We start from the raw sequence: 144,179 nt of genomic DNA on the forward strand, positions 1-144,179 counted from the left end.
TTCTATTCAACATTATAGCAGAGGGTCTAGTCAACACAATAAGGCAAGAAAAGGCATACAACTTAAAAATACAGAAATGAACTATATTTGTAGACTATAAGATCAGGTACATAAAAAAATTACAAGGAATCTACAAAAAAAGGTACTAGAACAAGTGAGTAAATTTAGCAAGTTCTATAAATAAAAATCAATTGCATTTCTACAAACTAGCAGCAAACAAGTGAAAGCAAATTTTAAAAATGCTTTTATAATAAGTCAAGAACATGAAACACTTAGGATAAATTGACAAAATCTAAGCAAAGATAAGACTGACAAAAACTTCTCAACCAGAAAATCAAGACCATAAGAAAATTAAATACTGGGAGAGGTAATGGGTCAACCTACACTCAACAATCAAGACTGAGGGCAAAGGACTGAGATCAAGATGTCGGAGTAAAAAGACCTTGAACACATCTCTCACAAGCACACCAAAATCACAACTCTCAGCAGAACAACGATTGGAGAAAAAGACGAACCTACCAAAAAAGGTATTCTACATCCAAGACATAAACAAGAAACCTATGAGACTGTAGTAAGGGCACACTCACGATATAATCAAATCCCATACCCCACCCCCCCACCCCCAGATGGGCAACCCACAAACTGGAGAACAATTATGTCACAGAAGTTCTCACACAGGAGTGAGAGTTCTGAGCCCCACGCCAGGCTCCCAAGCCTGGGGGTCCAGCATCAGGAGGAGGAGCCCTAGAGCATTTAGCTTTGAAGGCCAGCAGGCATTGAGTGCAGGAGATCCACAGGACTGGGGGAAACAGAAACTGGGGTCCCAGAAAGAGAAGAGAGAAAGGGTCGAGAAAATATTTGAAGAGAAAAAAGCTGAAAACTTCCCTAACCTGTGAAAGGAAACAGTGAACCAAGTCCAGAAAGTGCAGAGTCCCATACAGGATCAAACTAAAGAGAACACACCAAGACACATTGTAATAAAAATGACAAGAATTAAAGATAAAGGTAGGATACTAAAAGCAGCAAGGGAAAAGCAACAAATAACATACAAAGGAATCCTCAGAAGACTATCAGCTGCTTTTTCAGGTGAAACTCAGCAGACCAGAAGGGAATGGCACAATATATTTGATGAAAGGAGAAACCTACAACCAAGAATACTCTACCCATAAGGCTCTCATTGAGATTTGACAGAGAAATCAAAAGCTTTATAGACAAGCAAAAGCTGAAAGTATTCAGCACCATCAAACCAGCTTTATAACGAATGTTAAAGGAACTTCTCTAGGCAAAAAAGAAAAGGCCACGACTAGAAACAAGAAAATCATGGAATGAAAAACTCACTGGTAAAGCAAACATACAGTAAAAGTAGGAAATCATCCGCAAAGAAAGCTAGTATGGAGGTTAAAAGACAAAAGCAGCAAAATCATCTGTATCCACAATAAGCAGTTAAGGGATACAGAAAACAATTAGATGTAAAATATGATACAGAAAACAATAATTGTGAGTGGAGGAGAGTACAAATGCAAGGTATTTAAATGCATTTGAAATAAAGGGATCAGCAATTTAAAACAAAAACGTATATATACAGAGAAGGACTTCTATACAAAAACCTCAAGGTAAATAAAAACCAAATATCTAAAACAGATATACACACAAAAAAGAAAAAGGAATCCAAACACAACACTAAAGAGAGTCATCAAATCACGAGAAGAGACCAAAGTAAGAAAGACAAAAAAAGACCTACAAAAACAAATCCAAAACAATTAACAAACTGGAAATAAGAACACAAATATGGATAATTACCTTAAATGTAAATGGATTAAATGGTCCAAACAAAAGACACAGACTGGGTGAATGGATATAAAAACTAGATCTGTGTATATGCTGCCTACAAGAGACTCATTTTAGATTTAGAGACACAAACAGACCAAAGGTGAGGGGATGGAAAAGGTATTCCATGCTAATCGAAATCAAAAGAAAATTGGAGTAGCAATACTTATATCAGACAAAATAGACTTTAAAATAAAGACTGTTGCAAGAGACAAAGAAAGACCCTATATACTGGTGAAGAAAAAGCAGGACACTACATAATGATAAATCCAAGAAGATATAATAATTGTAAACACAGACACACATCAATATATAAGGCAAATGTTAACAGACATAAAAGAAGAAATTGACAATAACACAATAATAGTGAGGGCTTTAAAACCCTACTCACATCAATGGCCAGATCATCCAGACAGAAAATCAATACAGAAACAAAGGCCTTAAATAACACATCAGAACAAATGGACTTAACTGATATTTATAGAGAATTCCACTTGAAAGCAGCAGAATACACATTCTTCTCAAGTGCACATGGAACATTCTCCAGGGTAGATCACATGCTAGACCACAAAACAAGCCTCAGTAAATTTAGGAAACCTGAAATCATATCAAGCATCTTTTCTGATGAAAACGCTATGAGATTAGAAATCAGCTACAAAAAAACCCCTGCAAAAACCATAAACACAAGTAGGCTAAAAAACATGCTAATAAACCACCAATGGGTCACAGAAGAAATCAAAAAGAGAATAAAAAAAATACCTAGAGAAAATGAAAACGAAAACACGATGATCCAAAACCTATGGGATGCAGAAAAAGCAGTTCCCAGAGGGAAGTATTTAGAGATACAAGCTTACCCCAAGCAACAAGAAAAACCTCAAATAAACGAAAAACCTCAAATAAACAACCTGAACTTACACCTAAAGCAACTAAAGAAAGAAAAACAAACAAAACTCAAAGTTAGTAGAAGGAAATATATAAAAACAGAGCAGAAATAAATGAAAGAGAGATGAAGAAAACAATAAAAAGGATCAATGAAACTAAAAGCTGGAGCCTTCTAAAGATAAACAAAATTGATAAACCTTTAGCTAGATTCATCAAGAAAGAAAGGGAAATGGGCCCAAATCAATAAAAGGAGAAATGAAAAGGAGGAGTTACAACCAACACCACAGAAATACAAAGAATCTTAAGAGACTACCTAGAGCAACCACATGCCAATTAAATGGACAACCTAGAAGAAATGGACAAATTCTTAGAAAGGTAATCTTCAAGACTGAACCATAAAGAAACAGAAAATATGAACAGACAAATTACCAGTACTGCTATTGAGTCAATAATTTAAAAACTCCCAATAAACAAAAGTCCAGAACCAGGGAGTTACTTGGTGGTCTAGTGGTCAGGGTTTGGTGCTTTCACTGCCATGGCCCGGGTTCAATCCCTGGTCTGGGAACTGAGATCCTGCAAGCTGCGCGGTGCAGCCAAAAAAAAACCCCAAACAAAAAAAACCCAAAAAAACTCCAGGACCAGATGGCTTCACAAGTGAATTCTATGAAACATTTAGAGAAGAGTTTACACTTATCCTTCTGAAACTATTCCAATAAATTAGAGGAAGGAACACTTCTGAACTCATTTTATGAGGCTACCATCATGCTGACACCAAAACCAAACAAAGATACCACAAAAAAAGAAAATTATAGGCCAATATGTTCAATGATGAACATAGATGCAAAAATCCTCAACAAAATACTAGCAAACTGACTCCAACAATACATTAAAAGGATCATATACCATGATCAACTGGGATTTATCCCAGGGATGCAAGGATTTTTCATATTCGCAAATCAATGAATGGGATACACCACATTAACAAATTGAAAAATAAAAACCATATGCTCATCTCAATAGATGTAGAAAAGCTTTTGATAAAATTCAACATCCATTTATGATAAAAACTCTCCACAACGTGAGCACAGAGGGAACAATCCCAACATAATAAAGGCCATATATGACAAACCCACAGCTAACATCATACTCAATGGTGAAAAGCTGAAAGCATTTTCTCTAAGATTAGGAAAAAGACAAGGATGTCCACTCTCACCACTTTTATTCAATATAGTTTTGGAAGTACTAGCCACAGCAACCAGAGAGGAAAAGGAAATAAAAGGAATCCAAATGGGAAAGAAGTAAAACTGTCATTGTTTACAGATGACACAATACTATATATACATAGAAAATTCTAAACATGCCATCAGAAAACTGCTAGAGCTCATCAATAAATTCGGTAAGTTTGCAAGATACAAAATTATACAGAAACCTGTTGCATTTCTATGCACTAACAACAAAATATCAGAAAGAGAAATTTAAAGAAACAATTCCATTTATGATTGCATCAAAAAGAATAAAATACCTAGGAATAAACCTACCTAAGGAGGCAAAAGAGCTGTACTCTGAAAACTATAAAATGCTGATGAAAGAAACTAAAGACAACACAAACAGATGGAAAGATATACTGTGTTCTTGCGTGGGAAGAATAAATATTGTTAAAATGACCATACTCCCAAGGCAACCTACAGATTCACTGCAATTCCTAACAAATTAGAAACAGCATTTTTCACAAAACTGGAACAAAAATTTTAAAAAGTTGTATAGAAACGCAAAAGACCACAAATAGGCAAAACAGTCTTGAGAACGAAGAATGGAGAAGGAGATATCATGTTCCCTGACTATACTACAAAGCTACAGTCATCAAAACAGTATGGTACTGGCACAAAAACAGACACACAGATCAATGGAACAGGATAGAAAGCCCAGAAATAAACCCATGAACTTATGATCAATTAATCGACAGTAAAGGAGGTAAGAATATACAAAAGAGAAAAGACAGTCTCTTCAATAAATGGTGCTGGGAAAACTGGACAGTGACATGTAAAAAAAATGAAATTAGAATATTCTCTAACAGCATATACAAAAATAAACTCAAAATGAATTAAAGATCTAAATGTAAGACCAGATATTATAAAACTCCTAGAGGGAAATACAGGCAGAACATATTTTTACATAAACCGCAGCAATATTATCTTGGATCCGTCTCCTAGAGTAATGGAAAGAAAAGCAAAACTAAACAAATAGGACCTAATTAAATTTAAGTTTTTTCACAGCAAAGAGAACCATAAACAAAACAAAAAGACAACCTACAGAATTGGAGAAAATATTTGCAAATGATGTGAGAACAAGGGATTAATTTCCAAAATATACTAACAGCTCATACAACTCAATAGAAAAAACAAACAAACAAACAAAAAACTGAACAACCCAATCAAAAAATGGGAGAAGACCTAAACAGACATTTCTCCAAAAGGCATAGGAGAAGATTCTCAAAATTGTTAATTGTTAGAGAAATGGAAAGCAAAACTACAAGGAGGTATCACCTCACACCGGTCAGAATGTCCAGAGTGGGTGTGGAGAAAAGGGAACCCTCCTACACTGTTGGTGGGAAAGTAGATTGGTGAAGCCACTATGGAGAACACTCACCGCAACTACTGAAGCCCGCATGCCTAGAGCCTGTGCTCTGCAACGAGAAGCCACTGCAATTAGAAACCCGCACACCGTAACGAAGAGTAGCCCCTGCTCTCTGCAACTAGAGAAAGCCCACACAGCAATGAAGACACAATGCAGGCCAAAAAAACCCCCAAAAAACAAAATCTAGTTCTAGTAAGGAAGGCTAGACATTATCAATGGACTAGGTTATAAGTTATAAAAATAACAATGTAGGCACAAAGAATGTGAACAAAGAAAACTAACAATGGCAGAAATTAATAAAGTAGGAAATTAAGAAAAAACTGAGGATCAACAAAAGCTGGTCCTTTGAAAAGATTAAGAAAACAGAAAAGATTAAGAATGATTAACAACAATGAAAAAAATAGATCAAATACAAGAGAAAGCAGGCACAAATAGGCAATTTTTAAAAGGGACATAATTACAGAGAGTACAGAGATTAGAAAATATTTAAGTACGATAAATAACTTATACCATTAAATAGAACAGATGGAATACATAATTCCTGAAAAAATTAATTTAATTAAAATAAAAAAAGAATTAGAGAAACTGTAAGACTTATAATTTTAAAAATGAGGCAAAAATTTTCTCACAAAAGCTACAGGATAAAATAATTTTAGTGGTAGGTTTTACCAAATCTTCAATAAGTCCCATTTGTTCCATAAAGCAAAAAGAAAAGATTCTCAACTAATTTTATGAGGCTAGCAGTCTTGCTACCAGAAATACAAGATATATATGGGAAAGGATATGGGCAAATTTTACTTATGATAATACATACAAAAAATTATAAACAAAATACTAGTAAACCAACTCCATCTATGTATTTTTTTTAAAATGTGACTTATAAGAAAACATAGGTGAAAAGCTTCATGATATTGGATTTGGCAATGATTTCTTGGGTATGACAAGCAAAAGCACAGGTGACAAAAGGAAAAATAGATAAATTGCAGTTAATTAAAATTAAAAACTTTTGTGTATCAAAGGAAAACAGAGTAAAAAGGCAACCCATATAGTGGGGGAAACATTTGTAAATCATACATCTGATAAGGGATTAATATCCAAAATATATAAGGAACTCCTAAGACTTAAGAACAAAAATAAACAACCTAATTCAAAAATGGGCATAGGACTTGAATAGACATTTCTCCAAAGAAGGTATACAAATAGACAATGAGCACAGGAAAAGATGCTCAACATCATTAATCACTAGGGAAATGCAAGTCAACCACAATGAGACACCACTTCACACACATTAGAATAATTATTATTAAAAAAACAGAAAACAACAAGTATTAGCAAGAATGTGGAGAAATTGGAACACTTGTGCATTGCTGGTGGAAATATAAAATGGTGTAGCTGCTCTGAAAAACAGTATGGTGGTTCATCAAATATTAAACAGAATTAACATATGATATAGCAATTGCACTTCGAGGTATATATCCAAAAGAACTGAAGGCAGGGACTCAGATATTTGTACATCCATGTTCATTGCAACATTATTTCCAATAGCAAAAATGGGGAAACCACCCAAATACCCACTGATGGATGAATGAATAAACAAAATGTGATATATACATACAATGAAATATTATTCAGCCTTAAAAAGTAACGAAATTGTGATACATTCTATGACATGGATGAACCTTGAAGACGCCATGTTAAGTAAAATAAGCCAGACACAAAAGGACAAACATTGTCTAATTCCATTTATGTGAGGCATCTGGGATAAACGTCAAATGCATAGAAACAGAAAGTAGCATAGTGGTTACCAGGGAATGGGGAAAGGAGAGAGGGGTGAACGGGGAGTTATTGTTTAATGGGTACAGAGTTTCAGTTTGGGATGATGAAAAAGTTTTAGAGATGGGTAATGATGATTGCACAACAATGTGAGTGTACTTAATGTCACTGAACTGTACACTTAAACAGGATCCAAATAATAAAACAGATTTTAAGTTAGTTATCTATGACTGCCAAAAAAAAAAAAAAACTGTCACCATACAGTACCCAACCCAAAGGTAAACAAACCAATGGAGAGAAACTTGATATATGACAAAGGTGGCAATATTCACCAGTGGGGAAAGAATAGATTAGTCAATGGATAGGGCTGGGACAACTGGCTATTCCCATGTGCGGAAAAAAAACTAGATCCCTACTCCTCAAAATGCCATGTGGTTTAAAGACCCAAGTGAAAAGCAAAACAATACAAATTTTAGACAAAAACCTTAATGAAAAAGGAGATAGAGGATATTAATATTTAAAACTCCTGGGACTTCCCTGGTGGCGCAGTGGTTAAGAATCTGCCTGCCAATGCAGGGGACACGGGTTCTATCCCTGGTCTGGGAAGATCCCACATGCTGCAGAGCAACTAAGCCCACGTGCCACAACTACTGAAGCCTGCATGCCCTAGAGCCCGTGTGCTGAAAATACTGAAGCCCGTGTGCCTAGAGCCTTTGCTCTGCAACAAGAGAAGCCACCACAATGAGAAGCCCGAGCGCTGCAGTGAAGAGTAGCCCCCACTCACCGCAACTAGTGAAAGCCCACATGCAGCAACGAAGACCCAACACAGCCAAAAACAAATTAAATAAATAAAACTCCTGAACATCAAAAGACATTATAAACAAGGTAAAAAAAAAAAAAAGGTAAAAACTGAGGAAAGACAGTTATAACTCATGTAAACAAAGACAAGGAACAGTACCTAGAATATATAAAGAAAGCATACAATTTATTGAGAAAAATACATTCTAGTAGAATAGTAGGCAAGAGTTATAATAAGCAATTCATAGAAGGAATGAGAATGACCATTGACACTTGAGTTGTCACAACGAACTCAATGAGATAAAAATCTCATAAGTAATTAATGAGAAATCATTTCACACTCACTGGCTTGGCTAATTTTATTGTTCAATAATACCAAGTGATCGTGCCTGGGGGAAACTGGAACTTATAAATTGCTATTAGGGACGGTGGCCAAGATGGTGGAGTAAAGACCCTGATCTCATCTCCTCTCACAAGCACGCCAAAATCACAAGTATCAGCAGAACAACCGTCGATGAAAAAGACTGGAACCTACAAGAAAACATCTTCTACAGCTAAAGACATAAAGAAGGAACCACAACAAGACAGGTAGGAGGGGCACACTCACGATACAATCAAATCCAATACCCCCTGGGTGGGTGACCTACAAACTAGAGAACAATTATATCACAAGTTTTCCCACAGGACTGAGAGTTCTGAGCCCCATGTCAGGCTCCCCAGCCTCGGGGTCTGGCACCAGGAAGACAAGCCCCCAGAACATTTGGTTTTGAAGGCCAGCAGGACTTGATAGCAGGAACTCCAAAAGACTGGGGAAAACAGAGACTCCATTCTCGGAGAGTGCACACAAGATCTCGCGCACACCAGGACCCAGGGCAAAGGCAGTGACTTAATAAGAGCCTGGGACAGATCTACCTGCTGGTCTTGGGAGAGTCTCCTGGCAAGGCAGGGGCTGCCGCGACTCACCCTGGGGACATAGACACTGGTGGCAGATACATTTAGGAACATTCAACCACATGAACTCTCCTGGTGGCTGACATCTTGGCTCATTGGTGGCTGACGTCTTGGCTTATTAGTGCCAAGACCTGGCCCCACACAACAGCCTGTAGGTGCCAGTGCTGGGATGCCTCAGGCCAAATTACTAACATAGACGCACCCATAAGCAGAAAGGCTGCATAAAGACTTCCTAAGTACACAGCCTCCTCTAGAAGCGCCCCTAGACATGGCCTGGTCCACCAGAGGGCCAGGACCCAGCTCCACCCACCAATGGGCAGGCACTGGCTCTTCCTGCCAGGAAGCCTACTCAAGCCTCTATTTCAGCCTCAACCATGAGGGGGTAGAACCAGAAGAAAGAAAAGTATGATCCCGCAGCCTGTGCAACCAGTCTGCCAATTCAGGCCAGACCCTTCCCTGGGACCAGCTGGGCCGTGGCTCTGCCCACTAGCAGGTCAAAGCAACCTTCAGGATACCCCGGACTTCATACCCAAGTGTCAGGAACTGTTCCCTCCCCCAACGATCTGAAATGAGTTTTGGGACCCCAGGGCCCTGCAGCCAGACTCCAGGAACTAGCCTTGACTGCCAGTAGTCCGGCACTAACCCCAGGGTCTGGCTTCAACTGCCAGTGTGTGGACAAAAGTCCCAGAGTCTTTGGGACCCTAACTCTGCCCACCAGTGAACCAGTACTAGGCCTGGGGCACCCTAGTGTTCCACAACCAGCCTCCCTGTAACCAGGCCCCTAAACAGCAGCCAGTAGCATCCTCAGAAGGCAAGGCCTGGCAACCAGAGTGGGGGCCAACCAAGCCTACCAGACCACCCACATAGTCAGGCCGCCACGACGTAAGGACCCAGGCAGCCCTCTTAGAGGGACCCCTAGAGCTTATCGCTTGGGGGATGAGAGGGGAGTGCCCTGCTGGGACGCACAGGATGCCTCCTATAGAGGGCCACTTTTCCAAGGTTGAGAACCATAATCAACCTACCACATACATAAAAATAGAAACAGCAACTTAAACAAAATGAGGTGGGTGAGGAATATGTTCCAGATAAAGGAGTGAGATAAAACTCCAGAAGAACTAAGCAAGGTGGAGATAGGCAATTTACTGGAGAAAGAGTTCAGAGTAATGATCATAAAGATGATTAAAGAACTCAGGAGGAGGATGGATGCACAGAGTGAGAAGTTAGAAGTTTTTAACAAAGAGTTAGAAATCATAAAGAACAACCAGAGATGAAGAATAAAATCACTGCAATGAAACATACACTAGAAGGAATCAATAGTAGACTAAATGACACAGAAGAACAGATCAGTGAGTCGGAAGACAGAATAGTGGAATTCAATGCTGCTGTACATAAAAAAGAGAAAAGAATGAAAAGAAATGAGGACAGTTTGGGAGACTCCTGGCACACCATCAAGCACACTAATATTCGCATTATAGGGGTCCCAGAAAGAGAAGAGAGAAAGGGTTGAGAAGATATTTGGAGAGATAAAGCTGAAAACTTCCCTAACCAGGGAAAGGAAAGTCAGCCAAGTCCAGGAAGTACAGAGAGTCCCATACCGGATTAACCCAAAGAGGAGCACACCAAGACAAATGGTAATCAAAATGACAAAAATTAAAGATAAAGGGAGAATAGTAAAAGCAACAAGGAAAAAGCAACAAATAACATACAAGGGAACCCTCATAAGGTTATCAGCTGATTTTTCAGCAGAAACTCTGCAGGCCAGAAGTGGGTGGCATGATATATTTACAGTGATGAAGGAGAAAAACCTATAAACAAGAATACTCTACTCAGCAAGGCTCTCATTCAGATTTGATAGAGAAATCAAAAGCTTTGCAGACAAGCAAAAGCTGAAAGAATTCAGTACCACCAAACCAGCTTTATAAAAATGTTAAAGGAACTTCTCTAGGAAAAAAGAAAAGGCCACAAATAGAAACAGGAAAATTACCCAACGAAAACGCTCATTGGTAAAGGCAAACATAAAGGTAGGACATCATCCACATACAAAGCTAGTAGGGAGGTTAAAAGACAAAAGCAGTAAAATCATCTGTATCCACAATAAGCAGTTAAGGGATACAGAAGACAATTAGATGTAAAATATGATATCAAAAACAGTAATCGTGAGGGGAGGTGAGTACAAATGCAGGATTTTAAAACGCATTTGAAATTAAGAGAACAGCAACTTAAAACAAAAACCTCACAGTACGGACAAAACATAAATCTATAATAGATATACACAGAAAAAATGGAAAGGAATCCAAAGGTAAAGACAGTCATCAAATCGCAAGAGAATAAAAGGGCGAAAAAAAACCTACAAAAAGAAATCTAAGACAATTAAAAAATGGCAATAAGAACATATATATCAATAATTACCTTAAATGTAAATGGACTAAATGTTCCAACCAAAAGACATAGACTACCAGAACGGATACAAAAATAAGACCCATATATATGCTGCTTACAAGAGACTCACTTCAGATCTAGAGACACATACAGACTGAAAGTTGAGGGGATGGAAAAAGATATTAGATGCAAATGGAAATCAAAAGAAAGTATATATAAAAATACTTATATCAGACAAAATAGACTTCAAAATAAAGACTGTTACAAGAGACAAAGAAGGACATTACATAATGACCAAGAGATCAATTCAAGAAGATATAACAACTGTAAATATTTATGCACCCAACATAGGAGCACCTTAATATATAAGGTAGATATTAACAGACATAAAAGGAGAAATCAACAGTAACATAATAATAGTAGGGGACTTTAACACCCCACTTACATCAATGGACACAACTTCCAGACAGAAAGTCAATAAGGAAACACAGGCCTTTACTGACATATTAGATCAAATGTATTTAATTGCTATTTATAGGGCACTCCACCTGAAAGCAGCAGAATATGCATTCTTTTCAAGTGCACATGGAACACTCTCCAGGACAGATCACAGGCTAGGCCACAAAACAGTCTTTGGTAAATTTAGGAAAATTTAAAGCATATCAAGCATCTTTTCCGACTGCAACACTAGGAGACTAGAAATCAACTACAAGAAAAAAAAACTGCAGAAAACACAAACACATATAGGCTAAACGATATGCTACTAAACAACCAATGTATCACTGAAGAAATTAAAAAGGAAATCAAAAAATACCTAGAGACAAATGAAAATGAAAACACGACAATACAAAACCTATGGGATAGAGCAAAAGCAGTTCTAAGAGGGAAATTTACAGAGATACAATCTCAAACAAACAACCTAACCTTACACCTAAAGCAACTACAGAAAGAACAAACAAAACCCAAAGTTAGTAGAAGGAACGACATCACAAAGATATCAGAGCAGAAATAAACGAAATAGAGACTAAAAAAACAATTACAAAAATCAATGAAACTAAAAGCTGGTTCTTTGAAAAGATAAACAAAATTGATAAACCTTTAGCCAGAATCATCAAGAAAAAAAGGAAGAGGGCCCAAATCAGTAAAATCAAAAATGAAAACGTAGGAGTTACAACCAACACCAGAGAAATACAAAGGACCATAAGAGAGTACTACAAGCAACTATATGCCAATAAAATGGACAACCTAGAAAAAATGGCCAAATTCTTAGAAAGGTACAATCTCCCAAGACTACACTGGGAAGAAATAAAAAATCTGAACAGACCATTTACCAGTACTGAAATTGAGTCAGTAATTAAAAAACTCCCAAGAAAGAAAAGTCCAGGACTAGACGGCTTCACAGGTGACTCCTACCAAACATTTAGAGTTAACGCCTATCCTTCTGAAACTATTCCAAAAAGTTGCAGAGGAAGGAACATTTCCAAACTCATTCTATGAGGCTACCAAAACCAGACAAAGATGTCACAAAGAAAGAAAACTACAGGCCAATATCACTGATGAACATAGATGCAAAAATCCTCAACAAAATACTAGCAAACTGAATCCAACAATACATTAAAAGATTCATACACCATGGTCAAGTGGGATTTATCCCAGGAATGCAAGGATTTGTCAATATCCGGAAATCAATCAATGCAATACACCACATTAAGAAAAGCCATACGATCATCTCAATAGATGCAGAAAGAGCTTTTGATAATTCAACATCCACTTATGATAAAAACTCTCCAGAAAGTGGGCGTAGAGGGAAACAACCTCAACATAACAAAGGCCAGATAAGACAAAGCCACACCTAACAACATACTCAAATGGTGAAGAGTTGAAAGCATTCCATCTAAGATCAGAAACAAGGCAAGGATGCCCACTCTCACCACTTTTTTTTTTTTTTTGGCTGCACCACGTGGCATGCGAAACTTCCCTGACCAGGGATCGAACCCATGCCCCCTACAGTGGAAGCATGGAGTCTTAACCACTGGACCACCACGAAAGTCCCTCTTGCCACTTTTATTCAACATAATTTTGGAAGCCCTAGCCACACCAATCAGAGAAAAAAAGAAAAAGAATTCAACTGGGAAAGGAAGAGGTAAAACTGTCACTGTTTGCAGATGACATGATACTATACATAGAAAATCCTAACATGCCACCAGAAAACTACTAGAGCTCATCAATGAATTTGGTAAACTTGCAGGATACAAAAATTAATATACAGAAATCTGTTGCATTTCTATAAACTAAGAAGGAACTATCAGAAAGAGCAATTAAGGAAACAATCCCATTTAGAATTGCATCAAAAAGAATAAAGTACCTAGGAATAAACCTACTTAAGGAGGCAAAAGACCCATACTTTGAAAACTATAAGATGCTGATGAAAGCAACTGAAGATGACACAAACAGATGGAATGATATACCGTGTTCTTGGATTGGAACAATCAATATTGTTAAAATGACATACTGCCTAAGGCAATATACAGATTCAATGCAATCTCTATCAAATTACCAATGGCATTTTTCACAGAACTAGAACAAAAAATTTAAAAGTTTTTGTGGAAACAAAAAAGACTCCAAATAGCCAAAGCAATCTTGAGACAGAAAAATGAAGCTGGATGAATCAGGCTCCCTATCTTTAGAGCAAACTACAATGCTACAGTAATCAAAACCGTATGGTACTGGCACAGAAACATATACATAGATCAATGAAACAGGATAGAAAGCCCACATATAAACCCATGCACTTATGGTCAATTAATCTATGACAAAGGAAGCAATAATATACAATGGAGAAAAGACAGGCTCTTCAATAAGTGGTGCTGGGAAAACTGGACAGTTACATGTACAAGAATGAAATTAGAACATTCTCTAACACCATACACAAAAATAAACACAAAGTGGATTAAAGACCTAAATGTAAGACTGGAAACTATAAAACTCCTAGTGGAAAACATAGGCAGAACACTCTCTGATATAAACTGCAGCAATATTTTTTTGGATCAGTCTCCTAGAGCAGCGGTCCCCAACCTTTTTGGCACCAGGGACCAGTTTCATGGAAGACAATTTTTCCACAGACTGGGATGGGGTGCGTGGAGATAGTTCAGGCGGTAATGTGAGCAATGGGGAGTGGCAGATGAAGCTCTGCTCGCTCACCGCTCATCTCCTGTTGTGCAGCCCGGGGGTTGGGGACCCCTGTCCTAGAGTAATGGAAACAAAAGCAAAAATAAACAAATGGGCCCTAATTAAACTTAAAAACCTTTTGTACAGCACAGGAAACCATAAACAAAACGAAAAGACAACCTATGGAATGGGAGAAAATATTTGCAAAGGATGCCTCAGACAAGGTCTTAATTTCCAAAATATAGAAACAGCTCATGCAGCTAAATATCAAAAAGAACAACCCAATCAAAAAATGGGAAGACGACCTAAATAGACATTTCTCCAAAGAAGACATACAGACGGCCACGAAGCACATGAAAAGATGCTCAACATCGCTAAGTACAAGAGAAATGCAAATCAAAACTACAATGGGGTATCACTTCACACCAGTCAGAATGGCCATCATCAGAAAGTCTACAAATAATAAACGCTGGGGAGGCTACAGAGAAAAAGGAACCCTCGTACACTGTTGGTGGGAATGTAAATTGGTGCAGCCACTATAGAGAACAGTATGGAGATTCCTTAAAAAACTAAAAATAGAATTACCATATGATCTAGCAATTCCACTCTTGGGCATATATCCAGACAAAAGTCTAACTCAAAAAGACATGCACCCCAATGTTCATAGCAGCACTATTTTGTAACAGCCAAGACATGGAAGCAATGTAAATGTCCATTGACAGATGAATGGATAAAGAAGACGTGGTACATATATACAATGGAATATTACTCAGCCATAAAAAAGAACGAAATAATGCCATTTGCAGCAACATGGATGGACCTAGAGATTATCATATTGAGTGAAGTCAGTCAGACAGAGAAACAGAAATACCATATGATATCACTTACATGTGGAATCTAAAAAGTGATACAAATGAACTTATTTACAAAATAGAAATAGATTCACGGTCAAAGAAAACAAACTTATGGTTACCAAAAGGGAAAGGTGGGGGAGGGAGGGTTAAATTAGGAGTTTGGGATTAACAGATACACACTATATATAAAATAAACAAGAAGGACCTCCTGTATAGCACAGGGAACTATATTCAATATCTTGTAATAACCTATAAGAAGAATCTCCATTATAGGTTATATATATAACTGAGTCACTTTGCTGTACACCTGAAACTAACACAACATTGTAAATCAAGTATACTGCAAAAAAAAAAAGTAAATACATATTTAAACTAAAAAAAAATTTGCTGTTTGGAAAATGATATACTCCTTGTGTCTGGAGAATTGGTACAACCATTTAGAAAGCAACCCTACTTCTAGGTACTAACTCCACGGAAACTTATTTACACACATACAAGAATGTAGAATATTCTGTGCAGCACTAATTTATGATAATGAAAAAGTGGAAGCAAAATGTTTATCAAAAGAAGAATAAGTCTGGTTTATTTATATAATAAAATTCTGTACACCGATGAAAATAATCTATATCTGCCAATGTGGACAAATCTAAAAACACAATGTTGAGCTAACAGTAGTTGCAAAAACATATATACCATATAACATTCATGTAAAATGTTAAAACACAAAACAATCTTAATAGTGCATGGATAAACGCTACAATGAGAATAAAGAAATATTAAAATACGAAAACTCTAAAAGTATAAAACCACCAAATTTAGAAAAATAATTGATTTTGGAGATGAAGGGAAGGTGAGGATCAAAGATAGATGAAAAAACACCAGAAGAGAAAGATCTATAAAGTAATAGGAAAGGCAGTCAAAGGTGTAGAGCAGGAGTTGGCAAGCTTTTGGGGTAAAGGGCTCGAGAGTAAATATTTTAGACTTTGCAAGCCTTTGCAAGAGGCAAAATGAAGGATATTATGTAAGTACTAATAGGGGTTCAAAGTTAGTGTTTTCTATCATCAGAATCGATAGCAAGTTTTTGATTTAAAGACATAAAAAACATTTTCAGACCATATGAAAGCAGGCAGAGGGCTGAATTCTGTCCGCAGTCTGCAGTTTGCACACTGCTGGCCTAGAGCAACATCATGCAATAGAACTTTCTGGGGTGACGGGAATGTGGTACATCTGCATTGTCCCCAGTATGGTAACCACTAGAGCCACATGTGGCTACTGAGCACTTGAAATGCAGCAACTGTGACTGAGAAATTAAACTTTACATTGTATTCAATCTTAATTAAGATAGCCATTCCAGAGTTCCTATGAATTCAAAGAACAGGTGTAAGGGCAGTGGCTGAACAAACAAACTAGAAGAATAAGAGACTGTGATGGGAGAATAGGGCATATGAACCAGTGATTCCTTCAGGGACAGGAAAACTTGGGCTGAGGGAAAGGATTTTGGGTGTGACTGGCATGGAATGCAGGAAGATGTGGAGACGTAGTCAAGAAAACTTGAGGTAAGGGTTAGAAGAGTCACCCAGTAAAACAGAAATTGTTGATCATGGACAGGGCAGTTCCACAACGAGAAGCTGAAAGAGAAGAGACGTACGGGGGCGAGGACTACAGAGAAAACCAAGGTTTGGGAGAGAAATGTCCAACAAGGGCGAGAGTGGTGAAGGCTGGAGAGAAAGACGACCAGGGAGATATGCTACCTCTGATATTTAAAGAACGGAAGAAAAACACAAGCACTATCTTATACAAACTTTATTGCTCTTTAAAAATGAGTAACTTTAAATTTTACAGAGGTATATACAGATGTAGGCTTCAAACTCTCAGAACTGAACTAATTCCCTCTCACTGAATTAATTTTTTTTTAAACTAGTTAAAATTTTACTCTTTAATTAGGAAGCTTGGGGAAAAGAAGTCACATCACGATTTAAAGGCAAAGGCAGAGACCCAAAACCAGCTGGTTTTTCCTTGTTAGGATGGAGCAGAGTTTAAGCCAGGCCAGACCCACTCCAGCTCTGGCCACAGTCTGCTCTCTACAGCCTGGTCCCAGGTTTGTTTGGTTGCAAACTGGCTTTACTTTGTCTGAAGACCTAGCTTGAGTGAATTCATGGCTTCCGCAAGTTTGAGCATCCCTCACTTCTGTCACTGGCGGTGCCACCGGCCATGGCCTTAGGAACTGATCAAAAATACAAAAAAGCCCTTGGCATTCACACATTTAACATTTGGCATTTTTGACTAAACAAGTAACTATACTGAAAGGCCATGACACAATAATTTGTGATTTTGCTGAGGTATCCCTTTGAACAATGTACACCTGGAGCTGGGGGTTCAGAGCTAGTCACTTACCTGGTCCCTGAGCCTAAGCAACCATCAATTCTCTAATCATGATCTAATACACATTTTACCTGAAAAACCAAATACAACAATAGTATAAGGGATCCACAAACAGCTTAGGGTACACCCTACTGTGAATGACAAGGATTTATTTTGTTCAAATATTGTACAAAGAGTTTCAAAAGATCCTCAGCCTGTCTTCAAAAATCATTCATTCAAAATCATTCATTCAATCATAGTATTACCTACTTAAGGGAAAAATAAAGATGCCTTATAATTAAAACATCTTAATTTGAAGAAACATTAATTTCCAAATGTTGGTATAAGATACATTTTGACTAAAATTAGGCAGTATAAAAAAATCTAAACTATTATAGTGCTTAAGTCCAATTATTTATACCTAAAAGAAAAAATAAACCAAATGTATCAAAGGTTTAAGAAAAACCATCACATCTGAAGCATAGTTTTGAAGAAATGTTCACGATCTAGAGTCCTGTCAAGAGAATATTCTATGGCAGTAGTTCAACCCACTTGAACACTATCTTACAGATTCTCTTGGCACCACAGAAGAGGGTGTAGGATGAATTTAAACAACATCCAACAAATGGTTCATTGTACTTGCTTCATGCTTTTTTTTTTTTAGAACTGCGTCTGGAATCCTTTTTCTGCTTAAAAATAGGCGAATTCAAGAAACACAAATCTGTAAAAGGGTCCCCTCTTCTCAGTTTCCTGTAAGAGTAAAGAGAACTCGTAGGCATAATTATAAGCATCCCAATACTAACTTACTCTTCAGTATAAATTTACTGTAGAGTATGCCATTGTTAATATTCCCAGTTCAGATTTTCATCAAAATGGTGTATTTCAAATAAGGCTCCATAACCTTAATCCCCCCATGTGTATGATTAAAAGTTAGTTCTCACAAGCCAAATACTTACGAAGCGAGCGTGGGTTCCTTATAGTTCACACTGGCTGTGCACCTACGTTTATGCAAAGACACTGGTGGGCTTTCTACATTCTTTTTTGGAGAAAGAGAAAGTTTTCTGGTTTTCACTACAGGATACAAGGGGACGTTTGTGATATCCTTCAGGCGAAAATGAGGTGACTGGTGAGTTTCAGGTAGTGCACCTACAGAAAACAAGTTTTATTGAATATGGTTCCAGAAAACAAACAAGCAAACACAGGAACTAAAACTGTATGCAATTACACATCTTAAAAGTATACAAAATCCAGCATTTTATAACACAGATTTTTAAAAACTTGTTCACCATTTTTTCCTCCCAGATAACACTGAAATATTAATTATTGTAGCCGTGAAGAACTGACTAAAACAATAGTTTACTAAAACTTAAAATTCTTAAAAATTAAAGAAAAAATTAAAATTCTTCTAGGATAGCTTGGGCACAATGAATTAGTTTAAACTATGCAATTTCATTTAGTCACACCTTGCTCTTCAGAATCATCCAGGCCTCAATCTCTTTCAATTCCTAAGTTTATCATCAAGTGACTTCTTATTGTCTTATAAAGCCACTCAAACTCATTCTATTAAATAAGTGAGAATTCTAAATCGTACTCTCTGGGTAAACCAGGAGAAAAGGTGTTCCCTCTAGTAAAGCTAGTCGGTTAAAAAGTTACCCGATGTTTTTCCTGTCATAAACATCCAAGTTATTCTACTTGGAGCTACGTCTATATTGGGAGACAGCTACCCAGCACACAGGTTAAGAACACTATAATACAAACAAGCTCTTAAAATAGTTTTAAAAAGCAAATCATTTCCCAAGAAAAACTAAATTGTAACTATAAAGTGACTTTATACTTATTAACCATTGTCCAGGGTTATTTGGGATTCAAATATTCTGTTTTTCTTGTCCCTACATAAGCATCTTGTACTATACTAACTATTCCAACTTTTGGTTTGGAAAATATGGTTAAACAACAACATCAGATCAGTTGCTATATTCCAGAATAAAGCTTCTAAAACTTCAAAGCATATACAGATCTTCTGGGGATTTTGTTAGAGAGATACAGATTCTGATTCAAGGATGTGGGGTATGGCCTGAGATTCTGCTTTTCTAAGAAGTTTCCAGGTAATGCTGATGCTGATGGTCTGGGGACCAAATTCTGAGTAACAATATTTTAGAGTGTATTTTTTTTCTTTTAAAAACTTATTATGAAATATTTCAAGTATACACAAAGACGGGGACAACAGTATAATAAGCCCCCAGTTACCCAGCTTCAATAATTATCAACATTTTGCCAATCTTGTTTGATTTACTCTAAAATCATTACAGCATATTTTTTTTAAAAGATGTCTGCATGCTACCACCACCTAACTGGTTGACCTTGGAAAGTCATTTGGCTTTTTTAGGCTTTAGTTTCCTTATAAACAAAACAAGCATGATCACACCTACATGCCACAGAGTTGTTCTGAGGATCAAATGAACTAGCATGACAATATTTTGAGAATAAAACCTGCCTGTTTATGTTAGTTTCCCCAGACTAAAATTCCCAGATGAGAATCTCTGTGGGCAGGTGCAGGCTGTATCATCAACATTTGAACCATGCCTACTTTTTGATCTAACCAACAAAAGCAAGATTTTTCTAAGCCACAGTTTTTAGATATTTTACAAATGTCTTACAAAAGAATACTAAGCCCATCAATTGAGGAAAAGGTTTTCTTGGTCTAATTAGGCCACCTTCACTAAATAGAAAATTATTTTAAATTGTGGTTTCTGTCAAGTTGACTATATAAAGCAAAGCCATTAAAATTACAGGTCACTGGATTCAAGTTTGATTTCATTTTCAATGGGATGTTTCAGGGGAGTATGTAATAGGCATTTTAATTCAACTTAACTCCACAAAACTTTTTTCCTCGCCTTGGAAGGTTTCATTTACTGGAAGTAAAATTGCTTTCTCCATAACAAGTAGTATTTGTTCTTAAAGAGGATTTAAATTAGCTTAAAGCATGTCGAAGCAACACAACTGTGATTTCCACCCCACAGCCCCCCCACTATTTAATCTGACTGTAACTTTCCCCAAAGAGACAGATGGTAAGTCTGTAACCTCCTCCAGAGAAACAGATGGTAAGTATAGTATATAAGCACCAGGAGTGATCATTTAACATAAACATTAAAAATGCAGGCAAACAAGTAAATCACTTACTAGGAGGAGTTTTTGTTGGCTCAGAACCCTCTGTCTCCTTTTCACCCCTATGTTTCAGTGCTCTTTTAGATCGAGGCCTGGTGACTGCACTGCTATCCGATTCACTGGTGAGATCTTGACTGTACTTGCACGTGGGCAGATAGAGGTCATCAGAATCATCTCCTGAACCACTTGATTCACAGATGCTCACTTCAGATTCATTGTTGTTTTCTTCTCTTTTAGGATCATTGCTCACTTTTTGTCGGAAAGGAGTGAGATGAACACGCTCTTCCAAATTAAAATTGTAAGCATCACTGGAGGTGACAGATTTATCCAACTTTTTTTGGGAAACAGTTTTTTTATATTCACTTTTGCTCCCTTTATACTTTGAGACAGATTTTGATTTTTTCCTTTTGTTAGCTTTTCTTTTCTCTTCTCTTTTTCTTCCTTGGGCAGCTCTGTGCTTACTTTTAGTTTGGTCTAATTTATACTCTAAAATGTCTTCTTTTGTTTTAGTAGATTGTCCTGGGTGAATTAGCCTTGTTGATAAGTAAATTTGATCCTTGTTCCATTGATAAAAATTTTGTTCTACATTTTCAGGTATGTGCGTGTTTACTGGTGACTCTACAAATCTAATTCTTTCCAATTCCAAAGACTGCTCTGACAAATGACTGATTCCAAAATCATCCAAGGCATTGAACTGACATGGATTGTTGACATGTTTCTTTAAACTGCGACGGAGAGATACAGTTCTAGGTAAGACATTATCAGTTGACTTATCTTCACCTGAATCCAAATCGAATCCCAGTCTGTCTTGAGAAATAGTAGGTGTTGGCTCTGAGAATTTAAAAAAATAAATGAGAAAGATAGTTTTACTTTATGGAAATTTAAATTTCAAGAATCTTAGAATTCAAAGTTAAAAATGGAACTAATGAAAATTCATCCTGTAGTTTCCCCACATTTACTATAAATAAATAAAAATCTGCGGAGCATAATATTTACTTCCTTCCGACTGTCTGCACCTATATATTCCAAGGTTGTTACGAGGGTTAACTACGGTAACATATGTTAAATGCCTAACACAGAGCGTAACACATAGTAGGCTCAGTAAACTACAGCCACAGTTATAGCCAAGGTTTCTGACTACAGATTTGGAAAAATAAATGGATGTATTTTAAAACTCTTGTTATTCTGTGTAAAATAAACAGATATTTGCTTTGAGCAGAGTACCAGACGAGAAGATTTAAAAAGGCAAACAAATAAAAATTAGAGAAATTTAATTATGTTACTTGTTCCCAAAGATCTCATCTTGCCTTTAGCAGTATTTTTAGATTTTCATTTGTATTACCTTCTATTTGGAACAATTCTTCTTGTCCTGGAAAGTCAGCGTCCTGAAGAGGAACTTGCCTTAGAAAGTACCAATAAAAAACAAAAATTTATTTAACAATTATGTAATAAAAACATATTTTAAGATTTTCTACAACGTAAGTTTTTTTCTTTAGTATCATTTCATAATTCCACTCTAAATCAGTACATCTGTTCTATATCAAAGGAAACCAAAAAACACTTATGCTGATTACGTGGAGGCTGATTTGTTACGACGGACCTTCAACTGCCACTGGAGGAACTAACATATCAAATTGGACAGTTCCTCCTGAAAACGTTCCATAACTCACCATGTCATATAACTGGAGAAACAGCCAATCAGATCGACTTATAAAATACATTAAAGAAATTCAGTTAGATCCTTCTTTAGGAGCCTGCGTTATCACTAGCCGAGCTGTGATTTGCGGACAGTGCACGCTTCTACGGTGCTTACCTACTGACTCTTCTGAAGTTAATACTGTTCATTTTCTTTAAAAATTTTGTCCCCCTTTAGTTCATGGAACAAGAAATTTCCATACTTGGGGCTTCCCTGGTGGCGCAGTGGTTGAGAATCTGCCTGCCAATGCAGGGGACACGGGTTCGAGCCCTGGTCTGGGAAGATCCCACATGCCACGGAGCAACTAGGCCCGTGAGCCACAACTACTGAGCCTGCGCGTCTGGAGCCTGTGCTCCGCAACAAGAGAGGTCGCGATAGTGAGAGGCCCGTGCACCGCGATGAAGAGTGGCCCCCACTTGCCGCAACAGGAGAAAGCCCTCGCTCAGAAACGAAGACCCAACACAGCCAGCAATCAATCAATCAATCAACCAATCAATACAAAAAAAAAAAAAGAAAAAAAAAAGAACGCGTGCTTGAGCTACGAACCGACCTAGTCACAAAAAAAAGAAAAAAAGAAATTTCCATTCTTTATGCTTTAATATGGCCGTTTCATTCTAATTATAATTTTATTCTCTATTTTCTGTAGAGAATTTCCCCCTCTGGACATCAAAATTTAAGTACAAGTTTAGGTAACAGAGTTATGGCAACCAACTAATAACAATTTTAGAAACCTTATAAAAACTCAATTACCTCATCTTGCTTTTTGATCATCACATAAATATTTCGTCACATCTTAACATTCAACAGTTTAAAAACTATTCATGATTAAAATTAATATGGGGATAGGAATCATATTAGTGATTACTTCTGCAAGGAGGGGGCACAGACTCGAACATGAGGGAATGGCTTATGGCAGTAGCTCTCACCTGGGGACAGTTAACCTCCCCCTCCCCCCAACGCCCCCGGGATATTTGGCAATGTTGAGAGACATTTTGGTTCTTATAACTGTTCGAGGGGGGCTGCTATTGGCCTCTAGTGGGAGGTCAGGGATGCTGCTAAACATCCCACAATGTTTGGGACAGCCCCACAAGCAAGGATGTAGCCCAAAATGTCAGAGGCGCTTAGACTGAGAAACCCTGGGCCAGAGTGACAGCAATGCTCTGCATCTTAACTCAGGTTTTGGTTCACGGGGGTATACATTAGTCCAATTCACTGAACTGTGTAATTAAGATCTGTGCATTTTACTGTATCTAATTATAGCTCAGTAATTCATAAGCAAACAAATAAAGTACCCTTAATCCAAGAGAAGAAGAAGGTATATGAGGTCTGATGGTATTTAAGAATGAATTGGATTAGCAAGACAGTGTGCAAGCTGTGTTAAATATGATATTTTATTAGATTTCTTTTCTAAACCAGACTATTTGTAATACTGGCAAAATACCATCATTTGAATAACCAATCCTTAGAATAAAAACACGATACAAGAAAAATATAACTGAAGGGAATAGTTTAAAAATTCAGGAGAAGCTTTTTATTCCTAGACATCAAAAAAGTAACGAAACAGAAGAAAGCTTTAGCTTGGCTACATAGCACAGAATTTCAACATATAAAATTTCTTAAATACATTCTTAGAGAGAACATCAGACCCAAATACAAGAGTCAATATAATGCTAATTTCCTTTCACAAATGGATCACAGAATTAAATACTTCTTGGCACTAATACTCATAATAATGAATTTGATACTAACGGTAAATCCTCCACGAGTAAATTCCTGGAGTTGCTGTCGCTACTGGAGTCCATTCCAGAGGGACATACTTCCCGGTCCTGTCAATGTATTAAAACAAAGAAAACACTGGTACAATGGAAATATTCATAACAAAGCATTCATTTATTCAACAGTACTTACTGACAGTCTGCTATGGTGCCAGGGACTGTTTTAGGAACTGAATCTATAGCTACAAAATAGCTTACATGCTAGTGTAGGGAGATGAAGTGTAAAAAAGCTGACGGTGATAAATGCAACTCAGGTTGAAATGACAGAGAGTAACTGATGTTGGAGGTCTCCTTTAGATGGGATGACTTTCATCTGAAACCTGAAGAACGCAAAGAGCCAGCCATTGAAGGAGGAAGAAGTGGAAACAGCAGATACAAAAGTCATGATGTAGGAAAACCTTGCTGTGCTCAGAAAAGAAAGGCCACTGGGGCTGGAACATAGTCACTGAGAAGACCAGTGAGAGGTGGGCACACAGAGGCCAGACAATGTAGGGCTTTGAGAACGATGAGTTTGGATTTTAGTCTATGTGTGATGGGAAGTCATTTGAATATTAAGCAGGGAAGTAAAATGATCTGAGTTTTAAAGAGATCAGTCTGGCCACTGTGTGAAACATGGATTGAAAAGGGCCAAGGGCACAGGCTGTAAGGAAGTCATCGTAGTAAATCAAGCAAGACATATCAGCTTGGACAGGAATCCTGTGGCTGTGGAGGTGAAGCCCAGGGGAAGGCTTTGCGATAACAGTGCACTCACATTGAATAGGGGTGGAGGTAGGGACACAGAGTGAGAAGGAAGCTTCTTATGCTTCTGACTTGAGCAAACGGGTGGGTTGCCTTACTGAGCTGAGTAAGACTTACAGAGGGAGGCAGAAGTCCAATGTCTTGGGAGGGGGGAAATAAAAGAGTTGTGCTTTGTACAAAATATATTTGAGATCCTTTATAAATATTTAAGTGAATATATCAAGTAGTAACTGTGTGTGTGTTTGTGTAGGTCTTGAGCTACAAATTTGGAAGCCACCAGCAGGCAGACAATATTTAAAGCTATGGGAGCGGATGAGATGGGCCTAGGACAACTGATGCTTAAAAGTAAAGAAGCCAGCAGAAGAGATGGACAAAGAACAGTCAAAAAGATAAACAAGGAGAGTATGAGGGTAAGAAAGCTAAGAGATCAAAGTGTTTCCAGCAAAGAGTCATCCCTGTACTATGCATTACTTCAAGGCCAACAAAAAAGAGAAGTGACCCCTGAATTTGGTAACACGGAGGTTTTGGTAACCTTGACACACAGTGACAACAGAATGGTGGGGATGAAAGCCTGACAAGAGTGAGTTCGAATGTGAGGGGACGCTGAGCAAGGGAAGACAGTAAGTGCTCTGTTCTCTCTGGAAAAGTTCTGCTGTGAATGGAAGCAGAGAGATGAGGAGATGGAGGAATGAGATCAGGAGAGGTTCCATTTATTTTCTTTTCCTCTTAAGATGAGAGATACTGAAGCACATTTGTATGTAGCTAGAACGATTCAATAGAGGGAGATAAATGTTGGAGGAGGGTGCAAACTTTCAGGAGCAAAGTCCTAGAGGAGATGAAAAGAAGGGAATCTGATGCACAAGCGGAGGGACTGGCCTTGGATAGGAGCAGAGACACTTCTGCCAGTGGCACAGGAAGGAAGACAGAGAACACAGTGTAGATACAGGAAGGTGTGTAGATCTGTTAGGAAAGACGAGTGGCCCAGTCTGATTCCTTAAAAGTCACTCCAATTCAGTGCAGTTGTTTTATGAAGTTTGATGTACATATAACATGAAGACATTATAATGAACAGGTTAAAACTGTTCATCAGAAACAACTAGAAATTTAATCCTGTTAAAAGTTTTAAATTTATTATCAATATAGCTAATGTTCTAAAGCTAGTATTATTACTTAAGATAAGTAAAGGAGGATATTTAACTACAGAGTAATATAAAAATTATTTAAAAGATCCATGATAAAACTTAGGGAACAAAATGCTATTAGAAATTACTTTCTGATTAATCCATATAAGGTAAGTTAATTATTGGTAGGGAAGAAAAACATTCTTATTAAAGCATTTTAAGTTCTCCAGCACTGCGAAATTGACTTGATAAACAAGGATGCACACGTATACAACGATGGTTGAGAATGAGTGATACATACAGCGAGTACGTGGCAGAAAACAAACTCTGATGTTTTAAATGCTAGGAATACTTTCACCCAGCAACTAACAATATCTTTTAATAAATATTCAAAAATCACTGATAAATGTCAAAAGGCCTACAATAACAGAATTTTTTCACCACTGTTTTTGTGATTATCTCATAGAGTACTCACTTGACACTACTCTGTGTGATTTCAGCAAAAATTTGGAAAGGGAAAAGGAAGATTCAAATGTCTTTGGAGAAATTTTTTTCCTCACTAGTTGACCAAACAAGGAAAAGAAAAAAATTAGGAAAGATTACATTCTGAAGGAAAAGTATTTTAAATAACCCTCAAATGAAGGTAAAAAAAAAAAATTGTATCTAATCTTTATAGACAATTTTCTACTACATTATGTATGTATATTTTGCTATATGTGTACATATGTATGTGTATACACACACAGGTTCTATATATATCATACACAGAAAAAATATGGAATCACCTTAGTTGCAGGGAAGCAAGAACTCTTTCACTGACTCTTCCTCTCAATGGAGAGGTGACTTAATTCCTTTCTCGAGTCCAGACCCCTACCCTAATCACTAGGCTCTGGCTTCTTCTCCTGCCCTAGGTGCCAACACAACTGTCTCACTGGCGTGGCAAACAGATGGACACCCAAGTGTTAACACCTGACACTCACCACTGCTCTTTTCTTTCTCTACCCCATGCAGTTTCCCTGGCAGTGGCCTCTGGGAAAAGGAAAGGTGAAACTGGCTCGTCCTCTCTATTCTAGGGATTAATGTGTGACGAGACCCAGATAAGATCCTAAATCAAAATTTCTCCACGTCGGTTATGTTTCGGCTGACCTTTCTATACATTCCTGGACACAAACAGAATCAGACTGAAAAGCAGACAGCAAAATGTTCAGGATATTTCTTGTTTGGGAGTTAATATATAGCTGTCCTCAGACCTACTAGAGAATGGACTTGAGGATATGGGGAGGGGGAGGGGTAAGATGTGACAGGGTGAAAGAGTGGCATAGACATATATACACTACCAAATGTAAAATAGATAGCTAGTGGGAAGCAACCGCATAGCACAGGGAGATCAGCTCGGTGCTTTGTGACCACCTAGAGGGGTGGGATAGGGAGGGTGGGAGGGAGGGAGATGCAAGAGGGAAGAGATATGGGAACATATGTATATGTATACCTGATTCACTTTGTTATAAAGCAGAAACTAACACACCATTGTAAAGCAATTATACTCCAATAAAGATGTTCAAAAAAAAAAAAAAAAAAAGAAAAATACATTTGGCCTAAACCACAAAATAATTTCCTGTACCCACCAATTTTGCCACAGTTCCTATTCCCACCTTTACATCTTGCTGGGATGTAATGATAGTCTCCATTAGTTTCCCTGCCCAATTTCAGTCTAATTTTCATAAGGCAAACTGTGTCATCCTTTTGAAATATTAGTTATATCATGTAAACTCTAAGTTCAAAATCCTCCAATGACTTCTCATCACACTTAGAATAAAATTACAATTTTAATAAAATCATATAAAAATGTAAAAAAAAAATATATATATAGTTGTCCTTATTTAGCCAACTAGTAGGTAAAAATGATTCTCCATAAAGCACTTAAATACTTCCCATCTCCCCAGTCAAGGTAGTTCTTTCAAAACCCCACTGGTGTAGCAAAACTACATAGAAAAGCTAAGATTAATAGCACTGATTAAAACTTTTGGACTAGTCTGCTTCCACAACCACTTTTAGACCTTTGGCTTGGTTGCCCCTACCTTCGACTCACATCGCTGCCATTCAAAGGGTCTGGCCGGGCAAGAGGCTAAACTATTTCTTTTATACGTTGTCTTGCTACCTGCTTTCAGAAGCAAGTTATATGAGTATAAGCCTCAATCAGCTACAGGTATATGCTTGAAGCTTTCTTAACTGGCCCAAACACAACTGGGCTGCAGCACTGAAGAAAGATGTTCTCATCACTTCACTAATAACAGAGCTATCAGTAATTAATTTAAAAAACATAACTGATCTAAACTACTAATTCATGGTTTTAACATTTTTCCCAAGAAATCGAGCCTTTGTGATCAAAATACCTGAGCAGTTTCTTCTGTCTGTTGTGAAGTAAGTTTTTCTTTCAGTGTGTACAGCTGACACATGAGGTAGTAACATTCTTTCCTCAGCTGTAAGATGATATCCTGGGCTTCTCTCACTTTGGACTTTTCATTTTCCAAAGCTAAGACTAACATTCTGTTGTTGTCTTGGTAGTTTTTTAGCAGTGTAGAAGTGTTGGCTAAAAGAGAATAAAAAGTTTTTTTATCAGTTATTAAATCTAATCTTAAACAGTGATGTAAAGGACAACATGAAAATCTCTTACTCATTATTTGGCATGGCGCAGCTATCAAAGACTTTCGTTTGCCAATCTCTGCCAAGTTTTTACTCCTTTTCTCTTTCATTCGTTTCTTTATGTCTTCAAGACTATCTTGAAAGGACTTTTTGAGGCATCGTTCCTTGGCCATCTTCTGCTAGGACTTTAAAACAACAGAAAATATTTAATTTTTCAAGGGGTGATATCAAATATAAAACAAAACTGAAAACACAGGCTATTCATAAAAAAACGGATTAAATAGAGACTTTGTAACTGTAGAATTAGCCCAAAGTAGATAGCCAATCTGGTAATAACCTACATTTGCAGCTTTTAAATTACATTAATATTTGTGGCATAATTTTATCCTCCTTGGGTACTTTATAGGGAAGGCTTAATAAATATGGATTTCCAACACAAAGGCTCTATAATACGCCACTTATTTATTCTTTAACAAATACTCATTGGGGGCTTACTATACATTGGGTTGGCCAAAAGGTTCATTCAGTTTTTCCATAAGATGGCTCTAGTAGCACTTAGTTGTCTTTAACGTCATTGGAAACAATTTTGTTAGATAGTATGTGACAACTGTCATATCAGCATGCATTTAAAAAAATACATCAAAATTGGTGAATTTTTATGTAGCTATCTTAATACTGAAGATGGAAGAAAAAAAGCAACATTTTCAGCATATTATGCTTTATTATTTCAAGAAAGGTAAAAATGCAACCGAAACTCAAAAAAAGATTTGTGCAGGGTATGGAGAAGGTGCTGTGACTGATCGAACGTGTCAAAAGTGGTTTGTGAAGTTTCCTGCTGGAGATTTCTCGCTGGACGATGCTTCACGGTCGGGTAGACCAGTTGAAGTTGATAACGATTAAATCAAAACAATAGTTGAGAACAATCAACGTTATACCACACAGGAGATAGCCTACATACTCAAAATATCCAAAACAAACGTTGAAAATCATTTGCACCGGCCTGGTTATGTGAATCACTTTGATTTTTGGGTTCCACATAAGTTAAGTGAAAAAAACCTTCTTGACCGTATTTCTACATGTGATTCTCTACTTAAACGTCATGAAAACGTTCCATTTTTAAAACAAATTGTGACAGGCGATGAAAACTGGATACTGTACAATAATGTGGAAAGGAAGGGATCATGGGGCAAGTGAAATGAACCACCACCAACCACACCAAAGGCCAGTCTTCATCCAAAGAAGGTGATGTTGTGTATATGGTGGGATTGGAAGGGAGTCCTCTATTATGAGCTCCTTCCGGAAAACCATGATTAATTCCAACAAGTACTGCTCCCAATTAGACCAACTGAAAGCAGCACTTGACGAAAAGTGTCCAGAATTAGTGAACAGAAAATGCATAATCTTCCATCAGAATAACGTGAGATCTCATGTTTCTTTGATGACCAGGCAAAAACTGTTACAGCTTGGCTGGGAAGTTCTGATTCATCCGCTAAATTCACTGGACATTGCACCTTCGGATTTCCATTTATTTCAGTCTTTACAAAATTCTCTTAATGGAAAAAATTTCAATTCCCTGGAAGACTGTAAAAGGCACTTGGGACAGTTCTTTGCTCAAAAAGATAAAAAGTTTTGGGAAGATGGAATTATGAAGTTGCCTGAAAAATGGCAGAAGGTAGTGGAACAAAAGGGTGAATACATTGTTCAATAAAGTTCTTGGTGAAAATGAAAAAGTGTCTTTTATTTTTACTTAAAAAACCGAAGGCACTTTTTGGCCAACCCAATACTAGGCATTAAGGGAAATGCTTAATATATTTTGATGTTATTATTATCTATGTTTCCTATGACAATATTTATGACCAACTTTTAATGTTTATTAGGCTTACAGCATTAGTTCAGAGGCAAACACGTATCTGGGCTTTGCTTTCCAGTTACTTAAGATATGCACACATGCTCAAGAAAGTCAGGTGATCTTGAGAGGTTTAGTCATACTATGTAACACTATATACAATTTCACTAGGCTGTTATAACAATCACAGAGCTAGAAAAAGCAGGAACTGGGGTGGAGGAACATGCCAATTTTCTCATAGTTATTTTTAAAACTCAGATCATGCATACAGCAGACATTATATAATTATTGTTCTACATACAGTTGAAAGTAGCAAAACATGCACTGCCAGGAGACCATGCCATTGAGTGTATTAGTACATAAGTATATGTAAATCTTTCAATGCTGCAAATCAGATGGCTTTAGTATTTTGCTACTAAGCATGTCAAACTACTTTTCATGAACGTCTTTTGCCCTAGACTGTACTTTGCAGCTCTTAAAATTGCAAAAAATAATTCTTGTTTCCTACCACAATCTACGTATACAATTTTCACTACAAAGGACACCTTCATCTCCTCTTAGTCAAATATTTTCCTGAATCTTACATTTTCTTGAGCGTTTTCTCCAGGCCTTCCTTATTTTCCTCTGGGGTCTTAAATATAGATATTGTAGATTTCATTAAATATTTTCTTTCTGCCAATACAGATACAATATATACTGTGATGTTTCCAGTAGAGCAAGCACAACTGTTATTTTTAAACACTAACGTTAAGTGGGTTGTATAAAATACCCTACCACAATGGAGTTTTTGGAGTTCAAACCTGGAGATGTTTGAGAGCCAGGCAGATTAGGTAACTGAGCAAGTTGGTTTGGTTACTTGAAAAGCAGAGTTTATGTAAAAACCTTTCGTTCTTACATTTAATCAACTTAAAATTACAAAAGAAATATGCCCTATCAGAAGTTTCATTCCCTTCTAGGCTGATGGTCTTAAAAGGGGGTGTGGTGGAGAGAAGGAATGAAAACAGTCACAGCGCGGACGGCAGTCTCAATCTGTACAGTACTCGGGTAAGGGGTCTGGGTTCAAAAGAACCTAGAATATTTGATCTCCATCATAATTCTTTCATCACTCTTGCTGTAGGACACTGGCCAATGCCGGCTTTTCCAGGGTAAGAGAAGCAGCAAAAGAAAAAGGACGTCAAAGGCATCGCGCCACACAAAAAATATCTGCCAGTTTGTGTGCCCTCACGTTGAGCCTGGCTTTTAACTACTGTAAACGCTTTACTTTCACATCACTTAAGTCACACAGTTCCGCGAGGCGCGAGGTTACGGGCCCGCTGAACAGAAGAGGAAACAAGAGCACCGCAAAGCGCAGGTCGGGGGGCTGAGCAGAGAGAGGCACCCGGTCAGGCAGACGCCACAGCCTGAACTTTTGGCCACCGAACTCAGAACAGAGAGACCCAGAGGGAAGGGGGACAGGGGTCAAGATGCCCCTGTGTCACACCCGAAAAACCTGCAGCCTCCTCTTGAGAAAGCGGGACGGGGTGGCGGCTCCCGGAAGAGGCCCGGAGACCCGCCTCCCGCAGGGACGTCCACCACGGTACCTTGGCCACGGCTTCTGCCACAGCTGTCGCCCTCCTCCTCACATTCCAAGGCTCCGCGAGGCTGTCCGGCCGTGCTCGTCCCGAGCTCCGAGACCCCTTGGTCTCAGGGACCCTCTCTCAACGCCGCTGACCGCTTCAACCACATTCGAAATTCTCCGCCGCGCTCACCCATTGGCTGGCTGGACGCGGTCACGTGACGCTGCGGCGCAGCCCACGGCGCAGGCAGAGCCCCGCCCCGCCGGGCGGCCTCATGTGACGCAATCCCGCCGAGAATCCGCATCCGGGCATCCGTCGCCCCCTCCCGCGGGGGCGGAGCCAGTTGCCCGGCGCTTTTCGACTAGGAGTTGTTGGTTTTTGGGGATGGAACCTCTCCGACACCTTTCAGGGCGGGTATTTTAGGGAGTTCAAAAGCTTCCTGTTTGTCTAGTCTTACAGCTGCCCGTCTTCGAGGTTATGCGCAAGGGCTCCCTCTTGTGAGACGAATCTTCTCGGTTGTTTGCCCGCCCAAGCAGTCAACCTGCCGCACGGAGGCGGTTAAAGGGATATTCAAACCAAAATAGGGAGCAGCTTTTGGATTAACGGGATTTTGTTAGGGAGGTTGCACATATCTGAAATATTCAGATCCAGGTTCTTTCTCTTTGCCCGACTACCTCTGGCTCTTTTCCCCTCAGGCAGTGACACCAGCATCCATCCAGTTACCTGCCCAGAAGACTGGGGAATCTTCCTGATTTTTTATTCTCCCATAGCTTCTCCACGTCCAGTCAGTTACCCAGTCCGGTCACTTCTACTTTCTAAGTATTATTCAGGTCCAGACTCCACTAATTTCCATCTTCTAATCCAGGCACCCACCTAATCCCTTTCCATGAAGTGCGTTAGTACCTGCTCTGACTGCAGAGTCTATCCCGTTATGTTGTCAGAGTGATTTCCCCAAAATGCTGGCTCTGACCTTAAAGAAAATTTAAGCTTTCTTCATGTTAGTGTGACCTTACCACTAACATGTTAATGTTAGTGACTGGTTTGTAGCCCATCAGCTACAAACTAGTAAGTTTAATAATTCTACTACTCTAAAAAAATGGAAGTTTTTAGTAACTAATCACATTAAAGTTAACTCCTTCATTCATGCTTTATGAACTGAGCTGTAACTGCTGAAAGCTGAGCTTCTAACCACTTCTAGTTTGAAGTCTCCTGACTCGCAGTTTGATTCGCCTAATAAAATGTTCACATCAAGTAATGCTCTCTGAATTTACTTTTGAGAATGCTCTGTGGGTCCACTGGAGTTCTGTGAGCAGGTTCCATATCAGTACCTCTATAACTGGGGACACAGGGGTGCTGACAGCGCTGAGAGGCCTTTCTGGTTCCTTTTGAGCCAGAACTTGCTTTGGACCTAGAATGGCAATGGTGTTCTATGAAATATGAATAACTGAGGAACGTTATTATTTTCTAACTGTACTTTCTAACCACTCACTCTAAAAAGGATGACATAGAAGGAAAATGAATGATAGGACAATTCATAATTTCTTTTCAGTCCATCTCATTAGTAAGCTGAAGGTAAAGTGTTGGTAGAATGTGTACAGATAAAGAAATATAAACAGTACAGTTAGTCTTGTGCAGCATTTCTACTGTTCTGGTAAGAATGAAATACATATGCATGTAAGAGCTACGAAATATGAATTATGTGATTTTGGTGATTCTGCACATGCAAGTTAAATGCTCTTATATTTGCATTTAAAACTAGCATTGACCAATATAAAGATGAATGGTACAATTCATGCTAATGCTTGAAATTTTAAATTTTCCTTCACTTAGAATGACATTAAATGTCAAATGAAAATACACGTTGACAAGTTGAGATGGATACTATGGAAGAAAGGCAAAATCTATAATTTTCTTTTTGCAAGTTATGTATGTATGTATATATAATGCTACAATGATCCTAGGGGTTCATATATCTTTTTTAATTAGTGTTTTTTCCTCAAAAAATTACCCAGAAGTGGAATTGCTGGATCATACGGTAGTTATATTTTTAATTTTTTGAGGAATCTCCATGCTGTTTTCCATAGTGGCTGCACCAATTTGCATTCCCACCAGCAGTGTACTAAGGTTCCCTTTTCTCCACATCCTCACTAACACTTGTTATTTGTTGTCTTTTTGATGATAGCCATTCTGACAGGTATAAGGTGCTATCACATTGCAGTTTTGATTTGCATTTCCCTGATGATTAGTGGTGTTGATCATCTTTTCATGTGTCTGTTGACCATCTGTATGTCTTCTTTGATAAAATGTCTATTCAGGTCTTCTGCCCATTTTTAAAATTAGGTTGTTTGTTTTTTTGATATTGAGTTGTCTGAGTTCTTTGTATGTTTTGGATATTTATTCCTTATGAGATATATTGTTTGCAAATATCTTCTCCCATTCAGTAGGCTGCCTTTTCATTTTGTTTAGTTTCCTTTGCTATGCAAAAGCTTTTTAGTTTGATGTAGTCCCATTTGTTTATTTTTGCTTTTGTTCTCCTTGCCTGAGGGGACATATTAAAAAAATATTGCTAAGACTGATGTCAAAGAGTGCACTGCCTATGTTTTCTTCTAGGAGTTTTATGGTTTCAGTTCTTACATTTAAGTCTTTAAACCATTTTGAGTTTATTTTTGTATATGGTGTGAAAAAGTCCTCTTTGTCTCTTGTTACAGTTTTTGCTTAAAGTTTATTTTGTCTGATATAAGTATAGCTATCCTGACTTTCTTTTGGCTTTCATTTGCATGGAATATCTTTTTCCATCCCTTTACTTTGTCATGTATTCAAATTTCACCCTCTTAAAATATGTTTAATTGGAATTATGATTGGCTAGATTTAACTAGAGCTTCCTGATTCTTTTCAGTAATGCTGATATACTTTTTTTTTTTAGGTTTTTAACATGTCTATGTATTGCTAATTTTTAAAAAATTTTAATTGAAGTATAGTTGATTTATAATGTTGTGTTAATTTCTTCTGTACAGCAAAATAACTCAGTTATACATATACATATATATATATATATATATATATATATATATTCTTTTTCATATTCTTTTCCATTATGGTTTGTCACAGGATACTGAATATAGTTCCCTGTGCTATACAGTAGGACCTTGTTGTTTATCCATTCTGTATATAATAGTTTGCATCTGCTAATACCAAACTCCCAATCCATCCCTCCCCTACCCCCCGCCCTCTTGGCAACCACAAGTCTGTTCTCTATGTCTGTGAATCTGTTTTTTTTTCCCCTAGATATGTTGATTTGTATCATATTTTAGATTCCACATGTAAATGGTATCATATGATATTTGTCTTTGTCTGACTTACTTCACTGAGTATGATAATCTCTAGGTCCATCCATGTTGCTGGAAGGCATTATCTCGTTCTTTTTTTTTTAACCATATTTTAATTGAAGTATAGTTGATTTACAATGTTGTGTTAATTTCATGTGTACAGCAAAGTGATTCAGTTATACATCTATATTATATATAATCTATTCTTTTGCAGATTCTTTTCCATTATAGGGTATTACAAGATATTGAATATAGTTTCCTGAGCTATACAGGAGGTCCTTGTTTCCCATCGTTTTTATTTTTTAAATTAATTTTTATTGGAGTATTGTTGATTTACAATGTTGTGTTAGTTTCTGCTGTACAGCAAAGTGAATCAGTTATACATATACATATACCCACTCTTTTTTAGATTCTTTTCCCATATAGGTCATTACAGGGTATTGAGTAGAGTTCCTTGTGCTATACAGTAGGTTCTTATTAGTTATCTAATTTATATATAGTGGTGTGTATATGTCAATCCCAATCTCCCAATTTATCTCTCTCCCCTTCCCCCCTTGGTAACCATAAGTTTGTTTTCTACATCTGTGACTCTATTTCTGTTTTGTAAATAAGTTCATTTGTACGATTTTTTTAGATTCCACATATAAGCGATATCATATGGTATTTGTCTTTCTCTGTCTGACTTCACTCAGTATGACAATCTCTAGGTCCATCCATGTTGCTGCAAATGGTATGATTTCATTATTTTTTATGGCTGAGTAATGTTCCATTGTATATATACACCACATTTTCTTTACGCATTCATCTCTCCATGGACATTTATGTTGCTTCCATGTCTTGGCTATTGTAAATAGTGCTGCTATGAACGTGGGGGTGCATATATCTTTTCAAATTAGAGTTTTGTCTAGGTATATGCCGAGGAGTGGGATTTCTGGATCATATGGCAATTCTATTTTTAGTTTTTTGAGGAACCTCCATACTGTTCTCCATAGTGACTGCACCAATTTACATCCCCAGCAACAGTGTAAGAGCGTTCCCTTTTCTACACACCCTCTCCAACGCTGATATACTTTAAAAAATCCACAGTAGGAGCACCCTTAAAACAACTCGAGTCATGCAGTAATTAATCATCATACTAGAAAGTGGTTATTACCCTTATCTCTTTTCTAAAGTATATTATTGCTTCACATATCGGGAATTACTTATTGCTATGGTGTTCCCCCCAAATTCATAGTTGAAATCCCAATGCCCAATGTGATGGTATTAGGAGGTGGGGGTCTTTGGGAGGTGCTTAGGTCAAGAAGACTGAGCCCTTATGAGATTAATGAGCTTCCAAAAGAGACCCCACAGAGATCCCTAGCCCTTTCCACCATGTGAGGACACAGCGAGAAGTCTCTGTCTATGAACAAGGAAGCTCTCACTACACACTGAATCTGCCATGATCCTGGACTTCCCAGCCTCCAGAACTATGAAAAATAAATTTCTGTTGTTTATAAGGCCCCAAGAATGTGATATTTTGTTATAGCAGTTTGATTGGACTAACACACTTATTAAGTGAAATAATTTATGGTACACTGATAGTATTCTATAAATAAAAAGGAAAAGGTGTATATAGGATTTAATCTAGTCGGGAAAAAGATACAGAATCCTGTGGAAAATTAGGTAACAGTTATTTCATAACTAAGAAAGCTAATGAACTTATAAGATGATAAGGAACTGAATATTGCCAGGTGAGAATTAGAAAATGAATGTTATTAGTTGAGGAAATGGAAGCAATGTAATGACACTAATTGATTTCATTCATTTCCAGAACAAATGTAATTTTAAACACAAAGGCAGAGAGTGCTCTTGCCTACCTGATATTCTTTGTCTTCTCTCTTAATGGTAGAACCTCAGCATCGTTGAAGCAGCAACGTGACCAGCTATAAAGAGCATTTCAAAGTTCCCTGTCACAGAAATACCTAGTGTGAATGGAAGTCCTTATATGGGAAACTATGTAAATTCTGTGACCTATTTATTTTCTTAAGCTTCTGTCTTAAGAAGAGTCTAAATCCTAAACCAGGTAGAGCAAAAAAGGTTTCATCTCTCATGCCACATATCATCATGCTGTAATTACTTGTTTCAGTGTCTGTCCTAAAATGTGTAAGCTCTCTGAGGCCAGGGGCTGTGTACAGTGGACCTCAGAAGAGGCACAGAATAAATATTTGTTGCATGAATAAATGAATGAATGTGAATGAATGAATGAAGCAATGGCCATCTGAACTTTGTGTTGGGAAGGATTCTGAGTTATTATTTTACTCAGGGGAAATAATGCCATTGCCAATTTGTTATGACTGTCATAGGCATGCCATAGGGGAGGTGACACATATATTGGAGAAGTGTCATTTTCATTTCAGCTTTATGTTATAAACACAAATCACTAACTTTATACTCTTTTATTGTGAAGTTTGATTTTGTGTTATGTGTTGATGTAATAAGCATTAAAGGAATAATCAGAACATTAAAATGGGAATGAAACCAGTTTGTTTAGTTCAATCTCCTTCAAGTTATGGATTTTGCAAGTTAAGTGCTTTATGGAAAGTCTCACAGTTTCTTGAAGTGATTTCTTGTATTTTTTCCCCCACATGCTCCTGCCTCACCTTATTAACCACTTCATCTCCCCTAATTTAACCACCCATTACAGAGTGGTGTGGCAATTATTCTAGCACAAGGAGAAGTGGAAAAAACAGCGTCAGAGATTATTTTGAAATTTCATGAAAAGTCCTGAAACACTGAAACTCTGAAATTTTTGTTGCTCTCCTCTTTCCAATACCCTCTCAATCCAATTTTTGTAAAGATAAATTGATAGTAAGTGCACAATGATGGAAACTGATACAGTTTTTTCAGTTTTTTAAAACTTTCTGAATCACACACCCTTAATTCTATCCACTTTTGATGAGAAGCATGTTTATTCAACATTCATTGCTATTATACAAAATATTATAAAGTATCTACATTGTGGTTTATCCTTAGAAATCTTAATTCCATTTAATGTTATTTTATAATTTCTTTTGGAAGACCTTTCTTCCAGTAAACAGGATCTTTCTTTGCCCTACAAACTGCTGAAAGACTAGAAAGGAAATGTGGGCTGAGAGAAGCTCAGGTTTTTTTGTTTTTTCTTTTTTTTTAATGGAAGTATAGTTGATTGACAATGTTGTGTTAGTTTCAGGTGTACAGCAAAGTTATTCAGTTATACATATACATGTATCTATTCCTTTTCAGATTCTTTTCCCATTTAGGTTATTACAGAATATTGAGTAGAGTTCCCTGTGCTATACAGTAGGTCCTTGTTGTTTATCTATTTTATATATAGTAGTGTGTATGTTAATGCCAATCTCCTAACTTAACACCCCCCTGCCGCCAGAAAAGGTCAGTTTTACCTAAGATGGCACCATGTGTCAATGAGGGAGGGGCTGACGATGAGAAAGAGGCAAACGGCAAAGGAGGCATGGCAACCAGAATATGGTTTCTAGAATAGGCAAGAGATGCCCACACACTTGCAAAACCCCACACTATTTCTTAGATTACCTATGGCACTGCTATTATATGAGCATGGCTAGCTACACGTGAAATGTCTCAGCTTCATGTGCAATGTGAAACAACAGGAAAAAATGCTAACACTATTTTCCAGCATTTTTGTGTTTTAGATATTATTTTGTTCAAATAGAAATGCAGTGTTTATTCATAGCCTCAGACTTTGGTCATGACTTAGTATAGAGTTATAATAAAAATAAAATATGGTTCACTTGAGACACTTGTGGATTATCCTATTAAATTTCCTCAGTGGCAGGACATTCAATAGTGGATTATTCCTTTTAACAGTAGTTAGTGAACTCTGTCAGACTGGGACAATGCACTGAGGGAAGGTAAGTTTTGCCTTATCTAAGAGACAGACTGGGACAGTCACATATTGAAACTCTTTCACTGGGGAACTTGGTAAAAACACAGAGGCACGGGCCTTATTCTACCTTCGTGACTCTGGGCCTTTCTCTTCTTTATGAGTTCTCCAGATATATATTCATCAGATTTTTGTGTGCACATAAATCACTTGGGGATCTTGTTAAAATGCAGCTTCTGATTCAGTAGACTTGAGGCTGGGCCTGAGAGTCTGTATTTCTAACAAGTTCCCAGGTGTTGCTGATGCTGCCAGTCTATGGAGCACATTTTGAGGAGCAAAACTAAGAGAGTGGGCTTCCCTGGTGGCGCAGTGGTTGAGAATCTGCCTGCCAATGCAGGGGACACGGGTTCGAGCCCTGGTCTGGGAAGATCCCACATGCCGTGGAGCAATTAGGCCCGTGAGCCACAACTACTGAGCCTGCGCATCTGGAGCCTGTGCTCCGCAACAAGAGAGGCCGCGATAGTGAGAGGCCCGCGCACCACGATGAAGAGTGGCCCCCGCTTGCCGCAACTAGAGAAAGCCCTCGCACAGAAACGAAGACCCAACATAGCAATCAATCAATCTTTTAAAAAATCAACAAGAAAACAAAAAAACTAAGAGAGTGATTCTCAAACACCGCACTGGAATCACCTGGGGATAGTAAAAATTACCATCTAGTGCCCACCCCCAGATATCTTGATTTGGTGACTAAAGAGGTGGAGAGATGCTAAGGCACTAAGGGTTCTTAAAAGCTTCCAGGGGATTCAGCCAAATCTGAGAACCACTGTGGTAAGCGACAAACTCTAGGGCACCTGGTGTCTTTGGCTACCCACCCTCTTGACACTTAGGTTCTAAACCCCTTTTTGGAGAGTGATCTATGTTCCTGTCTCCACCTGGAAACAGATCTATTCCATTTGAAAGCAAGTTGGAGACACGGTTCCGCTACTATGAAAAACCTTATTATGATCCCACTCCTGGGCATGTACCCAGACAAAACTATAATTCGAAGAGATACATGCACCCCTGTGTTCATAGCAGCACTATTCACAATAGCCAGGACATGGAAACAACCTAAATGTCCACTGATAGATGAATGGATAAAGAAGATATGGTACATATATGCAATGGAATACTACTCAGCCATAAAAAAGGACAAAATAATGCCATTTGCAGCAACATGGATAGACCTAGAGATTAACATACTAAGTGAAGTAAGTCAGAAAGAGAAAGACAAATACCATATGATATCACTTATATATGGAATCTAAAATACAACACAAATGAACATATCTATGAAACAGAAACAGACTCACAGACACAGACTTGTTGCCAAGGGGAAGGGGGTGGTGGAGGAAGGAAGGATTGGGAGTTTGGGATTAGCAGATGCAAACTATTACATACAGAATGGATAAACAACAAGGGCCTACTGTATAGCACAGGGAACTATATTCAGTATCCTGTGATAAACCATAATAGAAAAGAATGTGAAGAAGAATATATATATGTATAACTGTCACTTTGCTGTACAGTAGAAATTAACAACATTGTAAATGTTGCAATGTAACAACATTGTAAATCAACTATACTTTAATAAAATTAAAAAAAAAACCTTATGTATCTCCTAGGAAAAAAAGACGTTCTCTTACACAGCCTCAGCACAATGATCAAAATCAGAAAATTTTACATTGATACAATGCTATTACTTCATCTACAATTTATATTCAAATTTTGATTAGTACAATAATGTTTTTTATAGCTCTATTTTTTCTCAGGTTCATAATCAATCTAGAATTACTCTGTTAGTTTGTTCCTCAGGATTCAGTTTGATTCTAATCCTTTGCTACTATAATGCCAGGGCAGGATGGCTGAGTTCACTTCCCAAAGTGTAAAAATACAAAGTTAACTTTTTTTTTTTTTTTGCCTTTTAAAATATAGCTTTATCTGTGTTATTCTGTCCACTTGCTATCAAGGCCTTCACACATTACAGAGGGTACAAATAAATTTTCTTTAACTTCTATTGCAGCCCACATTTCCTCCTATAATGACTGTTTTGGGTTGCAGACTTGACTCTTCAGCCAGTGCCGAAATAGACGGGTCTCACTTATTTGCTTCTCAAATAGCCCATCTTAAAAAAAGTAATCCACTGGATGCCAAAAGCACGATCCATAAAAGGAAATATTGTTAAAGTGTACCTCATCGAAATAAAAAACTTCTGCCCTGTGAAAGATCCTGTTAAAAGGATAAAAAGACAAGCTACTGCCTGGGAGAAAAATGTTTGCAAACCACTCGTGATAGGGTGAATAATGGCTGCTTAAAACTATCAAGTCCTGATCCCTGGGACTTGTAAATGTTATTTTTATTTGGAAAAAGGGTCTTTGTAGATGTAATTAAGCTAAGGATTTTGAGATAAGATTATTTGAGGTTATCCAAGTGGGCCCTAAATGCTATCACAAGTGTCCTTGTAAGGAAAAGGCAGAGGGAAATTGGACAAGTACACAGAGAAGAGAAGTCAGTGCGATGGAGGCAGAGACTGGAGTGATGCAGCCACCAGGCAAACAGACAGAGGAGAAGGTGATGTGAAGACAGAGCAGAGAGAGGGCAGTGGCCACAAGCCCAGGAATGCTGACAGCCACTAGAAGCTACAAGAGGCAAAGGACGGCTTTTCTTCCAGAGGAAATGCAACCCTGCTGATACCTTTATTTTGAACTTCTAGTCTCTAGAATGGTGAGAGAATAAATTTCCATTGTTTTAAGACACACAGTTTGTGGTAATTTGTTCTAGCAGCGCTGGGAAACTAATACAACACCTATCCAAAAAGGACTAGCATTTTAAACAAATAAAGAACATCACAAACTCAACAGTAAAACACAATCCAGTTAGAAAATGAGCAAAAAGCAGGCACAGACATTTCACTGATGAGGATAAACAGATGGCAGAGAAGCACAGGAAAAAACGTTTAACAGGACTGGCCATCAAGGAAATGCAAATTAAAACCACAATGAGATCCCACTACACACCTATCAGAATGACTAACACAATAAATACTAACACCAAATTCTGATGAGGATGTGGAAAAACTGGGTCACTCATACATAGCTGGTGGGAATGTAAAATGATACAGCTACTCTGGAAAACAGGCAGTTTCTTAAAAAACTGTATACCAGATTACCATATAATCCAGCTATTGCCCTATTGGGCATTCCCCCACCAACACCCTGCCCCACTCCACGGAGAAATAAAAACTTATTTTGACACAAAAACTTGTACATGAATGTTCCTAGAAGCTATATTTCTAACAGCCCCAAACAGGAACCATCCCAGATGTCTTTCAACAGGTGAATGGTTAAACAAATTATGGTGCATCCAAACCAAGGGTAACAAATAGAAAGAAACGAACTATTGATACATGCAACAATTTGGATGAATCTCCAAGAAATTTTGTTGAACAAAAAAAGTCAATCCCAAAAGGTTACACTGTGTATGATTTCATTTATGTAACATTTTCTAAATAACAAACTATTAGAAATAGAGGGCAGATTAATAATTGCCCCTGAATAGAAATGAGGATAGGAAGGGGTGGGAAAAGGTGGGTATGGTTATAAAAGCACAACATGAAAGGCCCTCATGATTTGCCTTTTTTCTAACATTTAAAAAATAAATAATAACTTTATTGAGTTATAATTCACATACCATACAATTCACCCATTTGAAGTGAATACAAATCAATGGTTTTTAGTATATTCACAAATATTTGCAACCATCCTCACAATCAGTTTTAGAGCATTTTCATCACTCTAAAAAGAACCCCCATAACTACTAGAAGTCATTCCCTACTTCTCTCCAATTCCCCCCAACAGCCCTAGGCAAACACTAATCGATTTTCTGTCTCTATAGATTTGCTAATTTTGTATATTTCATATAAACGAAATCATGCAATATGTGATTTTTTGTGACTAGCTTCTTCCACTTAGTACAGTAATTTCAAGGTTCATCTATGATGTAGCATATGTATACATAACTTATTTCTTTTTACTGCCAAATAATATGTCATTGCATGGATATGCCACATTTTATTTATCCATCCATATGTTGGTAGACATTTAGATTCTTTCTGATTTTTGGCCATTATGAATAATTCTGCTATAAATATTTGTATAAATTTTTTTGTGTGTGAGCATATGTTTTCATTTCTCTTGGATATATCCCTAAGAGTAGAATTGCTAAGTCATATGGTAACTCCACATATAACCATTTGAGAACTGCCAGAGTGCTTTTCAAAGCAGCTGCATGATTTTACATTCCTATTAGCAGAATGTGAGGGTTCAAATGGCTCTACATTTTCACCAACACTTACTATCCTTCTTTTTGATTCTAGCCATCCTATGGGTGTAAAGTGGTGTCTCACTCTAGTTTTGATATGCATTTCTCTGATGTGCTAATGATACTGAGCAATTTTTCAGGTTTTTGGGCCATTTGTATCTTCCTTGGAAAAATGTCTATTGAGATAATTTGCCCATTTAAAAAAATTGGGTTTTTTTCCTCTATTATTTAGTTATAAGAGTTCTTTAAGGTCTTTATATATTTTAGACAAAAAATTCTTATCACTGTTGGTGGGAATGTAAATTGATACAGCCACTATGGAGAACGGTATGGAGGTTCCTTAAAAAACTAAAAATAGAACTACCATATGACCCAGCAAACCCACTACTGGACATATACCCTGAGAAAACCATAATTCAAAAAGAGACATGTACCACAGTGTTCATTGCAGCTCTATTTACAATAGCCAAGACATGGAAGCAACCTAAGTGTCCATCGACAGATGAATGGATAAAGAAGATGTGGCACATATATACAATGGAATATTACTCAGCCATAAAAAGAAATGAAACTGAGTTATTTGTAGTGAGGTGGATGGACCTAGAGTCTGTCATACAGAGTGAAGTTAAGTCAGAAAGATAAAAACAAATACCGTATGCTAACACATATATGTGGAATCTAAAAAAAAAAAAAAAGTTTGAAGAACCTAGGAGCAGAACAGGAATAAAGACACAGACGTAGAAAATGGACTCGAGGACACAGAGAGGGGGAAGGGTAAGCTGGGATGAAGTGAGAGAGTGGCATGGACATATATACACTACCAAATGTAAAATAGATAGCCAGTGGGAAGCAGCCGCATAGCACAGGGAGATCAACTCTGTGCTTTGTGACCACCTAGAGGGGTGGGATAGGGAGGGTGGGAGGGAGACACAAGAGGGAGGGGATATGGGGATATATGTATATGTATAGCTGACTCACTTTGTTATACAGCAGAAACTAACACACCATTGCAAAGCAATAATACTCCAATAAAGATGTTAAAAAAAACATAAATAAATAAATAAATAACTCTTATCAGATATATGATTTGTAAAAATTTTCTCCTATTCAGTAAGTTGTCTTTTCACTTTCTTTTTTTTTTTTTTTTAAACATCTTTATTGAAGTATAATTGCTTTACAATGGTGTGCTAGCTTCTGCTTTACAACAAAGTGAATCAGTTACACATATACATATGTTGCCATATCTCTTCCCTCTTGCATCTCCCTCCCTCCCACCCTCCCTATCCCACCCCTCTAGGTGGTCACAAAGCACCGAGCTGATCTCCCTGTGCTATGCGGCTGCTTCCCACTAGTTATCTATTTTACATTTGGTAGTGTATATATGTCCATGACACTCTCTCACCCTGTCACATCTCACCCCTCCCCCTCCCCATATCCTCAAGTCCATTCTCTAGTAGGTCTGTGTCTTTATTCCCATCTTGCCACTAGGTTCTTCATGACCTGTTTTTTTTTTTTTTTTTTTCCCTTAGATTCCATATATATGTGTTAGCATACTGTATTTGTTTTTCTCTTTCTGACTTACTTCACTCTGTATGACAGACTCTAACTCCATCCACCTCATTACAAACACCTCCATTTCATTTCTTTTTATGGCTGAGTAATATTCCATTGTATATATGTGCCACATCTTCTTTATCCATTCATCCGATGATGGACACCTAGGTTGCTTCCATGTCCTGGCTATTGTAAACAGAGCTGCAATGAATATTTTGGTACATGACTCTTTCTGAATTATGGTTTTCTCAGGGAATATGCCCAGTAGTGGGATTGCTGGGTCATATGGTAGTTCTATTTATCTTTTCACTTTCTTAATGGTGTACACTGAAGCACAAAAGTTTTTAATTTTGTTGAAGTCTTATTTATTTCTTTATTGCTATTGCCTGCGCTTTTGGTGTCATATCTAAGAAACCATTGCTTAGTCCAAGGTCACAAAGATTTACACCTTTGTTTTCTTCTAAGAGTTCTATAGTTTTAGCTTTTATGATTTATCTTGAATGTGGTGGTGGATATGTAAACCTACACAGGTAATAATATAGAACTTCATACATACACACACTCAACAGATGAGTAGTACAAGAAAAATGAGGAAATCTTATTAAGATCGGTGGATTGTATCAATGTCAATATCCTGGATGTGATATTATACTACAGTTTTGCAAAATGTTATCATTGGGGTAAACTGTCCAAAGTGTACAAGGTATCTCCGTATAATTTCTTACGACTACACGTGAATCTAAAATTATCTCAATAAAATTTCAATTAAAAATAATAATCCATAGAAGTTGCTACTTTTTCATTTCTTGCCCAGTTAATGGTAGTCAACTTTTAATTTTCTTTCTTTTTGCATCTAAAAGAAGGGCAACATAATAGCAATTATTGCCAGGTGAATTAACAGCATTTATGTGGGTATAGTTAATTCTTGTCTTTAAAAATAAGCAGTAGGCATGTAAGAGTTTTAGTGTAATTTTACATACATTCCTTATTTCAACATGTAGTATTGATTTTGATTTCCACCAAACGCTTAATCATAAGGGCATAGGTAAGTGAAAATTCGGTGAGTAGGAATAATTTTAGGGGGGCAATAGTTTTAAAAATGTGTCTATCTACACATTGGAATATAGTCTACTTAACACATAATAAGTAAATAAAAGCACAGGTTATCTAACCACTTCTTGAAATTTTAAAATCAGATCTTGTCTAACAATTTTATTTTTGCTAAGCTTTAATCTCTTTTTCTTTTAAAAGGACAACTGTTGTTCATAGGCAATTAGCTGCTTTCTTGAATATAATGAGAAAACCATCACAAACCATATTAATGCAAATTACTATAATAAGTACAAGGCAAAAGGGCATAGTAATCCTTTGTGGCTTTATTCTTCTTTGGAAGAGGTCAGGAGAATATTGGCTTGAATTCTGTCATCCTACCTACTTACTTTACTGTGTTCTTAAAAACACTATTCATAAAACTTCTTAGGTGACAAGTTAAGTTGAGCATTCAGTGGAATGTTAATGGCAAATTGTTTGCAAATGTCTAGCTTAAGGTTTTTTTAAATGAATTAGAATTTACCATGGAATATAAGGCTTCTTTGTTTTTCAAGAGTTTTCTCTTAGTTTTCTTTAATACTAATCTCTGACATTATAAAACATTGTTTTTGTTTTTTGCGTTTTGACAATTTCTAAATACAGATTGAGTTAAAAGATTGTTCCAAAATCTGCTGCTTCATCAAAAGGCATTAAAACGTTTCTTATGGCAGGAAAAGAGCCTACTAGTCTTTTAGTTGCTTGTGTCTGATATTAACAGGTGAGAAGAAACCAGGTAGGAAATGACTAACATACTGGAAATATTTGCACATACCAAAATACCACGACTTCATTTTCTTTGTATCTGAGCGGTCCTGGGAGGATCCTTGTACTTCTCAGCAGGTGTGTGGTGTGCTCTATAGATTGGCCTCAGTGTTCTGGCCATTAGACTCTGCCATCTTCTTCTTGAGGATGTAGGGGATTATGCTGTCTATGGAAACATTGCCAATGAGATCAGTAAAAAAAAGTTCTTCGGTTATGTTAGAGCTCATCAGCCTGAGGGCCAGCAGGCGGTTGAGAATCTGGACCAATCAGTAGATGTCTTCTGAGTAGGTTTTCTGAAAATAATCCTGCAACTCCATCTGTGCCTTCCTTGGAATTTTAAAATCTGGCTTGTGCTGGCCAAACCTGGATGATGGAGGGTAAAGAAAACTATAGCTTTAAGGTATGCAGACTCATAGATGTCTTCTATACCCAGCTTTGCCATACTTCTACACAACTCCTGAAGCTTCCAGATGTGCTCCATGACTTGCTTTATCTGCTTGCCAGAAAGTTTATCTTCCTGGATATCTTCTGCAGCTGATTGACTATGGCCACAAGGTAATGGAAAGACTCATGATCTGGGCCAGTCCAAGGGTGAAGAGCTCATTTCAGCAGGCTTGCAGACTGCTTTGCAGTCCTGCCCAAGTGCCTGAAGGGCTGGGATTGACCTGGCCCAGTGCATGGAGAGGAAAAGCAGGCAGAACGTAGACTTGCAGAGGTAGTACACGTTGAGGTACTCTAGAATTGGGCTGGTCATGTGATGTGAGTGTTTAAAAGGAGGAGAGCTTTGACCTGAACGAAGAGTGTGGACTGGTCTCTACTGATGACATAGATGTTCCCTCCTCCACTGGTGTCTATCCCACCTGCCAGGCTTGGAGGTGCGGAGCTGTCTGTCGTATTAAGTGCTTTAGCGAAGGTATCACATGCCCGAGTAATCTCACTTGCAGATTGGTCCTCCTGCTGTATTTCTGAAGCATCACCACTGTTAAGGGATTCATTTAGGTTGACAAAGGAGGTTACTCCATTTGCCAGTGTGCCCAGAGCTGCTTGTTTCAGCCTCGGAATCCGTGGTCAGGAGAAGGGTACCATCCTCATGTATGAAAGGTTGCATCCAGTTCACAAGCATCCCGGATCAAGACCTATTTGTCTTGATCTATTTTATCTGCCACAAATGTGGGAGTGGCCATCAGAGGATTTCTGGACTCTTCTGGATAAAGATTTTTCTCAGTTGAAGCAGCACAATTGCTTGGTTTTTCCCTTTGCACATCAAAGGGCTTCTGTTCACTAATCCCAAACTCCTAATTTATCCCTCCCCCCACCCTTCCCCTTTTGGTAAGTTTGTTTTCTATGTCTGTGAGTCTGGGAACTTTGATCTTGTACATCTGTGGAGGAATGTTCACACCTGTATGTGGGCAGACTGCTGAAGTGTGATTTCTTGCACATGGCTCTCTTCTTCATCAAATTCCACGTGTAGAACAGAGTACCCAGTAATGCTGTGTACACAGTAGATTTGTGACAGAGTTTTTGGGGCACTTGGGCTGTTGGTAGGTACCTTCATTAAATGGCTCTTAGTGTTTGAGGGCCGTTGCTCTGGGGAGACATGCCACAATGTTATTCAAGAACCTTATTTCAGAATTACACAAACCCTCACTATAACTTGTATTACAGGCTAATGAAATACAAATACTCAAATAAAACATAATCTATGTTGATATGCATTTTGCGGTCTGTTTGTGTAATTAAAGCGATTGTGCGTTAATCCCACACATGCTATTCTGAAGTCAGTGCACAGTCCCCAACCCTCTGAATTTTGGGATGGCAGGCTTTCCTTTTCATGAGTCAGCCGGTCAAGAAAGGTCAGAAGAGCTGAAGTAAGGAGACAGCGAGGGATTATTCTATGACACTAATAACTCGACTGTATCATTTTTTTTTAATTTACTTTTTAGTTATTAATTTTTGGCTGCATTGGGTCTTTGTTGCTGTGTGCGGGCTTTCTCTAGTTGTGGCAAGCAGGGGCTACTCTTCGTTGCGGTGCATGGGCTTCTCACTGCGGTGGCTTCCCTTGTTGCAGAGCACGAGCGCTAGGTGAGCAGGCTTCAGTAGTTGTGGCTCGCGGGCTCAGTAGTTGTGGCGCACGGGCTTAGCTGCTCTGCGGCATGTGGGATCTTCCCGGACCAGGGCTTGAACCGGTGTCCCCTGCATTGGCAGGAGGATTCTTAACCACTGCACCACCAGGGAAGCCCTCGACTGTATCATTTTACCATTCTTTGGGGATCCGAAAGAGGAGGGGGTAGAGGGGAAGGTCTCAGGAAGAACAACTTTTTGCAGTTAAAACTATTACCACTTCCTCCTACATGATATTCCAAATCCTGACTACTCAGAGGATGTCACCATATTTTGAAACAAACAGGGAAGAGAGAACCAGAAATGTGGAAAAGGATTAGAACATGACTTTAAGTGTCTTATAGGAAATCATTTCTATTTTATGTCTTGACAAAATATAAACATTATCTTAAATAAAATAATTTAAACCTTTCAAACAGTTGGAAATAGATGTTAAATGTATTTGTTAAATTGCTTATGATTCATTAATTCTCAAATATTAAATGTTAACCCATAAAAAGTTACTTTTAAATGACTAAATCTAATGTTTTAAGAGAGGGGTTGGTTTTATGATCTGGAAACTTAATTTAATTTTTTATGAATGAAAAGTTTACTGAAGGTTTTCCTCTGGAACAGTTTCATAAAGAAGAGGACAGGACAAATATCTATAACTATTAATAGTCTCATATTGAAAAAGTTATTAGTATTTTAATAAAATCGATACATTATTTTGTGCTAATAATAACTAGAATACTTTAAAACTAGTTAAAGTTATTAGTAATTTAATCAAATCAATACATTGTATTGTACTAATAATAACTGGAAACTTTAAAACTAGTTTCTATTTTTTGTGTCATCTTTTCAAAGGATTTTTTGTTCTGTTTTGTTTGTATTAAATTTTTAACCTTTCTTGCTTTGGAACAATTTCAGATTTACAGAAAAGTTGCAAAAGTAGTGCAAAGATCTATAGAGTTCTGTATATCCTTCAGCCAGATTTTCAAAATGTTGATATTGTTCATATTTGCATTCTTTTGCTCTCTGTCTCTCTACACACACACAAACACACATACACATACACACACACACACAAATACATACACATACATTGACTGTGGGTTTTATTTTTTCCTGAACTACTTGAAAATAAGTTGCATACATGATGCCCTGTAACCCTTAATATTTAGAGTGTATTTACAATGCAAAAATCAAAATTATGAAATTGACATTCATCTAACATGACCATATAATCCACAGATCCCACTCAAAGTTTGCCTATTTTCTCCAAAATTTCCGTTATGAGTTCAAGATCCAACCCTGGATCATGCATTGCATTTAGTTGTCACTCCAACTTGGAACAGTTTCTAAATCTTTGTCTTTCATGACTATGACATTTTTTTTTTAATTTTAATTTTCTATTTTGTTATTATAAAAAGTACCTTTTCCCATATTGTTTGTGCAAAATATAATTTTTTTCACATCTTTATTGGAATATAAATGCGTTACAATGTTGTGTTAGTTTCTGCTGTATAACAAAGTGAGTCAGCTATACGTATACATATATCCCCATATCCCCTCCCTCTTGTGTCTCCCTCCCACCCTCCCTATCCCACCCCTCTAAGTGGTCACAAAGCACAGAGCTGATCTCCCTGTGCTATGCAGCAGCTTCCCACTAGCCATCCATTTTACATTTTGTAGTGTATATACGTCAATGCTACTCTCTTACTTCATCCCAGCTTCCCCTTCCCCCCCACCCCCGTGCCCTCAAGTCTGTTCTCTACGTCTGTGTCTTTATTCCTGCCCTGCCACTAGGTTCATCAGTACTGCTTTTTTAAATTCCATACATATGCGTTAGCATATGGTATTTGTTTTTCTCTTTCTGACTTACTTCACTCTGTATGACAGACTCTAGGTCCATCAAACTCACTACAAATAACTCAATTTTGTTCCTTTTTATGGCTGAGTAATATTCCATTGCATATACGTGGCACATCTTCTTTATCCAATCATCTGTTGATGGACATTTAGGTTGCTTCCATGTCTTGGCTATTGTAAATAGTGCTGCAATGAACTCTGTGGTACATGGCTCTTTTTGAATTAGGGTTTTCTCAGGGTATATGCCCAGTAGTGAGATTGCTGCATCATATGGTAATTCTATTTTTAGTTTTTTAAGGAACCTCCATACTGTTCTCCATAGTGGCTGTATCAATTTACATTCCCACCAACAGTGCAGGAGGGTTCCTTTTTCTCCACACCTTCTCCTGCATTTATTGTTTGTAGATTTTTTGATGCTAGCCATTCTGACCGGTGTGAGGCGATACCTTATTGTGGTTTTGATTTGCATTTCTCTGATGATTAGTGATGTTGAGCAGCTTTTCATGTGCTTCTTGGCCATCTGTATGTCTTCTTTGGAGAAACGTCTATTTAGGTCTTCTGCCCATTTTTGGACTGGGTTGTTTGTTTTTGTGATATTGAGCTGCATGAGCTGCTTGTATATTTTAGAGATTAATCCTCTGTCAGTTGCTTCATTTGCAAATATTTTCTTCTATTCTGAGGGTTGTCTTTTCGTCTTGTTTATGGTTTCCTTTGCTGTGCAAAAGCTTTTAAGTTTCATTAGGTCTCATTTGTTTATTTTTGTTTTTATTTCCCTTACTCTAGGAGGTGGGTCAAAAAGGATCTTGCTGTGATTTACGTCATAGAGTGTTCTGCCTATGTTTTCCTCTAAGAGTTTTATAGGGTCTCGCCTTACATTTAGGTCTTTAATCCACTTTGAGTTTATTTTTGTGTATGGTGTTAGGAAGTGTTCTAATTTCATTCTTTTACATGTAGCTGGACCATGACATTTTTGAAGAGTAAATACCACTTACATTAGAGACTCTTTCTTCATTTGGAGTTGTCTGATGTTTCTTCATAATTTATGCATTTTGGGCAAGAATTGTCTTATCTGTTTAAATTTCTATTTTTGTATATGTTACATAAAATAGATAATTTGTCAGTAGTGTAGAACATGTGTATAATTTATGAACAAATAAAAGGAGCTACATGCTTAAACATTTTTTTACTGATGGTGATACATGGAGATAAAGGCTTGGAGGCTGCTATACTAAGTGTTAAGGGGGATAACCAGACACAGTCTAGGAGCTGGAGCCTAGAAAGAAGAGAATGGGCATTTCAACTGGGGAACTGTGGGAGCCCAGGAGCTTTGAGCTGCTGAATTATCCTGGTTCTGAATAAGTATGCAATTTAAGCCTCGCATCATTGCGTGATCAGATACTTTAATTAAAAAACCTGGTTTAACATTTTGTGATGTAGAAATTCAAAAGCCTATGTTTTCAATTTATTTAGATACTTGATTTTATTGGCTGTCATGGTTGAAAAAGTTCTTCCAACAATATGTTAATCCAAATGGAAAAAGCATATCTTTGACTACTCTTTCCAAATTGTAATTGTCATTGTTTAAAGCTAATTCAAAATTACTTAAATATTATTGTTAAAAAATAACTAGGAAATTTTTATCTAGTGAAGGTTTATAATTTTAAAAGTTTTAACATCTAGGTCTTTTTTTCTTTTTTTTAAAAATTGAAATGTAGTTGCTGTACAATATTATATGTTATATGTGTACAATATAGTGATTCATAATTTTTAAAGGTTATACTCTATTTACAGTTATTATAAAATATTGGCTATATTCTTTGTGTTGTACAATATGTCTTTGTAGCTTATTTTATACCTAATAGTTTGCACCTATTAATCTCCTACCCTTATATTGTCCCTCCCCCTTCCCTCTCCTCACTGATAACCACTGGTTTGGTCTCTATGTCTGTGAGTCTGCTTCTTTTCTGTTATATTTACTAGTTTGTTGTATTTTTTAGATTCCACATATGTGTGATATCATACAGTATTTGTCTTTCTCTGTCTGACTTATTTCATTTAGCATAATGCCCTCCAAGTCCATCCATGTTGCTGCAAATGGCAAAAATTCATTATTTTTTAATGGCTGAGTAGTATTCCACTATATATATATATATCACATTATCTTTATCCATTCATCTGTTGATGGACATTTAGGTTGCTTCCATACCTTGTCAACTGTAAATAATGCTGCTATGAACACTGAGGTGCATGTATCTTTTCGAAATAGTTTAACATCTAGGTTTAACATGCACCAAAACTATTGAAACTTTCTCACAAGTTGAAACCATTTTCCAGGTTTCTTAAGTGTGCATGCATTAGAGTTTTCTGGCTACATAATTTTTGGAAACAACATGTAAAAAAAAAATCATTCAGATGAACTTAGGGGCAGGACAGGAATAAAGACACAGACGTAGAGAATGGACTTGAGGACACGGGGAGGGGGAAGGGTAAGCTGGGACGAAGTGAGAGAGTAGCATTGACATATATACACTACCAAATGTAAAATAGATAGCTAGTGGGAAGCAGCTGCATAGCATAGAGAGATCAGCTCAGTGCTTTGTGACCACCTAGGGGTGGGATAGGGAGGGTGGGAGGGAGATACAAGAGGGAGGGGATATGGGGATATATGTATACGTATAGCTGATTCACTTTGTTATAAAGCAGAAACTAACACACCATTGTAAAGCAATTATACTCCAATAAAGATGTTAAAAAAAAAAGTAGTTATGTTTTCGTCTATTGTTAGACTGAATTTTTTATGGTGTGTCACATCCTTGTGTCTTCTAGTTGTCACTATAGCCAAGGTCAGCACATTTGGATCACTTGATTTCTTTGTAAGAGGCAAATGAAGAAATTGTCTTTTAGTTGGCCAGTTCTTTCAGGCACTTTGCCACAGTCTCTCCTTCAATCCTCTGCGTGGTGGCTTTGGTGGATGCCGTGGGGCACTTCCTCCAGCCCTTCACGTCATGTTGGTGGTTGGCAGGTCGACCTCTAGGTACAGCTCTCAGTGGAAGAAAGACGCCTCACCCAAGGTCACATCCCCTCCCAGGGGCAGCTCTCATTCAATAACTGGTCGGGTCTGGATTAAGGGCTGGCCCAGCTTGCGGCGAGATGGGACCACATTGAGGGGCCATCCCAGCTCCAGAGCTACGCAGGGGATTGGTTGAGGACCTTGTGGGAACTGTATCTCAGTTCAATTTCTCCTTCTGCCTAATCCTGCCTCCTTCACTTCCCCACAGTTGGTCCTAAGGGCACTCTCCAATAAAATTTCTATGTGATACTCTTTCTCAGAAGCTGCTTCCCAGGGAGCTTGATCTAAGAAAGTTACCCTCTCTACAAGAATGCAAAGAGTCCCCTACATTTTAAAATGTCTTGTTTTTATAAGTCTAACCTCACCCACGACATCCTGTAGCACTTTGCTGTCTTATGGCTTCACCATCTTTGCTGCCAATAGCTTGCCTGTGAATGATAGAGGGAATGCATTTCATGCGGGGTACTTTATCTGTACCTTTGCTTGGGAATTTCTAAAATTCCAATTCAAGTAGTTTCCTGCTCTTTTCCATGTATTGTAATCTTTCTAAAAGAAGTTATTTATAACTGAGGGAAAATATTATTTCGTCCTCTATTGTCGTGGCTCACAAAAAATAGTTCTTCGTGTATTTTGTTATTGGAAACAGAATCCAGAAAATACCATAAGCTGAAATGTGTTAGAAACATCAGTGCTTCATCCAAATATATAGCAAACCTTCAACACTATGTAATTTGTTCCAACATTTGTTTCTTTACTCTTCTGTAATGCTTTCCATGTATCATCCAACAATATTTGGCTGACAAAGATATACATTTTGGGTTTCACCATATGCTTTTTTTGGTATTATTTCAGCCTTCAACTGTGACAGAACAAGTGTTTCCCCAATGAATGTGGCTCTGATTTGTAAAATACCTTTGCTTTAAAATGAGAAACCTCAAAAGAAACTTCTAAATATTTATTACCGCATTTCATGACACTTTGTAAAATTCCATATGTAGTGTTGCATGATTTTATAAATCCCTGAAAAATCGTAATGGTTTTTCTTCAGGTTTGAGATGCTTCATTTTAACATAGCCTATTAATGTTTATGGCGTCATGCTACCACTTGCTATGTCTATTTCTGGCAATATGGCAAACTAGATTACCCAGAAATCTTCCTGCTAGAAAACACTTGCACATGTTAGAGGAAATATAAAAAGATATCATTTTAAAATGTGTAACTGAGCCAGAAAGCGTGTAAGGACATTTCCAGTGGCCTAAAAATGAAGTATAAACTGAAATCCAGAGCCAAACCACACTGCAAGCCTGGGAATGGGGTCAGGAGAGGGTAACATGGAATCCTTGTTTCAGTCACATAGAAGTTCCTCTCAGGACCTACACAAGCATAGGTGATAATGACTTGGGATTCTATGAGTTTAAAGGTTGCATTTGAGACCCCCATAGAAAGCTGGGGCCTTTGAAGATGCACACTAGAAAACTTATCCAGTGGTGCAGAATGGTGTCTGAAGGACACTTGTATGTCTTCATTTAGATTTTAGATAGAAAAAGTCTTTCCTGAAAATTCACAACTATATCCCTATCCTCACCCAGAGTTGGGATCGAAATCTTTCTAGCTGTATGGTTCTGGAAACTTCAAGTCAATAAATTAACGTAAAAGAGGTCTGAGCCTGTGAAAAATGTAGGCTTTTGGCAAAGTAAATGTACAACCTCTCAGGAGGAGTACCCTCAATCCAGATAGCACGAGATACCCACCAAGAGAGTCCCAAAGAGTGCTGAAGAGCTCAAAATACCAAATTACAAGCACATAAGGAAAGCCTGTACCACCATTGTGAGTCAGCGTGCTCAATAAAGCAGCAGTGATGTACTCTCAAGAGCTTCAGGTAAGAGAACTACTGAAGAGTAAGGATCAAATAAGGATGCCTAAAATAGTGAGCTTCAAGGATGGCTCCTAGAGCTTTAGGAAGGATGGAGCTGAGACTTACTGAGATGTGAAAGACAAGGAGGAAAGGAGATTTTTTTGGTAGGTGTGGGGGTAGAAATCAGGAGTTTGGATTTTTACATCATAGTTTTGAGATATCTTTTAGCTATTCAAGAAATGAGACTTTTACAGGCAGCTAGATCTATCTATCTATCTATCTATCTATCTATCTATCTATCTATCTATCTATCATCTATCTATCTATCTCTTTACCTATCTTACCTATCTAACCATCCATCCATTTACCTATCAGCTATCTCTAACTCTTTCTATATCTATCTATGTATATATATCCAGACTTCCTAGTATGGAAATTTGGCATATAATTGGCATCTGTTGACTCCTCCCATTACATTTCCTTCCAATTCCCCACAGGCATCGGACCCTCTTTTGGCCCTTCGAATGCCAGGGACTCTCAATTATTGTTGCATATAAAACTACCTGGGGGAGATTTAAAAAATCCTGATGCCTGGTTTGCATCCTATTATATTTATCAGCATGTCTGGGGGGTGGAGCCAGGCATCAATACTTTAAAAAACTTGTTTTTTTCCAGTTTTATTGAGAAATAATTGACACATATCACTGCATAAGTTTAAGGTGTACATCATGATGGCTTGATTTACATATGTTGTAAAATGATTATTGCAATACGTTCATCTAACATCCATCATCTCATATAGATACACTATAAAGAAAAGAAAGAAGAAAAGAAAAAGGGGAAAAAAATTCTTGTGGTGAGAATTCCTAGGATTTACTCTCAACAAATATCATGTATATCATACAGCAGTGTTAACTAGAGTCATCATGTGGTACATTGCATCCTAGTACTTATTTATCTTGTAACTGGAAATTTGTACATTTTGACCGCCTTCCTCCAATCCTTCCCCCTCCTCCCTCTGCCTCAGGTAACCACATGTCTGATTTTTTTCTATGAGTTTTTTGTTGTTTGTTTTGCTCTGTTTTTCTTTCTTTCTTTCTTTCATTTTTAGATTCCACATATAAATGAGATCATACAGTATTTGTCTTTCTCTGACTTATTTCACCTACAATAATGACTTCAAGTTTCATACATGTCACAAATGATAGGATTTCCTCATTTTTTTTACGGCTGAATAACATTCCATTATATATATACCACAACTTCTTTATCCATTCATCCATTGATGGACACTTAGGTTGCTTCCTAAGTATTTTAGCTATTGTAAATAATGCTGCTATGAATATGGGGGTGCATATATCTTTTTGATTTAGTGTTTTCATTTCCTTTGGATATATCCCCAGAAGTGAAACTGCCAGATCATGTGGTAGTCCAATTTTTAATTTTTTGAGGAAACTCTATACTGTTTTCCACAGTGGCTGCACCAATTTACATTCCCACCAACAGTGCACAAGGGTTCCCTTTTCTCCACATCCACACCAGCATTTGTTATTTCTTGTCTTTTTGATGATATCTCATTGTGGTTTTAATTTGCATTTCCCAAATGACTAGTGATGTTAAGCATCTTTTTATGTACCTGTTGGCCTTTTATATACCTTTGGAAAAATGTCTGTTTAGGTTCTTTGCCCATTTTTAATTGGGTTATTTTTTTTAAACTATTGAGTTGTGTGAGTTCTTTATATATTTTGGATATTAACCCCTTATCAGATATGTATCTTTTCCTTCTTTTCCTAATTGTGAAACCAGTACACAAGAAGCATAATTGGAGGAAGGTGGTCAAAAGGTACAGACTTCCAGTTATAAGATAAATAAGCACTAGGATGTCATGTACAGCGTGATGACTATGGTTAACACTGCTATATAATATACAGTTGACCCTTGAACAATGCAGGGGTTAGGGGCGCCTACCCCCCACACACAGTGGAAAATCTAAATGTAACTTTTGGCTCCTTAAAAACTTAACTACAGGACTTCCCTGGTGGTGCAGTGGTTAAGAATCCGCCTGCCAGTGCAGGGAACACGGGTTCGATCCCTGGTCTGGTAAGATCCCACATGCTGCGGAGCAACTAAGCTCGTGCACCACAGCTGCAGAGCCTGTGCTCTAGAGCCTGCACACCACAACTACGGCGCCTGCATGCCACAACTACTGAAGCCCGCACACTTAGAGACTGTGCTCCACAACAAGAGAAGCCACTGCAATGAGAAGCCTGCGCACCGCAACGAAGAGTAGCCCCCGCTTGCCGCAGCTAGAGAAAGCCCATGAGCAGCAACGAAGACCCAACACAGCCAAATATAAATAAATAAATAAATACATAAATTAAAAAAAAAACTTAACTACTAATAGCCTACTATTCACCTGAAGCTTAACCAATCACATAAGCAGTCGATTAACACATATTTTGTATGTTATATGTATTATATCCTGTATTCTTATAATAAGGTAATAAGCTAGAGAAAAGAAAATGTTATTAAGAAAATCATAAGGTAGAGAAAATACATTTACAGTACCGCACTGTATTTATCGATACTGTTAGGTTTGTGTCTGTCTACAAGATAGATCATCTGTCTGTCAGTACCTACAGCAATATTGTCTTACGTGATGCAATACACTGTAGATGTTATGCTTATGACTAACACTAAACTTCAAAGTGAAAAGATAATGTGAAAAAGAAATTTATGTTTATTTACAGGTATATCAATTCATGCATTGATATTGAAGCAGTAGCGACATGATTGCTTTATGGTAGCCTAGTGTAATCAGTTGTTTCACAGTAGCCTCTCCTGTACACTAATGAATGAATCATTATAAAATTTTTATGGCATACAGTATTATAGTCATATTCATAATATAGTAATGGAAACATTGTTACATTAAAAAAACCACTTACCTGTGATGATAGGCTAATAATGCAATTTCTCCAACTACAAGAGAGAGACATACTGTATGGTAATGTAATTCTTTGAAAGCAAAGTTATAAAACAGTAAGAAAACTAACACATTATTCATTTTATATTAAATATCACTCACCTCATATTTATCACTTACATAAATATGCCTATATAAGAGAGGCTATTCACTTCAAGTCTTGCACATGATATTCTACATGTTTATTTTTGTATATTTATTGAAAAATATCTGCTTATAAGTGGACCATACAGTTCAAACCCATGTCGTTCACGGGTCAACTGTACAGGGAAGTTAAATGAGTAGATCCGAAGAGTTCGCGTCACAAGGAAAAAATCTTTCTTGTCTTTTTTTGCTTTCCCTTAAAAAAATTTTTTTTTTATTGAAGTATAGCTGGTTTACAATGTTCTGTTACTTTCTGCTGTACAGCAAAGTGAATCAGTTATACATGTAGATGTATCCACTCTTATTTAGATTCTTTTCCCATATAGGTCACTACAGAGTATTGAGTAGAGTGCCCTGTGCTATACAGTAGGTCTTTATTAGTTATCTATTTTATATACAGTAGTGCGTACATGTCAATCCCACTGGGCATATTCCGGAGAAAACCATAATTCAAAAAGATACATGCACCCCAATGGTCATAGCAGCATTATTTACAATAGCCAGGACATGGAAGCAACCTAAATGTCTGTTGACAGTGGAATGGATAAAGAAGATGTGGTACATATATACTGTGGAATACTACTCAGCCATAAAAAAGAATGAAATAATGCCATTTGCAGCAACATGGATGAACCTAGAGATTATCACACTAAGTAAAGTAAGTCAGACAGAGAAAGACAAATATATTATATTGCTTATATGTGGAATCTAAAAAAAATAGTACAAATGAATTTATTTGCTTTCCCTTTTTATTGTATCAGTATGAGATGATGGATGCTAACTAAACTTGTTGTGGTAATTATTTTACAATATGTGTAAGTCAAACCTTTATGCTGTACACCTTAAACTTATACAGTGATGTATATCAATGATATTTCGATATAGCTGGAAAGCAAAGTACGTAGAAAGTATGAAGTATTTGTCATCCTGTCACTCAGAAAAAAAAATCAACCTTTTTGGCTTCCACTTTTCTAGTGTTTATACGGAGATAATAGTACTACACAGTGTCTTATAAAACTCCCAGGATCTGCCCTCCTCATCCATTTCTGACATGTTTTCTGCTCTTTGTTCTTCCAGCATGAGTGCCCCCTGGCCCCATTGCTGTCACTTATGCACTCCAGGCACACTGTATCTTCAGGCCCTTGTCCTGGCTCTTTCCCAAGTAGGACTGATTTCCAAGAGACACCAGTGAGCAGGAGCTGGAAGCGAGACCTTAGTTCCCTGACCCGGGATTGAACCCTGGTCGTGGCAGTGAGGGTGTCGAATCCTAACCACTGGACCCTGAGGGCCAGTGGCTAGAGTCTGGGCTCCTGTCCTTGTCTGCCTTGAAAAAAAGAATTCTGACAAGGAGACGGAAGGTAGAGAGGAACGAAAGGTGTTTATTACAAAAGCAGAGTACCTGCCAACAGATGCCCAGGTGAGCTCGGAGAAAAGTTGCGCCTTTGGGAAGTTTAAATCATTTATAGAGGGGTAGTCTTCCCGGTCTTTGTTTCCATCTGGCTAATCATCTTGCTTTGTTCTTTGACTCAGGGCCCCCCACTTTTGACCCCCGAGGAGCCTTTCTGTGCATGTGCAGTCAAGGCCTCCCTGCCCCAAGGATGAGAAATACGTGACCTCTTGATCTTTTACCCAAGCAGGGTTTAGCTCCTCTCTGCCCCTGCCATGACTGTTATTTTAGTGTCCACTGGAGACAAGGTCCAGCTATTTACCTTGTTTCTGTTATTTCTATCTGGAAGTGTAAACAGGGGGCTGGTTGTAAACATCTAGCCTGGAGCCCATCTATCTCCTGCCTCAGGACCATCTCCTTAAATACCCCTCACCTTCTAGTCTTGGCTCAGATCTCACATTCTCAAAAGATCCCAGCCTGACAACCCTATTTAAATCCAAAACCCACTCCACACTTCCTTAAACCCACCACTTCTGGGCCTCCTTAGTCTGCCCCACTCTGCTTTCCTTCACAGAATTCAGGATTTTCTAACATACTGGAGAACATACTTATTTAATTCCATCTATTGTTTATTGCCAGGCTTGCTTCCCCCAGACCCCCTTCTAGAATGTAACTCTTCAAGGCCAAAGGACCTTTGTGAGTATAACAGTGATTGGCAGCTGGTAGATGGGCAATTCACATTTGTTGAAGGGATGAATGAATATATAACTGTAACTAAAAGTCACACACTGTGACATGCTGTTTTGTAGCCTTAGTGATAAACTGTTGTTTTAAACTTAGCCATATACTGTGTCCATCTCGTCCCATAAATCAATATTCTTTGACATGGCTATATCCCTGAAAGTTTTCATGATTTATTTCAAACTGTTTCTGTTTGCTTTGTTAAGCACAAACATCAGTATAGATTTGAAGCAAGACTGGGGAAGAGCTGACCACACCCCATTCATTACATGTATTCATATTTATTTGTTGAATAAATGAATATATATTTTATTGTATAAATATGAAATATTTTAATAAATATTATACTTTATATGCTTCAAATCATAGGACATACCTATTCATTACTATATATATTGGTATATATATATCTTATGAAAAACTGGTAGTGGAGAAGCTGAGGGAATAAAGAATTGAATTATATATTGAAATAATATTCTTGCAGGTAGGAGACATATGGGACTTAACTTTTTTCTCACCAGTCATTGGCTATAGCAGAAGCTCTCTCCAGCTCTGATTGGGGTCATCCCTTTCTCACTGAAGTGGAGGTGTCTGTGACAGCAGCTGCCCCTCTCCCGTAGGAGAGCAAAACCAGCAGCTTCCCTTCCCCCTGCCTCTGCTCCCGTGTCCATGGGTGGCCGGTCCTCTGGTGGAAGACAAAATGACTCCAGACTAAAATGCACATTTTATTCTTAGATATCATTTTCAGATTTGGGGGGGAATGGTGTGTCACGGGGAAGAAAGAAGCAAAGACTCTTGTGATTAATGGAAGGAATTCCATTTTGCCTCTGGTCCCTTCCTTTGTTCCTTGGTTAGGCTTATTCTCCCCTCTCCATTGTTCTGCTGACTGTTGTGATTGTGTGACCTCCTATGGCTTTTTCATCTATTTGCCAGTGTGGTCCACACATTCCGAACAACAGCAGGGACATAAGGAACTGTACCTCAGACTGGGAAAATGGCCAGCCTTTCTTATTGTCCTTCTTTGGCATTTGTGTTGTTTTTAATTACTCTTTCTTGCTACTTATCCTGGTGACATTCGTCGGAAGCTACAAAAACTTGCCATGGGGCTCCAAACCCCTTTCAACCTTCCGCTGCTTTTTTTTTTTTTTGGCCGCACAGTGCAGTTTGTGGGATCTTAGTTCCCTGACCAGGGATCAAACCCGTGCTCCCTGCAGTGGAAGCCCAGAGTCCTAACCACTGGGACTTCCCTAATCAGGGAAGTCCCTCAACCTTCTTATTGACAGTGATAGTATGCTCTCAAAGGGAAAGCAGGCTGGCTCAAGTGAGTAGCTGCACTGAGTTTCTTCGGCAAGCTGGTTATGTGGGGGGTAGAAATGAAGGGACAGAACATTCATTGGGGAGGGAGGAGTTTGGGGGTCGTATTCCCTGATTTTCATGTCAGCTCCACCTTCCCGAGGGGAGGAGGGATTTGTGTCCTTATTTAGCCTTGATGGGAAGTGTCATAGCAGTGGTGCATGATGGGAACTTCTTATCTGCAAGGCTAATTTTATTGTAATGAGGGCACAGTGAGCAAAAGGTTACATTCAGACGCTGGAGATTCCTGCCTTTTCCCACCTTCCTTTGCCTCCAGGACACTTATCACCCCCAAATGTGTGGTTTCCTGTCAGTCTGGAGGTTCCTGCTTTCCTTTGTCTGCCCAAGGACCCCTGTTATTTACAAGATATGTGGTTTCCTGACACCTGGCCCATTCCCCCCTTTCTCTGCTTGTATCTAGCTACCTGCCTGCTGTAACATTCCCCCCAAGGAGTCTGGACCCTTAAAATCTTTTAAGGGTCAAGGGTCAATAGTCCCTCTTCTGTAACTGCTTCCAGCTGAGCATGGGCATTTTCCTTACCTGAGGGTCCAGATCTCTTTGCTTTTCTGTCAGAGAGAGGGTTCTCGGGGTTGTTTGTAGTGGCGGAGATGGTTAGTGGGGAGTAGAAGGAAGCAGCAACCTTGCCCAGTGGGTGTTGATGGTCCCCATCTTCAGGTGGGATGTGTTGAAATCCTGACTCATCGTCATTTAAAGTTGGAGATTTTTGAAGCCGTGGTTTTTTTTTCTCCCGTGGCACCTCAAGTTTTGATACAGCAGCTGTAACAGGGAGAAATTGGAGTATATCTGAGTATAGTTATTAGTTATATTAAACATTAGTTTGGAATATTGTTTACTCCCTGTGTTGGCTTTCTCTTGTGTGTTTTAACCATTATCATGTGTTTATTGTGAGCTTTAGTTTTGTTTATTCCAGTCACTAGGTTCTTCCACCAGATGGTGACATCCCCCACATGTTGGATATTGGCAGTCTGGTTGGTGTCTGTCACCCATCTGTGATTACTAAAAATTAGAGTGTGATTGTAGTATGTTTCATTAAGCCATCTTAATTTTTGTCCCTGGATGCTAATACCAGAAAAACAGAGGCTAGCTTTGCCTAAAAGCTGAAATACCCTTCCCTCTGATTTGGAGGCGGGTGTCTGTTCCAGAGAATTTGGCCCCCAGTTGGTTCCTGCCCCAGTCCTTCCTTCCTTACTGGGTGGTAAATGAGAACACAGCATATTTTGCTGTTAGCGCATCAGGTCGCCCAAGGAGGCGGGGAGTCCTAAAAGATGTAGGTCCTCTGGGGAGGTGTGGTTGCCAGGGCAGATCCAACAGTCAGATGACTTAGTAACTTTAGCAATGGCATTCATGGAGTTGGACAGAGCAGTGGTCCCCAACCTTTTTGGCACCAGGGACCGGTTTCGTGGAAGATAATTTTTTCACGGACTGGGGGGTGGGGGGATGGTTTGGGGATGATTCAAGCACATCACATTTATTGTGCACTTTATTTCTATTATTATTACATTGTAAAATATGATGAAATAATTATACAAATCACCATACTGCTGACAGGAGATGGAGCTCAGGCGGTACTGCGAGCGATGGGGAGCGGCTGTAAATACAGATGAAGCTTCGCTCGCTCACCCGCCGCTCACCTCCTGCTGTTGGGGACCCCTGACATAGTGGATGTTTGTCAACTGGAGCTGTGCTGATGTGAACAACAAGGAGGACCCTTAGGATGGGTGGGGTTAAAGGAGACGTGACTTCATGAGAAGCAAAAGAGCAGAGAAATAGAGAGTTTACTGGAAATAGAGGGTATTGATGTCTGGAAGGGAGGTTATTAGCCTCATTTAAGTGATTTTTATAAGAGTGACAAACTTTGTTTTCCTGGGATTCCCTGATCCCAGACCTGTGGATCTATAAGTTTTTTAATTTCTGGGGGAATATTTTGTGTCCTGTATAATACATAGAGCAGACAAAAATATTCCTTGGTTTTGGTTTCCAGGGAGAGTAAGAGTTGCCCCCCAAGGCTGGGAGAAAATCCCTTTCCAATAATGGGCTGGGGCATTAGGCATGACAAGAAACTCGTGAGTTATAAGGGTCTTTCCCCAGGTGCAGGTTAGAGGGGTGGTGAAATGTTTTAGCTTTGGTTTTCCTTCTACCCCAACAACAGAGGTTTCGGGGCCAAGGGGCCCAGCATGAGAAGTCAGGACAGAGTAAGTGGCTCCCATGTCCACTAGAAACTGGACAAGTTTACCTGCCATGTCAATGGTCACACGTGGTTCCTCCTGTGTGATGATGACTGTCTTCTCGGGAGCCTTGGGAGGTCTCAGGTCCCCTCAATCAACCACTGCCATGACTGGCGTCGGGGAGCTTCCTCACTCCCTTCGGAGCTGGGGGCATTCCCTCCTCCAGTGGCCCATCTTCTTGCAGAGTGGGCATGGCGTCTTGGGTGTAAGCTTGTTGCAGGAAGGGGGACCCCTTCCAGGGCCCGAGAGTGGGCTCTTGTCTAACACTAGGAAATAAATTGTTTGAGGAGACACATGTGCTGACAAAGCAGGAGATGTTATTGGGAAGGGGCGCCCAAGCAGAGAGCAGTAGGGTAAGGGAAAGCAGGAGATATTATTGGGAAGGGGCGCCCAAGCAGAGAGCAGTAGGGTAAGGGAACGCAGGAGAACTGCTCTGCCACGTGGCTCACAGTCTTGGGTTTTATGGTGATGGGGTTAGTTTCCGGGTTGTCCCTGGCCAATCATTCAGACTCAGGGTCCTTCCTGGTGGCGTGCGCATTGCTCAGCCAAGATGGATTCCAGCAAGGAGGATTCTGGGAGGTTGGTAGGACATATGGACTTATGGACTGGTGTCTCCTCTCTCCTTTTGACCTTTGCTGAATTCTTCCGGTTGGTGGTGGCTTGTTAGTTCCGTGTTCCTTACCAGGATTTCCTGTCGTAAAATAACTCATGCAGATGGTTACTGTGGTGCCTGGTCAGGGTGGACGGTTTCAGTCAGGCTGGGACCTACTTCCTGAGCATTCCTTGCTCCAGTGTTTGGGGCTCCAACAGCTAAAACAGGCTCCCTTTCCTGGCAGGGGTCTTCAGGGAGTACTTTTGGGGTGAGCAGGAGGTGTTTGTTTGTTTTTTTTAACATCTTTATTGGAGTATAATTACTTTACAATGGTGTGTTAGTTTCTGCTTTATAACAAAGTGAATCAGTTATACATATAAATATATCCCCATATCTCTTCCCTCTTGCGTCTCCCTCCCTATCCCACCCCTCTAGGTGGTCACAAAGCATTGAGCTGATCTTCCTGTGCTATGTGGTTGCTTCCCACTAGCTATCTATTTTACATTTGGTAGTGCACATATGTCCATTCCACTCTCTCACTTTGTCCCAGCTTACCCTTCCCCCTCCCCGTATCCTCAAGTCCATTCTCTAGTAGGTCTGCGTCTTTATTCCCGTCTTGCCCCAGGTTCTTCATGACCTTTTTTTTTTTTTTTTTAGATTCCATATATAAGTGTTAGCATACGATATTTGTTTTTCTCTTAATGACTTACTTCACTCTGTATGACAGACTCTAGGTCCATTCACCTCACTACAAATAACTCAATTTCGTTTCTTTTTATGACTAATATTCCATTGTATATATGTGCCACATCTTCTTTATCCATTCATCTGTTGATGGACACTTAGGTTGCTTCCATGTCCTGGCTATTGTAAATAGAGCTGCAATGAACACTGTGGTACATGACTCTTTTTGAATTATGGTTTTCTCAGGGTATATGCCCAGTAGTGGGATTGCTGGGTCATATGGTAGTTCTATTTGTAGTTTTTTAAGGAACCTCCATACTGTTCTCCATAGTGGCTGTATCAATTTACATTCCCACCAACAGTGCAAGAGTGTTCCCTTTTCTCCACACCCTCTCCAGCATTTACTGTTTGTAGATTTTTTTGATGATGGCTATTCTGAGCGGTGTGAGATGATATCTCACTGTAGTTTTGATTTGCATTTCTCTAATGATTAATGATGTTGAGCATTCTTTCATGTGTTTGTTGGCAATCTGTATATCTTCTTTGGAGAAATGTCTGTTTAGGTCTTCTGCCCATTTTTGGATTGGGTTGTTTGTTTTTTTGATATTGAGCTTCATGAGCTGCTTGTAAATTTTGGAGATTAATCCTTTGTCAGTTGCTTCATTTGCAAATATTTTCTCCCATTCTGAGGGTTGTCTTTTTGTCTTATTTATGGTTTCTTTTGCTGTGCAAAAGTTTTTAAGTTTCATTAGGTCCCATTTGTTTATTTGTGTTTTTATTTCCATTTCTCTAGGATCTGGGTCAAAAAGGATCTTGCTGTGATTTATGCCATAGAGTGTTCTGCCTATGTTTTCCTCTAAGAGTTTTATAGTGTCTGGTCTTACATTTAGGTCTTTAATCCATTTTGAGTTTATTTTTGTGTATGGTGTTAGGGAGTATTCTAATTTCATTCTTTTACATGTAGCTGTCCAGTTTTCCCAGCACCACTTATTGAAGAGGCTGTCTTTTCTCCATTCTATATTCTTGCCTCCTTTATCAAAGAGAAGTTGACCATATGTGTATGGGTTTATCTCTGGGCTTTCTATCCTGTTCCATTGATCTATATTTCTGTTTTGGTGCCAGTACCATACTGTCTTGATTACTGTAGCTTTGTAGTATAGTCTGAAGTCAGGGAGTCTGGTTCCTCCAGCTCCGTTTTTCTTTCTCAAGATTATTTTGGCTATTTGGGGTCTTTTGTGTTTCCATACAAACTGTGAAATTTTTTGTTCTAGTTCTGTGAAAAATGCCACTGGTAGTTTGATAGGGATTGCATTGAATCTGTAGATTGCTTTGGGTAGTATAGCCATTTTCACATTGTTGATTCTTCCAATCCAAGAACATGGTATATCTCTCCATCTATTTGTATCATCTTTAATTTCCTTCATCAGTGTCTTATAATTTTCTGCATACAGGTCTTTTGTCTCCTTAGGTAGGTGTATTCCCAGATATTTTATTCTTTTGGTTGCAATGGAAATTGAGAGTGTTTTCTTAATTTCACTTTCAGATTTTTCATCATTAGTGTATAGGAATGCAAGAGATTTCTGTGCATTAATTTTGTATCCTGCTACTCTACCAAATTCATTGATTAGCTCTCGTAGTTTTCTGGTAGCATCTTTAGGATTCTCTATGTATAGTATCATGTCATCTGCAAGCAGTGACAGCTGTACTTCTTCTTTTCTGATTTGGATTCCTTTTAATTCTTTTTCTTCTCTGATTGCTGTGGCTAAAAGTTCCAAAACTATGTTGAATAATAGTGGTGAGAGTGGGCAACCTTGTCTTGTTCCTGATCTTAGTGGAAATGGTTTCAGTTTTTCACCATTGAGGACGACGTTGGCTGTGGGTTTGTCATATATGGCCTTTATTATGTTGAGGAAAGTTCCCTCTATGCCTGCTTTCTGGAGGGCTTTTATCATAAATGGATGTTGAATTTTGTCGAAAGCTTTCTCTGCATCTATTGAGATTATCATATGGTTTTTCTCCTTCAATTTGTTAATATGGTGTATCACATTGATTGATTTGCATATATTGAAGAATCCTTGCATTCCTGGGATAAACGCCATTTGATCATGGTGTATGATCCTTTTAATGTGCTGTTGTATTCTGTTTGCTAGTATTTTGTTGAGGATTTTTGCATCTATGTTCATCAGTGATATTGGCCTGTAGTTTTCTTCCTTTGTGACATCCTTGTCTGGTTTTGGTATCAGGGTGATGGTGGCCTCATAGAATGAGTTTGGGAGTGTTCCTTCCTCTGCAATTTTTTGGAAGAGTTTGAGAAGGATGAGTGTTAGCTCTTCTCTAAATGTTTGATGGAATTCGCCTGTGAAGCCATCTGGTCCTGGGCTTTTGTTTGTTGGAAGAATTTTAATCACAGTTTCAATTTCAGTGCTTGTGATTTTTCTGTTCATATTTTCTATTTCTTCCTGGTTCAGTCTTGGAAGGTTGTGCATTTCTACGAATTTGTTCATTTCTTCCAGGTTGTCCATTTTATTGGCATAGAGTTGCTTGTAGTAATCTCTCATGATCCTTTGTATTTCTTCAGTGTCAGTTGTTACTTCTCCCTTTTCATTTCTAATTCTATTGATTTGAGTCTTCTCTGTTTTTTTTTTTTTTTTTTTTTGATGAGTCTGGCTAAAGGTGTATCAATTTTGTTTATCTTCTCAAAGAACCAGCTTTTAGTTTTATTGATCTCTGCTATCATTTCCTTCATTTCTTTTTCATTTATTTCTGATCTGATCTTTATGATTTCTTTCCTTCTGCTAACTTTGGGGTTTTTTGCTCTTCTTTCTCTAACTGCTTTAGGTGTAAAGTTAGGTTGTTTATTTGAGATGTTTCTTGTTTCTTAAGGTAGGATTGTATTGCTATAAACTTCCCTCTTAGAACTGATTTTGCTGCATCCCAAAGGTTTTGGATCGTCGTGTTTTCATTGTCATTTGTTTCTAGGTATTTTTTGATTTCGTCTTTGATTTCTTCAGTGATCTCTTGGTTATTAAGTAGTGTATAGGTTAGCCTCCATGTGTTTGTATTTTTTACAGATTACTTCCTGTAATTGATATCTAGTCTCATAGCATTGTGGTTGGAAAAGATACTTGATATGATTTCAATTTTCTTAAACTTACCAAGGCTTCATTTGTGACCCAAGATATGATCTATCGTGGAGAATGTTCCATGAGCACTTGAGAAGAATGTGTATTCTGTTGTTTTTGGGTGGAATGTCATATAAATATCAATTAAGTCCATCTTGTTTAATGTATCATTTAAAGCTTGTGTTTCCTTATTTATTTTCATTTTGGGTGATCTGTCCATTGGTGAAAGTGGGGTGTTAAAGTCCCCTACTATGATTGTGTTACTGTCGATTTCCCCTTTTATGGCTGTTAGTATTTGCCTTATGTATTGAGGTGCTCCTATGTTGGGTGCATAAATATTTACAATTGTTATAACTTCTTCTTGGATCGATCCCTTGATCATTATGTAGTGTCCTTCTTTGTCTCTTGTAATAGTCTTTGTTTTAAAGTCTATTTTGTCTGATATGAGAATTGCTACTCCAGCTTTCTTTTGATTTCCATTTGCATGGAATATCTTTTTCCATCCCCTCACTTTCAGTCTGTATGTGTCCCTAGGTCTGAGGTGGGTCTCTTGTAGACAGCATATATACAGGTCTTGTTTTTGTATCCATTCAGCCAGTCTATGTCTTTTGGTTGGAGCATTTAATCCATTTACATTTAAGGTAATTATCAATATGTATGTTCCTATTACCATTTTCTTAATTGTTTTGGGTTTGTTATTGTAGGTCTTTTCCTTCTCTTGTGTTTCCTGCCTAGAGAATTTCCTTTAGTATTTGTTGTAAAGCTGGTTTGGTGGTATTGAATTCTCTTAGCTTTTGCTTGTCTGTAAAGATTTTAATTCCTCTGTCAAATCTGAATGAAATCCTTGTTGGGTAGAATAATCTTGGTTGTAGGTTTCCCCCCTTCATCACTTTAAATATGTCCTGGCACTTCCTTCTGGCTTGCAGAGTTTCTGCTGAAAGATCAGCTGTTAACCTTATGGGGATGCCCTTGTATGTTATTTGTTGTTTTTCCCTTGCTGCTGTTAATATTTTTTCTTTGTAATTAATTTTTGATAGTTTGATTAATATGTGTCTTGGTGTGTTTCTCTTTGGATTTATCCTGTATGGGACTCTTTGTGCTTCCTGGCCTTGATTAACTATTTCCTTTCCCATATTAGGGAAGTTTCCAACTATAATCTCTTCAAGTATTTTCTCAGTCCCTTTCTTTTTCTCTTCTTCTTCTGGGACCCCTATAATTCGAATGTTGATGTGTTTAATGTTGTCCCAGAGGTCTCTGAGACTGTCCTTAAGTCTTTTCATTCTTTTTTCTTTATTCTGCTCTGCAGTAGTTACTTCCACTATTTTATCTTCCAGGTCACTTATCCGTTCTTCTGCCTCAGTTTTTCTGCTATTGATCCCTTCTAGAGAATTTTTAATTTCAGTTATTGTGCTGTTCATCACTGTTTGTTTGCTCTTTAGTTCTTCTAGGTCCTTGGTAAATGTTTCTTGTATTTTCTCCATTCTGTTTCCAAGATTTTGGATCATCTTTACTATCATTATTCTGAATTCTTTTTCAGGTAGACTGCCTATTTCCTCCTCATTTGTTAGGTCTGGTGGGTTTTTATCTTGCTCCTTCATCTGCTGTGTGTTTCTCTGTCTTCTCATTTTGTTTAACTTACTGTGTTTGGGGTCTCCTTTTCTCAGGCTGCAGGTTCGTAGGTTCTGTTGTTTTTGGTGTCTGTCCCCAGTGGCTAAGTTTGGTTCAGTGGGTTGTGTAGGCTTCCTGGTGGAGGGGACTAGTGTCTGTGTTCTGGTGAATGAGGCTGGATCTTGTCTTTCTGGTGGGCAGGTCCACGTCTGGTGGTGTGTTTTGTGGTGTCAGTTGCCTTAGTATGATTTTAGGCAGCCTCTCTGTTAATGGGTGGGGTTGTGTTCTTGTTTGCTAGTTGTTCCGCATAGGGTGTCCAGCACTGTAGCTTGCTGGCCGTTGAGTGGAGCTGAGTCTTGGCATTGAGATGGAGATCTCTGGGAAATTTTCACCGTTTGATATTACGTGGAGCTGGGAGGTCTCTTGCAGACCAACATCCTGAACTTGGCTCTCCCACCTCAGAGGCACAGCTCTGATGCCTGGTTGGAGCACCAAGAGCTTTTCATCCACACGGCTCAGAATAAAAGGGAGGAAAAAAAGAAAGAAAGAAAGAGGAAGATAAAATAGTGTAAAATTAAATTAAATTAAATTAAGAAGTTATTAAAATAAAAAATAAAAAATAATTATTATAAAAAAATTTTTTAAAATAATAAAAAAAAAAGAAAGAAAGAAAGAAGAGAGCAACCAAACCCAATAAGAAATCCACCAATGATAACAAGCGCTAAAAACTATACTAAAAACAAAACAAAACAAAAACACCTAGACAGAATCCTAGGACAAATGGTAAAAGCAAAGCTCTACAGACAAAATTACACACAGAAGCATACACATACACATTCACAAAAAGAGAAAAAGGGAAAAATATATGTATATCATTGCTCCCAAAGTCCACCTCCTCAATTTGGGATGATTCATTGTCTATTCAGTTTTTCCAGAGATGCAGGGCCCATCAATTTGATTGTGGAGATTTAATCCGCTGCTCCTGAGGCTGCTGGGAGAGATTTCCCTTTCTCTTCTTTGTTCGCACAGCTCCCGGGGTTTAGCTTTGGATTTGGCCCCTCCTCTGCGTGTAAGTCGCCTGAGGGCATCTGTTCTTCGCTCAGACAGGACGGGGTTAAAGGAGCAGCTGATTCGGGGGCTCTGGCTCACTCAGGCCTGGGGGAGGGAAGGGTATGGATGCGGGGCGAGCCTTCAGCGGCAGAGGCCGGCGTGACGTTGCAGCAGCCTGAGGCGCGCCGTGTGCTCTCCCGGGGAAGTTGTCCCTGGATCACGGGAGCCTGGCAGTGGCGGGCTGCACAGGCTCCCGGGAGGGGAGGTGTGGAGAGTGACTTGTGCTCGCCCACAGGCTTCTTGGTGGCGGCGGCAGCAGCCTTAGCGTCTCATGCCCGTCTCTGGGGTCCGCGCTGATCGCCGCGGCTCGCGCCCGTCTCTGGAGCTCCTTTAAGCGGCGCTCTGAATCCCCTCCCCTCGTGCACCAGGAAACAAAGAGGCAAGAAAAAGTCTCTTGCCTGTTCGGCAGCTCCAGACCTTTTCCCGGACTCCCTCCAGGCTAGCTGTGGTGCGCTAACCCCTTCAGGCTGTGTTCACGCCGCCAACCCCAGTCCTCTCCCTGCGATCCGACCGAAGCCCGAGCCTCAGCTCCCAGCCCCCGCCCGCCCCGGCGGGTGAGCAGACAAGCCTCTCGGGCTGGTGAGTGCTGCTCGGCGCCGAGCCTCTGTGAAGGAATCTCTCCGCTTTGCCCTCCGCACCCCTGTGGCTGCGCTCTCCTCCGTGGCTCCAAAGCTTCCCCCCTCTGCCACCCATAGTCTCCGCCCGCGAAGGGGCTCCTAGTGTGTGGAAACCTTTCCTCCTTCACAGCTCCCTCCCACTGGTGCAGGTCCCGTCCCTATTCTTTTGTCTCTGTTATTTCTTTTTTCTTTTGCCCTACCCAGGTACGTGGGGAGTTTCTTACCTTTTGGGAGGTCTGAGGTCTTCTGCCAGCGTTCAGTAGGTGTTCTGTAGGAGCTGTTCCACATGTAGATGTATTTCTGATGTATTTGTGGGGAGGAAGGTGATCTCCGCGTCTTACTCTTCCGCGTCTTGAAGCTCCTCCCAGGAGGTGTTTTAGGTCTTGTCATGATGGCTGCCAGAAGCCTGGCTTGCCACCTTTGCTTTCTTAAGTCACACTGTTCCTTCCTTTCCTCTTCAGCCTGGTCTCTATTGTTAAAGACCGTATCAGTAAGAAGGTTGAGGGGGTCTTGGGGCCCCATGACAAGCTTTTGAAGCTTCCGGCGATGTCAGGGGCAGACTGGTTAATGAAATGAGTTACAAATACAGTGTGTCCCTCTAAAATGTTTAGGTCTACATTCATATACTTTCTGAGGGCATCTACCATTTGGGGCTGAATAGGGCTGGATTTTCATTTTGGCTTTGGGTGATCTCTTTAACCTTATTATAGTTAATAGGTTTAATTATGCATCATTTCATCCCTTCAATGAGGCAAAGGATCATGTGATCCCTACCAGTGATACCAGGTTGGCCTGGCCGTTAGTCCCAGTTGGGATCCATTAGAGGCACTGGGGTAAGGCCCACAGGGTATTGATGAGGTTGGGCAATGTGTAATCCATCAGCATATGTTTGAGCCAAATAAGGGCCTTTTCCTCAGTGGTGCAACAGTGGGAAAGAAGAATATTTAGGTCCTGCCAGGTAAGGTCAAAGGAGAGAGCCAGTCCCTGGAATTCTTCGGTGGACCGGCTAGGGTCCTCTGAGAAATTGTCTATGCAAGTGCAGCAGTGGTTGAGGTTAGACAAAGAACAAGGGCTGTGGACTTTGGCCTGAGGCCCACCTACTACTTCCTGAAGGGGGCAAAGAAGCTGTGGCTGCACTTCTGGTACGGAAGGGGGAGAGGCTGAAGATGGGGCTTGGGTTCCTCCAGGGATGCCACTAGAGAGGACATTTGTGGAGCCTGAATGAGTCCCAGCCAGCAAGTTTCCCTAACATAGGACTTGCAAAGCTCTGGGTTCTTTCTTAGGGCCATAAGAGCCTGAACATAAGGAACTTCTGTCCATTTTCCCTGCCTTTTGCAAAAAAGGATGGTATTTTACAACTGTAGGATGGTATTTTCTTTTTCTGTGTGTGTGACCGTGCTGTGCAGCATGTGGGATCTTAGTCCTCTGACCAGAGATCCAACTCACTCCAGCCCCCTGCTTTGGAAGCGCTGAGTCTTAACCACTGGACCCGCCAGGTTAGTCCCTGTAGGATGATGTTATAGTTGAGGCAGACGCAGGGCAGGTCACCACCTGGGCATGTATCCCCAGAGAGTGGCCATGTGCGTCCCGCTCCCTGCGGTGAGTTGCCCCGCCCTGCAGGGCGAGGCGGGGGTGGAGATGGGGGCGGGGACAGATGCCCGCTGCCTGGCGGTCCATGGACTGCGGCCCAGCGCTGGGGGATGAAGAGTGGCACCCTCACGGTCCCACCACCATGGGTCCCAACTGTGCTGCAGGGGACCGTCCCCCTTCCCGACGCCTGGGGGTACACGCACAGACTGCCCGCGGCGCCAGGGAGCTCCTGAAGGGACTGAAGTGACTGAAGTGGCCGCAACCACGGGACAAACTCTAAGTAAGGTTGCATTTTATATTTCCACACAATTGGACCTGATGACAGTTAATTAAATGGTGGATAAGGCAAACCCAGAGGGCAAAGCTCCTATGGTTCAGGTCCCTAGCTGCCTGTGAAGATGGCTGGAAACTTTTCCTGACGTGCCCTGTACAGTGAGAAGTGCAAAACCTAGGGCGAGGTTGGAAAATGCCTGGCAGATTTCTTTTCTCCTGTTTCCAGCAGAGTAAGGCACGAAAGTAAGAGTGAGGTAGGGGTGCAGCGAGGAGAGAAAGATAGTCAGGCATAGGTAGACCAATAATAAGCCTATAAGGGTAGCCCTGGGGAGGAGGCGGTGTTATGCTTTTAACTGTGTGCCTAAAACGTCGCGTGGAACTCGCCTTGAGGTGGGCAGACAGACTTATCCTCTCTCTAGTCCCTTCCACGACCCCACTCCTCTGGTGGGAGACTTCTTGGGACAAGCGCCCTGGGGGATTTTATGGCTCCACCTGTGGCCACGTAGTTGCAGTAGGTCCCAAAATGCGACAGAGAATCGGGGGGGCGGGGGGGGAAGAGAGAAGTGGGAAGTCAGGCAGCGCCTCAAGCACAAGGGAGGCGAGAGGCTGAGGCTCATGGAGTTCTCCTGGCTGCCTCTGCCAAGATGTTCCTGGTGAAAAGTTCCTGTCTCCTTGCAGAAAGTATCTGGAGATGAGACAGAAGGAGTTAAGAAAGCAAAGTGAGGGTTTATTTAAGCCATAATGTGCTTTCAAGGGGAGAGTGGGCAGGCTCAGGTGAGTAGCTGCCCAGAGTGTCTTTGGCAAGCCGGTTATGTGGAGCACAGAAAGGAAGGGGCAGAATAGTCACTGGGGAGGGAGGGGTGTGGGGGGTCGTATTCCCTGATTTTCAGCCCAGCTCCACCTTCCCGAGGGGAGGAGGGATTTGTGTCCTTTTTTAGCCTTGAAGGGAAGTGTCATTGCCGTGGTGCATGATGGGAACTTCTTATCTGCAAGGCTAATTTTATTGTAATGAAGTCATAATAAGCAAAAAGTTACATTCGAATGCCAGAGATTCCTGCCTTTTCTCCCCTTTCTTCGTCTGCCTGCAGGACAGCTATCACTCCAAAATATGTGGTTTCCTGTCAGTCTGGAGGTTCCCGCTTTTCTTTGTCTGCCCAAGGACCCCCGCTGTTTACAAGATGCGTGGTTTCCGGCCAATTGGCCTGTGTCCCCACCCCCTTCTCTGCTCCTGCCTAGCTAACTGCCTGCTTAACACTGGGAGACAGCGAGTATTAAGGGCCTTCCATCTGGTTACATATGAAGTCAGAGAAGGCTGGCATCTTCTCTTTTCAGAAGTGAATTGAAAAAAAAAAAAATGAACCCTTCTAAAGTGTACATTACTCTTTTTACTAGAATGAGGAAAAGTTTCTAGGAGGCACGCCTGCTGAATGCCTTAAAGAAGAACTTCAATTGAGATGCCAGATGAAAGTGTAACAAGAATTTCCTATAGATTAAATAACTGAAGAATAAGAGGCATCTATTGTCACTATCATGTCCATTTTTCTCTTTATCTTTTCTATATTGTGTATTTGTCGTAGTTCTTTTGAAAACTATATTACGTCTTGCAGCCCCAAAAAGATTTCTGAGAAGTCCTGTTTGTGACGGAAAGGTGGAGTTACCTAATAAAATGTAAAGATATTTTATATCTATATATATAAAGATATATAAAGATAACTTGAGCATAAAGTAGACTACAAGGTTATTTTTTCTAGAGTTGGAAGATGAATTTGGTAAGTCTGACATGTATGCATAAAAATTATCTAACACATTTGTGTGAAATGAGAGTAGATATCAGTATTCTTTCTGAGTAGTCCAGATAATGAGAAAAGAAGTAAAGGGGGTAAAACCCACTAGAAGTAAGAAGATTTAATTTCATATGTAATCAGAAGAGCTATGCCAAGTAATTCATCACTAATTCAAACAGTCAAGAAAAATCTAGGAAAAGCCCTAGGAAACATAATTAGCTCTGCAGAGGTTGAAACATTTGCAAAATGTCACAGTTATAAATTATCATTTTCCCCCCACCCCATGAGACCTGAGCAATGCTTAGCTCTCATCAACAAATCCCAAAAGAATTTTCAGCAAGTCTCAACAGGAAATACTTACACTTGATGCAGGACTTTTCACCTAGAGAGAGGCGAGTCTGACTTTGGAAGTTTCGCTTCTTATTTTTTGAAAACATTTCTGGAAGTCCACCACTTATACTTTCTGGGCTTCATTTCCTCTTCATGAAAAATGGGGGAACTGTGACTGTTACCCATTTGTCTCCCAAGGGCGCTGTAGAGCGTCTGCAGGAAGTCCATTTACCCACTGTCCTGTGCTGTGAAGGACAGGCCAGTGGGCCTCTCTGGCCCAATAATGTGTTCTTGGGTTCTTCTGCATCAGCAAAGGGAATACCTTATTATCCCCTAACCTCCTATTGATAATATTTATATGCTACAGTTCAGATAGCTCTTGACTGAATACAGAACTCAAAAACTTATCTTAGACAGGAATCTTGACCTGACGACTCAGCTCCAGGCCTGGTTGCCAGAAGTCCTCTTCAAAAAGCAAGCTGATGTAACAGAAAGTGGGGTCTGGCTGCTCGCCGCTCAAAAGCCAATAAAGAGGCAAGGTTGGTGGAAAGGAAAGTTTGCTTTATTTCAGAGGCCACAACTTGGGGGTGAGGGTGGCGGACTCCTGTCCAAAGGCTCACTCCCCCCACTGACAATCAGGGGGCAAGAGCTTTTATAGGCAGAGGGAGGGGGCTACATGCAGAAACAGCACAGGCAGCTCTGACGGTCAACTTGAAATTGGTCATCGGTGGTCTGATTAGTGTCATCTTGGGTGTTTTAAGTACAGTTAGTCTTTAGTTCCAGGGTCAGTTTGTTCCCATTTTTTGAGGCCAGTTCTCGGAATTGTGGCAGCTTATGTCGTGGCTACAGTCTGGTCATCATGCAGTTAACTTCTTCCACCTGATGGGGGTTTCAGTATCTACAAGACAGCTCACAGGATATGGCTCAGAATATTATCTATAGCCCTTGAGGAGGAACTAAAGGTCCTTGACTTTGCTTAATGACTAAACTATTATTATTTGATCTGGTTTGCCTGTTTTCCTTTGTTTCTGCATTTTCTCCTTTCTCTGATTAAACTTATTGTTTGGCGAGTTTTTCCACAGACAAAAGGCAGGCTGAGGACATGGTAGGGAAGGACCATAGGGTCCTGCTCCATTTCACTGGGACTGGACCAAAAGTTCTGATCCTGGAGGCATCCGGGTGTGCTTGGGACTCTTCCTGGCTGCCACTGGTTACGGTGAGACTGTCTAGCTGGAGATTTTGTTGGGGTAAGAGGGTGGGGAGGTCTGGGATTGGGGGATGCTTTTTTATTTCCTAATTTTTCTTCCTGATGCTTATGGAACCACTGGAATCTCCCCTGCTGTGGCTTTGGATAGCAGGTGGGGACAATTCACCTTCCCACTCCTAGGTGTACATCAAGAGGAAACTAGCACTATAGTGTTTGGGGTAGAAGTTGGCCTTGGTTTTCCTTGAGGAACAATACTGTCAATGATGGTTGGGTTCTTTGGGCCTATTAGTAATGATATAATTCATCTATGGTATGAGTTAAGTGGACTTCTGTGGGCTGTTCTACCCTGTCTGTAACATTGTTTTTATGACAATAATATATCCTGAGTTCCAAAAAAAAAATGGACTTAAAAATGTTAGGAAGGCAGACCATTTCTCACTGGGGGACTGATGTGAGACAGCCATAATGGAGCGTTGAGGAAATGTGGTCCCAGTTGGCACTCACTTTGCTTGCAAATTTCAGTCTTGTAGCTCTAAGTGTCCTGATAACTCCCCATTTCTCTGCTTGCTTTAGGAGTTTGAATGTATGCAATTCTCTATTCAGGTGAAAAATTTTATTTTCCATTTATCCCCCGTCTGTGGTTGCCCTAAAACTTTCTTTTTGAATGCAATGATATTTTATTTTTGTAGTTTGGGGAAAGGTTATTTTTTTTTAATTTAAATGATTAAATAATGAATAAATGCTGCATTTTCTTAGTTGCACAGGTCAAACTTTTGGAATTCCCCTTGACTCTTCTTTCTCTTAGACCCCATAACCAATATGTCAGCAAAGAATGTTGTCTCTACATTCAAAATATATTCAGAATTCACTGACTTCTCAGTGTTCTCATCCTGGTTTAAGCCACTGTCATCTCTTGCCAGGATTATTGCTGTAGCATCTTCACTAGTCACCCTGGTTCATCCTTCCCACCTACAATCTATTCTGATACGGTTGTTTGAGTGATCCTGGTCATTTGAGTGATCCGGTTAAAGTATAATAACATCTTGTCACTTTTTTTTTTTTTTTTGCTTAAACTTCTTCAGTGGCATCCTATCTCTGTGGCAGTAAAAGCCAAAGTCCTTACAAAGCTCTATGCAATCTGATCTCATTTCCTACTCTCTGATGTATGCTCTATCAACTCCTTCAAATGTCCCTCCACTCTGCCCAGACACGAAGTTCTTCAGATCCTTCAGGCACCCTCCTCTCCAGAGCCATTGCCCTGGCTGGACCTTCTGTCAGAATTCTCAGACCCCCACGTATCTCTGGGGTGTAGTCTCTCACCTCCTTCAGCTTTTCTCAGATGTAACCTTTTCAGTGAGGCTTTACCTGACAATCTTACACAAAATTTCAAGATCCTGCCCCTTTTGGGCATCCTACAATCCTCTCCCTTGCTTAATTTTTCTCCATCTGCTGTATCTCATTGTATTTTCATTGAAATACAAATTTCATGGAGGCAGGGATTTTTTTCCAGCCGCTGGAATAGTGCCTGGTACATAGTAAGCACTAATAAATACTTAAGTGAATGAATGAATGAAATACTTTTTGTGATTCTATTGAGATAATCATATGCCCTTTCCTCCTTCAATGTCAATATCGTGAATTGTATTAATAGGTTTTCTAATGTGAAACCAACCTTATTTCTTGGGAGGAAACACAGCCTAGTCATGTTGTGTTATCTTTTAAATTAGTTGCAGGATTCAGGTTGCTAATGTTTTATTTAGGATATTTTTATTTATGTTCGCTAGTGATATTGCCTTTTCTTCTATACTATCGTTGGTATCAAAGTTGTACTAGCCTCATAAAATGAGAGTATACCTTGTTTTTCTAGTCTCTGTAAGAATTTATGTGAGATTGGACCAGGAAATTCTTAAATTTTTGGTTAAAACTCACCTGTTAAAATGTATAGGCCTGTGTGTGTGTGTGTGTGTGTGTGCACGTGTGTATAAATATTTTGGATTATTGACTCCATTTCTTTAATTAACTAGTTTGATTAATTAGTTAAAAAAAATTCCTCCTTGACTCAGTTTGGGTAAAGTGTGTGATTGTGTGTGTGTGTATGTGTGTATGTGTATATATGTATATATAAATATATATGTATGTATGGAATTTGTGCACTTCACCTAAGTGCTTACATTTATTGGAATAAAGTTATTCATAATAGTCTCTTTTTAATCTCTATAATGATGCATCTGTAATAATTTCCACTTTTTTATTTTTAACATTTTTAGAGAAGGGTTATCTATTTTATTCTTGATCAATCTTGCTAGAAGTTTGTCAATTTTATCAGCATTTTCCAAGAGCCAACTTTTAGTTCATTGATCCTCTTTCTCAGATTTTTTTAACCTATTAAATTAACTTCTGTTTATTTTCTTTCTATCTTTTTAACCTTTTTATTTTGTTCTTTTTCTAGCATCTTAAGTTAAAGCTTAATGAATTAATTTTAAGCTTTTCTTCTTTTCTAACAAGCTAAATAATAACATTTTAATAGATATTATTTTACTTAAAATTCAATTCTATGTATTCTCTAATTTTCACGTTGATGCTTTCTTTTAGTCTGAATTATTTAGAAAATTTCTTAATTTCCAAATGCATTAAAAAAATTCTTTGTAATATTTTAAAATTGCATTATGATTCACATGGAAACAATTATTAAAAATTATTGATTTTTTCTTTATTAATAACAAATGGTCAATTTTATATACATTATTATGTTCTCAAAAAGGCTAGGTATTCTTTCATTTTTGGGTTTAGTATTCTTTATATGTCTTTTAAAAATGCTTATTAATTATGTTGTAAAAAATTTCTATATTCTTACTATTTTTTGGTAAGTATATAAGAATCTGATATAGCAATAGCTAAAAGTGTGTAAAACTTCCATATATAACATACATTTTATATAATGTAAAATTCCTAATATAAAAACTCTTTATATAATGTCAACATATTTTAGTTCTGGCAATTTTAGCTTTTATTTTAAAACTATGCTTTAGGTGTGTACACGTTTAAAATCTTTATATCATTTTGGTGAAATGACCCTTTTACTCATGAAGTAGTAATTCTTTTTTTCTAATAATGCTTTTTGCTTTAAAGGTTATTTTTGATATTAATATAGCTATACTCTGCAAAGTTGTATATTTACAGCTGTCAGTTATAGGGAAAAATTGGCAGCAACAAAAATGTTTAATGAGACATTGATATACAAAGGTTAATATATTTCATATTTGGAAGACTGTGCATTTATATAAAATAATGTTATACATTATAACCTCCATAAAGAAAAAAAGAAAACTAGAAAATTACTTGTACTATATTGATACTATTTTTGTACCCCCAGATACATATGTGAATGTATGTATAACAAATAGCCTGATAATATCTACCAAGAATGTAATATTGGCTACTTTTGGCTGGAGGAATTATAAATAGTTTCTAATTTTTTTTCTCTTTTAAAAATATGTTTCCATGTCAGGAGTTAATTACTTCTTTTGAATAATGACCATATTACTTTTTATTAATAGAAATACAATATAGCTTTTTATTTGACAAAAAAGGCCTCTCCCATTATTCTGTAGTTTTTGAGCTAGAGAAACAGGAATTTTGAGCTAGAGAAACCCTTGCTTTTCAAAAATTATATTTTAAAAGTGTCCATGATGCTTTCTTCCATGGGGATAGTTTTTTTTAAGAATAAGGTGACTACTCTGTGTTCTATAAACTTTAATTTCTAAAACACAAATATCTGGGGGAAATAAGAAACTTGCATTCATTTTTTTTTCCTCAACAAAAGTAATGATAAACTCAGAATGGAAAGTGAAATAATGAATTTCAGAAATCCTGTTGTTATATGATTTTGTATTTCAAGCTGATATATTGATATTTTAGAAAGGCAGAGTGAAGGATAGAATTTCAGAAGTTCAAATGCAAGACTTTTTTCAAACCATGAATGAATAGAGAAAAATACCCTCAAGTTTGATCAGCTGGATGAGCATATTTTAGGTAGAAAGTATTATTTTGTTAGCATCCTCTTCAGAGGTTATCAGATGAGCAGCAACACGGCAACAAGATGAAACCGTCACTTGGTGGAGCTAGAATACTATGAAATTCCAATATGCTCTTTCAGCCGATTTCTTGGGAAAAATGGCTTAATGGCAAAATTTAAGACTAATGCCTCCAGTTGCCAAATATTGGGATACATAGCCTTTGGGGAAGCCTGTTTTTATGGTTCTTTATTATTGTGCCAGAGTTTAAGTAAACGTCAACTTTATTGGGCACAAAAGTCTTTTGCTTGTTGCAGTCAATACATTAGTCATTTTTTTAAAAATAACCATTTTTAAAAAATGGATGTATAGTTAATTTACAATGTTGTGTTAGCTTCAGGTGTACAGCAAAGTGGTTCAGTTATATTGGGTTGGCCAAAAGGTTTGTTTGGTTTTTTTCCATAAGATGGCTCTAGTAGCACTTAGTTGTCTTTAACTTCATTGGAAACAATTTTGTTAGATTGTATGTGACAGCTGTCATATCAGCGTCCATTTAAAACAAGACGTATCAAAATTGGTGAATTTTTGTGTAACCATTTTAATATTGAAGATAGAAGAATAAAAGCAACATTTTTGGCATATTATGCTTTATTACTTCAAGAAAGGTAAAAATGCAACTGAAATGCAAAAAAAGATTTGGGCAGTGTATGGAGAAGGTGCTGTGACTGATGGAACGTGTCAAAAGTACTTTGCAAAGTTTCGTGCTGGAGATTTCTCTCTGGACCATGCTCCACGGCCTGGTAGACCCGTTGAAGTTGATAGCGATCAAATCGAAACAATAATTGAGAACAATCAATGTTATACCACGCGGGAGATAGCCAACATACTCAAAATACCCAAATCGAGTGCTGAAAATCATTTGCACCAGCTTGGTTATGTGAATCACTTTGACATTTGAGTTCCACATAAGTTAAGCGAAAAAAACCTTCTCGACTGTATTTCCACATGCGATTCTCTACTCAAACGTAATGAAAACGTTCCATTTTTAAAACAAATTGTGGACAAAGTGAGAGAGTGGCATGGACATATATACACTACCAAATGTAAAATAGATAGCTAGTGGGAAGCAGCCGCATAGCACAGGGAGATCAGCTCGGTGCTTTGTGATCACCTAGAGGGGTGGGATAGGGAGGGTGAGAGGGAGACGCAAGAGGGAGGAGATATGGGAACATATGTATATGTATAACTGATTCACTTTGTTATAAAGCAGAAACTAACACACCATTGTAAAGCAATTATACTCCAATAAAGATGTTAAAAAATCAAACAAACAAAAAAACACAAATAGTGACGGGCGATGAAAAGTGGATACTGTACAATAATGTGGAATGGAAGAGATCGTGGGGCAAGCGATATGAGCCACCACCAACCACACCAAAGGCCGGTCTTCATCCAAAGAAGGTGATGTTGTGTATATGGTGGGATTGGAAGGGAGTCCTGTATTATGAGCTCCATCTGGAAAATGAAACAATTAATTGCAACAAGTGCTGCTCCCAGTTAGACCAACTGAAGTCAGCACTTGACGAAAAGTGTCCAGAATTAGTCAACAGAAAATGCATAATCTTCCATCAGGATACCTCAAGACCTCATGTTTTTTGATGACCAGACAAAAACTGTTAGAGCTTGGCTGGGACGTTCTGATTCATCCACCCTATTCATCAGACATTGCATCTTTGGATTTCCATTTGTTTAGGTCTTTACAAAATTCTCTTAATGGAAAAAATTTCAATTCCCTGGAAGACTGTAAAATGCACCTGGAACAGTTCTTTGCTCAAAAAGATAAAAAGTTTTGGAAAGATGGAATTATGAAGTTGCCTGAGAAATGGCAGAAGGTAGTGGAACAAAAGTGTGAATGCGTTGTTCAATAAAGTTCTTGGTGAAAATGAAAGATGTGTCTTTTATTTTTACTTAAAAACTGAAGACACTTTTTGGCCAACCCAATACATACATGCATACATACATATATATATTCTTTTTCAGATAAATAAACAACAAGGACCTACTGTATAGCACAGGGAACTATATTCACTATAGTCTTTTTATCAAGCTGAATTCAACACTGTAATTCCTCCCATCCCAGGAGTCTGATAAATGGGTATAATGTCTACTGATTGGATGATATCTTAGCACATTTCGTATGGCACCTAAAAGTCCATGATTATTTCACTTGCCATGTCAATTATTGTAAGATCAAGATGGGCTTTTAGGTAGCTTATGATGCTAAGAACAAAATGCCTGGTAGATGTTACACAAGTGTTTGTTGATAGATACCAGCCTTGAGGATTCTCTGGGCAGGTTGGAGATTTTAGGGCTACTTCAAATATTGACCAACACCTTTAAGATAACATTTTCAGGTGGCCACTAAATAAAGACTACTATAGACTTGGGAGCTCCTTGCCAGGAACGAACTGAACTCTTTTGGAAAATTCTGGATCACAGCCTTTCTTACTTTGATCTTCCTTAAATTGAAAAATCAAAGACAGATTTTTATATTTACATTATTGTGTGGGTAGGTCAGTTTTGTGCCTTTATCAAGGTTACATTTTGCCAACCTCTCCTCTCAGGTAGTGGATACATTCCAAAAGATTGATTCTAAAATAACATCAGTATCTTTCATACTTAAGATGTCTTAGCTAAGATAAAATCATTGTATACTTTGTATGAATGGAATAATGAAATTAATGTAGATGTGGATGATTATAATGACATGTGAAAAAGAATAATTGAGGGTTTTTGAAGATTTCTTAATTTGCCTTGGTTCTGCTACTCTCATACCTGTATTTTTTCTTTTCTTTTTTTTTAATAGAAGACTTGTTTTCTATTTTTTTTTTTTTTTTTTTTGCTGTGAGAGAGATTTCATTTGACCCTGTAGGTGACCCTCTCTGGGAGAAGTGTGGAAATAGGATAATTAGCCTTCTATTATTCTCAGGGTAGGTCCAGGTTTTGTGGGATTTGACCTTGAAGCCCTATACAGTTTAGAGCTCTTTTTTATAAAAGGACACACAATTATAAATGCTAAATTGGGCACGGAAGTCCACATTTATTTAAAATTCGGAAAAAGTAACAAATTGAAAAATGTAGAAAAGCTGAAGAAAACCCCTAAAACATCACAAGATCTAGAGATATAATATTTTTGCTAATTAACTGCCAGTACATCTGTATAATAATTTTCCACAGACTATCTTCTGGCTCCAAATATTTACAATCTTGCTTTTTCTCTGCTGTGCAGTCCTGGCTACCATAACCATGTTCATATCACTATATGACTTCTGTCTCTCATCTTAGCAAAATGATGCTGGATAATTCACTACAGTGGGCCGTAGGAGTATTTTGGAATCAATTTGTACATCAGGAACGCCAATTATAACTATGCAGGGAGGTGACTGCAAACCACGTAAATAACTCCCACTAAACTCAAACTAAATGTATCTCCAACTCAACACCCCAGAGGTTCTGTAAGGGCCCCAGACAAATAGGGAGCCTGTAATGTAAACTTCATTAGCTCCACAGTAATTCTACCTTTAAAATACCATCCTATCATAATGCACCTCACATGGTTAAAATTGTCATTGTCTTTAGGGTGATTAAAAATCTGGAAACCGGGCTTCCCTGGCGGCGCAGTGGTTGAGAATCCGCCTGCCAATGCAGGGAACACGGGTTCAAGCCCTGGTCTGGGAAGATCCCACATGCCGCGGAGCAACTGGGCCCGTGAGCCACAACTACTGAGCCTGCGCGTCTGGAGCCTGTGCTCCGCAACAAGAGAGGCCGCGATAGTGAGAGGCCTGCGCACCGCGATGAAGAGTGGCCCCCGCTCGCCGCAACTAGAGAAAGCCCTCGCACAGAAACAAAGACCCAACACAACCATAAATAAATAAAATTAAAAAAAAAAAAAAGTACTGTGTGCTCTGACATATCTCAAAATGGTTCCTTTTCCCCTACTTTCAGGAAACATGAAGGAATTAAAAAAAAAAAAAATCTGGAAACCACTATTGCTAACAACACTCACAAATCAAGGGATAGTAAGTTTGGGTAAAAATATTCTTAAAAATATTGTATAAATGAGAACATACACATAAGGGTGTTAAATTCAAGATATTGTTTTCTAAGAATTGTTTGTTGGCTTTAATAAAGAGTGCTGAAGTAAATAAAGGCAGTAGGACTTTAATTCTTACTTATTTTTGTGATTCATTGTCATTATTTCGATATACCATTAGAAAATTTCATTTAAAAAATTTGGCTTACATAAAGAGAAACGAAATTGAGGTATTTGTAGTGAGGTGGATGGACCTAGAGTCTATCATACAGAGTGAAGTAAGTCAGAAAGAGAAAAACAAATACCGTATGCTAACACATATATATGGAATCTAAAAAAAACCACATGGTTCTGAAGAACCTAGGGGCAGGACAGGAATAAAGACGCAGACATAGAGAATGGACTTGAGGACATGGGGAGGGGGAAGGATAAGCTGAGACGAAGTGAGAGAGTGGCATGGACATATATATACTATCAAATGTAAAATAGATAGTTAGTGGGAAGCAGCCGCACAGCACAGGGAGATCAGCTCGGTGCTTTGTGACCACCTAGAGGGGTGGGATAGGGAGGGTGGGAGGGAGATGCAAGAGGGAGGAGATATGGGGATATTTGTATACGTATAGCTGACTCACTTTGTTATACAGCAGAAACTAACACAACATTGTAAACCAATTATACTCCAATAAAGATGTTAAAAAAATAAATAAAAATGGAAAAAAATTTGGCTTAAAAGGCACAGATACTTTCCTATTGTTTAATTTGTATTCTTTACCTATCAGAAAGATCTGCAACTCCAACAGGAAGATCATAGGTTATTTCACGGAGCTTATCCACGTTATTGAAAGACCCTCCCTTTTAGTGATCAAATAAAAAAAAACCCAAACCAAAACCAACACAGCTTTGTATCAAATATGAAATTGTGTTTGGTTTGATGATGTAGGAAAATCTCTAACCTCCTTAACAGAGGACCCTATGCATGACCGCCCTTTGTTGAACATAAAGCCATGGTAATCGTGTCAATGTTTATCAAGTGCTTGCTATCAGCCAGGTACTTAGTGAAGTGCTTTACATGCGTTCCATGTTTAATCCTCCAGACAGTTCTATGAAGTAGCTACTGCTTTACAGGTGAGGAGACTGAGGCTTAGAGAGTTTAAAAGACAAGCCTAGATCCATGAAATGTAAGTGGCAGGCTTGGTGTCTGAATATAGACTTAAAAAAATCTACCTTGCAATATTGTCCCAGAAGCAGGGAAGGAGTAGCAGGGGCGTTCGAAACTTGTAGATAGCACGTGAATGACCACAACTTTGGAAAGGGAGAAGCCCTAAATTTAAGAGAGAGAATAGCAAGGAAAAGCCAGTAGAAGTCCAGCACTAGAGTCAAACTGTGTGGGTTTGTACCTTGGCCCCATCATTTACTGGCTGGTTGACTCTTGGCACATTACTTAACCTTTCTGGACCCTAGTTTCCCCTTCTGTTAAAAGAGGATAATATGAATAAGGTGTGAGGAGTTACTGAGGCGATGCAAAGATTTTAAACCAGTGTCTGGTATAGTAAACCTTAAAAAAGCTGTATAAGTCATTATTGTCCATTAATATTTAAGCTTATTTGTCTTTTGAAATAGAGTATGTAGCATGAGCAATGCTAAGCAAATAGTATAAAATGATTTCTTTATCTTTCTTACTTTTACAATATGTATATTATTTGGTAAAGGACCCTGTAGGTATATTGGAGAGTGCATTTATATAATATTTATAGCAATATTATAATATCAGTATAAAAATGTATTCTAGTTTTAAAAAATGAAAACACTTCCCAGGAAAATAAAATTTTAAAAGTTTGTACCTTATTTATATTTTACTTTGATTTAAAGGATATTGCCACTGGGTGAAAGAATTTCCAGTCCAGATATGTTCCAGTAGATGTTACGACTTTTCAAAGCTTAATCTACTATTTATCTTATAAAATTATTAATATTTTGTATCTCAGCAGAAACAGTAATACAACATAATGAGAAAAGTTGCATCTCCGCTCCTGATACTTTTAATAAACACATTATTCATTTTTTATTCAATTTAACTGCAAATAGCTATATCGAAAACATTGCCACAGGGTACATTTCTATTTTAGGGTGACAGGAAAATAACTCCTGAAGAGTCTCAGAAGTGAGAAACAAAATATAAATTGTATAGTAGATAGAAAAGCATGAAAGATTCTGATACCTATGAATGACTGTATTTCCCAGAAGAGTAAACGTTAATGACTTTAATTAGGTTATAATTGCTCATGAGAGCAAGCTCTTGCATGAGATAAAAATACCTGACAATGCATTACGACTGAGCTTTCCTGTCAGCAACATAGGATGGATTAATGCACATGCCATTTAAAGGAGGGGCATTCCCTAAATGTAAACTAAGCCCTTAATCAGTGCCAACATGATGAAAAGCCACTCTTGTAATTAGGTCAAATTCGATTCCATCCTGACAGTTTTGCATCACATTGAGGTTTAAGACAGGATTGTTTTTATGGAAGACTCCAGAAGGTTATCTCTTATGAATATTTCTTATTTCACAAATGCTATAAAAATAAACAAATGAGAATATTTTTCTTTCTTGGAAATTTCTTTTTAGTATACTGTACTTCTCATTTGTTTGGAGAAACTCTCTGGACATAATCTGGTTTGCAATGAGATTTAGAGATTTTTTAAAAAAATTTCTTGGGCACAGCATTGGGGTCTGTAGTTACTCCATCAGTCACCCTTGGTCCAGGGGACTCTGTTAAGAATAGATGCATTTTGCAGTTTCCTTAGGTATTAAAATGGCTCAGTTGTAGGCTAAAAAGTTTAGTCAAGGATTTTCAGGTCTTGCTGGAAAAGCAGGTGATATTTATTGACATGCTAAGTAACTAAGTTCTCTATGATTTCTTAATTTATCTTGTTTTTGACACTTTTAAAGAGGAAAAGCATCTTGGGTTGGGCAAATCTGGTCCTTACAGGACTTTCATGGATTATGATGTTTTTAGATCCATCTCGTAGTGTGGGCCCTGGCTAAACATTTTGCATAATGGATTTTACTGTAATATTGTAATGAGTCCATCTGTCATCAGACTCACCATATTTCACTGTGTTGAGTCAAATTTCCTGTGATACCTTTCAGAGCACATTAAGTTCTTCCAAAGCCATACATTTCATCTTCGACACAAATCAGTCAGGTAATATAAATCAGTGAAGCAGGTGAGGGAGATGGTGGTAAACTGGAGGTACAGCCTCTGTCCAGTGGGGACAACAGATAGCCATGTGGGGTGTGGTGCCCTCTGTAACCAGACCTGATGATTGAAATGATGCTGCAAATCTGTTTGTTTGTTGATTGGTTGGTTTTTTGACTGTGCCTTCGATTTCTTTTTTTTTTTTTCTTTTAATTTTTATTGAAATATAGTTGACTTAAAAGTTGTTTTAGTTTCAGGTGCACAGCAAAGTGATTCAGTTTTATATATATATCTCTATATAGTATACTATATATATATTCTTTTTAGAATATGTATATTCTTTTTAGATTGTTTTCCAAATCTGTCTTTTTATGTAAACTCTGGTAGTTAAATGTAAGCAACGAATGAAAAGAAAAACATAGGAAACCAATTATGCCAATGCCTGCTAGCCTCTTATGACATCTGTGTAAGGAATTTGAAAAAAAAATCTGTCAATCTCTACACTACAGACTAGCTAGCCAAACCAATATCTTGTTCCAGCCTCATATTCTGCTATGCATTTCACTTCTAGGTATTTTCTAAAATTAATGCAGTTGTATTTTAGCTGCATATGTTTTTATATGACTAACAGTACAGTACAGCAGTGATAATGTGCCATATTCATAGAGGAAAGATAAGTGAGAAATTTACCTCATTGATGACGATCTACCTCTCCTGTTTATTTAGACCTTTGAGCATCTGTGCTACTGGGTGGATTAAGGAACAGCTGGAGGAGTTGTGATTTAGTAGCACAGAGTTTCAGTGCCAGGTCTGCCTCTAACTCCAGGTGCCCCTTGTCAAAAAAAATCATCCTGTGCTATAGTGTTTGGTTTTGAAAAGCCACTCAAAACAATTAAGATACTCTGCAAATATAAAATGGTACCTCAAAGTTTTTAAATTGTAGATGATGTAGTTCTGGATGAAACAATTTTTTGTTTCATAAAAAGTATTTTATATACAGCTAATACTGATGTGTTATAGAGAAAGGCACACACATAGTCATAATACGTGTGAAAATCTATCTCTATTTGGAATGAAATTCTGCATTACTGCACCATGAATGCCTGATGCAGACTTAAGAGTGCAAAAAGAAAAGAATATAGAGGTCACGGTGAAGCACAAACTGAAAATGAATCAGCAAGCAATAGAATTAAATGAAGAATAAATTGACAGGATAAAAGTGGAAGATACTGGCCAATTGTTAGTAAGATACATTCCAGTTATTTCTAGATAAATTTTTCTAGATAAATTGTATATCAAAAGCAATGATCTCCTTTTAAATCGATAATGTCTACCTGGAGGTTACTGATAGATAAATATTAATTTTGCAACATGTGACCTTGGAAGAAAGTTTTTTTCTCACCTCCTGTGAGATCAAATACAAATTAAACACAAGACCCAACTTAATTAGCTTGGCAGTAGATAAGCATGGTCTTTAAACGTTTGCCTGACAGCTCTGGGCATGAATCTCAGTTCTGCTTCATACAAGGTATGTTGGGAAAATACTTCACTTTTCCAACCCTCAGTTTCCTTATCCACACCTGGAGGCAATAATGTTATTTACATCATGGGGTCATTGCAACGTTTATAGAAAAGAGTCTCTGTTTCCATGTATACAACAGCACCAGACACACAGCAAATGCTCAGTAAGTGGTGACTGCAATTACTATTACAAAATGAGTGACCCCGACAGTCCAGATCTGTTCTAAGAAGTACAATGGGAGGAATCTGATCTTAACCAATTCCCTCAATAAGCACTCAATAAACAATAATAGAAGCAAGGTAAAGAACGGACATGCCATTGGAAAACACTCTCAGTGGGGTATGTATTATTTAGCAAGGAAAAGAAACCCTGATATGTGTCCTAGTATTTTAAATGATATTGAAGAGGATTTGAAGAATCACTAAAAGGACACTTCTATTTATTTGCAGTGATTGAAAAGAAAAAATGGACATGCACTTAGATTGCATTAGGAGATATCTGGAACGAAATTGGAACCTGATGTGACACACTGAAATGAAATTATGTGATAATTTTGAGAATCTCTTTCTCTGGAGATTTTGTAGTTTATATCTCTTAGGTAGGTTGTAGACCCTGAGGGTTGGAACTGTTAACATCAGGTTAATAATTCCACCAATATTTTATTTTTGTCTAATGGTGAAAATGTAATGTTTTCAATATAAAATTTGAATAAGAATAGAGATGCTATTAAAAAATAACTTGTGGATTGAAATCAACAATTAGCAGTGGCACTTTTCACTTCAAATAATGTGAACAGTTCTGGCCTCCTACAAACTTTTAAACTTTAGTCTTTATGGGAACATAAAAAGGAAACAAAGGCCACTTGGTAGTAGTGAGGTTATAAACTCACAGCATGTGGTTTGTATAACTAAATGCTTTCAACCTGGGGTTTGAAAAAGTCGTCTCTGGGACAAAGATTAGAAGTTTCTATAAGTGGATCTGACTAACAATTTACTATAGAAATATGTAGTAACAGAACACAGAATCTGGAATATAACTTGGAAACAGATTCCAGGTACAAAGCAATTTGAAATTCACAGCTGAACATTTGTGAAATCACTAAAGAGCCTACTTTATGAAAGAATCACGGGAAATAACTGTATTGCATGTGTTTTAATTTTCCTGTGAGTAAACTTCTTATCTAGAACTTCAGTGGGTCCAGAGGGCAAGACCACATCCAATGTGGTTGGCATGCTTTGTGCAATGGTGTATATATTATTATTCAGAATAGCTATGGGAGAAACGGAGGACATTGGATACTAAGGACATCTTAAACACACAAAAGATATGTTAGATATGGCAACACAGTTGAACTCAAGAGCATTTTGGCAAACTGAAAGCGGCAGACAAATTATAGGCCCAGCAACGTCTGTAAAAATCTATGAAACAAAATGGGTAGAGTTCAATCATGCAACCAGTTGCAGAAAACTTGAAAAAACAACATCAGGTCGTCAACATTTACTGAGTACCCTTTACTAGGTATTGAGGGGAAGGAAAACAAAAGAGTTGGCATGAGGTGGAATAAAGAGGTCAGTATAATCCATGGGTGGGAGTGAAATCACCACGCACGGGCATCTGAGGGGCCGTCAGTTGGAATAAGGCTGAAGTTGCCAAACTAGTTGTAAAGAATGACTGTGAACCAGGTGAAGTACCCATTCAGAGTGGAGACACTGTTCTTACTGTCATGGAAATGTTAAAAAATATTGAAACTGGGCTTCCCTGGTGGCGCAGTGGTTGAGAATCTGCCTGCCAATGCAGGGGACACGGGTTCGAGCCCTGGTCTGGGAGGATCCCACATGCCGCGGAGCAACTGGGCCCGTGAGCCACAATTACTGAGCCTGCGCGTCTGGAACCTGCGCTCCGCAACAAGAGAGGCCGCGATAGTGAGAAGCCCGCGCACCGCGATGAAGAGTGGCCCCCGCATGCCACAACTAAAGAAAGCCCTTGCACAGAAACGAAGACCCAACACAGCCATAAATAAAAAATAAAATTAAAACAAATAAATAACCATGTGCTCTGACATATCTCAAAATGGTTCCTTAAAAAAAAAAATATTGAAACTATAGAAGTGAATCTGTATGTGTTTATAAATGAACACTTTTTTTTTTTTTTTGGCCCTTTTTGGTCCCTGTTATACGTGGTCCAAGGACCACCTCCATGTACCACACAATATTTATACAATAAATCTTTTCAAAATTGACTCACTTTTTCACTAAAGAAAGCTTATGTCATTTTCATAAATGGAAAGCTAGTGTCACTAGTCCTAAATACGTGCTAACTTTACTTAAAAGTAAAAACAATGGAAACAAAAGAAATGTCCTTAAAGTCTAGCTAACTTCGGTGGCTTGTTGAAAGCTCTCATTCTCAGGCATATTCTCTGTTAATTTAAGTGTAAAAAAATGCTGTATCCCTTTGCCCAGCAAATATATGTACTTCTGTGAGTCTATATTAGAGATCTGTTTATGCTGAGCCAATGACTTATGTTCCAGGTTACTTACTGAAGCATTGTTTGACCTAGCAAAAGATTAGAATAAAATAAATGCTCATTGATAGTGATTAATGAAAAGTTATGGTGCATCCTACAATAGAATATAATGCAGCTATTAAAATGCTGTGAAAGATTTCTGTGTAAAGTAGATTATGATGTGAAAAAAGATTCATTGGTAATTTACACCCATACACACCGGTTCTAATATATATATACATACATACATATATATATATATATATATTTTTTATAACCACAATATCTTACACTCATTCCATGCCATCTTCATTTATTTGTTTCTGCTTCTCCTTCCTCCCCTACCCAAACTTGGAATGCATGTTTAAATGTTACAACTTTTTCACAGTTGATTTTTTTTTTTTTTTTTTTGTGGCTGCGCTGGGTTTTCGTTGCTGCGTGCAGGGGCTACTCTTCATTGCGGTGCGCGGGCTTCTCATTGCGGTGGCTTCTCTTGTTATGGGGCATGGCCTCTAGAAGTGCCGGGTTCAGTAGTTGCAGTGCGTGGGCTCAGTAGTTGTGGATTGCGGGCTTCGTTGCTCCGCGGCATATGGGATCTTCCCGGACCAGGGATCAAACCCATGTCTCCTGCATTGACAGGCAAATTCTTAACTGCTGCATCATCAGGGAAGTCCTGTTCTTATATATTTGTTTATTACATGTATAGAAATCTCTGGAAGGGTTTACAAAAAAATAATGACAGTAGTTGTATCTTGTTGGGGGGGGAGATGGCTGGAGCAGAGCAGAAGGGAGACTTACTTTTCACTGTGTGTCCTTTTGGAGCCTTTCAATCATAGAATAGCAGTTAAGAGCACAGGTTAGCTTGTCTGGGTTCTAATTCTTGCTGTGCCACTTACCAGCTGTGTGATCTTGAGCAAGTTAATTTCTTTCTGTCTTAGTTTTCTAACCTGTAGAATGGAGATATGAATTGTATTTACCTCATAGAATTGTAATGCAGGTGAAATAAAGCATGTGAAAAGTATTTAGAACCGTGCCTGGCACATAGAAAAGCTATATAAATATTTGCAATTATTTTCATCATTGTTCCACGTGCTTATTTGATCAATTGAAAAAACAAATACTTTTTAAAATTTTTTATTTTTTTATTGAAGTATAGTTGATATACAATGTTTCAAGTGTACAGCAAAGTGATTCAGTTATATATATATAGTCTTTTCCATATTCTTTTCTACTATGGTTTATTATAGGATATTGAATATAGTTCCCTGTGCTATATAGTAGGTCCTTGTTGTTTATCTATTTTATATATAGTAGTCTGTATCTGTTAATCCCAAATTCCAAATTTATCCTCCTCCTCCTTTCCCCTAAACAAATACTTTTTAAAAAGAGCTTTCCCTGGCAAGAATTGACAACTGTAGCTTTCTATACTTGATAATCGGAAGGAATGAAATACAGTCAGCCCCGCACAGGATGCCAAACCCTCGGAAACCAAGAGCCGGCTGTATTCATTGTAGGACTGTGCTCATTGTATGACTGTATTCATCGTAGGACTGTGTTGATTGTACTCTACCATTTTATATAAGGGACTTGAGCATATGCGGATTTTGGTATCTGCAGCGGGGCTCCTGGAACCAAGCCCCTGGCAGACAGCAGAGGAGGACTGGAGAACCAAAAGGAGAATTGCTGCCTCACTTTAATATTCAATGTTATGTAATGTTAGGTCTGTATAAGACCTAAAACCATCTGTGCTTTTTTTTTGAATTTTTTTTTTAAAACATCTTTATTGAAGTATAATTGCTTTACAATGGTGTGTTAGTTTCTGCTTTATAACAAAGTGAATCAGTTATACATATACATATGTTCCCATATCTCTTCCCTCTTGCATCTCCCTCCCTCCCACCCTCCCCATCCCACCCCTCTAGGTGGTCACAAAGCACCGAGCTGATCTCCCTGTGCTATGCGGCTGCTTCCCACTAGCTATCTATTGTACATCTGGTAGTGTATATATGTCCATGACACTCTCTCACCCTGTCACATCTCCCCCTTCCCCCTCCCCATATCCTCAAGTCCATTCTCTAGTAGGTCTGTGTCTTTATTCCCGTCTTGCCACTAGGTTCTTCATGGCCTTTTTTTTTTTCCCTTAGATTCCATATATATGTGTTAGCATACTGTATTTGTTTTTCTCTTTCTGACTTACTTCACTCTGTATGACAGACTCTAACTCCATCCACCTCATTACAAATACCTCCATTTCATTTCTTTTTATGGCTGAGTAATATTCCATTGTATATATGTGCCATATCTTCTTTATCCATTCATCTGTTGATGGACACTTAGGTTGCTTCCATGTCCTGGCTATTGTAAATAGAGCTGCAATGAACATTTTGGTACATGACTCTTTTTGAACTATGGTTTTCTCAGGGTATATGCCCAGTAGTGGGATTGCTGGGTCGTATGGTAGTTCTATTCGTAGTTTTTTAAGGAACCTCCATACTGTTCTCCATAGTGGCTGTATCAATTTACATTCCCACCAACAGTGCAAGAGTGTTCCCTTTTCTCCACACCCTCTCCAGCATTTATTGTTTCTAGATTTTTTGATGATGGCCAATCTGACCGGTGTGAGATGATATCTCATTGTAGTTTTGATTTGCATTTCTCTAATGATTAATGATGTTGAGCATTCTTTTATGTGTCTGTTGGCAATCTGTATATCTTCTTTGGAGAAATGTCTATTTAGGTCTTCTGCCCATTTTTGGATTGGGTTGTTCGTTTTTTTGTTATTGAGCTGCATGAGCTGCTTGTAAATCTTGGAGATTAATCCTTTGTCAGTTGCTTCATTTGCAAATATTTTCTCCCATTCTGAGGGTTGTCTTTTGGTCTTGTTTATGGTTTCCTTTGCTGTGCAAAAGCTTTTAAGTTTCATCAGGTCCCATTTGTTTATTTGTGTTTTTATTTCCATTTCTCTAGGAGCTGGGTCAAAAAGGATCTTGCTGTGATTTATGTCATAGAGTGTTCTGCCTATGTTTTCCTCTAAGAGTTTGATAGTGTCTGGCCTTACACTTAGGTCTTTAATCCATTTTGAGTTTATTTTTGTGTATGGTGTCAGGGAGTGTTCTAATTTCATACTTTTACATGTATCTGTCCAATTTTCCCAGCACCACTTATTGAAGAGGCTGTCCTTTCTCCACTGTATATGCTTGCCTCCTTTATCAAAGATAAGGTGACCATATGTGCGTGGGTTTATCTCTGGGCTTTCTATCCTGTTCCATTGATCTATATTTCTGTTTTTGTGCCAGTACCAAACTGTCTTGATTACTGTAGCTTTGTAATATAGTCTGAAGTCAGGGAGCCTGATTCCTCCAGCTCCATTTTTCGTTCTCAAGATTGCTTTGGCTATTCGGGGTCTTTTGTGTTTCCATACAAATTGTGAAATTTTTTGTTCTAGTTCTGTGAAAAATGCCAGTGGTACTTTGATAGGGATTGCATTGAATCTGTAGATTGTTTTGGGTAGTAGAGTCATTTTCACAATGTTGATTCTTCCAATCCAAGAACATGGTATATCTCTCCATCTATTTGTATCATCTTTAATTTCTTTCATCAGTGTCTTATAATTTTCTGTGGTTACTTCTCCTTTTTCATTTCTAATTCTATTGATTTGAGTCTTCTCCCTTTTTCTCTTGATGAGTCTGGCTAATGGTTTATCAATTTTGTTTATCTTCTCAAAGAACCAGCTTTTAGTTTCATTGATTTTTGCTATTGTTTCCCTCATTTCTTTTTTATTTATTTCTGACCTGATCTTTATGATTTCTTTCCTTCTGCTAGCTTTGGGGTTTTTTTGTTCTTCTTTCTCTAATTGCTTCAGGTGCAAGGTTAGGTTGTTTACTCGAGATGTTTCCTATTTCTTGAGGTAGGCTTGTATTGCTATAAACTTCCCTCTTAGCACTGCTTTTGCTGCGTCCCATAGGTTTTGGGTCGTCGTGTCTCCATTGTCATTTGTTTCTAGGTATTTTTTGATTTCGTCTTTGATTTCTTCAGTGATCACTTCGTTATTAAGTAGTGTATTGTGTAGCCTCCATGTGTTTGTATTTTTTACAGATCTTTTCCTGTAATTGATATCTAGTCTCATAGCGTTGTGGTCAGAAAAGATACTTGATACGATTTCAATTTTCCTAAATTTACCAAGGCTTGATTTGTGACCCAAGATATGATCTATCCTGGAGAATGTTCCATGAGCACTTGAGAAGAATGTGTATTCTGTTGTTTTTGGGTGGAATGTCATATAAATATCAATTAAGTCCATCTTGTTTAATGTATCATTTAAAGCTTGTGTTTCCTTATTGATTTTCATTTTGGATGATCTGTCCATTGGTGAAAGTGGGGTGTTAAAGTCCCCTACTATGATTGTGTTACTGTCGATTTCCCCTTTTATGGCTGTTAGTATTTGCCTTATGTATTGAGGTGCTCCTATGTTGGGTGCGTAAATATTTACAATTGTTATACCTTCCTCTAGGATCCATCCCTTGATCATTATATAGTGTCCTTCTTTGTCTCTTGTAATAGTCTTTATTTTAAAGTCTATTTTGTCTGATATGAGAATTGCTACTCCAGCTTTCTTTTGATTTCCATTTGCATGGAATATCTTTTTCCATCCCCTCACTTTCAGTCTGTATGTGTCTCTAGGTCTGAAGTGAGTCTCTTGTAGACAGCATATATATGGGTCTTGTTTTTGTATCCATTCAGCCAGTCTGTGTCTTTTGGTGGGAGCATTTAATCCATTTACATTTAAGGTAATTATCGATATGTATGTTCCTATTCCCATTTTCTTAAATGTTTTGGGTTTGTTATTGTAGGTGTTTTCCTTCTCTTGTGTTTCTTGCCTAGAGAAGTTCCTTTAGCATTTGTTGTAAAGCTGGTTTGGTGGTGCTGAACTCTCTCAGCTTTTGCTTGTCTGTAAAGGTTTTAATTTCTCCATCAAATCTGAATGAGATCCTCGCTGGGTAGATTAATCTTGGTTGTAGGTTTTTCTCCTTCATCACTTTAAGTATATCCTGCCACTCCCTTCTGGCTTGCAGAGTTTCTGCTGAAAGATCAGCTGTTAACCTGATGGGGATGCCCTTGTGTGTTATTTGTTGTTTTTCCCTTGCTGCTTTTAATATGTTTTCTTTATATTTAATTTTTGAGAATTTGATTAATATGTGTCTTGGCGTGTTTCTCCTTGGATTTATCCTGTATGGGACTCTCTGTGCTTCCAGGACTTGATTAACTATTTCCTTTCCCATATTAGGGAAGTTTTCAACTATAATCTCTTCAAATATTTTCTCAGTCCCTTTCTTTTTCTCTTCTTCTGGGACCCCTATAATTCGAATGTTGGTGTGTTTAATGTTGTCCCAGAGGTCTCTGAGACTGTCCTCAGTTCTTTTCATTCTTTTTTCTTTATCCTGCTCTGCAGTAGTTATTTCCACCATTTTATCTTCCAGGTCACTTATCCGTTCTTCTGCCTCAGTTATTCTGCTATTGATCCCATCTAGAGTATTTTTAATTTCATTTATTGTGTTTTTCATCGTTGCTTGGTTCCTCTTTAGTTCTTCTACGTCCTTGTTAAATGTTTCTTGCATTTTGTCTATTCTATTTCCAAGATTTTGGATCATCCTTACTATCATTATTCTGAATTCTTTTCCAGGTAGACTACCTATTTCCTCTTCATTTGTTAGGTCCGGTGTGTTTTGACCCTGCTCCTTCATCTGCTGTGTGTTTTTCTGTCTTCTCATTTTGCTTATCTTACTGTGTTTGGGGTCTCCTTTTCACAGGCTGCAGGTTCGCAGTTCCCGTTGTTTTTGGTATCTGTCTCCAGTGGCTAAGGTTGGTTCAGTGGGTTGTGTAGGCTTCCTGGTGGAGGGAACTAGTGCCTGTGTTCTGGTGGATGAGGCTGGATCTTGTCTTTCTGGTGGGCACGTCCACGTCTGGTGGTGTATTTTGGGGTGTCTGTGGCCTTATTATGATTTTAGGCAGCCTCTCTGCTAATGGATGGGGCTGTGTTCCTGTCTTGCTAGTTGTTTGGCATAGGGTGTCCAGCACTGTAGCTTGCTGGTCGTTGAGTGAAGCTGGGTCTTGATGTTGAGATGGAGATCTCTAAGAGATTTTCGCCGTTTGGTATTATGTGGAGCTGGGAGGTCTCTTGTGGACCAGTGTCCTGAAGTTGGCTCTCCCACCTCAGAGGCACAGCCCTGATGCCTGGCTGGAGCACCAAGAGCCTTTCATCCACACGGCTCAGAGTAAAAGGGAGAAAAAACAGAAAGAAAGAAAGAAAGAAAGAAAGAAAGAAAGAGGATAAAATATAGTGAAGTAAAATAAAGCTATTATAAAGCAAAGCTATACAGACAAAATCTCACCCAGAAGCATATACATATACACTCAAAAAAAAAAGGAAAAGGGGAAAAATTAATATATCTTGCTCCCAAAGTCCACCTCCTAAATTTGGGATGATTCGTTGTCTATTCAGGTATTCAACAGATGCAGGCACATCAAGTTGTTTGTGAAGTTTTAATCCGCTGCTTCTGAGGCTGCTGGGAGAGATTTCCCTTTCTCTTCTTTGTTCGCACAGCTCCCGGGGTTCAGCTTTGGATTTGGAGCCGCCTCTGCATGTAGGTCACCTGAGGGCGTCTGTTCCCCGCCCAGACAGAACGGGGTTAAAGGAGCAGGTGATTCGGGGGCTCTGGCTCAGTCAGGCCCGGGGGGAGGGAGGGATACGGATGTGGGGCGAGCCTGCGGCAGCAGAGGCTGGCGTGACATTGCAGCAGCCTGAGGCGCGCCGTGCGCTCTCCCGGGGAAGTTGACCCCGGATCACGGGAGCCTGACCGTGGCGGGCTGCACTGGCTCCCGGGAGGGGCGGTGTGGAGAGTGACCTGTGCTCGCACACAGGCTTTTTGGTGGTGGTAGCAGCAGCCTTAGCGTCTCATGCCCGTCTCTGGGGTCCGCGGTGATAGCCGCGGCTCGCCCCCATCTCTGGGGTCCGCCTTGATAACCACGGCTCGCCCCCGTCTCTGGGGTCCGCGCTGATAGCCACGGCTCGCGCCCGTCTCTGGAGCTCATTTAGGCGGTGCTCTGAATCTCCTCTCCTTGCACGCCGCGAAACAAAGAGGCAAGAAAAAGTCTCTTGCCTCTTCGGCAGCTGCAGACTTTTCCCCGGACTCCCTCCCGGCTAGCTGTGGTGCACTAACCCCTTCAGGCTGTGTTCACGCTGCCAACCCCAGTCCTCTCCCTGCGATCCGACTGAAGCCCGAGCCTCAGCTAGCAGCCCCCGCCCGCCCAGGCGGGTGAGCAGACAAGCCTCTCGGGCTGGTGAGTGCTGCTCGGCGCCGATCCTCTGTGCGGGAGTCTCTCCGCTTTGCCCTCCGCACCCCTGTGGCTGCGCTCTCCTCCGTGGCTCTGAAGCTTCCCCCCCCCCCCCCCCCCCCGCCACCAGCAGTCTCTGCCCTCGAAGGGGCTTCCTAGTGCGTGGAAACCTTTCCTCCTTCACGGCTCCCTCCCACAGGTGCAGGTCCCGTCCCTATTCTTTTGTCTCTGTTATTTCTTTTTTCTTTTGCCCTACCCAAGTACGTGGGGAGTTTCTTGCATTTTGGGAGGTCTGACGTTTTCTGCCAGCGTTCAGTGGGTGTTCTGTAGGAGCAGTTCCACGTGTAGATGTATTTCTAATGTATCTGTGGGAAGGAAGGTGATCTCCGCGTCTTACTCTTCCGCCATCTTCTTCTCGCTTTTTTTTTTTTAATCCCTACTTCTAGAAGCTCTGCATAGAAGAGTCAATACTGAATAATACCCCATTCTGCATAGCTTTGTCCTTTGCTCCATTTCTGAACACCTGACTCTGAGCATTTTTGTCGCTGGCTTGTTTTTTTTTTTTTGTCACAACCTCCATATTTTCTGGTCCAGTGTTTTTTACCCTTAGGATCAGAACCCATTGCAAGCTCATGAAATCAATTTAGTGGGTTAAAAAACAAAGAAGCAGAACAGAATAGAAGAGAATAGAATAGAAAATATCAGAGTATTTACCACAGTAAAGCTAAGTATTATTTCATGAAACTTTGCCTCTTCCTACCCCACCAAAAAAAAAAAAAAGTCTGAATACTGTCACCTATTTCTGAAAAACCAGTAGCAATTCCCCAGCCTTCAGGGAATGATGGTGCGGGCCTCTAGTGTGTGTTTGAGGAGAAAGTCACACTGAACTACGTATTCTCTGGAGCAAGTTGGAATCTCCAGTAATCCTGGAACTGACACAGCCATCTAAGGCCCAGAATAATCTCTAGACCATGTACCCCAGCAGCCTCAGGAAATAATGGAGGAACCAGAAGGGGGATCAGAATTTATCAACCAGAGGTTTGGGTCTATGACTGGGAAATAGGAAACTAAAGACCTAGAGACGATACACGATTGGTTTCCTTCTGAAATGAGGATGTGCCAGATGGCCCAGCATGTTCTCTTATTTTAATATGTTCTCAGGTTTAATACGGCAGGTCTATTTTATTGTCTTTTGTGGAATATCAGAATATCAGTCAGCATCAGAATTTCTTATATATTTGAATGCTTAAAAATCTAGATGTATTTAAGCATTTCTTATATTCCTCTGTGTATTAGATTCAGTTTCCTCTGTGTAAAAACTTCTCTCCTAATTATAAGAAAAATTATAGAAACTTTAGAGAACAGAGAAAAATACAAAGAAAATTAAAAAAATATATAATAGATGCTACCAGAGAGATTAGAAAATTTAAAGAACTAAAAGAAAAGTAAAATTTACCCATAATGTCACCACTGAGCAATAAATACTGTTCATTTTTCATGTATTTCCTTCCAGTTCCATTCTTTTTGCTATTATTAACAACAATTTGACAGGTATGTAAATCTTCACCAATATATTTGACAAAAGGAAATGACCATTTTACAGCCTCGTTTATTACATTGCCAAATCTCTTTCCAGGAAGCTTGCATAATTTACATGGTCATCAATGGTGCCAACAGTGGAGTCTATTCCAACAGATTCTTGTCAGTACTGGTTATTACTACCTGTTTGAATATTTGCTAATATAACGTCAAAAAACTTATGTCATTAATCTCTTACTTTTTGGCCACTAGAAAGGTTGAATTTCAAAGTGTATTCATTAGCCAATCTTATTTCTTTTGGGATTGTTGGTTCATGTTCTTTGCCCTGGTTCCTGTTAGAGTATTAATGATTTCTTATTAATTTTTCTATCCTGATTAAATCAATGAAGAAAGGCCTTAACCTCTTATCTCTTATATTTGTGGCAAATAACTTTCCTGATGTTCTTTTAACCTTTCAATTATTTTGGAGTTTTTAGACAGAATTTCCAAAATTTTCTCCCAAGGTTTTTTTTAATAGTTCTTTATAGGTTGGTCCATGGTTTTTATGTTTAGAAGTTCCTCTTCTATCCTGTGATCAGAGAAGTATTTACTTATATTCTTGTTTGGTTTTGGAAGAAAATGGTTTATTTTATTTAAAAAAATTTTTTTCTTTAGAGTTGTTTGTTTGTTTGTTTATTTATTTATTGGCTATGCCACACAACATGTGGAATCTTAGTTCCCTGACCAGGGATCGAATTAGGGCCTTTGGCAGTGAAAGGGACCTCAGAGTCTTAACCACTGAACTGCCAGGGAATTCCCCAAAATGGTTTATTTTAAATATTTAATTGTATACTCCAGTTAGAATTTATTTTGCTTTTTTGCTTTAGATAAGAATCTAAACTTGATTTCTCATCACCCACATAACTTACTGATTAACTCCATTTGGTGAATAATTCTTCTTCAGTGATTGTGATACCAAATTCATCTCTTTCATTCTGTTTAATTTCTTCATCTACTAGTGTTTTGTCCCTACTGTTTGGAAGATTGTAGCTTTACTATATGTTTTTTTAAAAAAATAAGTTTATTTATTTATTTTTGGCAGCGTTGGATCTTCATTGTTGCATGCAGGCTTTCTCTAGTTGTGGCGAGCAGGGGCTACTCTTCATTGTGGTGCGTGGGCTTCTCATTGTGGTGGCTTCTCTTGTTGCAGAGCATGGGCTCTAGGCACATGGGCTTCAGTAGCTGTGGCTCACGGGCTCTAGAGTGCAGGCTCAGTAGTTGTGGCACACGGGCTTAGTTGCTCTGCAGCATGTGGGACCTTCCTGGCCCAGGGCTCGAACCCATGTCCCCTGCATTGGCAGGAGGATTCTTAACCACTGTGCCACCAGGGAAGTCCCTTTACTGTATGTTTGATATCTGTTTGGAAAGTTCCCTACTCTTTATTTTAATTATTTATTTATACTTTTTATTTTGAAATAAGTTTAGATTTACAGAAGATTTACAAAGAAAATAGAGAGTTCCCTGATGTTCTTCACTCAAGTTCCCTCAATATTAACATCTTTCATAACCATAAGACAATTATTAGAACTAAGAAATTAACACTGGTACATTATTAACTGAACTTCAGACTTTATTTAAATTTCCTCAGTTCTTCCACTGATCCTCTCTTGTCTTGCTTGTCACAGCTTTTTGGTAAACTTGAGAATGGTGTTAACACTTTGTAGAAAATGTCTTACTGAGATCTTGGATGGAATTTTATTAAGCATATAGATGAATCTGTTAAGACTGACATCTCTATGATACTTAGGTTTCTAATCCAGGACCACAGTATCTAGTTCTGTAACTAAAGGCTTCAGAAGCCATCTCTAACCTTTCTGTAAGCTATTCACTTCCTATTTAAGCTTCTGCAATTATGTCTTCTGATTTTGTCATCTTTCATATTTCTCACTAGCAGTTTGTGGTTCTCTTCACTTAGGAACTACATGTTTTGTGTTAAAGTTATTTCTGGGTAATTAAAATTTTAGGTAGATAATCCTCTATTTGTTATAATAATTTTGTTTTCTCCATTTAGGTGTTTTTACCTCTTATTTCTTTATTACATTTTATTGTCTTGCCTAGAAGTTTTGAGATAATAGAAAATAATGGAAATAATAAATAATAGAAAATAGTGATCTTATAATGCCCTTATTGAACTATCCTTGCACTCCTGGGATATAAGAGGAGAACCAGAAAATATGTTTTTTTTTTTTAGGTCAAGTGAAGGAATAGTTTCTAGAAGAAAGGAGGGATAGACAGTCTGCAATGCTGCTTATAGTTCAAATAAGAAGATAAGAGCAAATTAGTCTTTGGATTTATCCATGTGGAGGTCAAAAATAAATTTTGGTGGCATGATTGAAATGATGGCCTGATAGGAGTGCTGTAAAAGAAAATGAGAGAACTGGGGGACACCAAGTATGGACAAGCATTTTCAGGAATTTTGCTTAAAGGGACAAGAGAAATAAGGTTGTAGCTGGAGAAGAATATGAGGACAAATAGATTATAGTTTTAGGGTGGGAGAAAAATATGAAAATGGGAGTTATCATAGCAAGTATGTATGCTGATAGAAATAACCAAGTAGAGAGAAAAGTAGATGCAGGAAAGAGGGGGAAGGATTGCTGGAGAAGTATCATTTTAGGGGGAGTGAATGTAGTATACAATTGTAGGGATTGGCCACTGATAGAATTTGGACAATTCATCTGGGAAAGGCAGGGTTTGTGAACGCAGATGCCAGCAGGTGGATAAATGTGGTGGAAGCAGTTCATGGAAGTTCTCTTCTGATTCCTTCTATTTTTTCATTCAGCCAAGAATGAGGATGGGGCAGGAGGTGGTACAAATTGAAGAGAGAACAGAAGGCATGAAGTAGTTGGCTGGGAAAGTAGGAGAGTGGATGAATTATGGACATGAGTCATTATTAGTGGACTTCATTAAGGGCGCTAGTGGAAGGAATTTAAGTTGGGCCTGGTCAGTCTGGTTGAGTGATTTTCTCCATCAACTTTCAGTTGCATAAGACAGTAGCAACATCTGTGCATTTAATCAAGATTGGGAATATGGCAGGCAATAAAATAAAAGGACAAAGGAGTGGTTATAGCGATTGACAATGTAATTTAAGGTAAGTAAGGGGAGATGTAAGTATTGAGAGTGAAAAGGAATGATGAAGATTCTCAGTTGATCAACTGATCAGATGATCAACTATATCTTTGATTTTTGTTCTGTTTGCAATATATATTGAAATATGAGGGGAAACACAGTTCTCAGGCCACTGCTTAGAGAAAATATCAGTCACACAGTAAAGGACCTCTGTCCAGTTCTCCGTTTGATCAGGACTTGGATCCATAAACCAGGCTCAGGCAAGGTAGTCCTCAGTTTTAACCTCCCAACCTGTAGAATTAATAACTCATAAAAGAAATAAATCTAGACGTTCATCCTTCAATGATAAACTCTTAAAAAGGTTTCAGGATAATTTATTAAGAAACAGTTTTCAGACTTGATAACAAATTGTGCAGACATTTCAGCTGTCCAAGATAAAAGTGAGATTTTGAATGCAAAGAGTCAGAAACAGAAAGAAATGTAGAAAATTAGAGAGAAAAGAAAGATCAGACTGTGGAAAATAAGAAGCAGAGGTAAGAATATCACATATATTTGTATTTGGATCTTTATCTCCTTGTCTTATGTAAAAGGAGATTGACCAAGGGTATGTGCTGGGGAGGTAAAAGGATCAGCCAAGGCAAACAGAGTGGGCAGAAAATGCATCTTACAGGGAAACTTAAGAAACTGGGAAGGCTACCTTGTTACTGAACTAGATTTACCCCTGGCAGGAATGGAGGTAACAAAGTGAAAAAGGGTGACAAGTTTCAGCAGGGTGTTACCCAGTATATTGTGTGTATCTCTCATTGTCTCTCAAAAAGAGAGTTGGCATTTGGAAGCTAGCCTGTGGATGGAATTTTATCTTTTTTCTTTAGCTTCCTAGCTTTGCCAGGTTTCCTGGAATTTTAATTTAGATCCAGACATCCCAGTCATAATTTTTAGACAGCTTCTGTTAAAAATATCAATCTATATGTTTAGCTCAGTGTAATCAGCCCTTTCTTTTAAAGTAATGCCTGTTTATTCCAAGCTTTTATGTTTTGTAAAACACACACAGACATGATCAATAATTATTGTAAAATACTTTAATTTTGAATGTCACTGGCTCCACTGAATAATAGAAAAGTTATCTAACTGAAATTACTTCCAAGGAGTACACCCCAACCCCTGTTTTCCTTAGTATTTGTATTCTGTTGAACTTTCTAGAACACATGCAAAACATGCTGCTAGTTATTTCTGCCTTTAAATCTTGACCTGTGAATTTTTTGGTATTGTATATGGAATCTAACTAGCACACTGTAGGTTATTTTATGGCTTTTATATTGAACTTTTTTTGCTTAATGTAGTTTTTTTGTGTAATTTTAAGTGGAAAATTATTTTAAGAAACCCTCAATTATCTATACATGCTTAAACATTTTAAGGGGAAAATTGATGTATAAAACAAAATGGATGGCATATTTTTCCAGGGAAAGTTGTACATCTTCCATGGTTTAGATGCTGAAAAGTACATCAGGCTAAAATAATAAAAAATTACACTTGAATAATGAAAAATTACACTTAAAATATAGATGCATTTTTCTAGGTGTGATTGCAATTTTAGGTAAAGGCCAAATGTTATTAAAAAAAAAGTCCCCTCCCTGAAGGGTTTTATAATATGCTTACTTGAAGTCTTATTCAACTGTCTTCAACAATAGAAGAAAAATATAACTCAAGTGTATGACACTGCAGTAACAACAAATACACTTCTAGAAACATGACAATAGATAAATTATTGTCACACAGTTCCAGGAGAAACATGTGAGCAGGGAAGTTTTGGGAAGAATTAAAAAATGCAGTAGATGTTCCTGGGCAATCACATTGCCAAGTACTGCTGAGTCAAATACATTTCCTAGTATACTTTTTTAAAAAATTAATTAATTAATTAATTAATTTAATTTTGGGCTGTGTTGGGTCTTCGTTGCTGTGCATGGGCTTTCTCTAGTTGCGGCGAGTGAGGGTTAGTCTTCACTGTGGTGCGTGGGCTTCTCATTGTTGTGCCTTCTCTTGTTGTGTAGCACGTGCTCTAGGTGCGTGGGCTTCAGTAGTTGTAGCACTCGGGCTCAGTAGTTGTGGCTCGCGGGCTCTAGAGTGCAGGCTCAGTAGTTGTGGCTCACGGGCTTAGTTGCTCCACAGCATGTAGGATCTTCCCGGGCCAGGGATCGAACCCGTGTCCCCTTCATTGGCAGGCAGATTCTTAACCACTGTGCCACTAGGGAAGCCCTCCTAGTATACTTTTATTTCTGTTTATTCCCTTCTCTTCAATTCATAAAATCATTAGAATGAGGCATAAATGCTATAAGAATGCCTTTTAAACTAGATATTGTTATAATATTGTCTAAAATAAATGGAAATTGAATTTCCTCATTTTCTATGTTGAATGATGCTAAATTTGACTAGGGCAAAACCTGGGAATTTTGGGCTTCCTCAAGCTGGGTATAATGGTTTATGATTGTTCAAATGTTGCCACGACTTATATGGCTCTGATTTCAGTGGAAAATTTCCAAAATCTAGGCTCATCTAGGCTGATTTTGTTTAAATAATCTCTCAAATATTTATTAAGTCAGTCATCATTATACATCCCAAAGAAATTCCAGAGTTTTACACCAAAAAGTCATTTTCAGGATAAATTACCTTGGAAGTTTCTATGTTCATGTTCGTGTTGCTCAAATTATTTTTAGAATTGCATGTATGCATACGTGTGTGTAATTATCTTTTGAGAAGATTCAGTGTAGATTCAGGCAAATATTTATTCTGAGGGTAGACTTTTTTTTTTTTTTTTTAGTATAACTTTTCCTCTGATTATAAAAGTAGTAAAAGTTTATCAGAAAAATGTTGAAAATTGATAACCTTTTATATTGTGGGAAAGAATCTTTGGAATCACATTGTAATTAAAATGTCAAAAGTTAAAGATAAGAAGAGAATATTAAAAGCAAGAGAAAAACAACTTGTTACATACAAGGGAATCCTCATAAGAGGTTTCAGTAGGTTTTTCAGCAGAATCTCCATAGGCCAGATAAGAGTGCATGTTATATTCAAAGTACTGAAAGAAAAAACAACCAGTGGGTGGAGCATCATGAATTCCAGGAAAAGAGAACTTTCCCATTGTGATGGAGAAATCACGGGTGTCAAGTGCATCAATGAGGTCCAGCAAGATAAGAATGGAAAACTACCATGTTCATCAACACAGCGGTTCTATTACTTTTGTGAGACTAGGGTCAGTAGGGAAGTGTTGGGCAGAGAAATTGGGCAAGATGAATGGCGGAGGGGGGACTGGGTAGGAGATGCACACGTGGAAACCAGGGGTGGAAAAACCTCTCTCAAAAGGCTTGGCTTTGAAAGGAAGGGAAAAGGAAAGAAATTCCAGAGAAGGTCAACATAGAGTTTTCCTTTTGACCGAGAGCTACTTCAGCCTGTTTAAACAGGAAGGAATCTATAGACTGGGAACAGATGAGGACATCAGAAAGAGGGATGAAGACAATTGATGAATGGAGATATCTGAGAAAGCCAGGAGTGGTATCAGATTTATCTCAGAGACAGGGAAAGGTACCTCTCCTGCTTTGAGAGGGGGAAAGAAGCCAAGTTGGCTGGATATTTTGAATTGAGGAAGGAGATAACATTTGAGTGTGTTCTCAAGTGATGACTCCTCTTTTTTCTGTGATGTAGGAGATGATCTCATGACACTTGGGTTAGGGTTAGGCTTAGGGTTAGGGTTAGGATTAGGGTTAATCTTGATTAAGGAGGGAGGTGGAGGGCGAGGAGCTTGCAGTGAGTGGAGTGTTTTGAAACAGACATACTGGGGAATAGGGGAGAGAATTGTCTAGGAACACACAGGATTTTTGGATAGAGCTGAAAACCCATTTCTCCTGGGAACTGTGAAATTGTAGTGACACTAAACTATGAAAAATGAGCCAGCTAAGCAAGCTGTGAGGTCTGGAACCTCGACTGTCTTGTTCACCACTATACCTTCCAAATCTACCAGAGAATCTGGCACATAGTAGGTACTCTAAAATATTTTGTAATTTTCTCTGAAGATACTCAACAACCTGATACAGGAGATGAGACAGCAGGATATTAGCATGATCTAGAGGGTTTTTTCCCCCCTAAAATCTGAGTACTTTATATTACTGGATGCACTAGAATGTATTTCTTAAAGTGGTTATAGAAACCAACGTATTTGGAATCTCTGTTTGATCCCTCTACATAAAAAGAGAAAAGAACTACCTGCCTGAATCAGACTTTGGACAGTGACAGTATACATGGGGAGAGGGCAGGCAAGGATGAAGTAAAGAGACCTTTAGCAGAATCTAAAGGTTTGAACATGAAATTATGGCTCAGGTCAGTCATTCTAGGGAGTGGTCTCATGAAAAATGGATCCAAAGTTACATTCCAAATTGTGAGATTGAACTTTGGAAGAGGGATCTTGAAAAACATGAAAAGGATTCTGTAAAATCTAAACAGAATTCCAGGATGAGTGCTATCAATTCAGGGCAGGATAGAAATTCTCTGAGCTTCAAATAATAGGGGTGGTCCACATGGTACCTCAGGACAGTCACACACCAGATATCAGAAACTCAGATGTAGGCAAAATCCAGTTTCTGAGGGTTTGGGGCATAAAGCAAAGACACTAGATAAGTGTGGGGCATCTAGGAATTTGGATTCTTTTTTATTCATCCATTCGTGTGACAAATATTTATTGAAAAATGTGTAAGACACTCTGTAGGGAAAAGGAGGAAGATAGGCAATTGGGAGTAAGACCACAACACAGTGATAGACGAATTGGAGTGTGAAGTTTATAGAAGTTGTTCAGCAGCAAAAATGATCTCGAATTTATCCACTGTCTGGGGTGGGATGACCCTACAGGTAGGATTTACGTTCGTCAGCTCAGTTGCTGAAGTTATAGGGTATTAAGCAAGGCAGTAGAGAGTCATTTCTTTTCAATTGCTTTGGAGGATGGTGGTTTAAGGTGGTCATGTATATTGAGTAGATCAAGGAAACAACTTTCTCAAAGAGCCTTGGTTCTGTGGACCCAAAGATGAAGTACTTTCTGGTTAAATCTCACAGATAAACAGATTTCTAACCTGGTAAGAAGGGAATTATTGTTATTATTATTTTAACTTTTTTATTGAATGAAAGATTCTTTAAATTTTATGATGCTTTACAATTTTCAAAAGTTTCACACACATGATTTCATATAATCCCATAATAACCCTTTAAAAAAAAAATCTCCTACCCCTATGTTGCCCCTCCCTCTTCTCTCACCCCTCTGGTAACCACTAGTTTGCTCTCTAAATCTATGAGTCTGCTTCCTTTTTGTTTTATTCACTAGTTTGTTGTATTTTTTAGATTCCACATGTAAGTGATATCATACAGTATTTGTCTTTCTCTGTCTGACTTATTTCACTTAGCATAATGCCCTCCAAGTCCATCTATGTTGCTGCAAATGCATTATTTCATTCTTTTTTTATGGCTGAGTAGTATCCCATTGTACAGTACATATGTACCACATCTTCTTTATCCCATTCATCTGTTGATGGATACCTAGGTTGTTTCCACACTTTGGCCATATTAAATAATGCTGTTGTGAACATTGGGGTGCATGTATCTTTTCAAATTAGTGGATTTGTTTTTTTGGATATATGCCCAGGAGTGGGATTGCTGGTTCATATGGTAGTTCTATTTTTAGTTTTTTGAGGAACTTCCATACTGTTTTCCATAGTGACTGTACATACCCATCAACAGTGTAGGAAGGTTCCAGAAGGAAATTATTTTTAGAAAAGACTTAAGTCACTCTAAGGGGCCAGAGCAGACTTCCACATAGATGACTGCCAAAACCTTGTCATTTCATGGGAAGAGGAAGATCTTCCTCAACCTAGTCTGCCAAATATTATTTACAAATTTCTTTATGATGGGTGTAAATGCTCAAAATTCCACCGTGACTCCTCATTAGTCAAGCTGGGAACATATGGAACTTGGGTATGAATCAGTTCATTAAGATCTTTATTATTTTGATCAGTAAGGAGAAGGTAGGGAAGGTGCTTTAAAAGACTGAATCTCTGAGAGAGGGAGGGGAAATTTTACTAATGGACAACTAAGATAACAAAAGGGGAAGAGTACAGAATGCTCCCGAACCATCTTTGATTATTTTAAAAACTCTACCTTCCAAGGAGGACAGAATCAAAATTCTTGAGTGCATCCCTGTCATCTTATGCTATTTGAAATTCTAACTGTATTTTTGCATTATGTTAATCGTGTTCTTGCTCATAGATCCCAAATTCCCTGGATAACCTGCTGAAAAGTTACTGTGTTGCACATACAGTCCAATAAAGTTATTGATTTCTACAATGTTTGTAAGGTGAAGTTCAATTCAGTGAATAAATTAATAAAATGAATAAATAATAAATGAATTGAAACATATAAATTAATAAAACCTCAATATAGTATGCCTTTTAATATGTTCAGGAGGGAGTGTTTTACCTGTTAAACGGATTGCAGTTAAATGAATTAAAAAACAAAATAAATTTTAAAATGCTCCATTATTCATTAAAGTACTTTAGGGCCTCATTAATCTATTTTAGATCACTCAGGCCCATATGTGCCCATTGTCAAAAGTTGATAAAATGTGAGGAATTGCTCTTCATACCCCCAAGTCAACTGAAGGCAGTAATGCTCTTAGAGTGTTAAGGTCAAGTGTATAGGGCATAAAGTAAGTGCCTTTGCAGCTTGAAAACTTTCAGAAAGTTTTGGAGAGGTTATTTTCATATTTTGAAATAGTCACTCTTTAAAATTTGTTATTCTTTAAAAAAATTTAAATATGAAATGGAAGAAGCTTCTTAATTTTAAACAATTCAGTTTAAAGTGAGATACATCAACGGGCCAGCCTGGAAGATTTTCCTGAGTTAAAACTCAGTTGCTAAAAATATAATTAACATGTGATCCAGCAATCCCATTCCTGGGCATATATCTGGAGAAAACTCTAATTCAAAAAGATACATGCACCCCAATGTTCATTGAAGCAATATTTGCAATATCCAAGACATGGAAGCAACCTAAGTGTCCATGAAGAGATGAATGGATAAAGAAGTTGTGGTACATATATACAATGGAATATTACTCAGCCATAAAAAAGAATGAAATAATGCCATTTGCAGCAACATGGATGGACATAGAGATTTTCATACTAAGTGAAGTAAGTCAGATGGAGAAAGACAAATATCATATGATAGCACTTACATGTGGAATCTAAAAAATGATACAAATGTACTTATTTACAAAACAGAAATAGACTCATAAACATAGAAAACAAACTTATGGTTACCAAAGGGGAAAGGGGGAGGGAGCGATAAATGAGTTTGGGATTAACAGATACACACTATTATATATAAAATAGATAACCAACAAAGACCTACTGTGTAGCACAAGGAACTATGCTCAATATCTTATAATGACCTATGTGGGAAAAGAATCTGAAAAAGAATAGATTTATATACATATAAAATATATATATATTTTTATATATATGTAAATAACTGAATCACTTTGCTATACACCTGAAACAACACAACATTGTAAATCAACTATGCTTCAATAAAAATTAAAAAAAAACTCAGTGGCAACTTTCATTTTCTTGAGCAATGTTGTCATCTCTGAGAGATAAGTTATGTGTCCTTGAAATTATGGGAAATTTAAAACAAGTGTTTTAAATGATTTTACAGGCAGATCTACACTTTTCAGCATACAAACATGTATGGTGGAGAGAACGCTGGATGTTACTTCTGTTCTTTGTGACCTTGGTTAAGTCTCAGTCCCTCTGAATTTGGTTTACACTATGAGGTGAATAGTAGTGGGGATGGCAGACTAAATGACAGTGACATTTTCTTCTAGACCTAATGATCTCTTGTTCTTTTATAAGAAATGTAGAATAAGCAAAATCATAGAGGATAAACTTTTAGCACCCAGGGCACTAAGATTGTCATGAGAAAACAAAACAAAACTAAGAGAATGTTATTAGAATATCTTTGGATGAATTGATTGGAGATATTTAAAGCTGTTATCTCTTTTTTTTTGCCACCCATAATCAATTCGGAACATCTGCTTTTACTGTGGGATGCTAGGGATATCCTGAACATTCTTCAGAGCACAAGCCATTTTACTGAGGTCCAGATCTCATTTAACAAGAGTGTGAAAATCCAGACCACCTGGGGTCACAGTGTTACCTAAGATGGTGCAGTGGAAATTCTAATCCTCTTTCAGATATTTCCCCTGGTCCCCCATTCCATCACAATCTAAGGCTTTTGCTAGATATCAGGAAAGATATCCTCTAGTCCTTGGGATAAAAACTGTTAGGACCAAGTAATCTTTGAACTACTAGTGAATGGTCAGTTTACCTGCTACTTGGAGATAGCCTGCCAGAAAAAAAATATGGCTAAACTAGAGGAGATGGGCAGAGTCTTAAAGACATTAGTCAATCCCTGGATCAAGCCATGCCTGAACTCCCAAATTTTCAGTTATGTGGCAAATAAATTTCCTTCTCAGTATTAGCTAAATTGAATTGTTTTCTGGCATTTTCTCCCCAAAGAGCTATTATTAAAAAAGAAAGTAACATGGAATATCAGCCATTTATTTACCAACATTAATTACTATGTTTCTTCCATTCTAAGACACCAATGATTGCAATACATATCGTTTATTTAATAATAATTAAGGGGGAGAAAAAATACTACTGTATTAAACCTATGGATCTATTTTTAGATAAATCCATATTTCAAAAATATTAAATGCAATAACTATACCTCAGAATGAGGAAATATGGAAATTTAAACACAATTTTTTTTCTTAATTATAATAGTTAAAATTATTCTTTTGATTAAGTGAGAGGTTTGAAGGGAGATTTGGAGAATAGGGAGAAAAAGCAGAGAAGAAATTTGAAACAGGAGCTCTTTTGGATGAAATGAGATCTTGTGGAAGGAGACTGGAGTGAAGGACTTTGTGTGTGTGTGTGTGTGTGTGTGTGTGAGTTTTTAAAATTAATTTTTTTGGAGTATAGTTGATTTACAATGTTGTGTTAGCTTCAGGTGTACAGCAGAGTGATTCAGTTATACATACACATATATCCACTCTTTTTCAGATTCTTTTCCCATATAGGTTATTACAGAATATTGAGTGAAGGACTTTGGACAATTATAAAGCATAGGGATGACATTGGGGAATAATACTTGGATGCAAGAGGCAAGCTAAAAGTAAGATAATAATAATGCTGCACACTGTGCAGGGCACAGAAGACCCAGTGGTCACCATGGCATTTGTGGTTCCTGCCCTCATGGGGCTCTCAGTCCAGGGGGCCAGCCTAGAAGCTTCTGGTGCCTTTCTGCTGAGTCTCCTCTGCTTGAGAGCCCTGCTGACAAGACCCAAGTCATCCCATGCTGGCTCTCTTGAGAGTTATCTCTTCACCAATCTCTGCAAAATCTATCTAGCTTCTTTTTATAGCCTTCATCTTCCTTAGGGATCTATGGATTATCAAACAGGCTTTCTTAGTTCTCTCATAAAGTCTGTGTATGAGGGTGAGTTTGTCTCATTCATCTTGGTATCCTACAAAACTGAGAGACCGAAAGAGTCTCATTCTAGCTTTATTTACTGAATGTATCACACCTACAATTTATAAGATATTTACCAAAAATCTCCCTTTTGTAACTACGTGTAGTGATAGAAGTTAACTAGACTTATTGTGGTGATCATTTCACAATATATACAAATATTGAACCATTATGTCATACACCTGAAAGTAATATAATGTTATATGTCCAAAAAGACTTCCCCATATATGCTTAACAAATCTATAATTAAATACATTTAAAATGACATTGCTTAGTGATATCTATAATAAGGCTATTACTTTTTTGCATTTTTTATTGAAGTAGAGTTGATTTACAGTGTTGTTTTATTTTCTGCTGTGCAGCAAATTGATTCAGTTATACATATATATACATTCTTTTTAAATATTCTTTTCAATTATGGCTTATCATAGGATATTGAATATAATTCTCTGTGGTATACAGTAGGACCTTGTTGTTTATTTATTCTATATATAATAGCTTACATTTGTTAACACCAACCTCCCACTCCGTCCCTCCCCCAACCCCTTCCTCCTTGGCAACCACCAGTCTGTTCTCTATGTCCATGATTCTGTTTCAGCTTCATAGATAGGTTCACTTGTGTCATATTTTAGATTCCACATGTAAGTGATATCATATGGTATTGTAATAAGACTATTGTTAACTCAAATATGTTTCTATATGATAAACCCTTCTTATAATTCAGAATGACTAAAGTTTTCTTAAAACCTTTTCTAATGGTCTGCTTTCTTTTATTAGAGAGCACTAATTTTAAAACCACTTGAGTGTTTTCTTTCTATTTTTCCTTTTCTTATCTTGGATGTAAGAATTTCAAGCTAAGTTTTGTGATCTTATGCAGTATCTTCTTTTTCACTGATTTTATTTTTCTAGATTTAACCTTTTCGCTCTCTCACCTTCCTTGATTGTTATCTTTTACTCTTCTTCAGAAATTCTCTTAAATGTGTCTCTTTAAGCTGCTTCAAATTCTTTCTACAAACAGGCTTGTTGTAATGGGTACAGCGATTTTTACACATCAGATTGTAATTTAGAATACAGCTTGGAAATTATAATAATGTACTGTGCAATTTCAGAAAAAATGTTCAATTCTAATTTGTCTATTTTACCATTCATTCATGCATTCATCCATTCATTCATACTTCTTACTTCCTCACAGATATAAAGTGGCTTTCAGGAAATATACATAATGAAGAACCATAGTGTTTTCCAAGCCATATTCTGAGATATTGATAGATATCATGACAAAACTGCTCTATGTTTAAATTTGTTTGGAATTTTGGTTAAATGAACTTCAATGGGTTTCCTTAAAATTCAGTACCAAGTGACCCTTGGGGATGACACAGGACTATAGTTATGATGCAACATTTCCCAAACACATTTTAAAAGCAATCTGTTTTTTCCTAATAAAACATCTATTAATATATATAAGAATGAATGTTCTAGGAAACCCAGTTGGAGAGATGCTTAATTAGTTAAATATAAATAAAATCAACAGCAGGAAAAGGCAAATTAGAGTAAATTATACCAGAAAGGAAAAAAAAAAAAAAAACCCACTATACAGTCTCACGTGATTAAGCTGTGAATCTACTTCTGACCTCCCTGGAGGTGAAAACAAAAGAGAAAGATGGTTTACTACATAATTCCCACTGTACTGGAAGAAAAAAGAATATATAATTTCCCTGGGGGCAGACACACTGTGACTGGATTATGACAAATGTGTTTCAGTTGGATCACATGAGGTCTCTGGGGCTCTTTTTGTAGCTTTTCTAATGTCAACCTTTGAATAGCTGATAGAAAAAGCTGGGTAGGTTTTGCCAGAACCAGTGGTCCTGTAGTCAGGCAGTTTCATCAGTTATCAGAGGTGAGGTGTAGTGAAGCCAGCTCAAGTGTGGAGAAGCAGACAGGACAGAAGCAGAGTCTGAACGTCGGAAAGATACAGAGAAGTTGCTGGACAATTTCATATAACCACACACCACCTCCCCTACTTAGGGTTCGGTTTGAAAATAAACTCATCTGAATCAGAAACAAATATTATCTACCTAAATATTATCATCCATCCATCCATTCATCCATCTTCTATTTATCTATTCATTCATCTATTTAAGGGGATATTGTATATATCTTTTAAGGCATCATTTAAACTTTTGATAGTTAGGGTGGGTTATTTTTTCACATGCAGTTTCTACATTATCTGTGTTTCATCCATAAAATAATCCTGAAATGAAACTGTTGACCCAATCACTAAGTTGATAAAATTTTTCAGTTGTCTAGAATCTGGAGGTTAGACCACTTTCTCATGGAAAAGGAAGTTTAAAAAAATGCTTGCTTTATGAAACTTGACTAGGTTGACCGACCTTAATTTTTTTGAACAGACATAGGACATGATCACTAGTTCAGTAGTTTATTTATGATATTGTGGAAGGATAATTATAAGCTATATTTCTTTATGCCATGAAAATAAATAATTCCTCATTTATCATTCTTTATGAATTATAGCATAGAGGCTCAAATGAAAGCCTTAGAAGTTAGAGTACATTTTCAAGATTAAGAAACATTTGATTTTGATGGATCTGACCCCAGATACACCATCTACTTTTTTTTTTTCCATCTTGCATTTTTTTAAACATCTTTATTGGAGTATAATTGTTTACAATGTTGTGTTAGTTTCTGCTGTACAACAAAGTGAATCAGCTATATGTATACATATATCCCCATATCCCCTCCCTCTTGTGTCTCGCTCCTACCCTCCCTATCCCACCCCTCTAGGTGGTCACAAAGCACCGAGCTGATCTCCCTGTGTTATGCGGCTGCTTCGGCTAGCTATCTATTTTACATTTGGTAGCGTATATATGTCAAAGCTACTCTCTCACTTCGTCCCAGCTTACCCTTTCCTCTCCCCGTGTCCTCAAGTCCATTCTCTACATCTGCATCTTTATTCCTGTCCTGCCCCTAGCTTCATTAGAACCTTTTTTTTTTTTTTTTAGATTCCATACATATGTATTAGCATATGGTATTTGTTTTTCTCTTTCTGAGTTACTTCACTCTGTATGACAGACTCTAGGTCCATCCACCTCACTACAAATAACTCAATTTCGTTTCTTTTTATGGCTGAGTAATATTCCATTGTATATATGTGCCACATCTTCTTTATCCATTCGTCTGTCAATGGACATTTAGATTGCTTCCATGTCTTGGCTATTGTAAATAGAGCTGCAATGAACATTGTGGTACATGACTCTTTTTGAATTATGGTTTTCTCAGGGTGTATGCCCAGCAGTGGGATAACTGGGTCATATGGTAGTTCTGTTTTTAGTTTTTTAAGGAACCTGCATACTGTTCTCCATAGTGGCTGTATCAATTTACATTCCCACCAACAATGCAAGAGGGTTCCCTTTTCTGCACACCTTCTCCAGCATTTACTGTTTGTAGATTTTTTGATGATGGCCATTTTGACTGGTTTGAGGTGATACCTCATTGTGGGTTTGATTTTCATTTCTCTAATGATTAGTGATGTTGAGCATCCTTTCATGTGTTTGTTGGCCATTTGTATATCTTGTTTGGAGAAATGCCTATTTAGGTCTTCTGCCCATTTTTGGATTGGGTTGTTTGTTTTTTTGATATTGAGCTTCATGAGCTGCTTGTAAATTTTGGAGATTAATCCTTTGTCAGTTGCTTCATTTGCAAATATTTTCTCCCATTCTGAGTGTTGTCTTTTTGTCTTATTTATGGTTTCCTTTGCTGTGTAAAAGCTTTTAAGTTTCATTAGGTCCCATTTGTTTATTTTTGTTTTTATTTCCATTTCTCTAGGAGGTGGGTCAAAAAGGATCTTGCTGTGATTTATGTCATAGAATGTTCTGCCTCTGTTTTCCTCTAAGAGTTTGATGGTGCCTGGCCTTACATTTAGGTCTTTAATCCATTTTGAGTTTATTTTTGTGTATGGTGTTAGGGATTGTTCTAATTTCATTCTTTTACATGTAGCTGTCCAGTTTTCCCAGCACCACTTATTGAAGAGGCTGTCTTTTCTCCACTGTATATTCTTGCCTCCTTTATGAAAGTTAAGGGGACCATATGTGCGTGGGTTTATCTCTGGGCTTTCTATCCTGTTCCATTGATCTATATTTCTGTTTTTGTGCCAGTACCATACTGTCTTGATTACTGTAGCTTTGTAGTATAGTCTGAAGGCAGGGAGCCTGATTATTCCAGTTTCATTTTTCTTTCCCAAGATTGCTTTGGTTATTCGGGGTCTTTTGGGTTTCCATACAAATTGCAAAATTTTTTGTTCTACTTCTGTGACAAATGCCACTGGTAGTTTGATAAGGATTGCATTGTATCTGTAGATTGCTTTGGGTAGTAGAGCCATTTTCACAATGTTGATTCTTCCAATCCAAGAACATGGTATAGCTCTCCATCTGTTTGTATCACCTTTGATTTCTTGAATCAGTGTCTTATAGTTTTCTTCATACAGGTCTTTTGTCTCCTTAGGTAGGTTTATTCCTAGGTATTTTATTCTTTTTGTTGCAATCGTAAATGGGAGTGTTTCCTTAATTTCTCTTTCAGATTTTTCATCATTAGTGTATAGGAATGCAAGAGATTTCTGTGCATTAATTTTGTATCCTGCTACTTTACCAAATTCATTGATTAGCTCTAGTAGTTTTCTGGTAGCAACTTTAGGACTCTGTATGTATAGTATCATGTCATCTGCAAGCAGTGACAGTTTTACTTCTTTTCCAATTTGGATTCCTTTTATTTATTTTTCTTCTCTGATAGCTGTGGCTAAAACTTCCAAGAAAACTGTGTTGAATAATAACATACCATCTACTTTTTTTTTAAAATTACTATTTATTTATTTATTTATTTTTGGCTGCGCTGGGTCCTCATTTTTCTGTGCGAGGGCTTTCTCCAGCTGCGGCAAGCGGGGGCCACTCTTCATCGCGGTGCGCAGACCTCTCACTATCGTGGCCTCTCCTGTTGCGGAGCACAGGCTCCAGACGCGCAGGCTCAGTAGTTGTGACTCACGGGCCTAGTTGCTCTGCGGCATGTGGGATCCTCCCAGACCAGGGCTCGAACCCCTGTCCCCTGCATTGGCAGGCAGACTCTTAACCACTGCGCCACCAGGGAAGCCCCATCTACTTTTAATAGTTGTGTGAACTTAGGCAATTGCCTGAATCTCTCAGAACCACAGTTTCCTTATTTGTATAATGGGAAAATATTAAGTACACACCTTATGAAGTTTTGGTGAGGAATACATAAGACTAACAAACAAATTATTGGAGACTGGCACATCAAAATGACTCAATAATTTTTCAGGATTATTATGATGGTGATCAGGTATTTTATAATGAAGCATAGGCTCATTGACTACTGTAGCACTGTTTTCAAAATTGTATAAACAGCAGACCATTCATATGTAGCCAAATGAGGAAAGATTAGATCAAATCCCCTCTTCTTTTTTTATTATTTTATTTTATTTTTTTGAACAGTTCATTATTGTGAAATGACAGAGATTGACCTATATTCAAACAGGTTATTTTCAAAGGACTCTCTTTCCTCAAACTTGACAGCCCCAGAGGATATTGGCATTCAGCACTAACATTCTGAAGTTCAAACTGTGTTTGCACTATTTATTTAATGAAAATTTGGAGTTTTTCAGAAGTTATAGTTTTGTTTTTCCTGTGTCAACTTCGATTAGGAATGTCATGTTCTCCTAATCTTTACAGCTGCTTCTAGAATTCAACATCATTTTAGGATTTATTAATTGGATTCAAGGATGGGTGGCAGTTTTAATGTAGTAGGTGAGAAATGTTAGAAATAGAGGGAACAATGAAAAAGGGAGGAAACATTGTCTGTTATGGCACCAATGCATTTTTCTGTGAACATTTATCAAGAACACCGTTGTCACTTAAAATAACCTTGCTGTAATATGTGGAATCTAAAAAAAGAAAAAAAGGGTACAAATGAACTTATTTACAAAATAGAGGTAGAGTCACGGATGTAGAAAACAATGTTATGGTTACCAGGGCGTGGGGGGGTGCAGATAAACTGGGAGATTGGGACTGACATATACACACTACTATATATAAAATAGATAACTAATAAGAACCTGCTGTATAGCACAGGGAACTCTAGTCAATACCCTGTAATGGGCTATATGGGAAAAGAATATAAAAAAATAAAAAATGATAACTGATTCACTTTGCTGTACACATGAAACTAACACAACATTGTAAATCAACTATACTCCAATAAAAAATTTAAAAAAACTTTGCTGTACTTATGTGTTTTACTATAGATAAAGAGAGTCATTCGTGATTCAATAAATCCCTCAAGAAGATATCAAATTGAATAATTTATTAGAGCAATTATTTTCACTTGTTGATAGCTTGTAAATGGGGGAAAAAATCCCAATGAGTTCATTTTATCTACGGAAAACCTTCCAAAGCAAAATGATCATGGTCATATAATGCTCGAAGATTGTTTATCCAGACCCTGACCTGCTCTAGGTTAGTACTGTTTCTGGAGTTCAGAGAGTATAAATTCCATAGAGCACAATGATTGACAAAAGACATTGTGGCATATTGCACATGTGATTGTTTTTGCACCAATGTCAGCCCCATCTATGCCAAGTGACACTTCAGCATCCCAGAAAGAGATACTACACTACAGTTTCTAGTTACTTCAAAGTTTTTGAAATATTCCACAAAATAATTATAACTCTCATGAATTGATATTGCTACTTACTTATAATTTCTAAATTAAAAGCCTAGTAAAAATAAAAAAAAATTCAACAAAGTGAAAACCCCCCACAAATTCTATATAAAACCATGACAGTAATTATACTGATTATGAGTAAACATTGTGCATATGTGTTCACTATAGGGCATTTCACAGCTACTTATTTGTTCTGTAGCATTTTATTAAAAGTAATAATTAATCAACCCTTATTTAGTGTTAGCATTTCATTAAGAGCAGGGATGGTTAGTGCTATTGTTTCAAATAGACCCAGATGTATCATTTGGTGAAGGCCTAATTTACCTGACTTCATTGATCTTTTCCTTTCTTTTCAAATTTTCAAATGGAATCTCAAGTGAATAAATTAGTAAATTTATCATTTTCTCTATAATACTGTCATAAGGACAGTTTGATAAAATAGCTCATTATAGTCAATGATGTGAAATATGAGTTCCATCAGCATATTTTCATCAAATGCAGCTACGGAAATTAGTTTGCTATTATCAAGGGCTGTGGAATGCAAAAATAAAATTAAGAATGCTATTATATTGGCTGAATTTTGGGATGGCCCAAGTGAATTAAAAAAACAACTTGTAGTGACAAAAGAAAATCAAAGAAATCACCCAAAATTAACTGACAAGTGATAATGCTAGTCATGTCATGACTGTGTTTGAAATAAGTTGTCATCCCCTTCAAAGGTAGCATTCAGATCTGCTTTTTTTTTTTTTTATGCAGCCACAGTGCTAAAATATGATTTTTAAGTCTTCTTTTGGTAAAGAAAATCAAATCCTATATATAATAAGGACCACTTGTTATTTATAATGATTGTTTATGTGAATTAAATAATTGGCTTAATTGTATCTGTACTTACTGTATCTGTAATTTGAACCCTCATTTTGCTTAAAATTGTACATTTAAGAAGTAATGGAGAAATCTCAATTGTGACTGGTATATGACTGGTTTATGGTGAATATACATACATCCATTATGACTAAGTGCTGATATTAGAACATTTCACTCCTATGAACATATATATTAGTTAGCTATTGTTACAAAAGTAGCACAGAGCCAATGACCACAAAATGTTGTGGCATACGACAATGAGCATTTATTTAGCTCATGTGCCTCGGGGTAGATGGGATTGGATGTTCTTGGCTGGGGTAGCTGGCTGGGTGAGTCAGCTCCATGAATTTTTCATCCTCCTCCTGGAATCAGCAGGGTTTTCCAGGCATATTCCTCTTTCAGCAATGGTAGGAACACATATGAAGCCTCTTAAAGTCTCAGCTCAGAACTGGCACATTGGTCAAAGTCATATGGTCAAAGTCAAAGGGTGGGGCAGTATACTTCAATATTTGGATGAGAAAAACTGCAAAATCACACAGCAAAGACCATGGTTACAGGGTGGGGTGAAGAATTGGGGCTGGGGATGAGATTTACCATAACATCAATTCCATTAAGATAATATTATAGTTAATCTTAAACACAAAGAATCAAGCCATGATGAAGATAAAAGCAAATAAAAAGTTGCTATGGCTGTCAACTCTTTTCACAAACTTGCAGCAGGGTGGGGGGTGGTATCCAACTAAACCACTATATTAAAAAAAAAATTTATTGGAGTATAGTTGATTTACAACGTTGTGTTACTTTCAGGTGTACAACAAAGTGATTCAGGTATACATATACATGTATTCAGTCTTTTTCAGATTCTTTTCTCATATAGGTTGTCACAGAATATTGAGTAGAGTTCCCTGTGCTATACAGTGGGTCCTTGTTGGTTATCTATCTTATATATAGTAGTGTGTGTATGTTCAACCAAAACTCCTGATTTATCCCTCCCCACCACATTTCCCCTTAGGTAACCATAAGTTTATTTTTGATATCTGTAAGTCTGTTTCTATTTTGTAAATAAGTTCACTTGTATCATTTTTTAAAAATTAGATTCCACATATGAGTGATATCATATGATATTTGTCTTTCTCTGTCTGACTTACTTCACTTAGTATGATAATCTCTAGGTCCACCTGTTTTGCTGCAAATGGCATTATTTCATTCTTTTTTAAGGCTGAGTAATATTCTATTGTATATATGTATCACATCTTCTTTATCCATTCCACTGTTGATGGACATTTAGGTTGCTTCCATGTCTTGGTTATTATAAATAGTGCTGCAATGAACATTGGAGTGCATATATCTTTTCTAATTATGTAAACCACTGTAATTTAAATTCCTAGTGTGTCATAACTTCAAATGAATCAAAGGTCAATGCTAAAAGAATAAAATGCTTCCTGATATTTAGTGGAAAGTTAGGATATTTAGGTAGGCCCACAAATAAAAAAATATATATGTTCTTTTGATTATACCAGAAGGAAACTCACATACTATGATTTGATATAATGCTCCAATTTAAAGGTTTCAGCAAAAGTGTTTTGTTTCCTTGGACACCATCTTCTTTCTTGACTTTGTAACGGAATAGTAGAAGTCAAAGTACCTAAATTATCATAGCACTTTTAACCCAGACCAAATGTATACTGTGACAGATGAATTCAAGCAAATTCTGTTTTGAAATAGGTAGCGAATAAGTTATAAATAAAAGTGCAAATGAAAATTTTATAGAAATAGATTGTTATATAGTGAGTAGAAAATCTGAAATCTCGGGCTTCCCTGGTGGCACAGTGGTTGAGAGTCTGCCTGCCAATGCAGGGGACACGGGTTCAAGCACTGGTCTGGGAAGATCCCACATGCCGCAGAGCAACTGGGCCCGTGAGCCACAATTACTGAGCCTGCGCGTCTGGAGCCTGTGCTCCGCAACAAGAGAGGCCGCGATAGTGAGAGGCCCGCGCACCGCGATGAAGAGTGGCCCCCGCTTGCCACAACTAGAGAAAGCCCTCGCACAGAAATGAAGACCCAATACAGCCATAAATAAATTAATTAATTAATTAAAAAAAAAAAAAACAAAGGAGAAAAGCCCTTCCTGTGATGCACAAAAAAAAAAAAAAAAAAAAAAAAAAAGAAAATCTGAAATCTCAAGCATCTGGAATCATGTCATATCTGAAAATAAAAAAAATACTCTATTTATTCTATATTAAAGTTGAAAAAATAGTGGTAAGAGAACTGAAAAATAACTCAGCAGAAGAGGACAGAGGGTGACAAGTACAGAGTAAATATTGGGAGAGTCCTGAGAGTTTCAAACAGAGATTCAGGGATTATGTGCTGAAGTTTTCTGATAGCAGAGAAAGGGACATTTCTGACATGTTAAAATGTCAGAATTTGGTAATGGTAACCTGTCATTTTAAAACCACTTCAACTATGGGACAGCTCAGTAGACAGGAACAGGGGGTATTTTATAAAAAGATAAGCTAAACATCATTGGATACCATTGTTTTTAGGTGGGGTTATTCTGAAGACACATAAGCTTATATAGTTGGACTCTGAGGCTTTCTGTTTGAAGTAGAGTGACAAAGTAAGTCACAATAAAATAGAGTGACAGGGAGACCTTCAAGATGGCAGAGGAGTAAAACGTGGAGATCACCTTCCTCCCCACAAATACATCAAAAATACCTCTACATGTGGAAAACTCCTACAGAAGACCTATTGAACACTGGCAGAAGACCTCAGACTTCCCAAAAGGCAAGAAACTCCCCACGTACCTGGGTAGGGCAAAAGAAAAAAGAAAAAACAGAGGCAAATGAATACAATGGGACCTGCACCTCTGAGAGGGAGCTGTGAAGGAGGAAAAGTTTCCACACACTAAGGAACCCCTTCACTGGTGGGGATGGGGGGTGGGAAAGGGGGAAGCTTCAGAGCCACGGAGGAAAGTGCAGCAACAGGGGGGCAGAGGGCAAAGTGGAGAGATTCCCGCACAGAGGATCGGTGCCAACCAGCACTCACCAGCCTGAGAGGCTTGTCTGCTCACCCACCAGGGTAGGTGGGGGCTGGGAGCTGAGGCTTGGGCTTTGGAGGTGAGATCCCAGGGAAAACATCTGGACCTGCCTAAGAGGCAAGAGACCATTGTTTTGGGGTGTGTGAGGAGGGGGGATTTCTACTCCATGTGCCCACGGAAGGCAGAGCACTGCCTAAGCGAGCTCCAGAGGCGGGCGCGAGCCACAGCTATCGGCTCGGATCCCAGAGATGAGCATGAAATGCTAACGCTGCTGCTGCAGCCACCAAGAAGCCTGTTTGCCAGCACAGGTCACTATCCACACCCACCCCCAGAGCCTGTACAGCTCACCACTGCCAGGGTCCTGAGGTCCAGGGACAGCTTCCCTTGGAGAACACACTGTGTACCTCAGGCTGTTTCAATGTCATGCCAGCATCTGCCACCGCAGCCTTGCTCTGCATCCCAATTATGACTACCATACCCGTCCCTCCCCCCAGCCTGAGTGAGCAAGAGCCCTAATCAACCGATGCTTTAACCCCCTCCTGTCTGGGCAAAGAAGAGACTCCTGAGGGCAGCCTACATGCAGAGGTGGAGCCAAAACCAAAGGTGAACACCAGGACCTGTGCGAACAAAGAAGAGAAAGGGAAATCTCTCCATGCAACCCCAGGAGCAGCGGATTAAATACCCACAATTGACTTGACGACCCCTGCATCTGTGGAAAACCTGAACAGACAACAAATGTTCCCAAAATTGAGACAGTGGAATTTGGGAGCAACTGGAGACTTGGGGTTTGCTTTTTGCATCTGATTTTTTTCTGGTTTTTATGTTATCTTAGTTCAGTTTTTAGTGCTTGTTATCATTGGTGGATTTGTTTATTAGTTTCGTTGCTCTCTTCTTTTTTTATTTTTTATTTTTTAAATTTTATTATTTTTAAAATTTAAAATATTTTTTCTCTTTTTGTGAGTGTGTATGTGTATGTTTCTTTGTGTGATTTTGTCTGTTTAGGTTTGCTTTTACCATTTGTCCTAGGGTTCTGACTGTTCATTTTTTTTTTTTTTTCTTTTGGTTGTTGATGATTTTGTTTCTTTTCTTTTTATGAGTGTATGTTTCTTTGTGTGATTTTTGTCTGTTTAGTTTTGCTTTTACCATTTGGCTTGGCGTTCTATCTGTTCCTCTCCCCCCCCCCCTTTTTTTTCTTTCTTTTCTTCTGAGCCATGTGGCTGGCAGGGTCTTGGTGCTCCGGCCAGGTGTCAGGCCTGAGACTCCGAGGTGGGAGAGCCGAATTCAGGATTGGACACTAGAGACCTCCCAGCCCCATGTAATATCAATTGGTGAGAGCTCTCCCAGAGATCTCCATCTCAACACTAAGACCAAGCGTCACCCAACAGCCAGCAAGAACCAGTGCTGGACGCCCCATGCCAAACAACTAGCAAGACAGGAACACAACACCACCCATTAGCAGAGAGGCTGCCTAAAGTCATATTAAGTTCACAGACACCCCAAAACACACCACCGGATGTGGCCCTGCCCACGAGAAGGACATGATCCAGCCCCATCCAGCAGAACACAGGCACCAGTTCCCTCTACCAGGAAGCCTACACAAGCCACTGAAACAATCTCACCCACTGGGGCAGACACAAAAACAACAGGAACTATGAAATTGCAGTCTGTGAAAAGGAGACCCCAAACACAGTAAGTTAAACAAAGTGAGAAGACAGAGAAATATGCAGCAGATGAAGGAGCAAGGTAAAAACCCACCAGAACTAACAAATGAAGAGGAAATCGGCAGTCTACCTGAAAAAGAATTCAGAGTAGTGATAGTAAAGATGATATAAAATCTTGGAAATAGAATGGAGAAAATACAAGAAACATTTAACAAGGACCTAGAAGAACCAAAGAGCAAACAAACAATGCTGAACAACAGAATCAATGAAATTAATAATTCTCTAGAAGGAATCAATAGCAGAATAACTGAGGCAGAAGAACAGATAAGTGACATGGAAGATGAAATAGTGGAAATAACTGCCGCAGAGCAGAATAAAGAGAAAATAATGAAAAGAATTGAGGACAGTCTCAGAGACCTCTGGGAAAACATTAAACACACCAACATTCAAATTATAGTGGTCCCAGAAGAAGAAGAAGAGAAAAAGAAAGGATCTGAGAAATATTTGAAGAGATTATAGTGGAAAACTTCCTTAATATGGGGAAGGAAAAAGTCAATCAAGTCCAGGAAGTGCAGAGAGTCCCATACAGAATAAATCCAAGGAGAAACACACCAAGACACATGTTAATCAAACTATCAAAAATTAAGTGCAAAGAAAAATTATTAAAAGCAGCAAGGGAAAAGCAACAAATAACATACAAGGGAATCCCCATAAGGTTAACAGCTGATCTTTCAGCAGAAACTATGCAAGCCAGAAGGGAGTGGCAAGACACATTTAAAGTGATGAAACGGAAAAACCTACAACCAAGATTACTCTACCCAGCAAGGATCTCATTCAGATTCGATGGAGAAATTAAAACTTTACAGACATACAAAAGTTAAGAGAATTCAGCACCACAAAACCAGCCTTACAAGAAATGCTAAAGGAATTCTCTAGGCAGGAAACACAAGAGAAGGAAAAGTCCTACAGTAACAAACACAAAACAATTAAGAAAATGGTAATAGGAACATACATATTGATCATTACCTTAAATGTAAATGGATTAAATGCTCCAACCAAAAGACAAGGACTGGCTGAATGGATACAAACGCAAGATCCGTATGTATGCTGTCTACAAGAGACCCAATTCAGACCTAGGAACACATAGAGACTGAAAGTGAGGGGATGGAAAGAGCTATTCCATGCAAATGGAAATCAAAAGAGAGCTGGAGTAGCAATACTCATATCAGTCAAAATAGACTTTAAAATAAAGACTATTACAAGAGACGAAGAAGGTCACTACATAATGATCAAGGGCTCAATCCAAGAAGAAGATATAACAATTGTAAATACTTATGCGCCCAACATAGGAGCACCTCAATACATAAGGCAAATGCTAACAGCCATAAAAGGGGAAATTGGCAGTAACACGATAATAGTAGGGGACTTTAACACCCCACTTTCACCAATGGACATATCATCCAAAATGAAAATAAATAAGGAAACACAAGCTTTACATGACACATTAGACCAGATGGACTTAATTGATATTCATAGGACATTCCACCCAAAAACCACAGAATACACTTTCTTCTCAAGTGCTCATGGAACATTCTCCAGGATAGATCATATCTTGCATCACAGATCAAGTCTCAGGAATTTAAGAAAATTGAAATCGTATCAAGTATATTTTCTGACCACAACCCTATGAGACTGGACGTCAATTACAGGAAAAAATCTGTAAAAAATACAAACTCATAGAGGCTAAACAATATGCTACTAAATAACCAAGAGATCACTGAAGAAATCAAAGAGGAAATCAAAAAATACCCAGAAAAAAATGACAATGAAAACACGATGACCCAAAACCTATGGGATGCAGCAAAAGCAGTTCTAACAGGAAAATTTATAGCCATACAATCCTACCTCAAGAAACAAGAAAAATCTCATATAACCAACCTAACCTAACACCTAAAGCAATTAGAAAAAGAACAACAACAACAAAATACAAAAAAAATGCAAAACCAACTAAAACCTGGTTCTTTCAGAAGATAAACAAAATTGATAAACCACTAGAAAGACTCATCAAGAAAAAAAATGGAGAACTCAAAACAGAAATGAAAAAAGAGAAGTAACAACTGACACTGCAGAAACACAAAGGATCATGACAGATTACTACAAGCAACTGTATGCCAGTAAAATGAACAACCTGGAAGAAATGTACAAATTTGTAGAAAAGCACAACCTTCCAACACTGAACAAGGAAGAAATAGAAAATATAAACAGACCAATCACAAGCATTGAAATTGAAACTGTGATTAAAATCTTCCAACTGCACTTCCCTGGTGGTGCAGTGGTTGAGAATCCACCTGCCAATGCAGGGAACATGGGTTTGAGCCCTGGTCCGGGAAGATCCCACATGCCAAGGAGAAACTAAGCTCATGTGCCACAACTACTGAACCTGTGTTGTAGAGCCCACGAGCCACAGCTACTGAGCCCGTATGCCACAACTACTGAAGCCCGCATGCCTAGAGACTGTGCTCCGCAACAAGAGAAGCCACTGCAGTGAGGAACCCGCACACCACAATGAAGAGTAGCCCCTGCTTGCCGCAACTAGAGAAAGCCTGCATGCTGCAATGAAGACCCACCACAGCCAAAAATAAGTGAATAAAAAAAAAATCTTTCAACATACAAAACCCAGGACCAGTGGCTTCACAGGCGAATTCTATCAAACATTTAGAGAAGAGCTAACACCTATCCTTCTCAAACTCTTCCAAAATATAACAGGGGAGGAACACTCCCAAACTCATTCTATGAGACCACCATCACCGTGATACCAAAACCAGACAAAGATGTCACAAAAAAAGAAAACTACAGGCCAATATCACTGATGAACATAGATGCAAAAATCCTCAACAAAATACTACCAAACAGAATCCAAAAGCACATTAAAAGGATCATACACCATGATCAAATGGGGTTTATCCCAGGAATGCAAGGATTCTTCAACATACGTGAATCAATCAATGTGATACACCATATTAACAAATTGAAGGATAAAAACCATATGATATTCTCAATAGATGCAAAAACAGCTTTCGACAAAATTCAACACCGATTTATGATAAAAACTCTCCAAAAAGTAGACATAGAGGGAACTTAACCTCAACATAATAAAGGCCATATATGACAAACCCACAGCCAACATCGTCCTCAATGGTGAAAAACTGAAACCATTTCCACTGAGATCAGGAGAAAGACAAGGTTGCCCACTCTCACCACTATTATTCAACATAGTTTTGGAAGTTTTAGCCATGGCAATCAAAGAAGAAAAAGAAATAAAAGGAATCCATATTGGAAAAGAAGTAAAACTGTCACTGTTTGCAGATGACTTGATACTATGCATTGAGAATCCTAAAGATGCTACCGGAAAACTACCAGAGCTAATCAATGAATTTGGTAAAGTAGCAGGATACAAAATTAATGCACAGAAATCTCTTGCATTCTTATACACTAATGATGAAAAATCTGAAAGTGAAATTAAGAAAACACTCCCATTTACCATTGCAACAAAAAGAATAAAATACCTAGGAATAAACCTACCTAAGGAGACAAAAGGCCTGTATGAAGAAAACTATAAGACACTGATTCAAGAAATCAAAGGTGATACAAACAGATGGAGAGATATACCATGTTCTTGGATTGGAAGAATCAACATTGTGAAAATGGCTCTACTACCCAAAGCAATTTACAGGTACAATGTAATCCCTATCAAACTACCAGTGGCATTTGTCACAGAAGTAGAACAAAAAATTTTGCAATTTGTATGGAAACCCAAAAGACCCCGAATAACCAAAGCAATCTTGGGAAAGAAAAATGAAGCTGGAATAATCAGGCTCCCTGCCTTCAGACTATACTACAAAGCTACAGTAATCAAGACAGTATGGTACTGGCACAAAAACAGAAATATAGATCAATGGAACAGGGAAGAAAGCCCAGAGATAAACCCACACACATATGGTCAACTTATCTTTGATAAAGGAAGGAAGACTATACAATGGAGAAAAGACAGCCTCTTCAATAAATGGTGCTGGGAAAACTGGACAGCTACATGTAAAAGAATGAAATTAGAACACTTCCTAACACCACACACAAAAACAAACTCAAAATGGATTAAATACCTAAATGTAAGGCCAGACACTATAAAACTCTTAGAGGAAAGCATAGACAGAACACTCTATAACATAAATCACAGCAAGATCCTTTTTGACCCAGCTCCTAGAGAAATGGAAATAAAAACAAAAATAAACAAATGGGACCTAATGATACTTAAAATGTTTTGCACCACAAAGGAAACCATAAGTAAAATGAAAAGACCACCATAAACAAGATGAAAAGAAAACCCTCAGAATGGGAGAAAATATTTGCAAATGAAGCAACTGACAAAGGATTAATCTCCACAATTTACAAGTAGCTCATGCAGCTCAATATCAAAAAACAGAAAACCTAATCCAAAAATGGACAGAAGACCTAAATAGACATTTCTCCAAAGAAGATATACAGATTGCCAACAAACACATGAAAGAATGCTCAACGTCATTAATCATTAGAGAAATGCAAATCAAAACTACAATGAGGTATCATCTCACACCAGTCAGAATGGCCATAATCAAAAAATCTACAAAGAATAAATGCTGGAGAGGGTGTGGAGAAAAGGGAACCCTCTTACAATGGTGGGAATGTAAATTGATACAGCCACTATGGAGAACTGTATGGAGGTTCCTTAGAAAACTAAAAAAAGAACTACCATACGACCCAGCAATCCCACTACTAGGCCTATACCCTGAGAAAACCATAATTCAAAGAGTCATGTACCACAATGTTCATTGCAGCACTATTTACAATAGCCAGGACATGGAAGCAACCTAAGTGCCCATCAACAGATGAATGGATAAAGTAGATATGGCACATATCATACAGAGAGAAGTAAGTCAGAAAGAGAAAAACAAATACCATATGCTAACACATATATATGGAATCTAAAAAAAAAGGTTTTGATGAACCTAGGGGCAGGACAGGAATAAAGACACAGAGGTAGAGAATGGATTTGAGGACACAGGGATGGCAAAGGGTAAGCTGGGAAGAATTGAGAGAGTAGCATTGACATATATACACTACCAAATGTAAAATAGCTATTGGGAAGAAGCTGCATAGCACAGGGAAATCAGCTCTGTGTTTTGTGACCACCTAGAGGGGTGGGATAGGGAGGGTGAGAGGGAGACGCAAGAGGGAGGGAATATAGTGATATATGTATACATATAGCTGATTCACTTTGTTATACAGCAGAAACGAATACAAAATTGTAAAGCAATTATACTCCATTAAAGATGTTAAAAAAAAAAAAAGAAAAGACACATGCACTCCAATGTTCATTGTAGCACTGTTTACAATAGCCAAGTCATGGACGCAACCTAAATGCCCATCGACAGATGAATGTATAAAGAAGATGTGGTACATATATACAATGGAATATCACTCAGCCATAAAAAGGAACAATTTTGGGTCATTCGTAGTGATGTGGATGGACCTAGAGACTGTCATACAGAGTGAAGTAAGTCAGAAAGAGAAAAACAAATATTGTATATTAATGCATGTATGTGGAATCTACAAAATGGTATAGATGAAACTTTTTGCTAGGCAGAAATAGAGACACAGATGCAGAGAACAAAAGTATGGACACCAAGGGGGGAAATGGGGGGTGGCATGAATTGGGAGATTGGGATTGACATGTATACACTAATATGTATAAAATAGATAACTAATTAGAACCTGCTGTATAGCACGGGGAACTCTACTCAATGCTCTGTGGTGACCTAAATGGGAAGGAAATGCAAAAAAAAGGGATATATGTATACTTATAGTTGATTCACTTCACTGTACAGCAGAAGCTAACACAGCTTTGTAAAACAACTATACCGCAATTAAAAAAAATAAAGTGCAAAGTAAGTCACAACAAAATAAGTTGTAGTCTACATAATAGTATAAAGTTGAATATATACAAGTAACAGAGTGATCATAAATTTCAACTTATACATTCAGTTTCTATCAAACTATTTCAATTTCAATGATATCTTTATGACAAGATATCATCTATCTTCCTGGAAACACAAAAGGCAGAAGTATAAGAATGATGTGCTAACCTTAACAGATAAAATGTAGAGCTGAATGTGACTTGAAAACTGAAAATAAAGGGAAGGGAAACATTGGCAGATCTATAAAATATTGACTAACTTGTATTATATGATTAAAAGCCTCAGAAAGAGTAGCTATACAGATTGTTTGTGAAATCCAAGGCAACTAAAGCAGTATACTATAGTGGATAGTAAGAGCATGAACTTGGGACCCAAATAGAACTGGCTTTGAATACTGGTCTCCTATTTCCTACCTAGCATGGGTGACATTGGGACAGTCATTCAAATGCTCTTTGTCTCCGTTCCTTCATCTCTATAATGGGTATAATTATAACTACCTCATAATCTTGTGAAAATAAAATGAGTATCTAATTGAAGCATGTAGCCATCGAAACATGTATGGAGTGAGATCTCAACAAAGGTTAGTTATTGTTATTACTATGACCAAGAATTCAGCTAATACAAAAAACCTAGGTTAAAAATGTGCATTTCTCCTTCTGAGGGAAAAGATCAAAGCATCTGGCTTATTGTTAATTAAAATGCTAACTTTTTTTTTTTAACAAGAAAATGCTCATCGATCTGCTGTATGCTTTTTCTTTTTTCTAATTTTTATAATTTATTTATTTTTTTAATTTTTATTGGCGTATAGTTGATTTATAATATTGCATTAGTTTCAGGTGTACAGCAAAGTGAATCAGTTATACATATACATATATTCACTCCTCCTCCTTTTTTTTTCTTTAGATTCTTTTCCCATACAAGCCATTACAGAGTATTGAGTAGAGTTCCTTGTGCTATACAGCAGTTTCCTATTAGTTACCTATTTTATGTATAGTAGTATTTATATGTTAATCCCAAAAGACTAGCATTGGGTCCTAATGTCAGAAGTCCCCTGAGAAGGCTACATACAAGTAGTGTTAGGAGTCAGTATACAAGGAAACCATGAAAAAGCTCTATGGCTTTTTTTGGGTTCTCACCCCAGAGAACAACTTAGTCCTTGAATGTTAATCCATTCTCAATTGTGCTCATTCTTTTTCTCTTTTTAGTCTATTCTAATTTTTTTGAGCTACTAATTTTATAATTAATTTTGAGTTATTACTAGCCTAACAGTGACACAAAACACTCAAATAATATTCATCATAAATACCAATTTAAAGTTACCTTTTCAGGGCTTCCCTGGTAGCACAGTGGTTAAGAATCCACCTGCCATTGCAGGGGACATGGGTTTGAGCCCTGGTCCGGGAAGATCCCACATGCCGTGGATCAACTAAGCCTGTGCACTACAACTACTGAGCCTGTGCTCTAGAGCCCATGAGCCACAACTACTGAGCCTGCAAGCCACAACTACTGAGCCCACATGCCACAACTACTGAGACCCACGTGCCTAGAGCCTGTGCTCCACAACAAGAGAAGCCACCGCAATGAGAAGCCCGCACACTGCAATGAAAAGTAGCCCCCGCTCGCCACAACTAGAGAAAGCCCGTGCGCAGCAATGAAGACCAAATGCCGCCCAAAATAAACAAACAAACAAATAAATAAATAAAATAAAATTACCTTTTCAAGGCAATTGCACAACAAGATGTTCTTAGTTGCGAAAAACTGGGGAGGCCTGCATCTTAAATATATAGGAATTAGAATTAAAAATGGAAGGAATGTCTGATAGAAAAGGATCTTTCAGTCAGTAAATCAACATAACAAACTGATAAGGACACTTTGTAATTATTTGGGTGATATGATGAAGGTAGATAGCCAAATTGGATAGTTCAAGAAAAAAAAATCCATACTGGGATGAATAATATCAAAGATGAAATATCAGGTTAGAAGGATTAAATATAACTTTCCTAAGGCTGCTATTCATGATTCCTTTTTCACATGCTCTTTTCAGATACAGGAACAGGAATAAAGTCATTTGAAAAGCCCACATGGTGCTATCATCTGAGCTAGGATGAGCCCTTATCATTGGTATTGTTTAGTCTGCTTAGCTATTCTCCTTTCTTTAGAGTTCATTGTCTGCAGATTTCATGAGGCAGTCGTTTGATTTTAATGGATTGCCCACCACTGGACTAAAATATCCCACCCAGAATATTTAGCTTTTGTGTGTGTAATTAGCTATGTTCCAGAACTATTCTTGCTCTAGAAAATGAGTTACCATTTCTTTTATTTTCAAGGTTGTATTTTCCAAGGGTATGATGTTGAGGTCCAGAAGTCCTGCTTCTCTTCCTGTATTCTCTCTGTGAGTGACACCATGTGCTGTCCTGCTCTCTAGGAGAGAAACTCAGGGGTCCTCCTAGATGTCTCCACCTCTTCTTCTGTTTATTCAACTTATCATCAAATGCTGTTTATTTGACCTTCCAAATGTCTTTTACTACATCCACTTTATTTGCTATTTTAAAAATCTTTACTGCAAACACCCTGGTCCCAGGTTTCATCATCATCTTTCATCTGAACAATTGCAACAGACTCCTAACATAGTCTCCCTATATATCTCCTGTGATCTACCTATAATCTATTTCTTCCATTCTCCATTCAGCAATAAATCACATTGACGGCTTCCCCTTGGCTTTAGACCAGGCATGGATAGGGACGGTCATCTCTCAAAACTCTCTCACTTTGTTTTCAGCCACACCAGACTTCTTGAGTACTGCAGACATGCCTGGCTCTTTCCAGAAATAGGGGCTTCCCAAATGCTGTTCATTTACCTGAAATGTCACAACTCTTTGCTTATAAATCCCTAGGTGATTACAGAAGTCTTGAAGAGGAGATGATATCTGAGCAGGAAAATTAAGGATGTGTGACGGACAATCACCTGAATGTGGGAGTAGTGGAGCCACCATATAACCAGGTAGGGCTTGGTCATGGATGATCTTTTATGTTATGCCAAATATCTTGGATTTTTATCCTGAAGGTTATGGAGGAACCATTCTAGCCACAGGTTATAGCATATATGAAAGTTCAGGAGACTAAATCAGCATGTGTTAAAAACATTTTTTTAAAAGGTAAATTCATATGTTGAAAGGATCATATGCCATAATCAAGTGGAACTTATTCCAGGGATGCAAGAATGGTTCAACACCTGCAAATCAATCAATGTGATGTACCACATTAACAAAATGAAGGACAAAAATTATATGGCCATCTCAATAGATGCAGAAAAAGCACTTGACAAAATTCAGCATCAATTCATGATAAAAACTCAACAAACCCAGTATAGGGGGAACATACCTCAACATAATAATGACCATATATGACAAGCCCATAGCAAACATTATACTCAACAGTAAAAAGTTGAAAACTTTTCCTCTAAGATCAAGAACAAGACAAGAATGCCCTCTCTCACTACTTTTATTTAACACAGTACTAGAAATTCTAGCTAGAGCAGTTAGGCCTGAAAAAGAAATAAAAGACATCCAAATTGAAAAGGAAGAAGTAAAACTGTATCTACTTGCAGATGACATCATAAATACCAACTCAAAATTACCTTTTCAGGGCAATATATAGAATACCCTAAAGATTCCACTTAAAAACTGCTAGAACTGGGCTTCCCTGGTGGCACAGTGGTTGAGAATCTGCCTTCCAATGCAGGGGACACGGGTTCGAGCCCTGGTCTGGGAAGATCCCACATGCCGCGGAGCAACTGGGCCCGTGAGCCACAACTACTGAGCCTGCGCGTCTGGAGCCTGTGCTCCGCAACAAGAGAGGCCGCGATAGTGAGAGGTGCACGCACCGCGATGAAGAGTGGCCCCCACTTGCCGCAACTAGAGAAAGCCCTCACACAGAAACGAAGGCCCAACACAGCCACAAATAAATAAATAAATAAAAATTAAAAAAAAAATTTAAAAAATTAAAAAAAAAACTGCTAGAACTAATCGAAGAATTCAGTAAAATTGCAAGATAAAAACTCAATATACAAAAATTAGTTGTGTTTCTATACACTAATAATGAACTATCAGAAAGAGAATTAAGAAAATAATCCCATTTAGATCAAAAAGAATAAAATATTTAGGAATAAATTTAACCAAGGAGATGAAAGTTCTGTGTGCTGAAAACTGTAAGACATTGATGAAAGACATTGAAAAATATAAATAAATGGAAAGATATTTTGTGCTCATGGATTGGAAGTATAAAGTATCGATACATTGTTAAAATGTCCTTACTACCCAAAGAAATACACAGAATTGATGCAATCCCTATCAAAATTCCAATGGCATTTCCTACAGAAATAGAACAAATAATCCCAAAATTTGCATGGATCCACAAAAGACCCTGAATAGCCAAAGCAATCTTGAGAAAGAAGAACAAAGCTGGAGGCACCATGCTCCCTGATTTAAAATTATATTACAAACTTATAGTAATCAAAACAGTACAGCATTGACATAAAAACAGACACATAGATCCATGGAACAGAATAGAGAGCCCAGAAATAAACCCATACACATATGGTCAATTAATTTATGACAAAAGAGCCAAGAATATACAGTGGGGAAAGGATAGTCTTTAATAAACGGTGTTGGGAAAATTGGACAGCTACATGCAAAATAGTGAAATTGAACCTCTATCTTACACCACACACAAAAATTAACTCCAAATGGATTAGACTTGAACATAAGACCTGAACCATAAAACTCCTAGAAGAAAACATAGGCAGTAAACTCCTTGATATTAATCTTGAGAAGGATTTTTCTGGGTTTGGTGCCAAAAAGGAAATGCAACAAAAGCAAAAATAAAAAAGTGGGACTACAAACCGAAAAGCTCTGTGCAGCTAAGGAAATCATCTACAAAGTGAACTGGCAACTTATGAAATGGAAGATAATATTTGCAAGTCATATATCTGATAAGGGGTTAATAGCTAAAATATTGGATGGGCCAAAAAGTGCCTTCGTTTTTTTAAATAAAAATAAAAGACACATTTTTCATTTTCACCAATAACTTTATTGAACAACATATTCACACTTTTGTCCCACTACCTTCTGCCATTTTTCAGGCAACTTCATAATTCCATCTTCCCAAAACCTTTTATCTTTTTGAGCAAAGAACTCTTCCAGGTGCCTTTTACAGTCTTCCAGGGAATTGAAATTTTTTCCATTAAGAGAATTTTGTAAAGACTGAAATAAATGGAAATCCGAAGGTGCAATGTCTGGTGAATATGGTGGATGAATCAGAACTTCCCAGCCAAGCTGTAACAGTTTTTGCCTGGTCATCAAAGAAACATGAGGTCTTGCATTATCCTGATGGAAGATCATGCATTTTCTGTTGACTAATTCTGGACGCTTTTCATAGAGTGCCGCCTTCAGCTGGTCTAATTGGGAGCAGTACTTGTTGGAATTAATTTTTTGGTTTTCTGGAAGGGACTCATCATAGAGGACTCCCTTCCAATCCCACCATATACACAGCATCACTTTCTTGGGATGAAGACCGGCCTTTAGTGTGGTTGGTGGTGGTTCATTTCACTTGCCCCACGATCTTTTCCATTCCACATTATTGTACAGTATCCACTTTTCATCGCTTGTCACAATTTGTTTTCATTATGTTTCAGTAGAGAATCACAGGCGGAAATACAGTCAAGAAGGTTTTTTTCACTTAACTTATGTGGAACCCAAGCATCAAAGCGATTCACGTAACCAGGTGGGTGCAAATGATTTTCAGCGCTTGATTTGGATATTTTGAGTATGTCGGCTATCTCCTGCCTGGTATAAAGTTGATTGTCCTCAATTATTTTTTTCGATTTGATTGCTATCAACTTCAACTGGTCTACCTGACCGTGGAGCATCATCCGGCAAGAAATCTCCAGCAGGAAGCTTTGCAAACCACTTTTGACATGTTCGATCAGTCACAGCACTATCTCCATACACTGTGCAAATTTTTTTTTTTTTTTTTTTTTGCGTTTCGGTTGCATTTTTACCTTTCTTGAAATAATAAAGCATAATATGCCAAAAACGTTGCTTTTTTTCTTCCATCTTCAATATTAAAATGGCTACACAAAAATTCACCAATTTTGATAAGTCTTTTTTTGAATGCACGCTGATATGACAGCTGTCACATACAATCTAATGAAATTGTTTCGAATGAAGTTAAAGGCAACTAAGTGCTACTAGAGCCATCTTATGGAAAAAAACACATGAATCTTGGCCCACCCAACATATAAAGAGCTCACAACTCAGTAGAAAAAAACCAAACAATCTGATCAAAAACATGGGCAGAAGGGTGGAGAGAGTGCTTTTAGTGAGCTGCCAAGTTGTGGGGAAGCCGGCACCCAGGCTGAAAGCCTGGCGATACCTTTCCTGAGAACTCTCTGAGCTGGCGCTTCCTACCGGAACCGGAACCAGAGGTGGAAGTGGAGAGGGAGGGTGGACTCCAGACCCAGTGCCCTCCCCTGGGATGACCTCGCCCCAGCGTCAGCCACAGAGCCTCTGACAGGCAGCTTGCAAAGGGGCTTCTGGAGGGAGAGAGGAGGGGGGTGTGGGGACGCAGGGCCAGGCCTGAGGCTCCCCCAGCCTCCTGAGGGGCCCCAAGAAAAGGCTACCCTTTGCAGGCATTTCCCCGCTGCTCCCCATGCAGTTCTTTCACTTTGGAAGGAAACAGTGTTTCCTGGGAGGGAGGGGGGGGGGACAGTAAGCCAGCCTCTTTAGTACAGCCTGCCCTCCAACCCGGCAGCCTTCAGAGATACAGGCCAGCCAGTGTTTGGAAGCTCACATTTGCTCATGAAGAAGGGAGGGGTACACGGCCGCATATGAAGTCAAGGCAGAGCTCAGTTTGCACGACATGGGGAACTCGGGGTCAGAAGAAAATATTTTAGACCCGAGGTGTAGACAGAGGGTGAGGGATAGATACACAAAGACCAGGAGACCTTGGGCAGTGACACCTGTGTGGAGACGGCCCCTCAGCAAAGGGCAAATCCTCAAGCTGTGGGTATGCTTCTTGGTTTTCAGCGTATTTGTGGACAGCAGTGTGTGGGGGTGTGTGTGTGTGCGTGTAGATGATGCTTGGGACTAAAGGAGAAAGCTAGAATTCACTATACTGTGCGCTAACACGAAGTGATGCTTCTATTTAACAGATGTGTCCTGGTGAATATGATTTTTGTAGTTTTGTTGTAAATTATTTAAAGTGCTGTAACAATATTTTTGGAAAATATAGTTCGATTTTGTAGGGCATTCCTAACTTCGGTTTTCTGTGGTCTCTGTACAAACCTTAGCTTAGCAAACACTTGGTTCTTAACATCGCAGCCAGGTTTAAAGTGAGTCTGAAACGGATACTTTTGGGGTGATTGCTGGTGAAAATGTCCAGCTGTGCCTGAAGTTCAAGCCTGAGGAAGGCCGCTGTTGATGACTCCCCTGAGAATCACTAAAATGCCCCCAAAGTCTCTGTTGTTAAGCTTCTGGATGGCGGTTCTTATATAAAGGACCCCTGGTCCCAAGAGGCCAGTGTTCAGTGTTCTTCTGAACAGTGCAGTCACAGCCTTCGACGTGTTTAAAACAGCAATAAGTATTTATTATCTCACTCTTTCTGTGGGTCCGGAATTCAGGAGTAACTTAGCTTGGCTGTTTTGGCTTGGTCTCTCGTGAGGCTGTAGTTCAACGTTGGCTGGGGCTGTATGATACAGTTCCAAGGTGGCGCACTCATGAGGCCGGCAAGTTGATTGTTGGTGGGAGGCCTCAGTTTCTCCCTGTGTGGGCTTTTCCACAAAGCTGCTTGAGTGTCCTTATTACGTGGTTGCTGACTTCCCCCAGAGGGAGTAATCCAAGACAGAAAGAGACCCAGGAAGAAGCCACCCTTTTCATGACTTAACCACAGAAGTAACATGGCATTATTTCCACAACATTCTTTTTTTTTTTTTTTGGCTGCACCGCGTGGCATGCGGGATCTTTGCTCCCAGACCAGGGATCGAACCTGTGCCCCCTGCAGTGGAAGTGTGGAGTCTCAACCACTGGACCGCCAGGGAAGTCCCTACAACATTCTGTTTATTCAAAGCAAGTCACTACATACAAGTGGTGGAGAATTAAGCTCTAAATTTTCAAGGGAGGAGTCTCAATGAAATTACTAACGTGTTTTAAATCCACCACATGTATGATTAACCTTCACCCATCCTTACCAGTTATTTTATTAACATAGTTGTATCAAAACTGTGCTCATGTACCTTTTTAAATTAATTCCTATTTGAGCGAAGAATACAGGTTGCTATTTTAAATTACGACCCACTGCATGACCATTATGGGTTGACACATTTATAGGTTCGATTTGTATTCTTGTCCCCATAGAAAGCAATGTCCACATTGTGCTTATACATATCAGTGCATGGGAGCAGGCAGCCCTCTTTACAGAATTGACAAGTTTATTTACATTACATTTAAATTTAGAGTGCACTGGCAGTTTTCAGCTACACTCACCCTCCTTTTTACACTAAAATCCCAGAAAATCTATTCAGACCCAGTGATTTATCTTTTTAATTTCATATTGAAACTACTGCTGCCATATAACTTGTAAAACTTGTAACATAGGTTTCTGTAACATAATAAATGAACATGCTTGGATTTAGATATTTATATCTGGATTTTGCCTAAGTAGCTTCCACTTTGCTTAAATGTTGACGTTTGCAGGTTAACAAGCTCCTGCTGACCCTTGTGTACAGAACTTGTGCAGTTTCACTTTTGACGTCTTCATGTTAACTCACAGGCCAAGTCCCTTTTTGGAGAGAAGTTGCATTTGTTTAACATGCAGAGCTGCTGCAAGCAGTGGGCAGAAACGTTACCCTCTACTTGTTCTTGGGGGAATGTAGCTAGCCAGTATTACCCATAGTTTCACCTCCTGTGTTGAGCCCTGCTGACAGGTCCCTATGAGTTGTTGACAGCAGTTTCCTGCTAAGAAACAGCCCCCTATACCATATGTTTATTGCTGACTGAGAACATTCCTCAAGCAGTAAGTTCTAACCCTCTGGGGCACCTCTGCAGGTAGATGGCAAAATTCTCAATCTAGTCCCTAAAACAAAAATCTACCTTAATTCATCTTATTAAAATATGCAGAGCCAATAATTAATTTCAGAGAAAGAGGTTGTAGAAAAAGTGGTTGTTTAGAAATTGAAGACAGAACAGCTAGTCAACTCCTAAAGTTGGGAATCTGGGCCTGGGAAGGAAGAGGACAGGTAGACTCTGAAAGTGTTTAGATTCCCAGGCCTTGGCTGCCTTGGTCTCTGATCTGCCTTTTTTTTTTTTTTGCACTTTTCCAGAAGATGCTAAGCTATCCTGTCTTAAATTAACCGGGAAATGAAGAGCAGTTCTATATTTCCACTGTTAATATCAGAGCAAGAAGCTTTGTTTAATAGGTTTATTTAATGTTGGTATATGGATTAGATATAATGTTGATTGATTGAATTCTGCAGTGGAAATAAAACTGGAATGTCCTTGAACTGCCATGGCTGGAAAATGGGCAATTGCATGATGGAAATCAAGTTGAACTTGCCTTTGCATTCACAAGCAAGCATGCTTGTTGAGATATAATATTAAATGCATCTTACAGTTTTATAAATAGGTATTGATGTAGGGATTTGAGTTTTTAAAATATACTTATTACTGTGTTATATATATTAAAACTTCCCCTCCACCATATTTATGAACTCATTTAGTCATGAATATAAGCAGATATGGCCCTGCTGATTGATTTTGTATCTTTCTGATGGCATTGTTGATGGTATTTAGAGAGAAGATAATTCCAAAGAATATGGCCAATGGAAACATTATTTATTTAATAAATTTATTTATTTATTTATTCATGGCTGCATTGGGTCTTCATTGCTGCACGCGAGCTTTCTCTAGTTGTGTAGAGAGGGGACTACTCTTTTTTGTGGTGCGCAGGCTTCTCATTGCAGTGGCTTCTCTTGCTGTGGAGCACGGGCTCTAGGCGCACAGGCTTCAGTAGTTGTGGTGCGTGGCCTCAATAGTTGTGGCTCAAGGGCTCTAGAGCGCAGGCTCAGTAGTTGTGGCGCACGGGTTTAGTTGCTCCGCAGCATGTGGGATCTTCCCAGACTCGGGCTCGAACCCATGTCCCCTGCATTGGTAGGCAGATACTTAACCGCTGCACCACCAGGGAAGCTCCAGAAACGTGTATTTATTAACCATATTTTTTTCTGGGAACCTTGTGTATTAATGTGTCTGGTGCTATCTTTTCCTTTTTGAGAGATCCTGAGAACTCCCATCTTCACAATAAAATATGTTTCCCTTAATGCTCTCTGAAATCCCCCCAAATAACTTCTCCTTTAAGGGTCTTTTATTTTGTCACTGATTAAGTTGTTTAGACATCCAGGTAATGCCCAAGTGTTTTCAGTTCATCTGAGTAATCCAGGATTACCCAGGGATTTGAGGAAACAGGATTTGAAACATCAACTTTCAGTGTAAAAGAAGAGGTTATAAAGCAACATCATACAAAATATCTTTAAATGTAGAGTGCTGGAGGACCTAAGACTGTCCATATATCAGAGTTCCAGAACTACTCTTTCATTCAGAGAATGAAATGTTGGTGGATACTATGTTGAGTAGAGTGGGAATTGTTTTTGGGGCAGGTAGCTCTGCCTAGAATCTTCACATTTCAGTCTTTGCATGGAATCTCATGAATGGTGCTATTCTGGGTAGTCAAACCATATTGATCAGGCTACTGTAGGCATAGAAAGAAGATATACCAGTTTTTTTTAATCCATTCACCAATTGATGGATTTTTTTTCCAGTTTTAGGCTCTTATCAATAATGCTATTATGGACATTTGCATACAAATTTTTCTTGCCTTTTGTTTTCATTGTGAACTTTTTATCATGGCAAATTTCAACCACATAAAAAGTAGACAAAACAGCATAATGAATCCTTATATGTCTACCATCCAGGTTTAACAATTATTTACTTATGGCCAATCTTGGTTCTCCTCTACCCCAATCACTTTCCCCATGCCTGTATTATGTTGAAGCAAATCTCTGATGTCATATCCCTCC

General features: G+C 38.3%; 1 protein-coding gene and 1 pseudogene across 1 annotated transcript; both read right to left on the reverse strand.

The window, feature by feature from the left end:
• Positions 1–18,257: 18,257 nt before the first annotated feature.
• Positions 18,258–28,938, reverse strand: SGO1 (shugoshin 1). The gene is given in 8 exon segments (XM_061193709.1): positions 18,258–18,284; positions 18,287–18,377; positions 18,584–18,773; positions 20,808–21,623; positions 22,135–22,193; positions 24,238–24,314; positions 28,516–28,712; positions 28,797–28,938. Coding segments are annotated over 8 exon segments (1,599 nt in total).
• An 18,288-nt stretch (positions 28,939–47,226) lies between these two features.
• On the reverse strand, positions 47,227–65,083 carry LOC133093074 (nuclear receptor subfamily 2 group C member 2-like; annotated as a pseudogene).
• Between the last annotated feature and the right edge of the window lie 79,096 nt (positions 65,084–144,179).

This window comes from Eubalaena glacialis, chromosome 6, assembly GCF_028564815.1.
Source record: "Eubalaena glacialis isolate mEubGla1 chromosome 6, mEubGla1.1.hap2.+ XY, whole genome shotgun sequence".
NCBI classification, from domain to species: Eukaryota; Metazoa; Chordata; class Mammalia; order Artiodactyla; family Balaenidae; genus Eubalaena; species Eubalaena glacialis.